Consider the following 126,867-nt stretch of genomic DNA (forward strand, 5'->3'; position numbering starts at 1 on the left):
ATGCTAGAGATCTCTTATCAACACAATGTGCTGTTAAGACAGGGGTCGGCAACCTTTACCAGTCAAAGAGTCATTTTGACCAGTGTCACAAATTAAAGAAAACAATGGGAGCCACAAAAATCTTTTGAAATTTAAAATGAAATAACACTGCATACAAAGTTGGTTTTTTTGCTTTGTGCTATGTTTAAACCAAGGGTCTCAGACACGCAGACCACACCTTATTATGAAAATTGAATGTCAGTGCGGCCCGCGGGTTTTATATGAATGGCGCTTGACAGCGTCATGCTTGTCATCCCTCCCGACCCTCCCGAATTTTTCCGGCAGACTACGAATTTCATGGCAACTGTTCTCTCGAGCGTGCCGTGATAGTACAGAATTTGGCGCCCATTACAACCAGTTTGTCAGCCCAACCACACGTTGTACGGGGCTTCTGCTTGCTCACATAAGTAACAGCAAGGCATACTTGGTCAACAACTACACAGGTTACACTGACGGTGGCGGTATACAAAACTTTAACACTCTTACTAATAATGCGCCACACTGTGAACCCACACCAAACAAGAATGACAAACACATTTCGGGAGAACATCTGCACAGTAACACAACATAAACACAACAGAACAAATACCCAGAATCCCATGCAGTCCTAACTTTTCCGGGCTACATTATACACCCCCGCTACCAAACCCCGCCCACCTCAACCGACGCACAGAGGGGGGGTGGCGGGGTGGGGTGGGGGGTGGGGTTTGGTATGATGTGTGAGGGAGCAGGGTTGGGGTGGGGGCGGGGTTTGGTGGTAGCAGGGGTGTATAATGTAGCCCGGAAGAGTCCGGGCTGCATGGGATTCTGGGTATTTGTTCTGTTGTGTTTATGTTGTGTTAAGGTGAAGATGTTCTCCCGAAATGTGTTTGTCATTCTTGTTTGTTTTTGGTTCAAAGTGTGGCGCATTATTAGTAAGAGTGTTAAAGTTGTTTTATATGGGCACCGTCAGTATAACCTGTGTGGCTGTTGACCAAGTATGCCTTGCTGTCACTTACGTGTGCAAGTAGAAAATGCATATAACCTGAAGCTGGGCTTGTATGCTGTTTATTCAAGTTGTAGAGGGTGCTAAATGCTGTACCATCATTGCACGCCCTTGTTAAAATTGTAAGGGTGAAAATCGGAGGATATTAATCCCAGTAGTTTTCTACGAGAGGCACTGAAATCCGGAAGTCTCCCAGGTAAATCGGGAAGTCTCCCAGGTAAATCGGGGGGCCCGGCAAACATGCAGCTGAGCCGCATCAGAGTGATCAAAGAACCGCATGCGGCTCCGGAGCCGCGGGTTGCCGACTAGTGATGGGATCGGCAGTTCTTTTGACTGTACTGAATCACTAGAATCAGTACCTTAAATTCGTTCACCGATTCCCCCCCCCCCCCCCCCCCCCCCAAAAAAAATATAGGAGGGGGGGGGGGGGGGGGGGGGCGTGCGTAGTACAGTACAGTGCAGACATTCGCAGGAGAAGCAGCAAATAGGGTGAACGCGAGTCCCTACACAGCTCTGTGCATGCAGTACACCAGGCAGTGAGTGACTGACACAGCGCCACAGTCAGCACAGTTCAGTACGTGAACCTGAATCACTTCTGCAGCAGCAGTTCTGTGTGCAGGTCGGCGAATCATGAGTCAGTCAGTAACAGCTTCCCCAGCGGCAGATCTCGGTGTGTGTCAGTTCGCGAACGACACAAGCCCTCAGCACCCAATGAACGACGCGCACAGTGACTGAACGAGAGCCTCAATGTGACGTCCTCCTCTGCGACACAGTCAGTTCTCTGTGTCAGAATCAGTGACAGAATCAGGACTCGCGAACCTATGTTCGCGAGTCCTGATTCTGTCGTTCACTGAGTGATTCAGGTCGTTAATCCGCGATGAACGAATTGTTCGCTCGGTCCCTCCCCCCGCCCCCATGATGAGTAGCTGGCTGCGTCGTTCGCCGACGTCGAGGGTTCAGTGATTCACAGAATGCGCCAGTTCCACTCATATTGGCATGGTCGCGGCGGAGCTCAACTGAACTGAGAAAGGAACGAATCAGTTCATGAAGTGATTCGGTTTCAGTACGTTCACTCAAAAGATTTGTTCCTTCGAACGAATCGTTCGCGAACGACACAACATCATTGCCGACCCCTGTGTTAAGATAATCACTGATAAAGACGTGACACCACTGCTCCAAATATCTTGTTAAGGAGATGACAGTCTGCGGCTTGTAATTTTGAGATGAGTACGCTAACAGTCTTGAACAGGCTGGGAAAGGCCGTTTCGGTCATGTATTTATGACCAGGCAAGCGTAGAAATTCCACATTATTTACCACTGAGAGCGATTGATCAGCCAATACTATGAATTCCATTAGTTTGCCGCAAATGCCGACTCCAAGTTTGGATTCTCATGAAAACTTGTCTTTCCGCTGGAATTAATCTGTCAGGGTTTGTTGTTTTTGCCTCGCCTTGTTAGCTTTAGCCGCAATAACTTTTATTGTGTGCATCTACATGGCGGGCTTTCAAGAGCTTCATTAAGTTGCTTGTATAGAAACAGAGATATTGCAAAGTTTGCAAGTTGCCGTGCAACTAGTTGGCTGCTGGAGTTTGTAAAATTGCCACACCACCGTCAAGATGTTTGCTTTGGTAGCGCAGTCCTCCATTAGTGCTTTGGTCTTCCATTTCCGGGAAAAAAGAGGTGAAGAAGAACTAATTTCCATTTAGCAACAATAGCATGCTAACAGACTTATTGGCTTGTGTGTGATCTATTTAGGTCATGCACCCAATGTTTCTTACACAATACATATTAGTATGGTATCAGAGATTTAGTTACAGATACTCTCCGAAATCTATACCTACAAAAAGTGCTGTATTGGCATCGGAACATCCCTATATTTAATCAGTGATTCTTTGGAGTACCACTAGATGGAGCCTGTATACCATTACAGTTCGAAAATCACTGGGCTAGAAGAATAGAGGAATTTCGCTAAATAAAGGACATCTGGGATTCTTGAACTAGATAACCCTTCTTTCTTTTTTACAGGAAGATTCTATCCAAAAAATCCGTTCTACCTACATAACCAATCCTGACTTTAATCCTGCTCAAGTGGCAAAAGCCTCCTCGGCAGCAGAGGGCCTATGCAAGTGGATCAAAGCAATGGAGTCATATGACAGGGTGGTGAAGGTGTGGTATTGATACTTTATCATTTTGATAATGCTGTGTTGAAAGAAATGTGTATCTCTAAATATTCTCACCTGTGTGTTTTTAGATTGTGGCTCCCAAAAAGGCCAAACAAGCCAAGGCCCAGGAGACCCTGGCTTCTGCCATGGCAACACTATCAGAGAAGAGAGCCAAACTGAAGGAGGTTGAGAACCGTTTGGATGACCTTAAGAGAACGTCTGAAGAAAAAACAAAGGAAAAAGCCAAACTGGAAGCCCAGAGAGATTTGTGTCAAAGGAAGTTGGAGCGAGCTGAAAAACTCATTGGTGGTCTAGGTGGAGAAAAAATAAGGTGAATATGTTTTTCTTTTACAAGAATCACAAAGAGAGCAATTTGCCAATGAATTAAAATATGATTCTCAGATGGTCGAAAGCTGCTGATGATCTGCAAAACACATATGACAACCTGACTGGAGACGTCCTTATTTCTGCTGGTGTTATGGCCTACCTGGGCGCTTTTACTGCCAGTTTCAGACAGGACTGCATCAGTAACTGGATCAAGCTGTGTCAAGTAAAATCCTTTATCAATATGGACAATCAGTATCATTTATTTCATTTTTTTTGTGGATTCTACTTACCTTTCTTTTCATTTTCCCTGGCATGTTTAGTCTAGGAAGATACCGTCATCAGATGATTTCTCTCTGAGTAAAACCCTGGGAGATCCCATTAAGATTAGGGCGTGGAACATTGCTGGCCTTCCCACTGACTCTTTCTCCATCGACAATGGTGTCATTACCAGTAATTCTCGCCGATGGTGAGACCCTTTACATGAAAAGCAACACAGTGTTTCTATACAAAGTTTTCTTGTGAGGGTTTTTTTTCCCCTCAAAGTCTAAAGATAGTTAGTGTTATTTATTTTTTTCAAATTTGTTATCATTGCCTTTGAAGGTTTTCCACAGCCTAGTTTGGGTTCCAGTGGTTGGGGAATCCTGTTTCTGAAAACTCTTAATATGACAAAAGCATTATTATTTCGGATGAAATATTAATAAGAATAATAACTTATATATATGAAGAAACATCAAAGCAATAATAGATATAGTCAGCGTCTCTAGCCAAAGCCAGTCGCAAAAAAGAATACAATCATTTATCCCAAGATTGTCCTAATTTATTCCTGCACTTTCAGGCCCCTGATGATTGACCCTCAGGGTCAGGCCAACAAATGGGTTAAAAAGTCAGAAAAAGAAAACAAGTTGAATGTTATCAAATTGACGGATGATGACTACATGAGAACTTTAGAAAACTGTATTCAATTTGGAAGCCCCTTGCTGCTAGAAAATGTACCAGAAGAGTTGGACCCATCACTGGAACCTCTACTCCTCAAACAAACTTTCAAGCAAGGTATCTAGAATGGAACACATCTGCCAAATATTCCAAACTCAGGATATAAACATTATAATCATTCTTTTTTTCAACTAGGTGGTGTGGAATGCATAAAACTGGGGGAAAGTGTGATTGAGTACTCCCAAGATTTCCGATTTTACATCACCACTAAACTGAGGAATCCTCATTATCTACCTGAACTGGCCACCAAGGTTTCTTTGCTCAATTTTATGATCACCCCAGAAGGTTTAGAGGACCAACTGCTGGGGATTGTGGTTGCAAAGGAAAGGTACTGTAGCTTTTTCTCTATTGACTTGTTTGTTTTCTGTAGTCAAGCTTTTCTTCTGCTTCATCTGCTCTGCAGACCCGAGCTGGAAGAGGAGAGGAATGCACTAATTCTGCAGTCAGCTGCAAATAACAGGCAATTAAAGGAAATTGAGGACAAGATCCTTGAGACACTTTCGTCATCAGAGGGAAATATTTTGGAAGATGAGACTGCTATTCAGATTCTAGACTCTGCAAAGATCATGTCCAATGAGATTTCCAAGAAACAAAAGGCATGTGCTAACTAAAGCATGTGCTCAATAAACAGGATTTGGGTTTTTTCTACCACATTCTGACATTGAATTTAATTTCCCAGATTGCAGAAGAGACTGAGATTAAGATAGCAGAGTCAAGAGAGTTTTACAGATCCATTGCCAAGCACTCCACCGTCTTGTTCTTCACCATTGCTGACCTGACCAACATAGACCCAATGTATCAGTACTCTCTCACCTGGTTTGTCAACCTGTATACACACTCTATCCAAGACAGGTGAGTGAAGTGCATGAAGTTTACTTTGTAAATCACAAAATGGCGTGCCTGGAGAACACATAGAAAACTTGATATGACAGTTTTAAATTGTAAATTCTACACTATCATATACTGCTATATTCAGTGGAGCCTCGATCTACAAACTCAATTGGTTCTTCAACATGGTTTGCCAACCTAAACATTTGTAGAGTGAAGCAGAGTTCCCCATAAAAATCAATGTAAACATGAATAATGGTTCTTCACACTTTAACGACAATATAATGTATATATATATATTAACCAACATAAATTTGTGGTAAAAGCTCAACAGTCTGATCTTTCTCCAAACAACAGAAAAGTATTACAGCAAGCTCAACTGTCAACACGGAACACGCACGCAAACCACAAAAGTCTTGTTGGTGCGCTCCAAAACCAAAAACGGAAAATCATTTTACCTTGTGTCTGGGAATTTGTGTGGCGATGTTAAACACTCTGGGAGTTTCGGAGTTATAAATGAGTAGTGGATTCACGTGGTCTCCGCGAGCATGAGCACAAACTAGCAGTGTAAGGCAATCCTTCTTTGGCTTGTGTCCAGATAGTACCTTCTCTTTCACTGTAATAAAGGCCCGCTGTGGCAGTTTTTTACGTCTCATCACAATTAAAGACTTGCTCCTGAAGAAAGTTAGATAGATAGACAGATACTTTATTCATCTCCAAAGAGAAATTAAAGCCCCCTTTGCTGATAAAATCCCCAAAATTAAAGCGCCGCAAGCCGGCGGCTTACCACGTAGCTAAAATTCTAGCTCAGTGGTTGTCGAGTATCCTGAAGTATGGAAATGTTATCGTAGCAAAACTATTTGCAAACATATCTCAATCTGTGAACGTGTAATCCAATTCAAGTGTGTGTGTATTAATTTGTGTGTCCGTATATCAATCCGAGTGCGTGTAATCAGATCTGGGTACGTGTGTTTTGGACCCACGTACGTGTGTTTTAAGTTTTCTGTCCGTCCCTAATAAGAAAGAACTCTCGATGGGCTGTCTACCTATTTTCATAATTACTTTTTACTTTTACTTGAGTCACATTATTCTCGAGTAACGTTACTCTTAATTGAGTAAATTTTTGGGGTACTCTACTCATCTCTGCATATAATACAATCTGCACCTGCAACCTGCCTGAAAGCATATATATGTATGTATATATATGGCTGTCAAAGTTAACGAGATAATAATGCCCTAACTACAAATTTCAATAACAGCACACATTTTTTTAACGGGTGATTAATGCACATGCGTCCTTTTTGACCCTTGGGCCGTGCCGTAGCAGGAAGAACTTGGCTGCAGTTCACTTGCCACTGATGAAGGCGACCTTATGGAAATATTGTATCATGTTAAAAGCCATGCCAAGTTATTCTCCCAACACAAAAGGACTCTTTTTTGTTATGGGAAGAGGTGACATCCATGCAGCAAACGGCTGCTGCGCGCGTCGTTCAGAGGTGGAAGGTGCTTCACTTTCGTGTTCAGATTACGGTTAAGGTGCAGTGATAACATAACATTTAGATTGTTGCTGAGACTGATTTAGTAAGTAAGATGACATAAAAGCTCAAAAGAAATGAAAGACGGTCGGCAGGAAGTCAAAAATAAACTTTTTTTATTGCAAACAGTCAATCCAAAATCAATACATGTCAAGACACTTTCTCAAACCAATCACACACTTTTCCGGCTTCAAAATAAAAGTGCTATGCTATACATCTGGTTTAACTACATTTACAAAATAAAAATGTCTTACATTACGATCATGCTTTGTCAATAGGGATGGACACCTGATCCGGTACTTTTTTGGCACCGAATGAAACCAGCCGGTGCTACCGGTCACCGATTCACGTAAGATCCAGCGCGTGCTGTCACGTCTGTTTGAATTAGCGCTTGCGAGTGGCCAGTACTTGCTAGAAAACAGGCGACTTCGAAGCGGAAATACTCTTAGTTGTACGCTCAAAGTGTGGCTCGTATTTTCCAAATGTGGTACCGATGCAGATTGCGCTCTCTGCAATATTTGTGACATAAAAATCAAGGCAAGTGACGGGAATATTTCCAATCTGAGGAAGCACTTGGTTAAACAAAGGATTTTTCTCATGGCTGAAGAGTGCAGCCAAGTTAGATATATGGCTGCAATCCCGTATTCGCGTACAATGTCACCTTGCGGCAGCATGCAGATGCTGAAGAGTTCAGGTCCAAGAACCGAACCCTGTGGAACGTTACCTAAACATACTCAAAGGTCATATTGTTATGGGTGACACACTGTATCCTGTCAGTAAGATAGGAATTAAACCAAGAAATTGCTAAATCTGACATACCAATATTCAATCAATCATTCAAAGTTTACTTATATAGCTCTTAATCACAAATGCCTCAAATGGCTGCTTACGCCACAACGACATCCTCGGCTCAGATCCCACATCAGGGCAAGAAAAAAACTAAACCCAATGAGAACAACGAGAAACTTTGGAAGGGACCGCAGATGTGGGGGACCCCCCGGGTGACCGGTACAATGGATGTCAAGTGGATACAGTTAATAATGTATCAGTCCAGTCCATAGTGGGGCAAACAGGGGATCATTTTGAGTGGAGACAAGTCAGCAGCGCAGATCAACTGGTCTAGAAATGGGTCTATTTAAAGGCTAGAGTATACCAATAGTTTGTGAATTGAGGTTTCACTGTATCTTCTTGTTTTTATGAAACACAACTTTTAGGGGTGTACGTTACTCCGATGCCTTGGACTTTTACTGCATAATTGAAATAACAGGAAGACACCCTATACTTTTTATGTCACTTAAAGTTTTTATAAAATGTTGAATGTTTATTTTTAAGGCTAAAGCAAAACTTAACAGGGCTGGATTGCATTAAGAAGCATCTCCTTTTCCAATCAGTAAAAAGTCCAAGATCCTGGAAAAGAGACTCATGTACTTGATCGATTACTTCACGTATAACTTATTCTGCAATGTGTGTCGATCACTGTTTGAGAAGGACAAACTCCTCTTCTCCTTTCTCCTCTGCTGCAATCTACTTCTGTGAGTATCATTTGTGGAATAGTAAATGGTTACTTTTGGATCGTTGTTCTAATAATAAAACAAAAAACATTTCCATCAGGGAAAAACAGGAGATTGAGTACACTGACTTAATCTTTTTGATGACGGGAGGCGTGGGTCTGCAGAATACCATTGCTAATCCCGATCCAAGCTGGTTGCAGGACAAGAGCTGGGATGAGATTTGCCGAGCCAACGAGCTTCCTGCTTTAAAAGGAATTAAGTAAAAAACTTTACCAAAGTGTTCTCTTTGCTTGTTCCTACTGCACAACTTATTCTATTTAAAATGTATTCATTTCGCAGAAATGCTTTCATTGAGGGTCCAGAACTTTTCAAGCCAATTTTTGACAGCAAAGAGCCTAGCAACACTCCAGTGCCTGCACCTTGGTGTGATAAACTCAATGAACTGCAGAAGATGATCATCATCCGCTGTCTCAGGCCAGATAAGATTGTACCAGCTGTAAACAAATTTGTCATAACTAAACTTGGGAAAAATTTTGTTCAGCCCCCTCCCTTTGACTTAAGTAAGAGCTATCTGGACTCCAACTCTACCATCCCACTGGTGTTTGTGCTCTCTCCTGGTGCTGATCCCATGGCGAGTAAGTTCTGCGGGTTTCTTCTGAAACTTCATGCCATGCTGACGCTACAATTCACGAGACACTAATCCTTCACAGGCTTACTGAAGTTTGCAGGTGACAAGGATATGGCTGGTAGCAAGTTCCAGTCTATTTCTTTGGGGCAGGGCCAAGGACCCATTGCTTCCAAAATGATATCCACAGCTATGCAGGATGGGACATGGGTGTGTTTGCAGAATTGTCACCTGGCAGTGTCCTGGATGTCCACCCTGGAAAAGATCTGTGAGGACTTTAGTCCTGCGACATGCCACCCAGACTTCAGACTTTGGCTCACTAGCTACCCTTCGCCAAAGGTGAAGAACAAGAGGATGTTTCTGAGCATGGTCAACTGTGTTATTGAGTTTAGTTCTGGGCCAAGAGCTGCTCTATTTAATGTTCCCTCTTTTACCAGTTTCCAGTGACCCTACTGCAAAATGGAGTGAAAATGACAAATGAACCTCCGACGGGACTTCGACTAAACATACTGCAGTCGTACATGTCGGATCCTGTCTGTGACCAAACATTTTTCAACAACTGTCCTAATAAGGAACTGGTGAGTTTGTTGCACTGTTGCGAAGTTTCTTGTCACATATTACATCCATGTCCCTTTACTTGGGCTAACTCTGTATTCTCCTATAGATTTGGGAAAAGCTCCTTTATGGGCTGTGCTTCTTCCATGCGCTTGTTCAGGAGAGGAGGACGTTTGGTCCACTAGGCTGGAATATTCCTTATGGCTTCAATGAAACTGACCTTCACATAAGTATCAGACAGCTACAGGTAATCATTTGACGCCCAGTGATAAGAATGCAATCATAACACACATCTAAATGCATGTAATGTATCCCCCTGTGTAGTTGTTTATCAACGAATATGATGAGGTGCCCTTCGAGGCCATAACTTATCTGACGGGAGAATGCAACTATGGAGGTCGCGTGACAGACAACTGGGATCGGCGCCTTCTGAACACAATGTTGGCTGACTTCTACAACAAGGATGTGGTGGACAAACCCTCTTATCCTTTCTCACCGAGTGGTGACTATGTTACACCTCCCAAATCGACCTATGGAGAATACTTGCGTTTTATCAAGGTTTATCGAGTGTGCAATCACACATGTTCATTAAACTTTTCAACCGAACTTGAATACCTTTTTGTATGTATCAGGAGCTTCCAATCAGCCAGCACCCAGAAATATTTGGGATGAATGAAAATGTGGACATTTCTAAGGATCTGCAGGGGACCAAGCTGCTGTTTGATTCACTGCTGCTCACTCAAGGAGGGGGCTCTAAAGGAGGGGGTGGCTCTGGGAGTGACAACGCACTGTATGACATTGCCAATGATGTTCTCACTAAGGTATGAACGAATATATATTTTCATGTGCTTACTTTGCAAGAGTTTTACCAGCCTGAAGAGACAATAAACTTCTTCTGTTATCCTTAAATGAACTGTGTTGTTGCATTTTTTTATTTTCACCAGCTTCCAAATAATTTTGACCTTGAAGCAGCTCTCTTGAAGTACCCGGTCCTTTACAAGGAGAGCATGAACACTGTGCTTGTCCAAGAAATGGAGCGCTACAACACGTATGAACATAAACACTTTTTACAGAACTACTGCAAATAACTATTCTGATTGTTTTACTTTTTCCCTTTCCAGGCTGTGTAGTGCGATCCGTGTCAGTCTTCAGAATTTGCTGAAGGCCCTCAAAGGTTTAGTGGTGATGGATGCAGAGCTGGAGGGAATTGCAAATAGTTTAATAGTGGGCAAAGTCCCAGAAAAATGGGCCAAACGCTCATACCCAAGCCTCAAGCCTCTGGGCAGCTACGTTAACGACTTTTTGGCAAGGCTCAAGTTTTTGCAGGTGAGGCACAATTAAATTATACTAAGATATCCTGTCTAGGGTTTTACTTTAATTCTCTGTGTTTATAGGATTGGTATAACTCTGGTAAGCCCAGTGTGTTCTGGCTGCCAGGCTTCTTCTTCACCCAAGCCTTCTTAACCGGGGCTACACAGAACTATGCCAGGAAATATAACATTCCGATTGACGAGCTGGGCTTTGACTTTGAGGTCAATACACATACTTTTAATCTCTGACACTGGTAGTCACTTAGTTATCAACATAATGGCTCATAGATTTCCTCTACTTGACAGGACTTGTTTAGCCATTCCATGTGTGATGTTGTCATTTTGTCATACAGGTTCTTCCAATAAATGATTCAGACACGCCTCCTGAAGATGGAGTCTACATTAATGGATTGTTTCTTGATGGAGCTCGATGGGACAAAGAAAGGTACTGTTGTCCACACCAGGTTCTCATTATTTCTTGAAGTCCAAGATGACCTGATGTGAATCCTCATAAAAATATATTGTATTGTTTCTATCATCAGTGGAACTTTAGTCGAGCAATGTCCCAAAATCCTATTTGTGTCGATGCCCATTATCTGGATAAAACCAAGTAAGTATGCATGTCAAATATTTACTGGCATTATACTGTTTTTTTTAGGTAGGTACAGTACACAATATTCAGTTTTAATTTCACTGAACTTAATGCTAGTTCTTACTAATATTGTCTTTTCCCTTGTTTTATTTACTTTGTCTTATATTCTCCACCATGCAGCTAAAGACGTTCCAGAGGAATCAGACGGTCGCTATCTTTCTCCTCTCTACAAGACCAGCGAAAGGAGGGGAAACCTCTCTACGACAGGACATTCCACCAATTTTGTCATTCCAATGATGTTGCCCACCATCAAGCGCCCTCAACACTGGATCAAGCGTGGTGTGGCGCTACTCTGTCAGCTTGATGACTGATTGTGTCACTGGCCATCCAGCATCTGTTTTCTATACCGCTTTTCATAATTTTGGCTATGCACAAGCTAGAGCAGACCTGGGCATTCTGCGGCCCGCGGGCCACATCCGGCCCTTTGTACGTCCCTGTCCGGCCCGCGTGAGGCCAATCATAAATTAAAAAATACATTTTAAAAAGTATCTATCTCGAGTGTGCAATACAACGGTGCTGCTTTTGTTTTGAAAAGCGTTATTTGTATTACTTCCGTGTGGACGTTTGCTCGTGCGCGATTGTGAGTGAATGTGAACAGCTGCAATCACAAATTACAAAATAAATTAAAAAAAACATCTATGTCGTGCGTGCAATACAATTGTGCTGCTTTTATTTTGAAAAGTGTTATTTATGGGCGTATGTCCGGGTGTAACTTGTGAGTGAAGGTGCACAGCGACAAGTGATGCCTGGTTATCCCCGAGACGCTAAAAAGAGAAAGGTTGATGACGAATGGCGTGTTTTCAGACATGGACTGCCAAGTATTTCTTTACAGAAATGAAGGGTAAAGCCGTGTGCTTGATTTGTGGTACACATGTTGCTGTATTCAAAGAATATAGTGTAACGACCTGCTGAAGTTGATGTTGTGTTCTTGAGTTGCGGAAATGAGGAGTGAGGATAGACATGCGTGTGGAAGGAACGAGATAAGTTGAGCTGTGTTAGTATAGGTTGCTCAATAACGTTTAAAATGAACGTCAGACTTGGTGTGCACTTCTTCTGGTGTCAGAAGTAATACTTTGCGCATACTGCCGCTGCTTGTGTGCTCAGCCTGCTACGTCATCGGGAAGTACGTGCCAAGATGTTTCCTGGCGACTTTGTCAAGATTGAACGGGAGGGGAAGGACTGCAGATGTCTTTGTGAATCCTGGACTTGAGCTCGCCGCAAAGAGAGAGAGAGAGGGAGGAAGGAGAGAGGCACCGTCTACAGGTGCAGTGCACGCTGCTTGGCATGGGGGAATTCCGCCCTCAATGAAGACTCCCAGGTTTGATGGCAAGGCGAACTGGGAGGCATTTCATCCCACTTCTGACACCAATTGTAGCGTCCAGAAGAAGTGCACACCAAGTCTGACGCTCTTTTTAAACTTTTATTGACCAACCTATACTAACACAGCTCAATTTATCTTGTTCTTTCCACACGCACGTCTATCCTCACTCCTCATTTCCGCAACAGCAACGCTTCCTCCTTCTTCGCCAATCACCTTACAGGTGTGCTACGTTCACAACAAAGAGGATGCAGGATAAAGTGACAGAAATGGAAATGTTTGCATTATATTATACATCAGGAAGTGTTGTGTAAGAAAGTGTTGAAGATAAAACCATCAAAAGCCATCTGCTTTTGTATAAAGATAAGTTAGGTTAAATGAAAAATTATTATTATTATTATTTATCTTACGGTATATCAAAAATAATTTGAGCAAAATTTAATTGAAATATTGTCGGTGTGGCCCTCCAGCAGTGCTCGGGTTGCTCATGCGGCCCCCGGTGAAAATTAATTGCCCACCCCTGAGCAAGAGCCTATCTTAGCTGACATTTAACAAGAGGCGGGATAGACCCTGGACCAGTGTTTTGAAAATTACTTTTAAAAGTAGTTAATTATAGTTACTCGTTTCTTTACCAAAAAAATAATTTAATTACTAACGGAATTACAATTAAATAAATGTAATTAATTACTAGGGAAAGTAATTAATATATTACTTTAAAAAAACAAACTATCTGGCATTTGCAGTTGAAAGACGTTTCATATACAGGTAAAAGCCAGTAAATTAGAATATTTTGAAAAACTTGATTTATTTCAGTAATTGCATTCAAAGGGTGTAACTTGTACATTATATTTATTCATTGCACACAGACTGATGCATTCAAATGTTTATTTCATTTAATTTTGATGATTTGAAGTGGCAACAAATGAAAATCCAAAATTCCGTGTGTCACAAAATTAGAATATTACTTAAGGCTAATACAAAAAAGGGATTTTTAGAAATGTTGGCCAACTGAAAAGTATGAAAATAAAAAATATGAGCATGTACAATACTCAATACTTGGTTGGAGCTCCTTTTGCCTCAATTACTGCGTTAATGCGGCGTGGCATGGAGTCGATGAGTTTCTGGCACTGCTCAGGTGTTATGAGAGCCCAGGTTGCTCTGATAGTGGCCTTCAACTCTTCTGCGTTTTTGGGTCTGGCATTCTGCATCTTCCTTTTCACAATACCCCACAGATTTTCTATGGGGCTAAGGTCAGGGGAGTTGGCGGGCCAATTTAGAACAGAAATACCATGGTCCGTAAACCAGGCACGGGTAGATTTTGCGCTGTGTGCAGGCGCCAAGTCCTGTTGGAACTTGAAATCTCCATCTCCATAGAGCAGGTCAGCAGCAGGAAGCATGAAGTGCTTTAAAACTTGCTGGTAGACGGCTGCGTTGACCTTGGATCTCAGGAAACAGAGTGGACCGACACCAGCAGATGACATGGCACCCCAAACCATCACCCAACCATGCAAATTTTGCATTTCCTTTGGAAATCGAGGTCCCAGAGTCTGGAGGAAGACAGGAGAGGCACAGGATCCACGTTGCCTGAAGTCTAGTGTAAAGTTTCCACCATCAGTGATGGTTTGGGGTGCCATGTCATCTGCTGGTGTCGGTCCACTCTGTTTCCTGAGATCCAGGGTCAACGCAGCCGTCTACCAGCAAGTTTTAGAGCACTTCATGCTTCCTGCTGCTGACCTGCTCTATGGAGATGGAGATTTCAAGTTCCAACAGGACTTGGCGCCTGCACACAGCGCAAAATCTACCCGTGCCTGGTTTACGGACCATGGTATTTCTGTTCTAAATTGGCCCGCCAACTCCCCTGACCTTAGACCCATAGAAAATCTGTGGGGTATTGTGAAAAGGAAGATGCAGAATGCCAGACCCAAAAACGCAGAAGAGTTGAAGGCCACTATCAGAGCAACCTGGGCTCTCATAACACCTGAGCAGTGCCAGAAACTCATCGACTCCATGCCACGCCGCATTAACGCAGTAATTGAGGCAAAAGGAGCTCCAACCAAGTATTGAGTATTGTACATGCTCATATTTTTCATTTTCATACTTTTCAGTTGGCCAACATTTCTAAAAATCCCTTTTTCGTATTAGCCTTAAGTAATATTCTAATTTTGTGACACACGGAATTTTGGATTTTCATTTGTTGCCACTTCAAATCATCAACATTAAATGAAATAAACATTTGAATGCATCAGTCTGTGTGCAATGAATAAATATAATGTACAAGTTACACCTTTTGAATGCAATTACTGAAATAAATCAAGTTTTTCAAAATATTCTAATTTACTGGCTTTTACCTGTAGAGCAAGTGTGCATGTGTCTTTGCTTATAAAAGGTGGGCCCTGTTGCGTGACGTGTGACATCATCGAGGGTTTCAATGGAGCTTACCATGAATTGATTAACGTGGATCCCGACTTAAACAAATTGAAAAACGTATTCGGGTGTTACCATTTAGTGGTCAATTGTACGGAATATGTACTGTACTTTGCAATCTACTAATACAAGTTTCAATCAATCAAAAGCTGTGTTTGCAGCGGCAGTGTGTCCGCTCTGATGCCAGATTTAAAAAAAATCTTTTCATTGGGTTGTGTTACCTCTGGTTATTAAACAGATTAAATGTGCTTCGATGGCTGTCATATCTTCTTGTCAACAAACGGTGTATTGTATGGATGGCAAGTTTGTCACTGCAATCATTGATTTATTGTTCATTATTCCCATCGTGTACGTGTGCATATGTTGTTTGCTGTGTCGCATTATGATGGTGCCTCTTCCTATTTGACATCAAGTTCATTTTAGTGCGATGCTGCTTGTTGCTTTCATTCGTAAATAGATATTTCCTGCATTGAACATGCTGCACTTATGACGCTGTCTTGTTGACATAAATAAAACAACATTAAAAGTAACGTGCCCCATAACATCAATCTATCGCTAACGGCGTAGTATCGGACCTAAAAGTAATTAGATTATTCGTTACTAGTAAAAGTTTTTTAATAAAGCTGTTATTACAAACACTGCCCTGGACTGATCGCCAGTCAGTCACAACCACTTTTAGACAAACAACCATTCACACTCTTATTTACACGTGTGGATTCTTTGGATCAGAGGTCTTCAACAGAGGGTCCACAAATTTAAGTTCTAGGGGTCTGCAAAAGCACTACAGGTGGGTCGTGAATTATTTGGCAAATGTTTTGAATATTTTTTTTTAATATAATTATATAGATTTCTATTTTTCACAATTTAAATGTCTTTAAATACACATTAATATTAAATCCAACACATTGTACTGAACAGTAACAATAACAGTAACAGTAACAACATATTATCTCCAGAACTAGCTGTGTGTGCATGAGGCTGACTCTGCACTAGGGATGTATTCGGTGCACCTGTATTTTTTGGTATCGGTCTTGGTTGACAAGACTCTGCAACATCGTGTGGACATCGGGGGCGGTACCTCTGGATTGGCAGACCGGGGTGGTGGTTCCTCTCTTTAAGAAGGGGAACTGGAGGGTGTGTTCCAACTATCGTGGGATCACACTCCTCAGCCTTCCCGGTAAGGTCTATTCAGGTGTACTGGAGAGGAGGCTACACCAGATAGTCGAACCTCGGATTCAGGAAGAACAGTGTGGTTTTCGTCCTGGTCGTGGAACTGTGGACCAGCTCTATACTCTCGGCAGGGTCCTTGAGGGTGCATGGGAGTTTGCCCAACCAGTCTACATGTGCTTTGTGGACTTGGAGAGGGCATTTGACCGTGTCCCTCGGGAAGTCCTGTGGGGAGTGCTCAGAGAGTATGGGGTATTGGACTGTCTGAATGTGGCGGTCCGCTCCCTGTATGATCAGTGTCAGAGCTTGGTCCGTATCGCCGGCAGTAAGTCGGACACGTTTCCAGTGAAGGTTGGACCCCACCAAGGCTGCCCTTTGTCACAGATACTGTTCATAACTTTTATGGACAGAATTTCTAGGCGCAATCAGGGCGTTGAGGGGATCCAGTTTGGCGGCTGCAGGATTAGGTCTCTGCTTTTTGCAGATGATGTGGTCCTGATGGCTTCATCTGGCCAGGATCTTCAGCTCTCACTGGATCGGTTCGCAGCCGAGTGTGAAGCGACTGGGATGAGAATCAGCACCTCCAAGTTCGAGTCCATGGTTCTTGCCCGGAAAAGGGTGGAGTGCCATCTCCGGGTTGGGGAAGGGACCCTGCACCAAGTGGAGGAGTTCAAGTACCTCGGAGTCTTGTTCATGAGTGAGGGAAGAGTGGATCGTGAGATCGACAGGCGTATTCAGTAATGCGGACGCTATATCGATCCGTTGTGGTGAAGAAGGAGCTGAGCCGAAAGGCAAAACTCTCAATTTACCGGTCGATCTACATTCCCATTCTCACCTATGGTCATGAGCTTTGGGTTCTGACCGAAAGGGCAAGATCACGGGTACAAGCGGCCGAAATGAGTTTCCTCCGCCGGGTGGCGGGGCTCTCCCTTAGAGATAGGGTGAGAAGCTCTGCCATCCGGGGGGAGCTCAAAGTAAAGCCGCTGCTCCTCCACATCGAGAGGAGCCAGATGAGGTGGTTCGGGCATCTGGTCAGGATGCCACCCGAACGCCTCCCTAGGGCACGTCCGACCGGTAGGAGGCCACGGGGAAGACCCAGGACACGTTGGGAAGACTATGTCTCCCGGCTGGCCTGGGAACGCCTCGGGATCCCCCGGGAAGAGCTGGACGAAGTGGCCGGGGAGAGGAAAGTCTGGGCTTCTCTGCTTAGGCTGCTGCCCCCGCGACCCGACCTCGGATAAGCGGAAGAAGATGAATGGATGGATGGTTCCTAATTGGCTCTGTCTAGGAAGAACGTTAAGGTTCTGGACTATTGATACGGCGATCGGTATTTTTTTAATTTTTTAATTTTTTTAATGCGTTTATCCATCGTAATTATGACACGTTGTCACATTCAGTTTAAGTGCCGCTGCTACGTACACAAAATAATAAGCTTGGAATAATCACAACTAAGGAAGTAACAACACACAAAAGTTTGTAATAACAATATTTCCTCCAAGTCCTTTAAAGTCACACACGCTAATAAGAGTTAGTGTCAGTTTGAAGTGAAAGCGCTTTACTCACGACCGCCATTATTGCGTTTCATAAACCATCCGCTAAGCAATCTTGTAATCCACAGGCCAAAATAGTGACATATTCAAATAATCACTGAGTCTTTTTATTCATACAATACGCAGGACACAGACACATAAACATTGTCAACATTCCTGTCTGTCACAAATCCTTATGCAACATAAACACAAATAACAAATTGTGGACTTTAATTTGATATTTGAATGCATTAAAAAAAATCAATTTGTCGTAATGTCTTTCATAATGACTGTGAACGATAGGCCAAAATTCCAAAAAAGTGTAGTACCCCTTTAAGAAACACTAAATAAATGATAAATGGTTCTGCGAGGAGGAACCAAGACGTCTTCCTTTAATACGAGCAATTTGATCTCCCACCTCTTCAAGAATCATAAGGACATACACGATGAGTACATGCGGAAGATGGATTGCAGCTTGCAGTGAACGGAGGTGCCCTGTCTCAACGCAGCATTTCAGAAGCTCTGGCTGACTGGTAGGCCACTTCAAGCACTCACCACTAGCTTGCAGCACATTTTTGTTACTCACACAAATACGTTAGAGCAGGGCAGATTGAGCCCAGTTTATAATTTCCTGTTATACAGTATGCCAGTCAGTCTTGCACTAAATGAGGACTATGTTATTGTTTACTTCATTACTCTAGTATGCTCTGGACTGAAGCTGTGTGCCTTCATTGTTTTTGTAGCTGTTGTTTTGAGGCATGTTTAAAAAAACAACAACTTTGTGAAAGTCAAAGTATAGTATTTCCCATAGTTGTAGTGAGTATCAGGATTATCTCAGGGAGAGCATGTCCCAAATTCCAAGCTGCTGTTTTGAGGCATGTTAAAAAAAAAATGTACTTTGTGACTTTAATGATAAATATGACACTGCCATGTTGGCACTTTTTTCCATAACTTGAGTTGATTTATTTTGGAAAACCTTGTTACATTGTTTAATGCATCCAGCGGGGCATCACAACAAAATTAGGCATAATAATGTGTTAATTCTATGACTGTATATATCGGTATCGATTGATATCGGAATCGGTAATTAAAAGTTGGACAATATCGGAATATCGGATATAGGCAAAAAAGCCATTATCGGACATCTCTAGAAAAAAACAAGGTTCCAATGGGCTAAAGAAAAGCAATTGTGAACTATAGATGACTGGATGGAAGTCATATTCTCTGATGAATCGCAAATCTGCATTGAGCAAAGTGATGATGCTGGAACGTTTGTTTGGTGCCGTTCTAATGAGATTTATGAAGGCGACTGCGTGAAACATGCAAAGTCCTACAGTCATTGATGATATGGGGTTGCATATTAGGTCATGTCACTGGGGAGAGGGCTGTAATTACATCTTCAATAAATGCACAAGTTGACATTGACATTTTAAACAATTTTCTTTTTCTATCAGTTGAAAGGATGACATAATTTTTCAAGATGAACAAGTATCCGGTCGTCGAGAAAAAACTGTAAAAAAAAATGTTCCTTGAAGAAAGAAACATAAGGTCAATGTCATCCAATAGTCTTTTTGGATACGATGCCTATCTTTGGGCAGTTTCGCCCATTCGTCTTTGCAGCACCTCTCAAGTTCCATCAGGTTGGATGGGAAGCGTCGGTTTTCATCCAGGATTGTTTGTACATTGCTGCATTCATCTTTCCCTCTATACTGACTAGTGTACTAGTTCCTGCCGCTGAAAAACATCCCCACAGCATGATGCTGCTACCACCATGCTTCACCGTATTGATAGTATTGGCCTGGTGCTGAGCGGTGCCTGGTTCCCTCCAAACATGATGCCTGGCATTCACACCTAGGCTTCAATCTTTGTCTCATCAGACCAGAGAATTTTATTTGTCATGGTCTGGGAGTATTTCAGGCGCATTTTGTCAAACTTTTTTTTACCAAGAATGGCTTCCGTCTGGCCACTATACCATACAGGCCTGATGTGTGCATTGCTGAAGAGATGGTTGTCCTTCTGGAAGGTTCTCCTCTCTCTACAGAGGAATGCTGTAGCTCTGACAGAGTGACCATCGTGTTCTTGGTCACCTCTCTGACCATACTAGGATGAATACAGCAACGTACAGAGACATCCTGGATGAAAAACAACGCTTCCCATCTAATCTGTTGGAGCTAGAGAGGTGCTGCAAAGAGGAATGAGCAAAACTGTCCAAAGATAGGTGTGCCAAGCATGTGGCACTGTGTTAAAAATATATGAGGGTCTAATTGCTGCCAAAGGTGCATCAACAACGTATTGAGCAAAGGCTGTGAATGCTTGCGTACATGTGATTTTTTTAATTTTTTTTATTTGTAATAAATTTGCAATTAAAGAAAACTTTTTGCATTGTCATTAAGAACTATTGTGAGTAGAATTTTGAGGACAAAAATGAAGTCATTCCATTTTGGAACAAGGCTGTAACATAACAAAATGCGGAAAAAGTGAAGCACTGTGACTACGTTCCAGATGGACTGGTAAAGCCCGAGGTGGTGCAACAAGGTAATAGTGGTGTGTTGGAGTCATTGTTTGTTTTTCATGATTCTGTATTTTTTTTCCTCGGAATACAGTGAATCCATAATTTCCACTCTGCTTGATCTAAAAATGAAACCGTTATTGACTACCACAATTTATTTTCTTGATTTATTTGAGTGTTTCTTAAAACCAGAGAGTTGCAATTTGAAATGACAACAGTTTTGTGTCATGTCTGTTTTCTGATTGTTTTTAATTTATTTACAAAATCTAACAACTGAATAAAAATCATCCAAGACTGGTGATGGCATTATTTTAACCAGGAGTTGTAGTAACATTAAGTTAACAGAGTATTGAGTAATGCTCTAAAAATGGACATATACTGTAACTAAAAGAACATTAATCTAAATATACGCGTGTAGGGCTATTCAGTGTTTATAGCAAATACAATGGGGATACTTTGGCATGTTTGTTTATGTCATAGTTAGAGTAGTCTGATACACAGCGTTAGCTTAAAACCAGGTGCAAGCTGTGTTGCTCCCATGATCAGTTATTTATAGTAGAAGACCTAAGAATAGCTACATCGTGTGTGAGGGTGCACTGCTGTTAAAGTTCGAGAAGAGAAGCACAGCTACTCTACTGAAGGTAAACATTGCAAATGTTCAAAAGTCTATTGATGGACAAATGATGTTTATGTTGTCTTATTTATGAAATAGGAATGGATATCAGTTTAGCATTTAGACTTCTTTATAATAAATATTACCTGCATTATGTGCATGCGTTTACATGGGGGGGAAGGTGCTGACTCCCCTGCAGGAGATCTGCTTGTATGTTGGCCTGAAGTTGAAGTTAACTCGCATCAAAATGGAAAAAATAAAATGATCCGTTAATTTTACTTGTTTGTGAATATTCACTTTTTTGATTAAACTGCATTTTACATAGACATGTATTCCAACAACAGGACCCGGATGGTGTGCAACAATCCCCGGTCTGGTGTAGCTGTTTTCTCCCCATTTATCTGCTCATCTTCTTGCAGCAAGTAACCATTCTACTTGATGTCTATACTATGTATTTCCCCCAACAACCAATTCAACATTGACTCTTCATGAATAAACAGATGACCTCAGAAGAAAAAGCCAATCATTTTGAATCATCTGATGATGACTTGGATGAAGATGAAGCGACCCAATATATAATAGAGCAAAGTTTATTTGAATATCGAAAGCTGAAAGGATTGAATCCAAGGTTATTGTTGATAAGTCTTCACTGTATGTACTCCTTTTTTATCATTTCAATTGACTCACAAATCACTTTCTTGCTGTAGTGAACTGAAAGTAAGTCAAGACCCTGATGAGATTTTCAAAGCAATCAAGAAGGGTAAGATAATATTCCTTATTCACATGTTGCTGATTTAGCACAATCGCCGATGTTTTATTAAGCTCTACAAGTTACAAATATACTGGAAAAAATACCCAATCTGGCAAAATACAATTGTTGTTGTCCTCCAAGGACAGTTTTTTTTTTAAACAAACTAACGTCGTTGCAAAAAAATATATATATAATTAGAAGGAGCATGCATTATTGATTACATATTTTGACTGTTGAGAACAAAATAACCAAAATGAGCAAATCATAAAGTGGAATAATTATTCTGACACAATTTCTTTGAATTTGTTCAATATCACTCAGCTCTGTAGTTTGTAAGGCAGGGGTGCTCATTACGTCGATCGCGAGCTACCGGTCGATCGCGGAGGGTGTGTCAGTCGATCACCAGCCAGGCATTAAAAAATAGTCCTAAAAATGAGCGATCATAAATCTTCACTAAGACGTCACTTTCTTCACTTGATTGACATTCACGGCACCTGAGGGTCTTCTGAGATGATCGCTGGCTGCTGCCAGCTCATTAAAATTACCGACAGGAAGGCGAGAAACACGTACCTGTCGTCAAAACACCAAAGACAGACTACACAGTTGCACAATAAAAGCGCTTCTTCATCCTGCCTGCGCTAACAAAATAAGAGTCTCAGAAAGCTGGCGTGCACAAGCTAGCAAGCTACGGAGTTTGCCGACAATGTATTTCTTGTAAAGTGTATACAAAGGAGTACGGAAGCTGGACAAATAAGATGCCAAAAACCAACCACTTTCATGTGGTATTGGACAGAAAGGAGGACTTTTTTTCTCCTCCATTCGAAAATGCGGAGGTTATCAGCACCACTGTCTGATTCCAATCAATGCAAGTCATCACGTGGCGAAGTTGGTAGAGTGGCCGTGCCAGCAATTGAAAGGTTGCTGGTCACTGGGGTTCAATCCCCACCTTCTACCATCCTAGTCACGTCCGTTGTGTCCTTGGGCAAGACACTTCACCCCTTGCTCCTGATGGTTGCTGGTTAGCGCCTTGCATGGCAGCTCTCGCCATCAGTGTGTGAATGGGTGAATGTGGAAATACTGTCAAAGCGCTTTGAGTACCTTGAAGGTAGAAAAGCGCTATACAAGTATAACCCATTTACCATTTACCATCACAATCAGGTAATACACCAACTTATATTCTTGTCTTCATGAAAGAAAGGAATCTATATGTGTTAAACATGCTTGTATTATCTTTAAACACTTTTAACTTATTAACAATATTAACTATATGTGTTAAACATGCTTGTATTATCTTTAAACACCTTTAACTTATTAACAATATTAACTATATGTGTTAAACATGCTTGTATTATCATTAAACACCTTTAACTTGTTAACAATATTAACTATATGTGTTAAACATGCTTGTATTATCTTTAAACACCTTTAACTTGTTAACAATATTAACTATATGTGTTAAACATGCTTGTATTATCTTTAACCACCTTTAAGTTGTTAACAATATTAACTATATGTGTTAAACATGCTTGTATTATCATTAAACACCTTTAAGTTGTTAACAAAATTAACTATATGTGTTAAACATGCTTGTATTATCTTTAAACACCTTTAACTTATTACCAATATTAACTATAAGTGTTAAACATGCTTTTATTATCTTTAAACACCTTTAACTTATTAACAATCTTAACTATATGTGTTAAACATGCTTGTATTATCATTAAACATCTTTAACTTGTTAACAATATTAACTATATGTATTAAAAATACTTGTATTTTCATTAAACACCTTTAATTTATTAACAATATTAACTATATGTGTTAAACGGCCCATATGTTGTGGCCCTCCACTTAAATTTATTATTTAGTGAGCGGCAATCTTGAATCCCACGAGACACCAACTACAATAACGGTGCAAAGACAAAAATTACAGCACAAACACACATTGGGCAACACGCTTAAGGAAGCTTAAGTGTCCCTGACTATCTCCCTGGTAACTCAACAGTAGAGATGGGATTGATGGCTTTTTGAAGGGAGCCGTGTCTTAAGGGAGCCATTCATTTCGAAGAGCTGTTCTAAAGACTGGCTTGTAATTATAGTTCCGTTTTTGTTTAACTCTTTTTTTTGTTTTATAAAGGAAACGATCACTGGTAGCAGTAATAAGATAAAAATATGTGGAACAGAATAATAAAAATGTACACAAATATTATTTTACTTTACTGGTGGTAATTATTCTGAAATATTGGCTATAGTGTTTTTTTAATTTAGTTTTCATTGTAAACATTCCTTAAGATGGTCCCATATGCTTTGACTGTGAAATTGTTATTTAAAATTTCCCTCACCTTAAAAACTTTGTAGCACAAAAGCATTTTAACAATACAGAAAAAACACACAAGAAATGAGTAAGAATAAAAAATATAAATACAACTAGGGTACAAATGAAGAATACAAATGTGAATAAAACATTGTACAGTACTACCTGGTGTGTGTACACTTGAACTACTTTACATATCGTAACAATGAACCAAAAAAGTGGATACAAATAGATAAAAACAATTACAAGTAAAGTTAATAAAACGTGAATCCTAACTCTTTTTCTAGTCCAATTGCTAGTCTGTATCTGCATGTGCATAAAAAATGGCTCTCTAACGAATGGCAACTCGCAACTGAGAATCGGTTCTCAATGTTTACTTGAAAGAGCCGTTCAAAAGAAACGACTCGTCCGCGAACGCTACATCTCTACTCAACATTGTCAAAATATACAATGTTTGGATAACATTTTATATTTACTATAGAATTTATGTATTTGTTTAAAATGGATCCCCATTAGTTGCTACACATTAGCCATTACTCTTCCTGGGGTCAATCACACGTGACAATAACATCAAAATAAAAACTCATCAATACATAGTTTTCACGCCCGACTGATTTCCCATGATGCTCCGCGCGATCCGCCATTTTGAAAGGCAAGCGCACCGGTACAACATCAGCAAATTCATATATACGAACCCGTTCACAAACGTATGCATAATGGCCGAGAAACCAGCAAAAAAGAAGTATAAAGAAGGCTTGGACAACCAGACGTTGGAAAGATACAACCAGAAGACACAATGCATAGGCGTTGACCCGTACGAAGTGCCGAAACAAAGTTCCACGTATGACCACAAATGCCTCCCGGCCATAACGTACATAGACATTTTGAACTACCTCGTCAATTACACCAGTGCCTATACAATGGAGGAATTGAGGGCATTCAAGTCTCTGGAGGCGTACAACCAGTTTATTAACGGATGGGTCAGCGACGTTAAAAGCATGACTGCAAACGAGAAAGTGCTTGTAGTGGGCAGGGTATGTATATATAACGTACATTAAAACCATGTGTTTAGCGAGGACACGTCGGACTCCTTAGGATAAGGGGAGTCTGCCCAAGCCTGTCCTCTCCCATCCACTTATATTTATTTATATATGTGATAAATTTGTTAATTTATTCAATTTGTTAGTTTTGATAATGCCCAACTGAAGAGTATAAAATATAATTCACGAGTATGAAAAACAACAACATTTATTTCATTGCAACACTTATGTAATTACCAAACAAAAGTGCATCTCTAATGTATCTAACTTATGACAAGGTTGATACCTAAATATTTTATCCATTGAGATCTACAACTCATTTCGTGTACAAGCAACCTGGGCTGAGATGGGCGCTATATATCCTGAGGGGGGGGGGGGGGGGGGGGCTTTCGCTTTCGTGGTCCATCCCATAAAGGGCTTCGAGAATAGCAAATTGACAAAAAAATAAACAATACATCGTTCTAAAATGTTTAATAAACAGATTGAGACGTAATCCTACCTGTTACAAAGTGATCAGAACATATTTTGGAATGTTGAGATGGCTCCTCTTTCCTGTTGATGCTTGCCAACCACAAGCGTCGTCTCTCCTCGCTGATTTTCCTTGTCTGTTCTCCTTCGTTGTGTCTAATTTTAGGAATACTGAAAAATCCTCGCTGCACTGATCCATCCCGTCGATTTGTACATCCATTCACCCAACAGGAAATAACCATTATGCGCCTTTCACCAGTGTTTGCTCGAAGCTATTGTCAATAATCGTGAAGCGTGTCAACTAGGCCAGGTGTGTTTTGTTTGCCTCCCAAGATGGCGGATGACCCGGGATAACCCGGATGTGTGACGTCACGTAAACACCATGTATACATTCCGTAGAAACAACATTCAATAACAAAGGATATGTACATAAAATGCTATACATTAACAGTATTAAAATACATCAATTAGAAACAGGTCATATGTAAAATAAAGACAAAAAGGGGAAAACGCAATCTTTAGTGCAGGGGTAGGGAACATGTGGCTCTCGAGCCAGATGTGGCTCTTTTGATGACTGCATCTGGCTCTCAGATAAATCTTAGTTGACATTGCTTAACACGATAAGTAATGAATAATTCCGCTGGTAATCACCGTGTTAAAAATAACGTTCAAAATATAAAACCTTCTCATGCATTTTAATCCATCCATCCGCTTTCTACCGCACCTGGTCAATAAGTCGTATTAATGGTAAGAAGTATTTTATTTATTATTGGTTAGCTTCAGAATAACAATGTTATTAAAAAGAATAAGAGACATATTACAAATGTTGGTCTTACTTAAAAATGCACGCATTTAGTTGTATTCAATGTTAAAAAATATTATATGTCTCTCACGGAAATACATTTTAAAACATTTGGCTTTCATGGCTCTCTCAGCCGAAGCGGTTCCAGACCCCTGCTTTAGTGTATAGTATCTCTTTAAGCTTGATTTTAAAACCCCTTAAAAAAAATGAACGATTGATTGAATGCCCTGAGACCCTTAAATGGGGGGTCCCCAACCAGTCGATCACGATGGACCAGTCGATCGTTGGGACCCAACCGGTCGATCACAAAAATATTAGAAAAATAATAATTTATTAATATGACATCAGTGACACCCCCACCCGGAGAATGACCAGCAGACCCGCTAACAAGCACACACTTTAACCCTTGAACACTAGGGATGTCCGATAATGGCTTTTTGCCGAGATCCGATATCCCGATATTGTCCAACTCTTTAATTACCGATATCAACCGATACCGATATCAACCGATATATACAGTCGTGGAATTAACACATTATTATGCCTAATTTGGACAACCAGGTATGGTGAAGATAAGGTACTTTGAAAAAATAATAATAAAATAAAATAAGATAAATAAATTAAAAACATTTTCTTGAATAAAAAAGAAAGTAAAACAATATAAAAACAGTTACATAGAAACTAGTAATTAATGAAAATTTGTAAAATTAACTGTTAAAGGTTAGTACTATTAGTGGACCAGCAGCACGCACAATCATCTGTGCTTACGGACTGTATCCCTTGCAGACTGTATTGATATATATTGATATATAATGTAGGAACCAGAATATTAATAACAGAAAGAAACAACCCTTTTGTGTGTGAATGAGTGTAAATGGGGGAGGGACGTTTTTTGGGTTGGTGCACTAATTGTAAGTGTATCTTGTGTTTTTTATGTTCATTTAATAAAAAATACAAAAAACCCCCCAAAAAAACGATATCAATAATAAAAAAAACGATACCGATAATTTCCGATATTACATTTTAACGCATTTATCGGCCGACCGATATAATTGGACATCTCTACTGAACACGCCTCGCCTCTCTCTCTATAGCCTCACTCCAATCGTCAAAGACATGCACCTGGGGATAGGTTGATTGGTAACACTAAACTTGGCCCTAGTGAGTGAATGTGAGTGTGAATGTTGTCTGTCTATCTGTGTTGGCCCTGCGATGAGGTGGCGAATTGTCCATGGTGTACACCGTCTTCCGCCCGAATGCAGCTGAGATAGGCTCCAGCACACCCCGCGACCCCGTAAGGGACAAGCGATAGACAATGACCCCTGACCCGTCTCCGCTCGGGATGGTTTTCTGCTGGCCCCACTATGGACTGGACTCTCACTATTATGTTAGATCCACTATGGACTGGACTTTCACAATATTATGCTAGACCCACTCGACGTCCATTGCATCCGGTCTCCCTTAGAGGGGGGGGGGGCTCACCCACATCTGCGGTCCTCTCCAAGGTTTCTCATAGTCATTCACATTGACATCCCACTGGGTTGTGAGTTTTTACTTGCCCTTATGTGGGATCTGAACCAAGGATGTCGTTGCGGCTTCTGCAGCCCTTTGAGACACTTGTGATTTAGGGCTATATAAATAATCATTGATTGATTGATTGATTGATTGATTGATTGATTTACAATGGATGGATGGATGGAGTTTATTGTCACATTTGAAGTTGAATTTTTGACATGAAAGAACTTTTGCACGATATTCAACTTTTTTGAGTTTCACCCTTAGTTGGGGCTTTGGCATCAGCATGTTGACTATATCTGACCAATCTAAGTGTATCTGATGAAGCCTGCTCAAATGAGAGGTAAAACATATTCTATGACAAAACTTAACACTCCAGTTGTCATCAATTGAATGCCCTAAGAATACAATGACTTGGATGAATAAGAACATCCATAGGCTCCAGCACCCCCCGCTACCCCAAAAGGGAATAAGTGGTAGAAAATGGATGGATGGATGGATAGACTTAATTGTCTCATAGATTTTTATAAAAACTGTGCCAAAATCTGCGAGCAAAAAATAAAGCACTAAACTGGTGTAAACTTGAATTTTCCCTTACATTTTTATCTCAATATAGAATTCCAACATTTAGAACAAGGGTGTCAAACTCTGGTCCGCGTGCCAAATTTGGCTCGCTGTGTAATTTCACTTGGCACTTGAGGCGATATCAAATTAACACTGGAGCTGGCCCGCCGATTATATACAGCGGCGGTGCCACGGTACACCGCTAATTCTCATACTTGCCAACCCTCCCGAGAGACTCCCAATTTTACTGCCCCTCCCAGTAATAGTCACGTCTGCTTTTCATCCAGTCCAACGAGTGCTGGCCCAGTCACATGATATGTGCGGCTTCTGCGCACACACACACACACAAGTGAATGCAACGCATACTTAATCAACAGCGATACAGGTTACACTGAGGGTGCCCGTACAAACAACTTTTACTCTGTTAGAAATATACGCCACACTGTGAACCCACACCAAACAAGAATGACAAACACATTTCGGAAGAACATCCGCACCGTAACACAACATAAACACAACAGAACAAATACCCAGAACCCTTTGGGGCACTAACTATTCCGGGACGCTACAAGGTGTGTGTGTGTGTGTGTGTGTGTGTGTGTGTGTGTGTGTGTGTGTGTGTGTGTGTGTGTGTGTGGTTTGGTGGTAGCGGGGGGTGTATATTGTAGCGTCACGGAAGAGTTAGTGCTGCAAATGGTTCTGGGTATTTGTTCTGCTGTGTTTATGTTGTGTTACGGTGCGGATGTTCCCCCAAAATGTGTTTGTCATTCTTGTTTGGTGTGGTTTCACACAGTGTGGCGTATATTTCTAACAGTGTAAAAGTTGTTTATACGGGCACCCTCAGTGTAACCTGTATCACTGTTGATTAAGTATGCCCTATTTTGTGATCGGGCTGGCACGTTGTTAGAATGGATGAAAAGCAGACGTGACGATAGCTCGTAGTCGACGTTAAAGGCAGTGCCTTTAAGGCACGCCCCCAAGACTGTGGTCCCGGCGGACTACGAGATATAATGACTGATGAACACCTTCGTTTGATAATGAAGGTTGCCTCAGCTCAAAGCCTGAGCCCCGATATTAATGAACTAACATCCAAGAAAAGATGGCAGGTATCTGGCTTGGGCACATCAGATTAGATCAGTGTGTTGCAAACTGAGCACTTTAAAGTCCTGAATGGTTGGTTTATTCATTGTGATTTTATTTTCAAATGTATTAGCCTGTGGAAAAAGTTAATGTTGATATTTACCCCAGAAGGCTGCAAATAGAAAAGAGGCATTCAATTTTTATATAAATTGTATTTGATATGGCATTGATATTTTTTAATTATTATTATTATTATTTGAAACTCGATTTTGCATGTCACTATAAAGTTATATAAGCCTTGCGTGTTCAATATTCAATGCAAAACTTGTTTTGAATCCCTATTAAAAGGTTAATTTGTTCAACCTTGGACCGCGGCTTTGTTCAGTTTTAAATTTTGACCCACTCTGTATTTGAGTTTGACACCCCTGATTTAGGAGATATGTATGTGTAAATGTTTTATCTTCATGCAGGTGATGAGGATGCACTTCAGCAACTAACAGCCCACCCAGAGATTCTATCTAGAGTTAATGAACATGGATGGATTCCTCTGCATGAAGCTGCAGTACAGGAGAGTAAACACATACTTGAAATCATCTTTTCAGGTGGTTAGGGTATTTATTTAAGGATGACTTTTTAACCACAGAGTAGCGTGATTCTGATGTCAAATGTGTTTCAGCATCTCCTTCAGGGACAGCCCAGTGCCGCACACTTAAGGGAGAGACCCCATTGTTTTTAGCTGTAGTTTACGGCCGCAGACAGAATGCCACATTTTTGTTACAGAATGGATGTAATCCTAATCTCCAGGACGATGAGCAGGATTCTCCTTTAGTGGCAGGTATTCCACACAACACAAATTTTCTGCATTTGTCTGGCATTTACTGTTTCTCTCGCTCCTCATTTCTCAGCTATTCTTAATGACCAATATGACCTGGCAACACTACTGCTTCGCTACAATGCTCAAGTGGATCAGATAGGGCCTCTTAACAGGACGGCACTACACGAGGCTGCCTTTCTAGGCCTGGAGATTTTTGTCTATCTGCTTCTTGAGTCTGGTGCCAACCCGAATGCATGTGACACTAAAAGGAAAACTCCACTGGCTCTGGCTGCACAAAATGGACATTTTAGTGTGGTTGAGTTACTGTTGCAGAAAGGTATACAACATGAAGTCAAGCACCATAATTTCCTGGCTATCGAGTGCACCTAAATATAAGACACACCTACCTAATTTTTGGACAGATTTTATTTTGCGCATATATTGGACGCACAAGTCTACAACCCACAGGCGTACACATTAAAACTTTAGATCGCTCAAATTTAACAAAAGATAGTGCCTATAACACAGCATACGGAGTGGTCACTGACCATGGTTTTTGTCCTTCTCCTCCTGCTTGCTAAAACCGCTAAAGTCGTCTTTTTTTTTATGCTGCTTTGGTGGTGGATTTTTGCTCCGTTCTACGACTGTTCCCATTTTCAGTGGCTGGGTTGATCATCATCGACTTTAGGGTTGTGTTGTGTGCATTCTGTCGCGTATGAGGCAGTGAGAGTGAGCCCATAACATGCTAAATGGCTGATTGAATAAATGTGTGAGTGAGTTTGATTTAATGTGAACAATTTCATTGGTGTGATAGAATAGAACAGAACACCTCATTGTCATCTAACATGGTGGCTACTCTGTTAGGTGCAGTAATAATATAAGAAAAACAATAAATAACATGTTAAAAAATAAATACATAAATAGAAAATACGAACAGCAGTGCAACAGTGAAAAGCAGAGTAAGCTATCAGGTGTATAAAGTACTGAGATCTTTTCACACAATCATATTCATTCAGTATGTATGCGCAGCGCAGGCTATAAGAATAGCCTACTCATCCCTTGACAGACCAAACACTACAGTTTGCATCATCTTCTTTGACTTTTCTGTCGCCTTCAACACGCCTTGTGGGGCGGTATAGCTCGGTTGGTAGAGCGGCCGTGCCAGCAACTTGAGGGTTGCAGGTTCGATCCCCGCTTCCGCCATCCTAGTCACTGCTGTTGTGTCCTTGGGCAAGACACTTTACCCACCTGCTCCCAGTGCCACCCACACTGGTTTACATGTAACTTAGATATTGGGTTTTTACTATGTAAAGCGCTTTGAGTCACTAGAGAAAAGCGCTATATAAATATAATTCACTTCACTTCACAACACGATCAAGCCTCGGTTAGGCTGTGAGGGGAGAAGTTGAAGAGCATGGATGTGGAAGTTCCCATCATCACCTGGATTACCAACTACCTGACAGGCATAGTGCAGTATATGGGACTGCATAGCTGTCTGACTGTGTGATCAGCACCGGGGCCTCTAAAGGAACAGTACTTTCTCCCTTGTTGTTTATCATCTACACTGGGGATTTGAAGCACTGTTCCGAGCTGTGTCACTTACAAAAATATTCGAATGACATGTACAAAGTGGGGTGTGTCTAGAGAGGACAGGAGGAGGAGTATAGGACACTGGTGGATCACTTTGTAAAGAGATGGTCATCAACTTTAGCCGTAACAAGGGCACGCCAATCTCTGCCAATCTCTATCACTGGCATAGATGTGGAGCAGGTAACATCTTGTTAATACCTCGGTGTCAATTTGGACTGCAAGCTTGAGTGGTCTAGAATAGAATGGGCTTTATTGTCATTGCACATAAAACACTCAAAAACTTTTTAAAAAAGGGTCTCAGCTGACTGTATTTCATTTAATAGTCTTTCAACGTCTGCAACAAAATGCTCAACATTTTTTTACCAGTCACTAGTGGCCAGCACCATCTCTTTTGCTGTGGTGTGTTGGGGAACGGGAGTGAAAGTGAAGGACAAAAACTAGCTGGCAAAGATCATCAAAAGGGCTGAATCAGTCGTGGGCATCAAGTTGGCTAGACCAAAGGAGGTTCTTAAAAGCAGAAATTCAAGTAAGATCAAGACAATTATGGGAAATACCTCTCACCGCCTGTACAGCACTATGGACAGACTTTTGCAACTCAAATGTCAGAAGGAGCGCTATAGCAAGCAAGTCTTTTCTCCCAGAAGCTATCAGACTTTATAATGCACATGTAGGATCCAGAAACATCATGCACTAATTTATTTTATTAATTTATTTTATTTTTATTTTTATATGTCTGTGTTAGTTTTATGTGTTTATGCTAAGGCAGTGGTTTTTAACCTTGTTGGAGGTACCGAACCCCACCAGTTTCATATGCGCATTCACCGAACCCTTCTTTAGTGAAAAATAAAATGTTTTTTTTTTTTCAAATTCAAGGCAAAATTATATGTTTTTGGTAACACTTTAGTATGGGGAACATATTCTAAGTAACAAAGACTTAATTTAGAATTATTTGGTTAGGGTTAGGGTTAAAGGGTTAGGGCCAGGGTTAGAGGGTTAGGGTTATAATAAGGCCATGCCAAATAAGGCATTAATAAGTACTTAATAATGACTAGTTAAGAGCTAATATGTTACTAATTTGCATGTTAATAAGCAACTATTTAATGGTGAATATGTTCCCCATACTAAAGTGTTACCATGTTTTTTTATTGGTGCACAAAATGAACCGTGCATGAACATCACCTTGTTCAAAGAACAAAACCAACATAAACTCACAACAAACGACACACCTGCAAATCAGTGTGACTTCTGCTGTTGCCGTATCCGTAATACGCCGATAGGGAGAAGTTTTTATTTACACGATGAGTCGGGTGTGTCTTGACCTCTGCCGAACCCCTGAGCCCGACTCACCGAACCCCTAGGGTTCCATCGAACCCAGGTTAAGAACCACTGTGCTAAGGCAAACACATTTGCTAGCAAATTAGCGCTCTCTCTCTCTCTCTCTCTCTCTCTCTCTGCCTCTCTCTCTCTCTCTCTCTCTCTCTCTCTCCCAATACATATACTGTAGGTGCATTTTAGCCTGTCTTGTATGTGTGTGCCACTGTATGAATGTCTCAGTACAACATACATCCAAACCAAATTGCAGTTTTATAAATATCTGTATATGCGGCAGGTGAAGTTTGTGAAATATCCATAAATTAGCCACAATATTGTATAAAGCGTAGGGTTCAAAGCATGGGAAAAAAGTAATGGCTTATAGTCACTCTGTATATTACGGTAGTAGGACCTGGAAATGATGCGATGGGGTGGGGACTTGTCCAGGGTGTACGCCGGCTTCCGCCCGAATACACCTGGGATAGGCTCCAGCACCCCCGCTACCCCGAGAGGGACGAGTGGTAGAAATTGGATGTATAGATGGACCTGGAAATTATCAGATTTTTTATGTATTTAATGCCTTTTCTTGGAAACCTTACTGATATTGTCTTGTTTGGTAGGTGCAAACGTGGAGTGTGAATCAGAGTCCGGCACGGTCTTGTTTGATGCAGCAGCATCAGGAAACCCTGACATAATCTCCTTGTTGCTGGATCATGGAGCGGATGCTAACGTGCCTTTGCACAGTGGCCACCTGCCCATTCACCGTGTGGCATATCATGGACACATACTGTAAGCAATCTTTACCATCTCCTCCAAAATTGTGCCTTTCTGGTTTGTAGTACAAACCAGTGCTTTGTTGTGACATTAGGACTATTCTTTGATAGGGCACTGCAGCACCTTATCCCAGTGACCAAACCTTGCGCTATAAAGGAGAGTGGCATGAGTCCGCTTCACTCTGCAGCCGCTGGAGGGCACTCTCATTGTGTGGAATTGCTACTCAAAGCTGGCTTTGACCCAAACTTAATGCTGCATCCGAGAGTGCGACGCAAATACGATGACGAACGCAAGTCTGCACTTTTTTTCGCCGTGTCCAACAATGATCTTCAATCCACCCGTTTGCTTTTGGAGGCCGGGGCTATGGTGAACCAGGACCCAATCAGTTGTTTGCAGGTGGCTCTTAGACACGGCAATTATGAGCTCATCAATACCTTGCTGAGATTTGGGGCAAATGTGAATTACTACTCCAGAGTCAACACCACCCATTTTCCCTCAGCACTGCAGTATGCAATAAACGATGAGGTCATGTTGAGAATGATTCTGAATTATGGCTACGATGTGAAGCGTTGCTTTGACTGTCCCTATGGTGACAGTTGCCACAACTTTGCTCCCTGGACAACACCTGTCATCAAAGATATGGTGGTGAGATGGGTCAAATTTAAAGTCAGGAAACTACTACTTTTGAGATGTCAGCATGTAATGTGTTGCTTTGTGTTTTCTTTTAGTTCTGTGAGGTGATAACTGTGTCCTGGCTTAGGCACTTATCTGCTCAGGTGGTGCGGATCATGCTCGACTACACCGATCATGTCTCCCTTTGTGCCAAGCTCGGAGAGGCTTTACAGAAGCAGACACAATGGCTGGAGATTTGCCACATTCAAAGTTTGAACTTTATTGATTCCTACCTTTATTTTTCAGCACATATGCATTGTTGACTTTGTGTGATTCCTATATGTATTGTGTTTCAGGAAATGCACGAAACTTAAAGCACCTGTGCCGGCTGCAGCTTCGGGAGCATCTTCATTGCCTAGGCTTGAGAGCTTCAATTTTTATCAACTTCCTCCCGCTTCCAACCACCCTGAAAGAGTACCTATGTTACAAGGAGTTTGATGTGTACACCAGGGGCAGCGTAGCTATTTGATAACATACTATACACGGTATCAAATCATTTTGTATTTTATTTACATTATACTATTGTATTAAGCTGCATGTATTCAAATTTCCAGTGAACTTTGTAGAAAAACTAACTTGCATTAAAAAACATGGTCACATACTCAAAACCTTGCATATCATTGTGGCCCCTCCAGTAAAAAGGGATCCGTCCACTCCTGTGCTTTGTTGACCGTGTTCTGGAACAGATCTCAGAGGAATTTTGACAACAATTAAACTACACACTTGCCCAATTAAGTTTACGCATTGCTCTGTGAATGGGCATTGATTGATCGGGCCAACTGCGTGCAAAGACATTATCCTTGGACATAATTTTTGCATGAGTGGATTCTGCGCTTATAACCAAAATTAGTTTGAACAAAACTACAAAACTATAATCCCTCTGTTTGTTTGTTTTTAATTCATGTAAGAAATCAGTTACGTACCACATTGGGCAACATCTATTGCACCGGTCCAAGGTTTCTTGTTGTATCCGACTGGGTTGAGTTTTTTCTTGCCCTGATGTGGGATCGGAGCCGAGGATGTCGTTGTGGCTTGTGCAGCCATTTGAGACACTTGTGATTAAGAGCTATATAAATAAACTTTGATTGATTGATTGATTGTTTAATTATACAGGTAGGCATTTAGTAGTTAAGCCATTCATATTCTTTTTCTGTAAAGTTCAGCTGGGGCCTATCCCAGCTGACTTTGGGCAAGAATAGGGGTATACCCTGGACTGGTCACAAGTTAATAGCAAGGCATATCTGATCTGCAGAGTTCAGGCACAAAAAATGATAAATGCCAAATTCCAGTTTTGTAATAAATGTGCATTTTCAAATTGAGACTATTATTTTGATTGTTATAAACAAATCAATGACAATCCGCATCAGCGGAATGGCTGTTTTATGAAAAGTTTCACAAAAAAACATTTACTCAAAACAAGAAAAATGGAGATGTCTGTTTTTGTGTCTGAACTCAAGGAGTCAAACTGATGTAAATGAAAACGCAACCAACAAATATATATTTTGAGTTGCTATATGGTTTTTCAAACCTTTTTAGAGAACAAAAAATAAACATATTTGCTTCAATTCATAAGAGTTTAATTTAATCCTTTCTATAAGTTTTCTTTGCTTTTTTTCCACCATGTGCCTAATATTCCCCCTGGACCGCTTCCGTAGTTTTTTGTTTTGTTTTCCTGTCCTGTGCCTCTTAAATTAACTGAACAATATATTATTGTTCATTGCACCTGGACCTTGCCTCTGCTGATGCTTCAGGATCCAACACTCTCACCAGCCATCACATACAGTGTCTTTTAAAATGGTCCAAAGCTGTACAGCGGCTGTAGGAATCTAGAAGATTTGCCCACATAGCTAGACAGGATAGGTAAAAAAAAAAAAAAAAGTCAGAGGTGCAATTAATGACACTAGTCTACATAATTAAAAGTGGTAAGTAATTTGATATCAACACTAGTATAGACATATTGTAAAAAAATAAAAATAAAAAAAAGTCTTGATACATTTTTATAATTGTCTATTGTCGCTATACCTGTCAAAGGGAAAGGAATCAAAAAGTACAAAGTTCTGCCCTCGCTACTGGAGTTTTGAGTAATTTTGTGATCACAGTACAGGAGAGCTTGCTGACATCTTCAACCGGAACCCTGTCTAGCATGAAGCACAGATTAGCTGAAACAAGCAAATTGGAAATGCTGTTAACCGTTGAGGCTAACTGGCCCCAACACCAGTTCAAAGCAGTTGCCTAGCAACCTGGACGTTATTAGACTGCGGGAGAGTTGGACAGATTTAAAGATTTCTGATAACACAGAATGATCTCAAAGATAGGCTGGCACCTCCAACTGGACGCCAATGGCGTGTCCAGACTTTTTTACAGAGGTGGCACCCATAAAACAGTCGGTATACCCCAGGAGCAGCAGTAGCTACTAGTTGTATGGTATACTAATACAGTACCACGGTTCTAATGAATTAAAAATGAAACTATAATACCTCTGAAACATAACGCTATTCTTTTTTTCTTCTTCCTGATATTACGGCAAAAACACACAATAAATGTGAAGCCATAAACATTGCTTTAAAACATAGCTAGCTAGCGGCTAACATCCATCTGCAGTCTGTAATGTTTTAACTACCGTATTATCCAGACTATAAAGCGCACTTAAAATACTTTTTTCTGAAAAATCGACAGTGCGCCTTGTAACCCGGTGCGCCTAAAGTACAGAATAATTCTGGTTGTGCGTACCAACCTCAAGGCTATTTTATTTGGTACATGGTGTAATGATAAGTGTGACCAGTAAATGGCCGTCACACATAAGATACGTGTAGACTGCAAGATGACGCCAGTAAACAACATCAAAACTTACAATTTTATAATGCAAAATCAACTTGTCTTACCTTCTGGTACCTGCTGATGTGTGTTTGGAATCTGCATAAGTCCTGAAAATGTGCGCGTGTGTGTGTAAATTTAGTTACTAGTAGAATACAGTGATAGCAAGTAGCAAAGTAAGCTCTTGAGTTGTATTACTATGCCATTTTATATTCGCAACTTAAAAATGTTTATTGTTAATGACAACAGTAAAGCACCGTTATTTGTAGAATATGGAGCTAATGTTATTGTAATGCCAGCATTAATAAGAGCCATTGTAGTACTGGACGGCTCCAGCAGGGGGCGCGTTGTGCTGGGAGCTATACTAGAGGACACCTGACTTCCTGCTTGCAGTCAATACAGACGTGAGCAGAACGAAGTTGTGTCCTCGTATCTGTATACTGAAACATCTCCCTTCTCAGGTACAAGTGTCTTTATGTAAATAGTTTTACCCCCGAATGTATCTTTATAGAGTTTAAACATGTTTGAAAGAGTATATTTTTATGATATGTGTCTTTTCAGTCGACAAGGCTTTTACATGACCAAGCTAATGCTAAAGCTAATAGCACTGCCGATGACGAAGCAGATGCTAACTGCATCAACAGTGTTAAATATATAGAAAGGTACTGTGCGTAGTTAATTATTAATCTGTGTATATTGCTGATGAAATGTGTATTTACTACAGTTTCTGGGACTAATTCAGTGTAGTTTGTTTAATCTTACGTAATGATAATTGACTTTTGTTACTAAAACAATATAAGCTTACTGTAGTGGGTGAACCTTTGTATTTACTGGTTGAGACATCTTCAAATACTGTTACACTAAGGTAAAGTCTATTAGTGCAAAGAACAGGAAAACCTACTCGATTATTTGAATGTAAAATATGTATGATAATACTGGAGTGCATTTTATGTTTGTTACAATACTGTGTACTTGTACATGTTTGGTGTTTGATTTGCTGGCAGTCAATACAGACGTGAGCAGAACGAAGTTGTGTCCTCGTATCTGTATACTGAAACATCTCCCTTCTCAGGGCGATTACATTTTGGAGGCACCGCTGGGATGAGAGAGGTGAGGTTGGCATCCCCAAATCAGGGAAGACACTGCACATCTACCATCTCATAAAAAAAAAAAAAAAAACTCAGGTTGGAGAGACTGCAATTAAGGTGGGAGTGGAAGCCTTGCCAAGGAAAGCGCGTATTCTGAGGTGCATCGTGTCCACTAGGGAGCAGCAAAGTCCACGGTAACAGGCAACACAACAAAAAAACCCTATTTACTTGTCTCTCACCTGCCAAGATGGAGTCAGAGGTAGAGATGCTGCAATTTGAAATCAAAGGAACACTTTTTCAACTGAATATAGACCAGTTGATGCAAGTAAGTGACTTTCTTCAAATCTCTGGAACAAATAAAGATTACATTGTTGGCAAAACCCGCAATGCTATTGTTTCCCATGTCCTTCACTATATTGAACGTGATGAACTGTGTGAATTTGAAGATAAAGGGTTGTCAGAATTATTGAACTTGATGGACAAAATAACAATCCTGTTACGTACTGGTAAAAGTGACACATCAGAAAATAATGAGGAACAAGAAAAATTGAAAAGCGAGATAGAGCAGCTAAAACTTATGGTGCAACAGAAAGAGGTAAAAATGCAAGGATTAGCAAACAAAACCACGCAAGTAATGTTAACGAGGACACAGTGTCAGTCCGCACAGCCCCTGTCCATGTCACTAACCCACTGTGGCGAAAAGACTATAAAATCGCAGGCCAAATTGGAGAACCTGGGCAAAAGGACAGACTGACATTTTCTAGCTTGGCCCGTCAAATTGAGAATGGCCTTGGTAAGGGTTACCATGAATCGGAAATAGTGGATGCTGTTATCAGAGCCATTGTACCTGGCCTCCAACTGCGAAGCTATCTTGAGGGTAAAAGTAACCTGTCTCTTCCCACCCTGCGGAGGATCCTTCGCTCCCACTACCAGGAGAGAAGTGCAACTGAGCTGTACAAGCAACTAACCACAGAGGTTCAGAATAATAAAGACACTTCACAAAACTTCCTAATTAGAGCAATGGACTTAAGACAGAAAATATTGTTTGCATCACAAGAAGCTGAGTCTAGTCTCAAGTATGATCCCGCGCTAGTGCAAAGTATGTTTATGCACACAGTACTAACAGGCCTACAAAATGACAACATCAAAAGTGACCTCCAGCCTTTCCTTTTAACACCAACCACCTCAGACGAACTACTGCTTGAGAGGCTCAACATGGCGTGTGCTAATGAGAGAGAACGACAGGAGAAAAAGAAGCAAGCTACACCACAACGACACACAAACATCCATGCTGTCCAGTCGAGTGATGTAAGTGGAGACAAGAAATACGTAGCTCAACAAAACATTGCTGCATTTCCCCCGGATGTGCTGTCAGACCTAAGGGATATCAAAGCAGATATTGTGCTCCTGAAAGACCTCAAGACAGAGATATTACAAATCAGAGAGTCCATCCATAAGGCAGAATCCCCACCAAAACCGTACCCCCCTGTCAGCCAAGGGACAGATTGTATGATCGCCCACCATCCGCCACATTTCACGTCTCCGAATGGTGTGAGCCCCACAGTCTTTCAGCAATCAGGCAGATCCATGCAGGAGTACCCAGTAGCCAGGGCCCCAATATTAATGACGGGAACTGCACAGTTTCAGCAGAGGTTTGCACCACAGAGATACCCAATACCACGTCCGCGACCAAGATGCTTCCTGTGTCAACAGGAAGGTGAGGAGTACTGCCAGCATTGCTACAGATGTGGCAGTAGTGAGCACTTCCACGCTGGCTGCAGAAGATACAGAGGGCAGCAGGGTGCAGCAAGAGGGACCACTTTAAACGATGGACGGTTGCCCCCGAGGGACAGGGAGTGACCAATTTAATTAGGATATCCCAAACAAACACTAACTGTAAAAATAACGAACAATGTCAGATTCATAAGTTGTCAGGACACAACATTAACCTTAACCACCCACTCACAGTTAATAGTAAACACAAAAAGTATTCATGCAATACAACAACTGGCCAAGAAAGAAGAGTAATAAGTAACAGCAAACAGTAACAGATTTGGTTGGAAAAAAATGTCTCGTCGACTGCTACCTGCAGGGGAAGCAAACCCAAGTACTCTGGGACACGGGCTCACAGGTATCAGCGATTGATGAGGTATGGAAAGCATGTAACTTACCCAATATCACACTGAGAGACATTGGAGACATCATCGATCCAAATAACCCCTTGCAAATAGAGGCGGCAAATGGAACAGAAATGCCATATGTAGGGTGGGTAGAAATTACGTTTAGGCTAGCAGCCGCCTCTGAAGAGATCCAAGTTCCTGTACTTGTTATGAAAGGTAACCAACAGTCCCGCCCAATAATAGGCTTCAATGTAATTGAATGTATTATTGTTAACAGCCAAGAAAACAAGACTCACGGTGGAGAGGAGAATCAACTGATACAGGCTGTTCACCTGGCATTTCCCACCCTAAAGAAAAATACATTAAAGGCATTCATTGAAGCAGTGAGTGTTGAGCGAACAAGTGAGTACCTTGTGAAAACTGCATGTCAAAGAGTGAGTGTGCCAAGCCATTGTGCTGTTGAAGTAAAATGCAAAATCAATGTCAGACCCTTTAAAGAAGCCACCACATTAGTCTTTGAACCTGATGACAATCCTCAGTGGCCAGAGGGACTTGAATTTTGTAACACACTAGTACAGGTCGAAAAAGGGACACAACCAAACATCATCCTTAGTGTCCAAAACCCCACTGACCATGACATCATGCTAACAGGAAGAGTAGTTATTGGTACAGCACATTTAATTACAACTGCGTATCCTCTTTGTGTAGCCAAGGAAGTAGACTCAACTGTTGATGTAAATACTATTCAGGCCCAACACAACGACCAACCAGCAAGTGCAGAACCTTGGGATCCCCCTATTGACCTCAGTCATCTAAATGAAAACCAGAGACAGGTTGTGCGGGACATGCTGCGGGAGGAATCACATTCTTTCTCTAAGTCAGACAGTGACATAGGCTGTATTGAGAAGCTCGAGCTAAAAATTGAGCTTAAAGATCCTGAGCCGGTAGTACGAACTTATATGTCAGTTCCTAAGCCTCTGTATGAGGAAATGAAAGACTATTTGCTAGACTTGATTGCACAGGGGTGGGTAGAGAAGTCACACTCGTCATATGCTTCACCTGTTGTTTGTGTAAGGAAGAAGTGTGGGTCTTTGCGTTTGTGTATAGACTATAGAGAGCTAAACCGAAAGACTCATCCTGACAGGCAGCCCATCCCCAGAGTCCAGGATATCATGGATGGCCTTGGAGGAAACACCATGTTCTCACTGTTAGACCAGGGAAAAGCCTATCACCAGGGGTTTATGGCCAAAGATAGCAAGCACCTAACAGCCTTTGGGACACCGTGGGGCCTGTATGAATGGGAAAGGATCCCCTTCGGTTTGATGAATGCTCCAGCAGCCTTTCAACGCTGCATGGAAGAGTGTTTAGAGGGCCTCCGAGACAAAATATGTGTCCCGTACCTCGATGACACACTTGTGTTCAGCAGAACATTCGAAAGTCATGTGAATGATGTGAGGAATGTATTGCGGAGACTGCGACAGTATGGGATCAAACTGAAACCAAGCAAATGCGAGTTATTCAAAACTCAAATTCGCTACCTTGGGAGGATCGTATCAGCAGAAGGAAATAAAATGGATCCTGCTGATACCGCCGCTGTAACTGTGCTGAAAGAAAAAAACCCGAAGACAGTTGGTGAGATGAGACAGATTTTGGGACTGTTGAGCTACTATCGTCAGTATATAAAGAACTTCTCTCGTATTGCCAGTCCCCTCTACGACCTGATCAAGGGACCAGCGAAGGAGGAGAGGTCACGACCTAAGAAAGGCAAGTGGACAAAAAGAGGAAGTGCAAAAGTGGTGTCATCTCACACACCCATTGAATGGAAGGAGTCACATCAACAAACTCTTGAGCAACTGATAAAGTGTCTCGTTCAACCACCTGTCCTAGCCTTCCCGGATTTTTCCCAGCCATTTGTACTCCACACGGACGCTTCAAACAAAGGGCTGGGAGCTGTGCTGTATCAGAAGCAGGACGGGAAGCTTCGGGTAATAGCATATGGTTCACGTACCTTGTCAGCAGCAGAGAAAAACTACAACCTCCATTCAGGTAAACTGGAATTCCTCGCTTTGAAGTGGGCAATCACAGAGCGTTTTCGCGACTATCTTTATTATGCACCCTTTTTCACAGTATACAGCGACAATAATCTCTTGATTTATGTGTTGTCCACTGCTAAATTAAATGCAACAGGGAGTAGATGGGTGGCAGAATTAGCTGATTTCAACTTTACCATTAAGTACCGCCCTGGCAAAGAGAACATTGATGCTGATAGTTTGTCTAGAATGCCAGTTAACTTAGAATCTATGATGAGTGAGTGTACGGAAGAAATGTCTTATGATGCAGTTGGAGCTACCGCTCAGGCAATAGATACACAGCCATATTCAAATGCCTTGTGGTCAATGGCTATATCTGTCACAAACCTGCTAGGTGCTCAGGATACCTTAGTTGTGTCGTTAACACTTGCGCAGATATACCAGGATCAGCAAGATGACTCCCATATTGGGCCAGTGCTGCAAAGTAAGGTGTCTGGAACAAGACTCTTGCGCCAAGAACTGAGAACATTTAGTGTACACAGCCGCTGCTTACTCAGAGTGGGAAAAACTGGAGACAGATGGAAGTGGAGTTTTATGGAGAAAAACTACCAACAGGAAACAACTGGTATTGCCTGAAAAACACAAAACTACTGTATTAAAGGAACTACATAACCAAATGGGACACCAAGGGACTGACAGAACTGTGTCATTGATTAGAGACCGTTTTTACTGGCCTTACATGCAGCGAGACATAGAGCAATATGTAATGAGCTGTACTTGCCTAAAACAGAAAAAACCTAACCGTGAGACAAGGGCCCCTCTTACAAGTATTGTCACCACGCAGCCCTTTGAGCTTGTTTCAGTGGACTTTCTTCATCTGGATAGATGCAGAGGTGGCTATGAGTATGTCTTGGTAGTTGTGGACCATTTTACCCGCTTTGCACAGGCGTACCCTACAACATCTAAATCTGGAAAAACTGTGGCTGACAAAATATTTAATGATTATGCCCTTAAGTTTGGATTTCCAAAACGCATCCATCACGATCAGGGGGGTGAGTTTGAAAACCAACTATTCTCACAAATGAGCAAATATTGTAGTGTGGCGGGGTCAAGGACTACCCCGTATCATCCGCAGGGAAATGGACAAGTAGAACGTTTCAACCGCACACTAATGCAGATGCTAAAAACTCTCGCAGACAGAGACAAGGCAAACTGGAAAGACTCCCTAAATAAGTTAACATTTGCTTATAACTGCACACGAACAGAGGTAACTGGCTTCTCCCCATTCTACTTGTTGTATGGCCATTCTCCAAGGTTACCCATTGACATGTTGTTTAACTTGCCCACTGAAACAGGAAGTGGTAGTCACAGAGAGTATGTTAACCAGTGGAAAAGGGGAATGCAAGAGGCATATATAATTGCACGGCAAAATGCACACAAATCAGCCCAGAGAAACAAGAGGATATATGATGGGAAAGTGAGGAGTTCAGTGTTATACCCAGGTGACCGTGTGCTAGTGCGGAACATGACCCTTCGTGGGGGCACAGGAAAGCTCAGAAATCACTGGGAAGACACTATTCATACTGTGGTTCGACAAGTGGGAGAGGATGTTCCTATTTATGAGCTGAGACCCGAAATTGGGAAAGGAAAGTCAAGGATTCTTCACCGTAACCTTCTCTTGCCATGTGATCACCTGCCGCTGGAAGCTGAAGTGCGTCCGACTTTGAAACTAAAAAGGAAAACGACAGTGACTGATAAAGTGGAAGAGGATTCAGAGGATGACAATGATGAGGATGATTACTATTTCATAGACTCGCCACATCAGCTCCCAGCTCAGCAATCAGAACCAACTCAAGGGACGCCTGTCATGATACACGACGCTAGTGAACTTGACCAAAGCAGAGCTGCAACACCTGTGCCATTAAAGGATATTGATGACAACCAACAGGAAAACCAGGATGTTCATAGTGACAATTCACCTGATACTGGGAAATGTGCACCGCTGCCTATTATGGACAACAAGAGAGGAAGCGAAGCAGAAGTGACATATGAGAGACCTCAGCGACAGCGAAGACCACCAAAGATCTTCCGATATGATACATTTGGATCCCCATCTTGTTACAGTATTGCTGAAACACTCATTTATGCAAGACCTCAGATATGGACACAACCAGTGTCGTCATGGAACGACCAGCGCCTTTACTTGTACGGAACGTAGACTGATACCCACTTAAAACAGTTACCACTGCTGAAGACTTATGGAAGTAAAAAAACAACAACAACAATTGCAAAAACAGAATGTATCAAAAGAGTTCCAGCCTGTAAATCCATGTTTGTTCATGTTTGAATTGCAAAAACAGAATGTATCAAAAGAGTTCCAGCCTGTAAATCCATGTTTGCTCATGTTTGAAGTGCAAAAACAGAATGTATCAAAAGAGTTCCAGCTTGTAAACCTGTCTTGGCACTAAGGATGTTGAGGACAACATTTAATTTTGAGGGGGAGTATGTGACAGGATGTAAATTTAGTTACTAGTAGAATACAGTGATAGTAAGTAGCAAAGTAAGCTCTTGAGTTGTATTACTATGCCATTTTATATTCGCAACTTAAAAATGTTTATTGTTAATGACAACAGTAAAGCACCGTTATTTGTAGAATATGGAGCTAATGTTATTGTAATGCCAGCATTAATAAGAGCCATTGTAGTACTGGACGGCTCCAGCAGGGGGCGCGTTGTGCTGGGAGCTATACTAGAGGACACCTGACTTCCTGCTTGCAGTCAATACAGACGTGAGCAGAACGAAGTTGTGTCCTCGTATCTGTATACTGAAACATCTCCCTTCTCAGGTACAAGTGTCTTTATGTAAATAGTTTTACCCCCGAATGTATCTTTATAGAGTTTAAACATGTTTGAAAGAGTATATTTTTATGATATGTGTCTTTTCAGTCGACAAGGCTTTATACATGACCAAGCTAATGCTAAAGCTAATAGCACTGCCGATGACGAAGCAGATGCTAACTGCATCAACAGTGTTAAATATATAGAAAGGTACTGTGCGTAGTTAATTATTAATCTGTGTATATTGCTGATGAAATGTGTATTTACTACAGTTTCTGGGACTAATTCAGTGTAGTTTGTTTAATCTTACGTAATGATAATTGACTTTTGTTACTAAAACAATATAAGCTTACTGTAGTGGGTGAACCTTTGTATTTACTGGTTGAGACATCTTCAAATACTGTTACACTAAGGTAAAGTCTATTAGTGCAAAGAACAGGAAAACCTACTCGATTATTTGAATGTAAAATATGTATGATAATACTGGAGTGCATTTTATGTTTGTTACAATACTGTGTACTTGTACATGTTTGGTGTTTGATTTGTTTGCAGTCAATACAGACGTGAGCAGAACGAAGTTGTGTCCTCGTATCTGTATACTGAAACATCTCCCTTCTCAGGGCGATTACACGTGTCCGCCAATGTAGTCCGTGACGACACCGTAGTCGATAAGCTTCTTCTTTTTCCTTATCTTCTTGTTATGGGACATTCATTCTCCGCTGTTGCCATTTCTAATATATAGTAGCTTAAAGTTCTCACTTATATCTTGCTATGGAAGCGCTAAAAACTACCGGTGTAGTGGGTTTACATAATTCACCCACGGTTTTTCACGGGACACATTTGTTGTTGCACTAGTGAGCCATGGATGAGGAGATGCTGCTTCGTTATTGATTTAAGTAAATGTTATTAAAACAGTTAGCTCCATCTTTTGACACTTCTTCAACTCCCGTCCTTGCACGCTACACCAGTACAACAAAGATGACGGGGAGAGGACGCTGTCGAAGCCATGTAAATAAAACTGGCCACAAAACTGCGCATCCTGAAGCGAAGGTCAGATGACGACTTGAAGATGGTGTGTAAAACAATCGATACAACATTTTGACCAAAGAACCACCATTACATGTTATGTAGACCACAAGGAAGTGTTTTAAATTTAGAAAAAAAATCATAGTATTACCCCTTTAATGGGCCATATAATCCGGTGCCCCTTTGGTGTGAAAATAGATCTGAATAGACCCGCACCTCGGCAGTGCGCCTTATTATCCGGTGCGACCTATGGTCCGAAAAAACTGTACTTCTAAATCACTAATCCTCGCCTCCATGGCGACAAATAAAGTAAGTTTCTCACAAGTATCATCCCTGCTAAACATGCTTCATTTAACACCGTAGGAGGATACAATAGCTAACCACAAGCTAGCACTCCTCAATGTAAACAACTGCCATGGGTGGATCTACACCTGACATCCACTGTAATGATATAAGGTACAAGAGCGTATCTCGTCGATTCAACAATGATTACATCGATATTTTTTATTATTTAAGATAATTCTTCAAGAGCAGGAACACTTGATATACGCTATACTTTTTAAAATTTTACCAGACACATTAGCGCTGCTTTCGATCATAATATTTTATTAGAGCGTATCAAAACACGTATTGGTATGTCAGACTTAGCTTTGTCGTGGTTTAACTCTTATCTTACTGACAGGATGCAGTGTGTCTCCCATAACAATGTGACCTCGGACTATGTTAAGGTAACGTGTGGAGTTCCCCAGGGTTCGGTTCTTGGCGCTGCACTCTTCAGCATCTACATGCTGCTACTAGGTGACATCATACGCAAATACGGTGTTAGCTTTTGATCAGCTTCGTGCGTTGTGGTGGAGATGTAATCAAACTCTCATCAGACACATTTTACCTTTGGCCTTGTAGGTATATTTATTGTAGCGGCAGTAACGTAACTGTGCTGCCGCTCTACACATGGAAAGACTCATGACACCTGAACCGGAAGCATAGGTGTCAGATAACACAGAGGTAAACACTGACCTCTAATGGGCACAATGGGTAAGGGCGTACAACAGTACTACACTTAACACCCCCACTCGCTCTTAGCTTATTGTGGTACATTATTTTTGATAGAAAATAAAACAACCAAAACACATTTTGGCACACTATATACTTTTCTTGCACTCAAGTGCCAAACAAATACTGAGCAAACTTCTTCAGCTGTAGCTTAGTGATTGGTTTTGTCATCAAGTCAGCAATCATGTTGTCAGTAGGACAATAATCCAAACATATTCTCCCACTATTCACAGTTTCACGTATGAAATGATATTTGATATCAATATGTTTGCACCTTTGCCGGTTTACTGGATTTCTAGCTAGTGCAATAGCTCCTTGGTTGTCATCGTAAATCTTGGTTTGTGCATACTGACACTTATCAATACCCTTGAGTAACTGTTGCAAATACACTCCTGTACGGCTGACGTTAAGGCCATGTATTCTGCCTCGCAGGTAGACAGTGCAGCTGTCGGTTGCTTTCGACTCTTCCATGAAATGAGTGCACTTTTCTCACTAAAACTGGCACAGTACCCGGTGGTGCTACGTCTGTCTGTGACCTCAGATGCCCAGTCAGCATAACTTAGACCAAGTTCACCTGTGTCATCCTTTTTAAAATATAACCCACGGTCTTTTGTACCTTTCAGATACCTGAACACGTGCTTTGCAGTGTTCCAATGCTCTTCACTTGGCTCAGCAAAATGCTGGGAAAGTTTACTGACCACATAACTTAAAGGCCTATTGAAATGCGATTTTCTTATTTAAACGGGGATAGCAGGTCCATTCTATGTGTCATACTTGATCATTTCGCGATATTGCCATATTTTTGCTGAAAGGATTTAGTAGAGAACATCGACGATAAAGTTTGCAACTTTTGGTCGCTGATAAAAAAGCCTTGCCTCTACCGGAAGTAGCAGACGAGTAGCGTGACGTCACAGGTTGTGGAGCTCATCACATCTGCACATTGTTTACAATCATGGCCACCAGCAGCGAGAGCGATTTGGACCGAGAAAGCGACAATTTCCCCATTAATTTGAGCGAGGATGAAAGATTTGTGGATGAGGATAGTGAGAGTGAAGGACTAGAGGGCAGTGGGAGCGATTCAGATAGGGAAGATGCTGTGAGAGGCGGGTGCGACCTGATATTCAGCTGGGAATGACTAAAACAGTAAATAAACACAATCTATTAGCCACAACACAACCAGGATTATATTTAATATGCCACAAATTAATCCTGCATAACAAACACCTCCCCCCTCCCGTCCATATAAACCGCCAATACAGCTCAAACCTGCACAACACACTCAATCCCACAGCCCAAAGTACCGTTCACCCACCCCAAAGTTCATACAGCACATATATTTCCCCAAAGTTCCCAAAGTTACGTACGTGCCATGCACATAGCGGCACGCACGTACGGGCAAGCGATCAAACGTTTGGAAGCCGCAGCTGCATGCGTACTCACGGTACCGCGTCTGCGCATCCAACTCAAAGTCCTCCTGGTAAGAGTCTCTGTTGTCTCAGTTCTCCACAGGCCAATGGTAAAGTTTGACTGTCATCTTTCGGGAATGTAAACAATGAAACACCGGCTGTGTTTGTGTTGCTGCAGCCGCCCGCAATACACCGCTTCCCACCTACAGCTTTCTTTTTTGCTGTCTCCATTGTTCATTGAACAAATTGCAAAAGATTCACCAACACAGATGTCCAGAATACTGTGGAATTTTGCGATGAAAACAGACGACTTAATAGCTGGCCACCATGCTGTCCCAAAATGTCCTCCACAATCCGTGACGTCACGTGCCGGCGTCATCATACCGAGACGTTTTCAGCAGGATATTTTGCGCAAAATTTTAAATTGCACTTTAGTAAGCTAACCTGGCCGTATTGGCATGTGTTGCAATGTTAAGATTTCATCATTGATATATAAACTATCAGACTGCGTGGTCGGTAGTAGTGGGTTACAGTAGGCCTTTAAATATGGTCTAGTGCAAGTAGCCAAATAGATCAAACTTCCCACTGCCTCTCGATAGATCCTTGGTTCCATTTTTACAGCATTTTCTGTGTATACGAGTTTTGACTCGCATGGGGTCTCTCTGGCCTTACAATCCTGCATCCCAAATCTGGAGATGATTTTTTTCACATACCTGTGTTGTGACATTGTGACTTGGTCCTCTGACTGTTTAAAATCCATCCCTAGAAAACTGTTTAATTTCCCCAGGTCTTTCATTTTAAATCTCTCAGTGAGCATCACTTTGACATTTTTCACAACCTCCTCATTGTTAGCAGCAATTATCAGATCATCAACCCACACAATCAAAATCACTTTTTAATTCCTTTTCCCTTGTGTAGTGGCAGTTATCAGCAAGATTTTGATCAAAACCGTTTTCAGTGAGATATACATGCAACAGAGAATTCCAGTTTCGACCTGACTGCTTGAGACCATATAAGGACTTCTCTAATTTGCATACTAGCTTCTTTCCTGTTTTTGACTTTTTATCATAACCTTCAGGTTGTTCGAGATAGACCTCAGTCAATTGGTGCGTGTAGTTATGCGGTTTTCACATCCATTTGATGTAAAACTAGATCTTCCTGCACTGCCTTTTGCATGACTACTCTGACAGTTGTCATGTCAGCAGTAGGCGAGAATGTTTCCTCATGATCGATGCCTTGTTTTTGGCTATAACCTTTTGCAACAAATATTGCTTTACACGTATCTGACCCATCTGTATTACTCTTGAGTGTATACACCCACCTACCCCCCACTGCCTTTTTGCCAGGTGGTAACTGGGTGATTTTGAATGTATCATTCTCTTTTAGTGACTGCATTTCGTCATTCATTGCACTTATCCACTGCCGTGACCTGGTTGATCGTATGGCATCCTGGTAATTTTGTGGTATGTCGCAAACTGATCTATAACATGAGTCTACACTAGTTTCCAGCCTATCAGTTGTGTCTTCCATGTCATATTCCTGTAGGCGCACAGGCCTTCTCCTAACTCTAGGTGGGTTCTTTCTTCCCTGACCTCCAGCGCTAGACTGTTCACCTTTAATCTCAGAGACAGAAACATCATCTTGAACACTTTGACCGAATACATTTCCCATTTTTTCATAATTTTCCTCATTGTCAAGGACCCTGGGGTGTACCTTTCTGTCCTGATACTCAGTGTGTGGTCCATGTGTTTGTGTTTCTTTTTCGTTGACTGTCTTGTTTGTGAATTTCACTATAGCCTGTGTTTTTGGACCTTTTCTGTGTCGGAATAGCGAAGGATCTGAACAATAAAAAGGTGAAAAATATGTAATTTGCTATCAGTAATATCTCAGAAACTATAACCATTGAACATATATATATATATATATATATATATATATATATATATATATATATATATATATATATATATATATATATATATATATATATGTATATATATATATATATATATATATATATATACACTGTATATATAATACCTAAGTCAACTATTTAAATTTTTGCAGACTGGATTAAGGCAACCTTCACTGTGCCATGCATGTACTGTATGTAATATACAGTATATATACTATGTATAATATATTCATAAGTAATGTTGACAATAAACACTGATCATATCGCAGTTTTCACACTCTTAGACGGAAAACATTTCGAAGACTATGCAGAGAGAAAAGTATGAATGCTTTTAAGAATGATCTGAGAAATCGGAGAGATTTATCCGCAGCATTTTATAAAGCGCATGGTTCAAAGCGTTGGAAAAAAGTAGCAACTTTTAGACTGGAAATGACAGTACAAAACCTACAAAAACAAGCTAACTAGCTTTTACAAGCATGTAGGAAAAAATAATAGTCAATTATTAGACATGAACAGAAAAACAAGAGAGCAGCATGGGGCATCTTAAATACATTGAGTACTTTATTTATTCATGTGTTTATGTTACAGATTGGGCACAGGAAGTTAACCAATACGGGTTGGAAATAATGAAACAGATAAATAATAATGAAACAGAAAAGGGGTAAGATTAAAGAAGCTCTGCTTCTTCCGACTCCTTTTCAAACATGTTATAATGAGAAATTGGAAATATGTGATGCATCACACTGTATCTGTATGTATGTCTGAAATAAACCAACACCATAACCATAACCATATGATACAATGGCTGCAATCACAAAATGCATAACTTTTAGAATCAGCTTTATGGTGATGGTGTCAGTCATCAAGCTGACACAGTAGCGCTACACCACGTTTGATCCAGTGTTGAGGGCTCTTGATGGTGGGCAAAATTATAGGAACGACAAAATTTGTGGAATGTCCTGTCGTAGAAAGGGTTCCCCTCCTCTCGCTGGTCTTGTAGAGAGGAGAAAGATAGCGACCGTCAAATTCATCTGGGATGTCTCTAGCTGCATGGCGGGAAAAAGAAGGCAAAGTAAATATAATAAGGACAGAAAACATTATCCATCCATCCATTCATCCATCCATCTTCTTCCGCTTATCCGAGGTCGGGTCGCGGGAGCAGTAGCCTAAGCAGGGAAGCCCAGACTTCCCTCTCCCCAGCCACTTCGTCCAGCTCCTCCCGGGGGATCCCGAGGCGTTCCCAGGCCAGCCGGGAGACATAGTCTTCCCAACGTGTCCTGGGTCTTCCCCGTGGCCTCCTACCGGTCGGACGTGCCCTAAACACCTCCCGAGGGAGGCGATCGGGTGGCATCCTGACCAGATGCCCGAACCACCTCATCTGGCTCCTCTCGATGTGGAGGAGCAGCGGCTTTACTTTGAGCTCCCCCCGGATGACAGAGCTTCTCACCCTATCTCTAAGGGAGAGCCCTGCCACCCGGCGGAGGAAACTCATTTCGGCCGCTTGTACCCGTGATCTTGTCCTTTCGGTTATAACCCAAAGCTCATGACCATAGGTGAGGATGGGAACGTAGATCGACCGGTAAATTGAGAGCTTTGCCTTCCGGCTCAGCTCCTTCTTCACCACAACGGATCGATACAGCGTCCGCATTACTGAAGATGCCGCACCGATCCGCCTGTCGATCTCACGATCCACTCTTCCCTCACTCGTGAACAAGACTCCGAGGTACTTGAACTCCTCCACTTGGGGCAGGGTCTCCTCCCCAACCCGAAGATGGCATTCCACCCTTTTCCGGGCGAGAACCATGGACTCGGACTTGGAGGTGCTGATTCTCATCCCAGTCGCTTCACACTCGGCTGCGAACCGATCCAGCGAGAGCTGAAGATCCTGGCCAGATGAAGCCATCAGGACCACATCATCTGCAAAAAGCAGAGACCTAATCCTGCAGCCACCAAACCGGATCCCCTCAACGCCTTGACTGCGCCTAGAAATTCTGTCCATAAAAGTTTTGAACAGAATCGGTGACAAAGGGCAGCCTCGGCGGAGTCCAACCCTCACTGGAAACGTGTCTGACTTACTGCCGGCAATGCGGACCAAGCTCTGACACTGATCATACAGGGAGCGGACCGCCAAAATCAGACAGTCCGATACCCCATACTCTCTGAGCACTCCCCACAGGACTTCCCAAGGGACACGGTTGAATGCCTTCTCCAAGTCCACAAAGCACATGTAGACTGGTTGGGCAAACTCCCGTGCACCCTCAAGGACCCTGCCGAGAGTATAGAGCTGGTCCACAGTTCCACGACCAGGACGAAAACCACACTGTTCCTCCTGAATCCGAGGTTCGACTATCCGGCGTAGCCTCCTCTCTAGTACAACATTAGTATAAGTAAAAAATAACATTACGCCAAAGAAAAACTGCACTTTGTTTTCAATTTTGCCTATCATCAACAATCCCTATGTGAGACAAAAAAACAAATCTTTCACTTTTCTAAATGGTGAAAAATTGCTAGAGCTAAGAATGCACATACTGGGGATACGATTTACTCCGTTTATAAAGCCTTCTAAAAAACATGTACTAGTAACAGGCACATTTATGATAACATATAATAGCAGTATTTTGGTCCTTTTAAGCATTACTGTAACTTTTTTTCTGGGCCCTATGATTTCACAAAGTGCATTGCAACAAACACTCGTTCCATCAAGAACTTAACAACAACAGCAAAGAGGGCACTTACTGTGTTTGCTACTAGGAGCGGTGTTAGAGGCTGGCAAGTAGGATTCAAGCCCCAGATGTTTTTGAAGGCAGAAAACACTCTCACCAGTAACGTGGAGTACCGCAGTCCAACAGCTACATTTTTTGACCGCCCAATCACAGGGCAAGTGCAAACTCCTTCTTAAATAAAAAGGTAACTACACTTTTGTGTTTATCAATTTTGTCATATTTATCAGTAACCAATTGGTAAGTAGGGTAGCACGGTGGAACAGGAGTTAGTGCATCTGCCTCACAATACGAAGGTCTTGAGTTCAATCCCGATCTTTCTGTGTGGAGTTTGCATGTTCTCCCCGTGACTTCCTCCCACTTCCAAAGACATGCACCTGGGGATAGGTTGATTGGCAACACCAAATTGGCCCTAGTGTGTGAATGTGAGTGTGAATGTTGTCTGTCTATCTGTGGTGGCCCTGTGATGAGATGGCGACTTGTCCAGGGTGTACCCCGCCTTCCGCCCGAATATAGCTGAGATAGGCTCCAGCACCCCCGCTACCCCAAAGGGAATAAGCAGTAGAAAATGGATGGATGGATGGAACTGTGTACTAGTATTATATGTCTGGGTAGTGGTCCTGCTTTGGAAATAATTTGTACCCCTTTCAGATATCGCATTTAGTTCCCACTAAAACATTCACATGTTGCACAATGAGATGTAAACATGGGATTATGTGTACATTCCTGTAACTTTCCGTTTGTAAAATATATCTTTATTATAACATCATTTAATGATTGCGGTTCGGATTCGGTGAATGCGCATATGAAACTAGTGGGGTTCGGTACCTCCAACCATGTTAAGAACCACTGAATTAACATATGCTTTTGTTTTTTGCCCTCATTTTGATTGTATTAATTGTTTTAGAACAATGTAGCACTTTGTCTATAATTTTAGAAAATGTCATCTAAAAATCCCAACAGGCTATGGATAACAGTGAGTGTCTCTCTCAGCTGAGGTCTTTTGCCTCCGGCATCAGGCCTGCACCAAGGCAACAAAAGTGGTACAATTTGTATCAAAAGGGATATTGAAAGCCTATCACATGGTTTTCATCCCTTTTCACTAAAAATCATAAATGAATAGAAATGTAACCGTACCAAAATCTCACGGTACGATATTATCACGGTATTAAGGCCACGGCACAATATTATTGTGGTTTATGTCGGGAAAAAATAACTTAAAAATGCCGAAGTGTGTAAAATTAAGTGGCAGAAATGTTTGGGTAAACTCACTTACTGTAATTAAACAGACATAATGCTTAAATGTTCTTCTCATATTTATTACTGAAAAAAATTATTTTTAGGTGCAAATAATTGTGGTGCAACAGCTACTGTTTCGAGCAAATATTTAAAATAAAAAACTCAACAGTTTATGTCTATAAAATGACAATGTAAACACCAAGTATAACAAGTGTAAAACAATCATTTTCAGTTTCGTGTTTTTGAACTTTTATTTTATGAGAAACCGTCTCCTCTACGGTGGACATTTTAAAATACTGTTACTCAGACATGTTAACCAACAATTTAACTTTTAATAATGTAAATACCTCACAAACTGATGTTTAGCTTCGCTGGCTTCAAATATTATTTTTGGGTGACGGTTTATGAGGGGACGACTTGTCCAGGGTGTACACTGCCTTATGCCCGAGTGCAGCTGGACAGGCTCCAGCCGCCCCGCGACATCGAGAGAGACACGCGGTAGAAAATGAAGGGATGGATTGAAGATTTATCAAGTAGATTTTTAGTTTACATGTAATTTTCGCCATGTACAGTTTATTCTTTTGGTGTTTTCCCTCCGTACGATGCGCGCCGTGACCAGCTGGCTGTGTTGGTTTGAGACGAAAGTGGCGCACTTTGCTTTGCAGAAGGCAGACTTTCTTACCTTTGCCAAAGAGGTTATGTTTTCGCCAGGGTTTGTTTGTGTGTTTGTTAGCAACATAACTCAATTCTGATTACATTTTCAGGAAATTTTGTACAAAAAATTCCACACCGCCACCTTGCAAATGGAGTGTAGTGTAGTGCTTTATAGGTGGAATATATCAAACCCTATTACCTGCATTGTTAGCTGTATATTACTAGCAGTTTTCTACTATTTAAAACACACAGAAAAGGGAAAGACAAGTATTCTTGTCTCACATAAAGATTCTGGATGATGGGCAAAGAAAAAAAAAGTAGAGTTTTTCTTTAATGTCTTGGGAGTGTAATGAAAACTAAATATTGTGTGCTGTGGCTGTCTAAAAAAAACAGTATAACGCCAGTGAATATTTGACATGCATACTTACTTGGTTTTATCCAGATAATGGGCATCGACACAAATAGGATTTTGGGACATTGCTCAGCTAAAGCTCCACTGATGATAGAAACATTACAATATAATTATTTGAGGATTTAGAGGTTGTCATCTTGGACTGCAAAGAATAATGAGAACCTGGTGTGGACAACAGTACCTTTCTTTGTCCCATCGAGCTCCATCAAGAAACAATCCATTAATGTAGACTCCATCTTCAGGAGCCGTTTCTGAATCATTTATTGGAAGAACCTGAATGACAAAATGACAACATCACACATGGAATGGCTAAACAAGTTCTGTCAAGTAGAGGAAATCTATGAGCCATTATGTTGATAACTAAGTGACTACCAGTGTCAGAGATTAAAGGAATGTGTATTGACCTCAAAGTCAAAGCCCAGCTCGTCAATCGGAATGTTATATTTCCTGGCATAGTTCTGTGTAGCCCCGGTTAAGAAGGCCTGGGTGAAGAAGAAGCCTGGCAGCCAGAACACACAGGGCTTACCAGAATTATACCAATCCTATAAACACAGAGAATTAAAGTAAAACCCTAGTCAGGATATCTTCGTATAATTTAATTGTGCCTCACCTGCAAAAACTTGAGCCTTGTCAAAAAGTCGTTAACGTAGCTGCCCAGAGGCTTGAGACTCGGGTACGAGCGTTTGGCCCATTTTTCTGGGACTTTGCCCACTATTAAACTATTTGCAATTCCCTCCAGCTCTGCATCCATCACCACTAAACCTTTGAGGGCCTTCAGCAAATTCTGAAGACTGACACGGATCGCACTAGACAGCCTGGAAAGGGAAAAAGTAAAACAGTCAGAATAGTTACGTGCAGTAATTCTGCAAAAAGTGTTTATGTTCATACGTGTTGTAGCGCTCCATTTCTTGGACAAGCACAGTGTTCATGCTCTCCTTGTAAAGGACCGGGTACTTCAAGAGAGCTGCTTCAAGGTCATAATTATTTGGAAGCTGGTGAAAAGAAAGAAATGCAACAACACAGTTCATTTAAGGATAACAGAAGAAGTTTATTGTCTCTTCAGGCTGGTAAAACTCTTGCAAAGTAAGCACATGAAAATATATATTTGTTCATACCTTAGTGAGAACATCATTGGCAATGTCATACAGTGCGTTGTCACTCCCAGAGCCACCCCCTCCTTTAGAGCCCCCTCCTTGAGTGAGCAGCAGTGAATCAAACAGCACCCTGGTCCCCTGCAGATCCTTAGAAATGTCCACATTTTCATTCATCCCAAATATTTCTGGGTGCTGGCTGATTGGAAGCTCCTGATACACAGCAAAGTTTTTCAAGCTCGGTTGACAAGTTAATAAACGTGTGATTGAATATTTACCTTGATAAAACGCAAGTATTCTCCATAGGTTGATTTGGGAGGTGTAACATAGTCACCACTCGGTGAGAAAGGATAAGAGGGTTTGTCCACCACATCCTTGTTGTAGAAGTCAGCCAACATTGTGTTCAGGAGGCGCCGATCCCAGTTGTCTGTCACGCGGCCTCCATAGTTGCATTCTCCCGTCAGATACGTTATGGCCTCGAAGGGCACCTCATCATATTCGTTGATAAACAACTACACAGGGGGATACATTACATGCATTTAGATGTGTGTTATGATTGCATTCTTATCACTGGGCGTCAAATGATTACCTGTAGCTGTCTGATACTTATGTGAAGGTCAGTTTCATTGAAGCCATAAGGAATATTCCAGCCTAGTGGACCAAACGTCCTCCTCTCCTGAACAAGCGCATGGAAGAAGCACAGCCCATACAAGAGCTTTTCCCAAATCTATAGGAGAATACAGAGTTAGCCCAAGTAAAGGGACATGGATGTAATATGTGACAAAAACACTTCTCAACAGTGCAACAAACTCACCAGTTCCTTATTAGGACAGTTGTTGAAAAATGTTTGGTCACTAACAGGATCCGACATGTACGACTGCAGTATGTTTAGTCGAAGTCCTGTCGGAGGTTCATTTGTCATTTTTACTCCATTTTGCAGTAGGGTCACTGGAAACTGGTAAAAGATTGAGAGAGAATGAGAGCAGTGTAATGGAAGGAGCACACCAGGGAGTGGCGCTGTGGTACATGTAATGTCAAGGTAGACGCGTCAATAAATTTACATTGAAGATAGCAACAATTTGTTCTTGAAGACCAACAATACATGGTGTCAGAAGTGCTACACTCATGAAGAATTAAGTTTAACGTCTGTGTGGACCAGTTCGACCACTTTGTTGAAGTTTAGCGTTTGACGGTGCATCACGACTTGGCTAAAACAGGAGGCTAATCCCCTGCCATACAGTGTGAGTCGACGAGATAAACTAACCCGCCGTCAACTCTGCACTGCTGAAATGGAGCAACAAGTAACTTTTTCCCTGCCGGCAGCCTTTTATTTTGAATCCAGCTCGTGGCAGACATGGATCAGACCAGAGGTGGGTAGTAACGTGCTACATCTGTGCCAGCATTCGGAGTGTTGCTGGTTACTGGGGTTCAATCCCCACCTTCTACCATCCTAGTCACGTCCGTTGTGTCCTTGGGCAAGACACTTCACCCCTTGCTCCTGATGGTTGCTGGTTAGCGCCTTGCATGGCAGCTCCCGCCATCAGTGTGTGAGTGTGTGTGTGAATGGTGAATGTGGTAATAGTGTCAAAGCGCTTTGAGTACCTTGCAGGTAGAAAAGCGCTATACAAGTATAACCCATGTATCATTATTATTTACATTTACTCCGTTACATCTACTTGAGTAACTTTTGGGATAACTTGTACTTCTAAGAGTAGTTTTAATGCAAAATACTTTTACTTTTACTTGAGTATATTTATAGAGAAGAAACGCTACTTTTACTCCGCTCCATTTATCTACATTCAGCTCGCTACTCGCTACTAATTTTTATCGATCTGTTAATGCACGCTTTGTTTGTTTTGGTTTGTCAGACAGACCTGCAAAGTAGGATCTATGCATGCCTGCGTTTCACCAATCAGATGCAGTCACTGGTGACGTTTGACTCTGTTTCACCAATCAGATGCAGTCACTGGTGACGTTTGTTTCCGTTTCACCAATCAAATAGAGCCAGGCGGTCACATGACCGTCACACGTGGACTCCGACTTAAACAAGTTGAAAAACTTATTGGGGTGTTACCATTTAGTGGTCAATTGTACGGAATATGTACTGTACTGTGCAATCTACTAATAAATGTTTCAATCAATCAATCAAAAGTGTGAAGGAAAAAAGACACTTTTTTATTTCAACCGTACCGCTCTCAAAAGCCTAAAGACTGACCGCACAGTTCCTGTCTTCACAATAAAAGTGCAGCTCCATCGCGCCTGCGCTAACAAAATAAGAGTCTCTGAAAGCCAGCGCAAACAAGCTAGCAAGCTACGGAGTTTGCCGCCAATGTAATTCTTGTAAAGTGTATAAAAACGAATATGGAAGCTGGACAAATAAGATGCCAAAAACCAACCACTTTCATGTGGTATTAGACAGAAAGGAGGAACTTTTTTTCTCCTTAATTTGAAAACGTGGACGTTATCAGCACTGCTGTCTGATTCCAATCAATGCAAGTCATCAGAATCAGGTAATACACCAACTTATATTCTTGTCTTCATGAAAGAAAGGAATCTATATGTTAAACATGCATGTATATTCATTAAAACACCTTTAACATGTGAACAAAAACGGCAAAATATATAAATATAAATTATATACTGTATATATAAATGTTTGTGTATATATATATATATATATATATATATATATATACATATATATACATATATATGCCGTTTTTGTTCACATGTTAAAGGTATATATATATACATATATATATACATATATATATATATATATATATATATATATATATATATATATATATATGTGTGTGATATGTGTGTGTATGTATATGTATATATGAGGTAGATCACCTTGACTTGGTCATTTAAAAAGTAGCTCGCCTGCTGAAAAAGTGTGGGCACCCCTGGCTTACATGAACTCAACGTCAAATTTGAGGAAGTACGGTAAGTAACGTTAGTAGATATTTTGGCTGTCACCGTAGGCTGATGTTAGCTTCCCTGCTATGAATCACTGTCAAATGTACATCGTGTGGGGACATTTATTAACACACTGCAGCCTCATAGACAGACAGAGATACACACACACACGCACACACTCACGCATGCATACAAACACCAATCAGAAGTGCACAGTGTGTTCTCAGGTGCAGCCCAAACCTATCAGTTTATGGTTTGCGTAAAGGCTAACTTGTTATTTTCCTTTGTAATCTCTGCCTACTGAGCCTATGGTGCTGTTAAGTTATTGTGGCTCAATTTGCCTTAATTTTTTTTATGTTAATGTATTATTATTAAATATATATTATTGTTTTAGTTGGTTAAGAGATACTCCTGGTTCTGAATTTGCTCATTGCTATTTTTATGTTTTTGTGCATTATTTGTTGCCGTCATCATTAAACAAACAGGTTTGTACTTGAGTAGTTTTTTCACAACATACTTTTTACTTTTACACAAGTAAATATTTGGGTAACTACTCCTTACTTTTACTTGAGTAATAAATCTTTAAAGTAACAGTACTCTTACTTGAGTACAATTTCTGGCTACTCTACCCACCTCTGGATCAGACGGTTTGAACGATTCAGGACAGTGTCAGGCTAGGCAGATAAAGAGGAGGATTATCAGGTAACACCCTTTATCTACACATAATTGGAGACAATGCTAATGATATCTTGGGGTCTCTACCGCTAACCCAGAAGCAGCTAAAAGACTATGCAGCTGTTAGGGGGATTTTGATAAACATGTTGTTGGAGTGCACATGTCATATATGAGCAGGCAAAATTTAGAAAAAGAAAAAGCCAGGAAGTTGGGGAGAGCACAGAGAACTCTAATGCAGATGTACATAAGATGGCACAACACTGGAACTGTGGGGACTTGCTTGAGGAAATGATCTGTAATAGGATTGTTGTGGGGTTACGTGATGCTGGCTGTTCAGATAGACTGCAATTAAATGGCAGAATGGATTTGGCCACAGCAATCGTACAACAAAGACAGAATGAAGAAGTAAAAAAGCAGCAAACAGTCTTGCGCTCAGCTGGTTACCCTGTCCACATGGTTGCAGTAGTACAAACCCTGTTTCCATATGAGTTGGGAAATTGTGTTAGATGTAAATATAAACGGAATACAATGATTTGCAAATCCTTTTCAACCCATTTTCAATTGAATGCACTACAAAGACAAGATATTTGATGTTCAAACTCATAAACTTTTTTTTTTTTTTTTTGCAAATAATAATTAACTTAGAATTTCAAGGCTGCAACACGTGCCAAAGTAGTTGGGAAAGGGCATGTTCACCACTGTCTTACATGGTCTTTCCTTTTAACAACACTCCGTAAACATTTGGGAACTGAGGAGACACATTTTTTAAGCTTCTCAGGTGGAATTCTTTCCCATTCTTGCTTGATAAACAGCTTAAGTTGTTCAACAGTCCAGGGGTCTCCGTTGTAGTATTTTAGGCTTCATAATGTGCCACACATTTTCAATGGGAGACAGGTCTGGACTACAGGCAGGCCAGTCTAGTACCCGCACTCTTTTGCTATGAAGCCACGTATGTAACACGTGGCTTGGCATTGTCTTGCTGAAATAAGCAGGGGCGTCCATGGTAACGTTGCTTGGATGGCAACATATGTTGCTCCAAAACCTGTATGTACCTTTCAGCATTAATGGCGCCTTCACAGATGTGTAAGTTACCTGTGTCTTGGGCATTAATACACCCCCATACCATCACAGATGCTGGCTTTTACACTTTGCGCCTATAACAATCCGGATGGTTCTTTTCCTCTTTGGTCCGGAGGACACGACGTCCACAGTTTCCAAAACCAATTTGAAATGCGGACTCGTCAGACCACAGAACACTTTTCCACTTTGTATCAGTCCATCTTAGATGAGCTCAGGCCCAGCGAAGCCGACGGCGTTTCTGGGTGTTGTTGATTAATGGTTTTCGCCTTGCATAGGAGTTTTAACTTGCACTTACAGATGTAGCGACGAACTGTAGTTACTGACAGTGGGTTTCTGAAGTGTTCCTGAGCCCATGTGGTGATATCCTTTACACACTGATGTTGCTTGTTGATGCAGTACAGCCTGAGGGATAAGCTGCTTACGTGCAGTGATTTCTCCAGATTCTCTGAACCCTTTGATGATATTACGGACCGTAGATGGTGAAATCCCTAAATTCCTTGCAATAGCTGGTTGAGAAAGGTTTTTCTTAAACTGTTCAACAATTTGCTCACGCATTTGTTGACAAAGTGGTGACCCTCGCCCCATCCTTGTTTGTGAATGACTGAGCATTTCATGGAATCTACTTTTATACCCAATCATGGCACCCACCTGTTCCCAATTTGCCTGTTCACCTGTGGGATGTTCCAAATAAGTGTTTGATGAGCATTCCTCAACTTTATCAGTATGTATTGCCATCTTTCCCAACTTCTTTGTCACGTGTTGCTGGCATCAAATTCTAAAGTTAATGATTATTTGCAAAAATAAAAATGTTTATCAGTTTGAACATCAAATATGTTGTCTTTGTAGCATATTCAACTGAATATGGGTTGAAAATGATTTGCAAATCATTGTATTTCATTTATATTTACATCTAACACAATTTCCCAACTCATATGGAAACGGGGTTTGTACATAATAAATACAAGAGAAATAACTACGAGTGGAAAACAAATCAACATCATGCCCAAGCCTCACACCAGTTTACCTCTACTCAAGTCAAACCCTGTGGAAAATGTGGAAAAACAACAAAGCATTCATGGAGTGAATGCCCAGCAAAGATGCTACAAAAAAGGACATTTTGCAGTTTTCAGGTCAGCTCAGATGCAGCATATTTGGGCACAGTGGCTGCACAGAGTCTACAGAGTAGGCCCAGATGGACAGAACATTTGACAAAAAATGGGGAAACGGTGTCTTTCAAAACAGATACAGGTGCAGACGTCACTGCGGTGCCCGCATTTGTACACACACAGGACAGATATTTCCCACTGTCAACTTCCAGCAAGCCCTTGTATGGCCCCAATAATGTACACCATAGGACAGATGGATGCTCTTATAGAGAGGGGAGACAGAACAATTGAAAAGACAGTTTTGTGGTCAGAAATCTCTCCATACCACTGCTGGACTACCCAGCAATCATGAGACTAAACATGATTCCCCTGCTGAACAGCATAGAAGACGCACACACACTTCCGCTCAGCCTTCCAGGAGGTGTTTTTGGGAATAACAAGAGAATACAAAATAGAACTGAAGGAGTTAGCGCAGCTACTTGACACGTGGCACTTCCTCTCAGGACCAAAGTCAAGGAGGAGCTCAATCTAATGGAGGAGATGGGGGTCATAACCTGCCTGGAGGAACCTACTGAGTGGTGCCCAGGTATGGTCACCCTTGTGAAGTCAACAGGAAAACCGCGTATTTGTGCGGAAATGACACAACAGTGTGGAAAGGGAATGGCTCATACTGCCAGCAGTGGACAAAACACTGGCAAGACTGGAAGGAGCCACAGTCTTTACAAAACTTGACGTCACTTCAAAGTTTTGGCAAGTGAAACCTACAGAAAGACTCGCAACTCCTCGCACCTTTTATCATTCCAGAGGGTAGGTATTACTTCAAAAGGCTTCTTTTTGGGATCTCATCAGCCCCTGAACACTTTCAAAAGAGAATCGCTCAGCTGGTTGATGGCATTGATGGAGTCCTCTGCCACGCTGATGACATTCTCATGACAGAAAATGACTGTATTGAACACAACGGCAGGCTGCACAAGGTACTGACAAAATTCAGAGAGGGGAGGCTCACTCTGAATGACAAGTGCCAGTTTTCCATGACAGAAATCAAGTTCCTTGGGCACGTTGTCAACGCACAAAGCATCAACCCTGATAAAATTAAATCAATCCAGGACATGTCAGAACCAAAGAACATGGCAGATATCCGGCGCTTTATGGGCGTGCTTAACTTTGTGGGGAAATTTTCCCCACTTCTCCCTGAAATGACAAAACCACTCCGCGATCTGGAGAAGAGCGACAACAGCTGGACATGGGAGGAGCCATAAATTAGAGCTTTTGTGGATGTATAGAAATAACTCAGCTCAGACACTGTGTTGGCTCAGTATAACCCAGCACGGACCCCCCCCAACAAATTAACAAATGCCTCATCAAAGCAGGAGAATCGGTATGATGGCCAGGTATAACATCACATTAATAGCAAATGGTAGAACGGTGTGTGACCTGTGCTATGGAAACCCCAACACCAGTTCAACCACTGATCACAACAGACTTACCAAGCAGATCATGGCAAAGAGTAGGACTGGACCTATTCCAATGGAGAAATGGAGATGATCTGGTTTTAGTGGACTATTTATTACAGTATATTGAGGTATACAACTTGACTAGTAGCACATCAGCAAAATAAGTGATTGACAGGTGCTAAGCTGTCTTTGCAAGGTTTGAATGCCCAGAGGTTTTAATTTTGAATTACTATCCACAGTTCTCCAGACATGAGTTTGCTGTTTGCAACTGACTTTGACTTCAAACATGTGACAAGAAGGCCTAGATATCCATGCAGCAACGGATAAGATGAAAGGGCTGTTCAGACTATTAAGTTACTTCTCGCTAAGGAGGGGAAATTTCACAAGGCTTTGCTGGCGTACTGAGCGACACCCCTTGCACAAGGGAGCTCCCCAGCACAGCTCATGATGGGGATAAGGATCAGGACCCCAGTTCCCATCTCATCTGGACAGCTATACATCCACAGTGGCCAGATCTGCAGTCATTTAGGGAGAAGAATGAAGTCCTGAAAATGCAACAGCAAAAAGCCTTCAACCGCTACCATCGCGCAGAGACTCTGCCCACTCAGACTACGGGGCAGAAGGTTTGTATTATGCATTCAAAGACGCACTGTACTGTAGTTCACGCTACGCTTTTATGCAGTAGCCACGCCTGGAGGACAATTACACCGCAACTGATTTCATCTGAGGTTGGTGCCGACACAAAAAGTCCCCAGATCAGGGAGAGTGGTTGACCCTCCAAATACATGGGACATTTGAAGAAAAAAATCAGAAAAAAATGGGTGGGGGAGGCACGGTAAAATAATGTAAAATAAATTAAATCACTGTTCTTGTTATGTTTATGGTCTGAATCACTCACGTTCATAGCTAAAAAAAATTGTCATAAATAATATACATCATGTCCGATTGTAGCTGAGATAGGCTCCAGCGACCCCGAAGGGAATATAAGTGGTAGGAAATTGATAGATGGATGTTCAATTTAAGTTAATAAAATAGCGGAACCCTTAGCTAGAAGGGGGAGACGTAATGGCAAGAGTACGCCAGGGAGTAGCGCTAAGGTACATGTAATGTTAAGGTAGACGTGTCAAAGTTATATTGACGATAATATATTGTTGTTCTTGAAGTAATAAAGACCAACAATACAAGCAGGTTTTGGGCAAAAATAATTTAAATAAGTTGTCCATGTTCAAAAGCATCATCTTGTTCTTTACCTTTGGCGAAGGGTAGCTTGTCAGCCAAAGTCGGAAGTCTTGGTGGCATATCGCAGGACTAAAGTCCTCACAGATCTTTTCTAGGGTGGACATCCAGGACACTGCCAGGTGACAATTCTGCAAACACACCCATGTCCCATCCTGCATAGCTGTGCATATCATTTTAAAAGCAATGGGTCCTTGGCCCTGCCCCAGAGAAATAGACTGGAACTTGCTACCAGCCATGTCCTTGTCACCTGCAAACTTCAGTAAGCCTGTGAAGGATTAGTGTCTCGTGAATTGTAGTGTCAGCATGTCATGAAGTTTCAGAACAAATCCGCAGAACTTACTCGCCATGGGATCAGCACCAGGAGAGAGCACAAACACCAGTGGGATGGTGGAGTTGGAGTCCAGATAGCTCTTACTTAAGTCAAAGGGAGGGGGCTGAACAAAATTTTTCCCAAGTTTAGCTACAACAAATTTGTTTACAGCTGGCACAATCTTATCTGGCCTGAGACAGCGGATGATGATCATCTTATGCAGTTCATTAAGTTTATCACACCAAGGTGGAGGCACCGGGATGTTGCTAGGCTCTTTGCTGTCAAAAATTGGCTTGAAAAGTTCTGCACCCTCAATGAAAGCATTTCTGCAGAATGAATACATTTTAAGTAGAATAAGTTGTGCAGTAAGAACAAGCAAACAGAACATTTTAATAAAGTTTTTTTTTACTTAATTCCTTTTAAGCCAGGAAGCTCGTTGGCTCGGCAAATCTCATCCCAGCTCTTGTCCTGCAACCAGCTTGGATCGGGATTAGCAAGGGTATTCTGCAGACCCACGCCTCCCGTCATCAAAAAGATTAAATCAGTGTACTCAATCTCCTGTTTTTCCCTGATGGAAATGTTGGTTTTTATTCTATTTATATTCAAACAACAATCCAAAAGTATCAATTTACTTTTGGATTACTTTTATACCATAGGATACTCACAGAAGTAGATTGCAGCAGAGGATAAAGGAGAAGAGGAGTTTATCCTTTTCAAACAGTGATCGACATACGTTGCAAAATAAATTATAGGTGAAGTAATCAATCAAGTACAGGAGTCTCTTTTCCAGGATCTTGGACTTTTTACTGAATGAAAACAGAAAACACTTTTTAATAGTTCAATAGCTTCTTAACATTGATTTAGCCTTAAAGATGAACATTCAAGATTTGTTTTTTTGTTGTTTTCATTTTGCATTTATGTCCAAGGCAGCAGTATAACATCTACCACTAATTAGAGTAAACTTCATGCACTTTACTCACCTGTCTTGGATAGAGTTTGTATACAGGTTAACAAACCAGGTGAGAGAGTATTGATACATTGGGTCTATGTTGGTCAGGTCAGCAATGGTGAAGAACAAGACGGAGGAGTGCTTGGCAATGGATCTGTAACACTCTCTGGACTCTGCTATCTTAATCTCAGTCTCTTCTGCAATCTGTAGTTACATTTCAGAACGTAGTGGGATAAGAACCCAAATCCTGTTTGTTGAGCACATTCTTTAGTTAGTACATGCCTTTTGTTTCTTGGAAATCTCGTTGGACATGATCTTTGCAGAGTCTAGAATCTGAATAGCGCTCTCATCTTCCAGAATATTTCCCTCGGAGGACGAAAGTGTCTCAAGGATCTTGTCTTCAGTTTCCTTTAATTGCCTGTTATTTGCAGCTGACTGCAGAATTAGTGCATTTCTCTCTTCTTCAAGCTCGGGTCTGCAGAGCATATGAAGCAAAGGAAAAACTTGACTGCAGAATGCAAAGAAATCAATGGGGGAAAAGTTACAGTACCTTTCTTTGGCAACCACAATCCCCAGCAGTTGGTCTTCTAAACCTTCTGGGGTGATCATAAAATTGAGCAAAGAAACCTTGGTGGCCAGTTCAGGTAGATAATGAGGATTCCTCAGTTTAGTGGTGATGTAAAAGCGGAAATCATGGGAGTACTCAATCACGCTTTCCCCCAGTTTGATGCATTCCACACCACCTAGTTGAAAACAAGCACGATTAAAATGTTTACATCCAAAGTTTGGATTTTCTTTTGGCAGATTTTTTCCATTTTACGTAGGTACCTTGCTTGAAAGTTTGTTTGAGGAGTAATGGTTCCAGTGATGGGTCCAATTCTTCTAGTACATTTTCTAGCAGCAATGGGCTTCCAAATTGAATACAGTTTTCTAAAGTTCTCATGTAGTCATCATCCGTCAATTTGATAACATTCAACTTGTTTTCTTTTTCTGAATTCTTCACCCATTTGTTGGCCTGGCCCTGAGGGTCAATCATCAGCGGCCTGAAAGTGCGGGAATAAATGAGGACAATCTTGGGATAAAACATTTGACTCTTCTTTCGACTGGCTTTGGCCAGATACGATGACTAAGTTTGTTATTATGTTGGTATTACTCCAGATATATTAGTTTTTTTTTTAGTTTTTTATCCTTAATAATAATGCTATAATAATTAAAATCAATAACAAATTGGAAAACCAAAAATAACACTCTATATCCACCCCACCACTAATCTGGAACACTAACTATCCTTAGAATTTGAGAGGAAAAACCCACACAAACAATTATATAAACAACTTTATATAGAAACACTGTGTTGCCTTTCGTGGAAAGGGTCTCACCATCGGCGGGAATTACTGGTAATGACACCATTGTCAATGGAGAAAGAGTCAGTGGGAAGACCAGCAATGTTCCACGCCCTAATCTTAATGGGATCTCCCAGGGTCTTACTAAGAGAGAAATCATCTGATGATGGTATCTTCCTAGACTACACATGTCAGGGAAGGTGAAAAGAAAGGTGAGGAGAATCCACAATAAAAATGAAATAAATTATACTGATTGTCCATATTGATAAAGGATTTTACTTGACACAGCTTGATCCAGTTACTGGTGCAGTCCTGTCTGAAACTGGCAGTAAAAGCGCCCAGGTAGGCCATAACACCAGCAGAAATAAGGACGTCTCCAGTAAGGTTGTCATATGTGTTTTGCAGATCATCAGCAGCTTTCGACCATCTGAGAATCAAATGTTTTTTCAGTGGTAAATATCATTCCTTGTGATTCTTGTAAAAGAATAATTAATTATCACCTTGTTTTTTCTCCACCCAGACCACCAATGAGTTTCTCAGCTCGCTCTAACTTCCTTTGACACAAATCTCTCTGGGCTTCCAGTTTGGCTTTCTCCTCTGTTTTTTCCTCAGACGTTCTTTTAAGGTCATCCAAACGGTCTTCAACCTCCTTCAGTTTGGCTCTCTTCTCTGATAGCGTGGCCATGGCAGAAGCCAGGGTCTCCTGGGCCTCGGCTTGTTTGGCCTTTTTGGGAGCGACAATCTAAAAACACAAGTGAGAATAACCGGAGTTACACATATATTTTTTACAAGAGCATAAGCAAAATGATTAAGTATCAATACCACACCTTCACCACCCTGTCATATGACTCCATTGCTTTGATCCACTTGCATAGGCCCTCCGCTGCAGAGGAAGCTTTTGCCACTTGAGTAGGATTAAAGTCAGGATTGGTCATGTAGGTAGCACGGATTATTTGGATAGCACTGTCCTGTAAAAAAAGAGAGAAGAATTATATAGATGTAATTGTATCACTTTGCATCAGTCACACCTCAGTGAAAGCAGACTGGCAGAGCAGTGTTGTGGGACATTTTACATATGTTAATGTTTATACTTATGCCTTGAGAATGATGATTTTCTAACACTCACAGCAATATTATCCTTGTCGTATTCTCTAAGATCACGTAAAAAGTTCATGTCACCCAGTAGCTTCTTGCTCGGACCCCAGTAGTCAAGAACCTAGGCAATAAAGAAAAGGATTGTCATTGTAATATTTTTTGTCATACTAAATTTAGGTAACAATCTTTTTAAATATATTTTAGCAAGACACACTTTTTTTCCAGACCCAGCTGGATCCGCGATCTTATCAGGTGTTTTTCCCATCATGACGCACACGGCTGACATCACTAGTTTCACTCCTGAGGGAGGGTTTTTCATGGACTTCACAACTGTGATGTCAGCAGGCTACAATGAAGGTTACTCACTCAAATGTCTATAAAGCAAAGACGTGCAAGGCTCAATTTCTAGAGTTCTCACCTTTAAGGTGTTCAAGGCTGCGGTTGCCTCCTGCAGGGCAGGAATGGCCTCAGCTAATTCACTGTCACACTCATCCTTTAGAGCTTGAGCCCCTGCAGCTTGGATAGCTGTGGCCTCCTCTTCTACACGCACAAGTTTACTTGTAGCTTCCACCTCCACGGACTCTACTGCAATCACCTGTTGGTCATTACATTGGGCTTTGTGTATTTGTGCTGAATTTTCAGGTTGTACTGCAGGTTGTTGTAAGTCAATGATTGCTGTGTTTACTGTACCTTCATCATCCTCTCATTTTCAATCTGTGCCTCTTTTAGTTTGGGCTGCAATTCTATCAGCTCCACTTTCATCTCACCAACCTTTAGAGGTAGAATGTGAAAATGCGTTTTACTAACTGAAAGTATCAGTTATTCAGTTACGTTTGTAGAAAAAATAATCAAGTCAAAGTGCTGTTTTACCTGAGATTCTGCAAATGCTAGTTTTTCCAGACCATTAGTGTATCTCCTTTTTGCCTTCATGACTGCATCTCTTTTCTTAGTAAGGAGCTGACTGAAAGCTGCCATCAGCTCCAGATAGGATGTGGGAGTAACATAATTATGGCGACCAAGCTCAGTAAGGAATCTGCGGAAAAAATGTGTTTGTACAATACCATTGAAACCCTATATAAACCACCTAGATTAATGCGCAATAGTCACATTTTCTAGAAAAAATATGCCAAAACAAAACTTGGTCAACACAACATTTCAGGTCACTGTGCATCTGAAGGATAAACTCGCAAATACATTTTTGTTTTTCTATATTTTTTCCTGATTTCTTCAAGACACTTTAGAATGGTACCAATAATAACAAAGAGGAAAACCACAGGAGCACTGACTTTGCTAAATCCAATATGACCATTAAAATACAAAAATATATAATATTAACAAAATAATTTAAATGAAAGGATACTAAATTTAACTACATGTAATTGAAGTCATCCATTAATTTTTGTTCTTGTCGAAAACTGGAACTTATCCCAGTGGACAGGGCAAGAGGTGGGGTATACTGAACACATATTGTTTAATTAATGACAATACTGTTGATGTTTTACCGTTGATGATGATATTTTTAATATTTACATGATTCCACTTGGCAGTGTCATCAGGAGACATGGAATTAATTTCCACAGTTATGCTGACGACCAGTGTTGGGTTAGTTACTGAAAACCAGTAACTAGTTACAGTTACTAGTTACTTTATTTCAAAAGTAACTCAGTTACTAACTCAGTTACTTACACCAAAAAGTAATGCGTTACTGTGAAAAGTAACTATTTAGTTACTTATTTTTTTCTCCTTTTTTTTAAGGCTCCCATTAATGCCCTTTTAGCCTTCGTTTCAGTACTGTTATTGCACTGGAGAATAATACAATGTGTTGATCAACTTGACATGCATTTGCATCACTGAACTCTGCTACGCAATGTGGTCTACATACAACACACAAAGACAAAGATATGTTTCAAAGGGCCAATTTATTTCAGGCCACAACAAATTGACAAAACTATTTTAAATAGCTGCAACATAACATACATAAGTAACAAACCGCATAATAACAACATAGCTGTAAAGCTGGCTTCACCCAAGGAAGGCACACATGACATACACAAAGCCTAATCAGGCCTTTTGTTTTCTCTCAAGGAATTGTGAAATAAAATCATGTATTCAGGAGATCAACACTGTAGTGAAGCCCAGAAGACTCTACACATTTCCCCAGTTTTAGTTTAGAGAAAATGAAAGATTGGCCTGGCCCACTAGCATCCCTCTTTATGTTTGTGAACTTTATAGTCTATACATTTAGAGGGATGTGATAATCAAACACTCTAGAAGTCTAGAATGAAATAGTATATAAGAGAATTGATAGAGTGTGTACCTTCAATGATGAGCAGAGGCAGAGTTTGGAGTGTTTTCTTTAGCTCGCTTTCCATGTTTATGTAGTCACTGTCCAGGTACTTGGAACATGTTTTCTGTGCCATTTGTTGTTTGACGCCGATATCATGCTAATTAGCTGCCTGAAAACGTGTGACTCCACTGTAGAAATAGCCTGCATGTCTTCTAACACATACGCTGCAATGGCTCTATCAATGTTGTCCTGGCTAGCAGTCCCTCCGTTAAAATCCTTAGGTGGAGGTGAAGTGGCATCGGAGTCTGTGTCTCTCTTTACTAGCTTCGTCAAAGCATGTTGCTTATGTGGCGTGGCGAAGTTGGGAGAGTGGCCGTGCCAGCAATCTGAGGGTTACTGGTTCAATCCCCACCTTCTACCATCCTAGTCACGTCCGTTGTGTCCTTGAGCAAGACACTTCAACCTTGCTCCTGATGGGTCCTGGTTAGTGCCTTGCATGGCAGCTCCCGCCATCAGTGTGTGAATGTGTGTGTGAATGGGTGAATGTGGAAATAGTGTCAAAGCGCTTTGAGTTCCTGAAAAAGGTAGAAAAGCTATACAAGTATAACCCATTTACATTTATGTAGCTGTTTCAGCAGATTTCAATTGCTGTTTTGGGCAGTATTCCCGGGTGCGGTCACTGTTGCTACTCACTGCTCCCCTCACCTCCCAGGGGGTGATCAAGGGTGATGGGTCAAATGCAGAGAATAATTTCACCACACCTAGTGTGTGTGTGACAATCTTTGTCACTTTAACTTTAAGTAGATGGGATCTTTGATCCAAGACACAACTTACATTTAACTAAAATGTTATTTTCTTTGTGCTCGACAAAAGAAAAGTAGTGACAATGTCTCCATGTAACTCGACTTCTGGCTTCGCCATGATGTCTTTTTAGTTGTTATGAGAGTAGCGTGTGTGTGTGTGTGTGGCCCTTTAAGAAATGACAGCATGTGAGGTGAGTGACGTCAGTGAGTGAGTGGGCGAGAGAGGTGAGGGAGCGCAACAGTGGATGCGTGCAGGTGCTCTAGCTTGGTGGATGGCTGCGTGCAAGACACCAATAAAGTCACAAAATTGCAACAAACCGCCGGCCTCGTCATTCACCCTCGAGTCCGGAGCTGTAAAGACCCACTGCCGGGTAAAGTGAAGGGTGTTAGCCCCGAAGTACATAGGCCCTGGAGGAACGTCTCCCCTGCGCTCCGCTCCTCGGTCGAGGAAAGCACGCCTTTTCTTTTCCTTGTGAGACAGAAGGACGACACTTCTTCTGTTTCTAGCCGATACTACATTAAAAGATAACGTAAAATAACGCAGTAACGCATCATGTAGTAACGGTAACTGAGTTACTGGATATAAAAAAATAACGCGTTAGATTACTAGTTACCGCCGAAACTAACGGCGTTACAGTAACGCGTTAGTCCCAACACTGCTGACGACACAATTGTACATTTCCATGCCTCCTGATGACACAAGACCAATTGATACTCTTTTTAATTGCATTTCCGATATTAAGTCCTGGATGGCAGATACCTTTTTACAGCTTAACCAGGACAAGACTGAAGTGTCAGTCATCGGCCCTCAGAGAGAAACACATATCAAAACTACAATCATTGTCTTTAACTCCATCACTACAAGTGACAAATATGGGTGTTGTTTTTGACTCTGACCTTAGTTTTATACCACATATAAAAAATATAACAGAAATAGTTTTTTATCATCAAGAATATAGCCAGAGTTCACCCAATTCTCCCTCAGGGCAACACGGAGACGCTAATGCATGCTTTTATTACAAGTCATATAGATCATTGTAACGCCCTGCTTTCTGGTCTCCCTAAAAAGGTTATTACACCTTTGCAATTACTCCAAAATTCAGCGGCACGTGTCCTGACGAAGACCAGAAGGCGGGCTCACATTACACCAGTTTGAAAATCTCTGCATTGGCTCCCCGTGTGTTTCAGGATCAATTTTAAGGTTCTTCTTATGGTTTATAGATGTTTTGATGGTATTGGGCCTTCTTATCTTTCAGATTTGCTTTTACCCTATGAACTGTTTTGCCCTGAGATCCTCCAGCACTCATCTCCTAATTATTCCAAAAGTCAGGACACAAAGTCACGGGATGGCATCATTCCATTATTATGGCCCCCGTCTATGGAACAGCTTGCCGAAGGACCTCAGGGCTGCAGAGAACGTTCATGTTTTTAAGAGCAGGTTTAAGACCCACCTTTTTGATTTGGCTTTTACCTGATATTCATTATTTCATTGAACTCATTTGTATTTTACTTTGTATCCCAATAGTTATGCAAGATTTTATTTACTTCTATTTATTTATTATTAATTGTATATTTTTTAATTTGTTATTCTATTAATCTTCATATGTCTTACTTGCATTTTATTCTTTATCTCTACTCATGGTTCTTTCTATTTTACAAGTTATTTCTTTTTTTTTTTCAACATTCCTCAGATGAGTCATCTGCCTCAGGGGTTATTGGCTGTGCTTGTGGGGACGCTTTTGTGTCAACATCCTGGTGGCCATAGTCTGATGATCTCCTGGTGTAAATGGTTCCTGCGATAGTGTTTACTCACACGTCTCCTCTTTACTCAGCCATGCAATCATTTGTCCATATAGTTGCATATGTGTGTATGTTGTACGTTTCTGTTTGGTATCTGTATCTATGCGTACGTATGTGATAATGGGGGATATGGTTGAAGCACTTTGCGTTGCATTTCTTTTTTGTATGAAAAGTAGAGATGTCCGATAATGGCTTTTTTGCTGATATCCGATATTGTCCAACTCTTAATTACCGATTCCGATATCAACCGATAATGATAAATACGGTCGTGGAATTAACACATTATTATGCCAGATTTTTTTGTGATGCCCTGCTGGATGCATTAAACAATGTAACAAGGTTTTCCAAAATAAGAGAACAACTTCAACTCAAATTATGGAAAAAAGTGCCAACATGGCACTGCAATATTTATTATTGAAGTCACAAAGTATATATTTTTTTACATGCCTCAAAACAGCAGCTTGGAATTTGGGATATACTCTCCCTGAGATAATCCTGATACCCACTACAACTATGGGAAATACTATACTTTGACTTTCACAACGTCTAAGTCTAAGTCTAAGAAAGTGCATTATTCTTTTTTTTTTTTATATGAATATGCCTCAAAACAACAGCTACAAAAACAATGAAGGCACGCAGCTTCAGTCCAGAGTATACTAGAGTAATAAAGTAAACAATAACATAGTCCTCATTTAGTGCAAAACTGCCTGGCATACTGTATAACAGGAAATTATAAACTGGGCTCAATCTGCCCTGCTCTAACATATTTGTGTGAGTAACACAAATGTGCTGCAAGCTAGTGGTGAGTGCTTGAAGTGGCCCAGCAGTCAGCCAGACGTTCTGAAATGCTGCGTTGAGACAGGGCATCTCCGTTCACTGCAAGCTGCAAAGTGTGCGTCATGCAGGGCAGACTAGCCACACCAAACTTCACCGTAGCTTTTGCCATACTGCGTGCGTTGTCCCTGACCACAACATGGGCTTTCACCCCGGGGTGGTTTTTGTTGTATTTTTGTTTTTTCTTGGCGGAGTCTTAAAGCGACAACTGTGTGGTACTACTTTTTTTTGGTGTTTGCTTTTCATCCATCTTCCGCTTGTATTCATCGTGTATCTCCTTATGATTCTTGAAGAGGTGGGAGATCAAATTGCTCGTATTAAAGGAAGACGTCTTGGTTCCTCCTTGCATAACCAACTTTTTGCAGCCATTGCAAATTGCCAGTTTTTATACGTCAGACACACTTTGAAATAATCCCAAACCATAGACATGGTGTCATTAGTCAGTCACCGAGCGAACAACACACTCTTGTTGTTATGATCCGGTCGCGGTGGTTTGATGAGGTCATCAAGCATTGCCAGTAAACCTCTCATGCTGCAGTCGTCAACTCCTGTGTTGTATGTGGGAGAGGGGAGAGGGGATGGGCTGCTGACTGGGTTTATATCCGTGTTTTACTGGATATGTACCGCTCCGTACAACAACGTTTTAAAAAGTCATTTATTTTACTTTTTGAAACCGATACCGATAATTTCCGATATTACATTTTAAAGCCTTTATCGGCCGATAATATCGGCAGGCCGATATTATCGGACATCTCTAATGAAAAGCGCTTTGTAAATAAAGTTTGATTTGATTTGATTTAATGTTGTGATATACATATATTTTACCAAATTAATTAACTTAAATTAGTTGTATTTTCTACAAATTAGAATGTTTTAAAATTGTATCACTTACCTGTGTGAAAGCTGACTCGCAGAGGTGTGGAAAGTTTTGCATATTGGTACCACTTCCTTTTGCTCATCTTCTTTCATCTCCAGCGGCTTCAGGAAAGAGATGGCTACCCGCTGTAGAGCCTCCTCTGGCCAAGGCTGTCAGGATGCAGAGATAAAAAATGTACAATAGAGGCATACAATTTCATACAGCTGGTAAAGAAAAGAGTACCTTGCTAAAGGTGACCTTTTTTATATTTCATTACTATTTACCATTAAGCGGAAAGTAGATTTGATCAATAATATTTAGTACCTGGAACCAATTAATGGTGCAACAGTTAATAAGAGAAGGAAATTGTCGCAGGCGATTACGAAAGGCTTCACCAATTGGACTGAAGGCCACAATAATATGAAGGTTCTCTTTGCAGCGTGCCACAAAGAAGGAGAACAGAGTCAAAGGGCTCAACTCTACACTCCTATTCCTCCCTTGGGCAATGGGGCGTAATGTCTGGAAAGAGAAAGAGAGAAGTAAGATTAATTGTCAAACCGCAACTATTTATTGATTAAATCAGTTAATTTGATTAGAAAAAACTTTGATTTTGTATGTTGTTGCTTCATGGATTTGTTTAATGACTTTAAAATACATAACATTTCGACCAAATAGAGACTGCACAGAACTACAAATATGCGGACATTATTTCCGCAGGACTGCTGCAATAGAGCGCACATGACAGCAATGGTGTCATCAATCTCACTAGATACTCTTTAGCTGCGTACCTATGGCAAGTCTATTCTTGTTAGGAAAAAGTGCCATTGTTGTAGTTGTCACGGAAAAAAACAACAAGGATCAGGTTAATATGTAGATGGTCTCACCATCACCCCCAAACAACGAACAAAATAGAACAGCTAAGCACAAGAGCAACTGACATTAGAGAGAAGGTCATGAAGTCATGGGAGACCTCAGCATCCTCCTGCTTGGCAATGCTAAAAAAAGAGGCACCATCGGAATCCCTACTTGGTGATGCCAACACAACATTGATAAGTATCCCTAACAAGAACATCACAGAGATCATAAAGCGGCATCAGTCATTCCTTGAGATGCTTGGCTACAAGATAAACACAAACAGCCAGAAGAAGCAAAGACAACATCTATAGAAGAGAAGGCTAGAAGCAAAAATGATAAAGATAAAAAGCTGGAGAGCATCAGGACCCGAAATTATTCACAACTACTGGCTTGAGAAAAACTAATTACAATCCATTAATGACTGACAGCACAAATGACCTAGCTACTAACATCAGGTACACACCCAGAGTGGGTAACTCAAGGTCGGACAGTCCTCCTCATGAAAGACCCCCCAAAAAATGAACAGTACCACCAAACTACTGACCTTTCTCAGCCCCATAGGTAAGCTCCTATTAGGCATCATAGCAGCCAAAGTGAGTAGGCACATGATCGATACATGAGCAGCGCACAAAAGGCCATTGACAATAACACCAGGGGAGCCAAACACCAGCTGCTTGCCTAACACTGTAAGACCAGTAGACTACAACACAAATGTCAAACTCAAGGTCATTTTCAGTGGCACGCGAAAGCCTGGATACAATGTGTCAATAAGGCATTTCATTTTTGTAATTCATGTATCTTAATTTTGACAGAAAAAAAAGTAATGCATTCAGTTTGAGACCACAAAAAATACCTCAAACAACAGTAAGAACATAAAAACACATAAGGCGCACAAAAACTACAGACTTGCAACAGGGGGGTTGGGGGTATCCAGTCCAAAGCTGTAGCCAACAAGGTGCTGCTCTGTAAGCCATCATACCACAAAGGGTTAAAACAGCGAAGGCGTGGTGTGGGGGTACGTGTCTAAATGTGTATGTCAATGAGTGCATGTTTTGTCTATACGCCTGGAGGGCGCTCTGCTCGGCATAACAGGGGGACTCAGCTCAGAAAATTTTCACCGGGAGAAAAAGTGCTTCTATTACTTCCAACGTCCAGCTCGAAATTACTCGCCACGTAGCAAGGACCCTTTGTGGTCACACGGCAAGTGGGTGATGAAAAAAAACAAAAAACACACAGGCAGAGACCACCACAACTTGTATTACTTGTAAGCTTTTACATTGTTTTGTTTTACTTAGTTAATAAAAACATTTTTTATTTGCATTTTATTGCCATTTTTATTTACTACGACTATGTGGGATCTGAACCAAGGATGTCGTTGTGGCTTGTGCAGCCCTTTGAGACACTTGTGATTTAGGGCTATATAAATAAACATTGATTGTTTGATTGATTGACTATTCACCCGTTTGAAAAGTTTTACAGCACAAACCAACACAAACGTTTGGGACATTTTTGGGGAGATTTTGACAAGTGAGCGGGGCTGCGTATGAATAGTAAAACGTTAACAACATTAAAACTATAAATATTTACACAAAAAAATAAAAATACAGCACAAACCAGCACAGACGTACTACAAACGTTTGGGGAGATTTAGACAAGTGGAGGAGGTGAGGGCTGAATCACGTCACCATTCAGAAAATGTATGGGGGGGGTGGGGGGGGGGGGGGGTTGTTCCCATTGGGTTGAGTCTTTTTCTTGCCCTGGTGTGGGATCTGTGCTGAGGATGTCGTTGTGGCTTGTGCAGCCCTTTGAGACACTTGTGATTAAGGGCTATATAAATAAACTTTGATTGATTGATGATGACTATTTTAAGTTAAACAGGACATATGTCTGTTAAAGAAAGATGTTCATTTGTATTCTGAATTGTTTTATTTCATTGTGTTAATTTGAATAAACAAACGAGGGAATGGTAAATGTGTTTAAATGTTTGTGTGTGCGCGAAGCAAAACACTCCCAAAGAGTTTCAAACTTTTGCTGGAAAATTATCAACAAAAAAACGTTAAGCGGATCTTATTTGGAAATGTATTTTCATATCATAGCATTCTTGTGTATTTACCTAATGAACGGCATATGAAAAGATACCATTCTTATTTCGGAAAACATTGGATTTTCCAACAACAGAGTTGCATAAAGTATGCATATACAATAGTATCATTTTAGTGTCCTACCTCAATGATTTCCTGTGTCTCATCCATAGGAAACATATTGGGCACTTCTCCTGTGTTCAGGACACTGTTTATATCTTCCAGAAATGCTTCATCTTTGATCTGAGCATCAGTGAGCAAAAAAACTATTCTTTGACCTTTCACCCCAGCACTCTTGAGCAGTTTCTGCATGATCACAGAACAAACAGAGAGGCTTTTGTAAACATGTTTTTCATCACACTCAGACACCTTGTAGCAAAAATACATAAGAGATGTAATGTGTACAATTGATAAAACAGAGTTGTGTCTTAAATCATAAAGCTGACCTTGAGGTCATCTCTCCACTCAACCATGCCATAGTTCTTTGAGATCTCAGGCTGGAAGAGAGTCATCTGGGAGATGAATGTGGCCAATCGAGTGATGGACTGGCGTCCACTGCCACCCACTCCTACTAGTAGGGCATTCCCTCCTGGCTGCTTCAACACACGGCTTATACGGGACAGGTGCTCCAAGACATAGCTACATCAAACACAATTTATTTCATTTTTAGCAGATTGCTGCATTAATGTGAGTTGTACATTTATTCTAAAATTATTTTTCATCTTGGGAAAAAAAAACATGTCAATGAATCAGATTGACTATACTACAATGTATAATATTTTGTTACTTTTGACTTTGTATTCCAAAAGTAATTTACCGGAAAATTACGAGATTCATGCGGCTCTTATTCATCTGGTTGTATTCAACGAGACATGCCTCCACCACCTCAGCAAAACTCTCTATGGAGGTGACTTCAGCATACAGGCGCTCATCAGGCTCCATGTCAGGGTTCATATAGTCTCCAAACATTAAATTCTGCAGGTCTTGCTCCACCAACTACCATACAACATGATGAAAAATGTCAATTTCATTTTAACTCAAGAATGAAAAACAATAGATCTTAGAAATAATTATTAAAAAAAACAATTCCACATTCTGGAAGCAATAATTTAGACAGGCCTGGGTAACTCCAACATTCTGAAAATACAGCAGGACAAATGATTTACTATCAATAAATACAAAACATGAGTCATCATACTTTAGTGCCTTGTTTCAGGTGTTCAAACACTTGGTTAAATGCCTCCTTGAAGTGATCCTTAAGGATGGTGTTCATGAGCTGATAGAACCAAGCACGGTCCTTGTCATCCACCAAACGGTCGTAGAAAACACGGAAAACTTCATGGACAAACAAGCGAATCATTGTGCGTTTGTTCTCCAGAGATTTGCTTTTCAACAGCAGGCAGCCTTGGATAACACGTGAGAAGTCCCGCAGGTTAAACGTGTAGTGAGACTTTGCTGGCGTCGGAAGCAAGTTCTCCATGGCTTTCTTGTAAACCTTTGTGAGGACATTTGGAGAAGTCATGTTTTATTTACACACTATTTTATTGCAAGGGAAATATGAGATTACTTGCAAATCTGGAGCACTCACTTCCATAGTGGCTGTCACTATTTGGGTCCCAACAGTGAAATATTCTGGAGGAAATTCGTTGTTTTTGAGATAGAACCCTACCATGCTGGAGAAGATGCGGACCATAGTCTCATCACTAAAAGAATTGATGCTGAAAATGTTGAAGTGGCGCAGGAAGCGAGATGTCACTGCATTTCTTCCACCACCAGGAGGACCCATGGCTGACATAATTTGGATGTCAACTAATTTGATGCTGGAAGTATCTTTTAAGTCATACCTGCCAGAGGACAATGTATCATTAAGATATTCTAGCCCCTTATTTTTAATGTACTCCTTATAACTAACTGCTGATAGTGGATTGCTCATACCACTTTTTGTGATCCAAAAACTGTCGAAGAAGCTCCACAGGAGGCTGAGCTCCAAATTGTTCCAGTGCTGGCATATTTACATCATCTATAAATATGATAAATTTCTTTCCCATGGGGGGACCAAACACACCCTTCCGTCTCTTATCTAATTTAGCCATAATGATGTTCTGAAAAATGCCAAGAGTGTACAATTACATAAACTCACAATAACAGAAACATTTAAAAACAAATGCTTCATTTATAGTTGTACTCTAAGTGTGCCAAATGTATGGTTTTCTTTGGAGTTTAACAGCGCTTTTTTAAGTGATGTTGACCAGAATTGTTGCACACTTTGTTCCAATTGACCCAGAGAAGAAAGGATGTACTTTCCAGCTACATTTGTCTAATTCCTTCATGGCGCATGCAGCCAACAGATCTTGCTATGTTTTGTTATGTTTTTTTAACATTATGTATTTGGGTAATTATTATTTTTCCATTTTCTAGTTTTATCGATGGATTTGGAGAACAAGCTTTGAACAAACCCATTGTAAGAAAGCCACGTGTATGTATGGCAGCAAAGACACTCATATTAATCAGTGGTTTCAGCTGACCTGTGTTTGGTTAGCAGTGGTGCGGGCAGAAAAATTGATTATGAGGGGTATAAAGACATCTCTGTCCAAACTGGTCATCAACATCTCCTTCACATACACTGACTTTCCAGTGCCAGTCGGTCCAGCCAAAAGCAAAGGCCTGTGCAGAGGAAGAGATTCAAGCCATTAACACAATTCAATACATTTATATGACAGACATCCAAGGCATCCATATAAGGCCCTGACTTATCCATCCATTCATCCATCCATCTGTCCCTCTTAATATAAGGATACTAACACTCCATGGTTGATACAAATTTCCATCAAGAAGGTGTAGCGAACTGAGTCTATGGTTGGGACAATGATGTCCTGCACTTTGGTGTTTTTGTCTCCGAGGCTGACATTTTTGATGGCATCATTCCAGTGAACCCATTTGCCTTTTCCTTTAAACTAAACAGGTTGTTAGATTACAGTAGGACTGAGATATTTGTACACATGATAAAAACTTCTGACTGACACAATGTAGTAAATTACCTCATAGAAATAATCATACACTAGCCCTTTCTCATCTACTGGGCATTCCCATTTCCCCACAACTTCAGGAATTGGGTGACCCTCTATCCTTCCGCACACAACATCCCTGAGGAACTCGTTAAACTTGTCCCGGCTGTTTGAGTCACAGCTGCCACCCACCGACCACACCAAGGAAAAGGAAAAGGCTGCCTGCAATCAGAAGAAAAACAAATTGCATTGATAAAGAGCTAATATGTTGCTCAGGGAAAATATAAGTAACATCCGTCCATCCATCCATCCATTTTCTACCACTTTTCCCTCTCAGGGTCGTAGGGACATTGGAGCCTATCCAGGGGTGCACTTGGGCAGAAGGCAGGGTACACCCTGAAAAAGTCACCACCTCATCGCAGACAAGCATTCACACTTGCGTATTAATAATATTAATCTTAATTGTACCATGATCCAGGTACGGATAATTTTATCGCCTGTCTCCGTCTCAAGGGGTTCAATTAGCAGCATCTCAAACAGTCTACATAAAGATGTTGTTGTGTTCCAGTTGGTTGTTGGGACAACTTCCTGTTAACGAAACAATTAATGAAAATTAAATCTACTTGTCTTTGCTTTGTTTTTTCTAAAAGAGCTGATGGTTTTGTGTTACTTACTTTGCATTTTTTACGCACGATCCTGAAGGAAGGTGGCATCAACCAGTAAAATAGTTCTCGTACCAGGTTGTGATGATGAATACTCTGCAGAACCTCAGGAAGTGTGTTCAGCCAAGATGTAACTAAAGGCTCCCAGCCTAACTGAGATGGTTCCATGTAGATCATACCACATCGACTGACTGTGGCAGGCTGCATTATCATAGCCAAAATTAGTTTTTAAATTTTGTTTTGAATGCTAAATCTGCCAAATAGCAATGAATGTTAAATGAATTATATTTTACTCCGAACATACAGAGGCCTGTGACAGATCCATTGCTTCAAAAATCAGACTCATCTGATTGGACATCTGGATAATTTCTCCACTCATCAAACATAGCTGTGGTGTGACAGAAATCGTAACAATATACAACAACAAAACACAAGCAAATATACCTCATGTGCATGTACCTTTTTGTTGTCATCCAACACAGTGTTCATACTCTCAATCCACAGTGTATCAATGGGACCATCAAACACTACCCATTTACGCTCTGGCGTTTCAGATGATGCATACTCACGAAATGTGTTGGCCACAATCCCATCTGTCCACTAACAATGAAGAGAAAATTATAAATCACTGACAAGTGGGGAGAAAGAGTTCTGACATAATTTTAAATAGACAGAGATGGTAGGTGGAGGCCCACCTCATGAGAAACAAGATCAAACTGTCCAAACAGCTGTCCCATGGTGATGGACTTTGGATTCAAAGTTCTGAAGATGACCTTTTCTTCCTCTCCATATCCTCTTTCGTTCATCAGAATCAATGTGTCAGCTAAAACATGAAGTACTTTGGTCTTTCCTGAAAATGACTCTCCCACCAGCATAAACCTGAACCACAAAAGGTTTTACTTAATAAAGGGTTGTGTTTAACTATTTTTAGCAAATAAGTTCTAGTCCAAACCTTCAAAACATTAAAAACGTACCCATGCCGGACTATCATCATCTCATATGTTTGGATCATCTTTTCGATGAAGATCTGTGTTGACTGTACATTGTGTTTTGTACAGCACTCTGTAGCAGCTTCCAAAAACAACTGACAAAGACATGAAATAACACACAGTGCCATATTGTAGTAAATAGACTACAGTGTACAATACAAACATACTAATTAGAAGGGGTGTGTGTTCTACAAGGGACAACATGAAGCATCGCTTGTGTTTCCTTAAGGGGTAATGTGCCAGGAACTCTACCAGTCCCAGTTGCAGCTCTGGGTTAAATAAGAGACTGGAATGGTATCGGTCCAGTACCACAAACTCTCCAGTAGTGCAGCGGGAAGGCAACTATTTATTTTATTTATTATTTGGCCTGTCCAGCTTCTAAGGCAAATTATATTGTTGATGTAGATGCCCATATCGGCTGTACACATTTACTTTACAAAAGAGAAGTGTTGGATACTTCTCTTGTTGCCTTATTTGTATTTGACTTTATTAAATGTATTTATATTATCATTTGGTGCAGCCCGGATGCTAGTTTATTAATGTCGGGGCACAGGTGGGCGGGGTTGGGGGGGGCAGTGTTTGGTGGTAGCGGGGGATGTATATTGTAGCGTCCCGGAAGAGTTAGTGCTGCAAGGGGTTCTGGGTATTTGTTCTGTTGTGTTTATGTTGTGTTACGGTGCGGATGTTCTCCCGAAATGTGTTTGCCATTCTTGTTTGGTGTGGTTTCACAGTGTGGCGCATATTTGTGACAGTGTTAAAGTTGTTTATGCGGCCACCCTCAGTGTGACCTGTATGGCTGTTGATCAAGTATGCCTTGCATTCACTTATGTGTGTGTAGAAGCCGCATATATCATGTGAGAGGGGCCGGCACCAGTGACGTGCAGTCAGGGGAGGCAGGTGAGGCGGGCCCTCACGTGCCATCATGGAAAGAAAAAAAATGTAAAAAGAAAAAAAAAAATTACATTGTTATATGTATCCAGTGATTATACTATAAAGTTATTTTCCATTTAACTTCACCAGTTTTAGATTATTTTTTATTCAAAATCACTGAATTTTCACATTTGCCGTTCAAATACTGAGAAGAGACTTGCGGTGATCAGCAGCCAGTTGAGCCTCACCATGGATTGCGCAATGACTCGGCTAACTGCTGGCCTGGTGTGCAGTGAGACCATATTGCTATATGAATTATATTATACATTTCCATAGTTTAGTTAGCTGAGGTATGTAATGTACAGTGTATTTTGTCAACAACTGTATGTGTGTAACGTGTTTCTTGTGATGAGCAATCATAAAACGGCTGCGAAGACGCACTGGCTGAGGCTCGCAGTAATCCCGCCTCCTGATGCTAGAGGGCGCTAGTGATCCCATCATCCCAGGGATCATTTTTGCGACTACTTGGCTGCAGAATAAGTGACAACAAGCAGCAACAGTTAGCGATCGTTTATTTTTTCCTCTCGCCTGGACTTTTAACATGGAGGATTACATATCGAAAATAAAACAGTTTTTGTTATGCCCGTTTGATTGTGGACTATTACTGACACCTTGTGGCGATGGGAAAATGCTGCACGTCATCAGTTTGGGCACTTCCGATTTACGATGTTAGTTCAGTTCATGAGACAAAAAGAAGTAGACAAGTGGTGTTACCTCTTACAAGCCTTGGAAAAGATAAGTCTGTAAGTAAACTGTTTAACTTGTTTATGTGGCTCAATATGAAGGTGGAAAGTGGCTAAATTTGATATTAAGATGTGTATTGAAAAACAATTTTTGTGCACTAATTTGATGGATGTTTGACGACTTAAAATGGCTGCCTGCCGTGTATTTCCACTATAGAAACAGTTTCAACACTCAGCAGTGTTTGTTTGATGGTGGTGCTGTGTATTTGTGTGGAGCTGATGTTTACATATTGTGTATTGCATTTCAGTGTGTTGATTGAATCATATAGCTTATACATTGTCATTGCGTGGACTTTCAATCGAAGCTGGAGGTAATAATTAAAGGAAGATCTCCATCGAGACAGAGAGACTATTAAAACTGAAGAAAGATAAGGAAGACTTCTATGAACAAGTTATCGATGCTTTTGTTCAGAAGGAGCGGTGCATGGACTTCATTTATAAGTAAAGGTAAGACCATAATAACGTTTTTTTTATCAAATGTGCTTCTTTGTGTGCTACAGTTTGTATGTGTAAAGTTAAGTTAAGTTAAAGTACCAATGATTGTCACACACACTAGGTGTGGTGAAATTTGTCTTCTGCATTTGACCCATTTCTTGATCACCCCCTGGGAGGTGAGGGGAGCAGTGGGCAGCAGCAACGCCGCGCCCGGCAATCATTTTTGGTGATTTAACCCCCAATTCCAACCCTTGATGCTGAGTGCCAAGCAGGGAAGAAGGCTGGTATGAGCTTTTAAACATAACCCGTTAACTTCTGCCAATCAAATGGTGAATAAGATACTCTTTAGGGTTCATATGTTTGTAAATCTGACTGTGATGAAGTCAGTGCCTGACCAGCCATGAACCTCACCGCACGTCACTGGCCGGCACGCTGTTTGTATGGAGGAAAAGCAGACGTGACGACAGGTTGTAGAGGACGCTAAAGGCAGTGCTTTTAAGGCACGCCCCCAATATTGTTGTCCGGGTGGAAATCGGGAGAAATTCGGGAGAATGGTTGCCCCGGGAGACTTTCGGGAGGGGCACTGAAAATCGTGAGGGTTGGCAAGTATGAGTACACCGCCGCTGTATAATACCGGCGGGCCAGCTGTAATGTTAATTTGATATTGCCTCAAGGGCCAAATGAACTTACACGGCGAGCCAAATTTGGCCCGCGGGCCAGAGTTTGACACTCTTGACATGCAGCACATCTTAATCACCAAAAAGCCTATTCTGATGGTGTCCACATAATCGCCGGTGGCCTGCTTAAAGACTGTGCTACCCACATTCCACCAGCATCGTCTACCAGGGAAGAACAGACAATTGACCGTGTTTGTTCCAACATAAAAAAGCATGCCAACATAGGTATTCCCCTTCTTGTGTCATATGATGCAATCACAACAAAAACTATTGTATTCTATGTACAAACCCCGTTTCCATATGAGTTGGGAAAATGTGTTAGATGTAAATATAAACGGAATACAATGATTTGCAAATCATTTTCAACCCATATTCAGTTGAATATGCTACAAAGACAACATATTTAATGTTCAATTTGATCAACTTTTTTTTTTTTTGCAAATAATCATTAACTTTAGAATTTGATGCCAGCAACACGTGACAAAGAAGTTGGGAAAGGTGGCAATAAATACTGATAAAGTTGAGAAATGCTCATCAAACACTTATTTGGAACATCCCACAGGTGAACAGGCTAATTGGGAACAGGTGGATGCCATGATTGGGTATAAAAACAGCGTCCCAAAAAATGCTCAGTCTTTCACAAGAAAAGATGGGGCGAGGTACACCCCTTTGTCCAAAACTGCGTGAGCAAATAGTCAAACAGTTTAAGAACAACGTGATTTAGTGCAATTGCAAGAAATTTAGGGATTTCAACATCTACGGTCCAAAATATCATCAAAAGGTTCAGAGAATCTGGAGAAATCACTCCACGTAAGCGGCATGGCCGGAAACCAACATTGAATGACCGTGACCTTCGATCCCTCAGACGGCACTGTATCAAAAACCGACATCAATCTCTAAAGGATATCACCACATGGGCTCAGGAACACCTGGCCTGCAGGCCAGACCTGTCTCCCATCAAAAATGTGTGGCGCATTATGAAGCGTAAAATACGACAGCGGAGAAACCGGACTGTTGAACGACTGAAGCTCTACATACAAACCCCGTTTCCATATGAGTTGGGAAATGATGTATAAATATAAACGGAATACAATGATTTGCAAATCCTTTTCAACCCATATTCAATTGAATGCACGACAAAGACAAGATATTTGATGTTCAAACTCATAAACTTAATTTTTTTTTGCAAATAATAATTAACTTAGAATTCCATGGCTGCAACGCGTGCCAAAGTAGTTGGGAAAGGGCATGTTCACCACTGTGTTACATGGCTTTTCCTTTTAACAACACTCAGTAAACGTTTGGGAACTGAAGAGACACATTTTTTAAGCTTCTCAGGTGGAATTATTTCCCATTCTTGCTTGATGTACAGCTTAGGTTGTTCAACAGTCCGGGGGTCTCCGCTGTGGTATTTTAGGCTTCATAATGCGCCACACATTTTCAATGGGAGACAGGTCTGGACTACAGGCAGGCCAGTCTAGTACCCGCACTCTTTTGCCATGAAGCCACGTTGATGTAACACATGGCTTGGCATTGTCTTGCTGAAATAAGCAGGGGCGTCCATGGTAACGTTGCTTGGATGGCAACATATGTTGCTCCAAAACCTGTATGTACCTTTCAGCATTAATGGTGCCTTCACAGATGTGTAAGTTACCCATGTCTTGGGCACTAATACACCCCCCATACCATCACAGATGCTGGCTTTTCAACTATGCGCCTATAACAATCCGGATGGTTCTTTTCCTCTTTGGTCCGGAGGAAACGACGTCCACAGTTTCCAAAAACAATTTGAAATGTGGACTCGTCAGACCACAGAACACTTTTCCACTTTGTATCAGTCCATCTTAGATGAGCTCAGGCCCAGCGAAGCCGACGGCGTTTCTGGGTGTTGTTGATAAACGGTTTTCGCCTTGCATAGGAGAGTTTTAACTTGCACTTACAGATGTAGCGACCAACTGTAGTTACTGACAGTGGGTTTCTGAAGTGTTCCTGAGCCCATGTGGTGATATCCTTTACACACTGATGTCGCTTGTTGATGCAGTACAGCCTGAGGGATCAAAGGTCACGGGCTTAGCTGCTTACGTGCAGTGATTTCTCCAGATTCTCTGAACCCTTTGATGATATTACGCACCGTAGATGGTGAAATCCCTAAATTCCTTGCAATAGCTGGTTGAGAAAGTTTTTTCTTAAACTGTTCAACAATTTGCTCACGCATTTGTTGACAAAGTGGTGACCCTCGTCCCATCCTTGTTTGTGAATGACTGAGCATTTCATGGAATCTACTTTTATTCCCAATCATGGCACCCACCTGTTCCCAATTAGCCTGCACACCTGTGAGATGTTCCAAATAAGTGTTTGATGAGCATTCCTCAACTTTATCAGTATTCATTGCCACCTTTCCCAACTTCTTTGTCCCGTGTTGCTGGCATCAAATTCTAAAGTTAATGATTATTTGCAAAAAAAAAAAAAGTTTATCAGTTTGAACATCAAATATGTTGTCTTTGTAGCATATTCAACTGAATATGGGTTAAAAATGATTTGCAAATCATTGTATTCCGTTTATATTTACATCTAACACAATTTCCCAACTCATATGGAAACGGGGTTTGTAAAACAAGACTGAGAAAGAATTCCACTTTCAAAGCTTTAACAATTAGTTTCCTCAGTTCCCAATCGTTTATTGAGTGTTGTTAAAAGAAAAGGTGATGTAACACAGTGGTGAACATGCCCTTCCCCAACTACTTTGGCATGTGTTGCAGCCAAGAAATTCTAAGTTAATTATTATTTGCAAAAAAAAAATAAAGTTAATGAGTTTGAACATCAAATATCTTGTCTTTGTAGTGCATTCAATTGAATATGGGTTGAAAAGGATTTGCAAATCATTGTATTCCGTTTATATTTACATCTAACACAATTTCCCAACTCATATGGAAACGGGGTTTGTATTTTCTCTGTCTCTCTCTCTCTTTCTATGCATGTATAAATGCCTCTTTACCACTTCACGTGAATTTCGTACAGGACTTATCACAGTCACATAAACAAAAAAGTGGTAGAAGAACAGGGAAAGACAAAATGTGAGACAAATTTAAGACAAGACAAAAGTAAGTCCAAAAGTTTGGAAGAGATTTTGATTTTTCGGAAGAATGGTGCAAAGACTGCAAAACAGCACTGAAGTACGATGGAAACACGACTAATCTCAACACGCACCTTTTGAGAGTGTATGGAGAATGTGGGCATTCGGGATATTAAAAATCCATTATAATCTCGGTACAAAATACCTAATGGACAAATTTTACTGGCACATGCGTGCCAGCGCAGGGTGATTAAAAAAGAATACGCCAAAATGATCACTCGATATTTCAAAAATTAAAAACAATAGAAAACTTAGCTTGAACACATGTTGTACATATCTCTGAGTATTTCTGTCATGCTTTACAAGTTTTTTACCAAATGTACAACATTCTGCTCTAAAAGCACTCTGCACCGTGACAATGGTATTTGTTTATGCAAACTTAAGCACACAAAACGCCTTCTGTTGAGGACTCACCATAGGGTAAATAAACAGGTGGTCTTCCTACAATTGAACGGTGCCGAAAGAATTACAGTACAACAACGGTGAAATTGTAACACAATAAAACTCGAATAACTCCTGTATCAAATGACCATTGAGTCAGTCTATTACAATGCTTTAGAACTGAATAAATGTGTGATGATTTTGGCATATTCTTTTTGAATCACCCTGTATAATAATATAAACAATGAAGTAAATTTTTGGAAAGAGAAAATGCAATAAATATGTTCTCATTGTAAGAGTGGCTTTGCAAAGTGCTTTAATTGTAATGTGTTACACTATAAAACACAATTAAAACACAATTATATTGTTTGGTATGCTATGTCAAAAGCAACACAAATACTTGTATACTGGACTTTTGTAAACAGATTCATTTGACGATAAACAATGCCAATGAAAGTCTACTATAAACAGTGAACTGTACGACATTACATCATATTACATCGATCCAGATGAAATCCTACCAAATAATTTTGTTACATTTTAAAATGCGTCGTTTCAGAATCATATTTTTCTTCATGTATCTAGATACATATCAAATTGTCTCATATTGGAGAGCTGCACACTTCCTCTACACAGTATGTTAAACATACAGTGTAAAATAGTGTATAGTAATTTATCTTTACACTACAGTGAAAATGGGCATATTTCAGACAGTTCATAATGCTTGATCAACTTCAATTGTAAATACTCATTTGAAAGCCCTAGTAAATATGTGAACATCCATCCATCCATTGTCTACCGCTTGTCTCTTTTGGGGTCGCGGGGGGTGCTGGAGCCTATCTCAGCTACATTCGGGCGGAAATGCGGGGTACACCCTCGACAAGTCGCCACCTCATCGCAGGATGATTTAAATAAAATGACGGTCCGCACAATAAATATATCTGTGGCACTGACCAAAGAATATGAATTCAGTATGTCCTATTAATATTAATTTGCATGAAAATTGAGTTTCATGCCAAAAACACACAATAGCTTACCTCATAGTCAGCTTCAGGGAGGGAAATGCCAGGAAACAAATCACTGGTAATTCCATTGAAAAGTGGAATATCATGAGAAAGAAACTTGGGCTCGTTAACATCCTTTATAGACCTCAGAAGCTAGATGTCAGGAACAAAAGACAAAACCCCATCAATACACATATCAAAGGATTTGGGACAACAGTTTGTACTAAAAGTATTGCAAGAAATGATTGTAAATACCAATATGTCCTCATTGTCATCGGGATACTTGAGTTTGAGGTTTCCTGCAGCCACAAGTACAGCTTTGACAGCTCTCATACCGTAATCATAATGGAACTGTGAGGAGAGTTGCTCTGAACAAAGCCTGTAAGTCATTGCAATCTTGACTGACAGAGGCTTGGCATTGAGGAATCCATAAGAATAGAGAGAGATCTCTGCTATCAATGCATAGTTGGGGACCATCATGGTCACTGTTCGAAACAACACCTAAGGAACACAAAACAATGAAGACATCTAAGTTACATCCTCAATTTGTAACAAAATAGTCAATGTGCATTTTGTAATTGTGTAAAGACCTTGAGATTGTCAGGTAGTTCAGAACGACCTGCATAACCAGGGTTCATTGTGATGGACACAAAACAGTTGGGATTGAGTTTAAGCATGGTTCCTTCAAAGTCAAAGTATTCCATCTTCAACTCAATGGCTCGCTGGATGCACAGTACTTGCTGGGCCACGACCGACAGGACCTCAAGCTCAATACGATTGAACTCGTCAAAGCACGCCCAAGCTCCAGATGAAGCCAAACCTTTAAAAAACTGAGAGATAGCGTCACAACACCAAGAGGTTTGTTCAATACAATACTTGTAATTGGATACAAAGTATATTTCCGTGTAATGTTACTTTTCCCATAGCAAGATAATCCAGTCCATCTGAGCAGTTGAAGACCACACATTGCACAGCTAAGGCTTTGGCTAGATCCTTGGTGGTTTCAGTCTTTCCAGTTCCAGCTGGGCCTTCGGGTGCACCACCTAAGTGGAGGTAAAAAGCACCAATCTGTGAAGACATAAACATAAACATTAATAGAAATATCAAAGCAAAAAACACTCTTTCAAATCCAGTTACTTTGTTATTTTACCAAAGTTCTGTAACATCTGTCGGTCAGTGGGGTGATGACCAGGCGAAAGGAGTTCCCCAGGTACTCGTAGGCATATTTAACATCACAGTTTATAATACGAACTCGAACATTGTCGTTGTTCCAGTAGTAACGAAGTTGGGCAAGCCATCGGAAATCACTTTCATTGGTCACACCTGTCAAAAATGCACATAGATAATATAGTGGCAATATTTTACTTTAAAAGGGTATATTTTCCTTGTTAAAGTAAGCAATTTTACAGTGCATATGTTGCTTATTGCCATGAAGTACCGTTTTCAATGAGCTCCATGACTACATCCCTGGCATGGACATCAATAGTCACCAGTGCTCCCAAAGTAATCCGTGTTTGTTTGGGCAGTTTTCCTCTCACCAAACCTACAATATCAGTAAGCTGTTTCTGGAGGTCCTTATAGTAGATTTTCACACCCTGTAGAGGCCATCAATGACACACTTAGCATTTTCATTGTTATTTCCAATATAATGAGGTGTCACACTAAAGCAAAAAGATATATAAAAGCAATCACTCAGGTGAGAGAGATTCCGTACAATATTACTGTGTTGAGGTGTTTCTAAAAGATCATGATTTAGTTTAGTTTGTCTTCTTAGCATTTGTTTCATTCATGAGGTCACAAAAGGTTAAAATCTTACTTCAGCCCCTGCTCTGATGGCTTCATGCACCTCCAAGGTCCAGAACATTTGTGAAGTACATATCACCACCTGCCCGGGCCACTCCTTAACCCACTGGTTCCGTGAAGTTTCAGCATAAGCCTGTCAAAACAACTACTGTGGTTATACTCAATATAAAACCAATATAGGGCCTTTTTTTGCAACTTCTGTTTATGAATTGCAGTAAAAGGTGAAGAATTTACATATGTAGTGTGCAAGAAAAGTGACTCGCAAATCCATCCTTTTGTGAAAAAGAGGGGCATATCAATATTTAGATTAATGTGGAAAATATGGACTTTAGAATGGTCAAAATAAACACAGGTTACCAAACTAAACACATTTTAGAAAATTAAACAAGATAAAATGGCCATTGATATGAACACCTCTGGCATCAATGGGCTTGTGTACATTTTAACAGGGGCTATCATTTTGACTAATACTTCTACAATACTTCCCTATCAACAATTTATTTCATAATATTATTTTTAAAATCTTACATGTCCAATTCACTTCATGAAAAATAATTGTATTTATAAATTTGGTCTGTGTACACATATACACACATAACGAACATCCTTACATATTTTCGAAACAGCTGTGCGTTAGTTCAATAAAGACAAGTTATCTCACCGTTCTGGAGCGGTCCACTACATCCCTGACACTGCGAATCATCCATTCTTCCACTTGTACCAGCCACTTCTCCACTGATCCCTTGGCCTCAGCTGTAGATATGAGCTGAATCAACGCAACCCGCTCTCCTTCACTGCTGTACATGGCCTGGGTAAAAACAGGGACCGTCTATCAACCAACTGTACTGCTGCATTGACACAACTGCACTATGTAAATGTCTACCTGGATATCAAGATTTGGTAGGAAGTCTAGTTTGGCAATACCCTCAAAGCACTTCCTCAGATGGGGTTGTACACGCAGTGGGTCCTTTGTCTCAGAAAGAATTTCCAGCATTTCATCATTGGACAGAAAGAAAAACCTGGCAGCAAAGCAACAACTTTAAACGTTATAGAGAGACAAAATAGGCAAAATATAGAAATGGAATTGTCTCGTTCACCTTGGAAAAAAGAGACGCTTTTTCTCTAGATAGTCATTTAGTCCCTTCATGATGGTATCCAAGTGGCAGTTGGACTCTATTAGTTTCTCTAGTAGGCCAGGCATTGAGGTTGCTTGTAGAATCTTGAAGGATTAGAAGACAAAAGGTTTTAAACCTGTTGCCATCAATAGATGATAATTTAGAGACCGACTGCAGGGTTATGTTAAAAAATCTTGACACCTACCTTTGAGTCCTTAACACAGTGCCTCATGACCTCCTTCCAGTTTTTGTCAACAATTTGGAAAAGTCTTCCTTCTTCTGGAATTTGCTGCATTATGTCCTGAGAACAGAAGATGGGCTCAAGGTAGAGCCATTGTGCCTGCACCTTCAGCCACTCATCAATGGTTTCCTGGATGCGAAGAAGACGCTCCTCCCAAACCTAAATCCCAAAGTAAATCTTTATCTCTTTTGGGTAAAGCCATTCAAAATAATATTGTAAGCTAAACCTGCATTTTCATTATTGCACAGCTAACAATAATAACAATGCCAACTTGAAACTAACCTTGATCTGATTTTCAAGGGGCTTGATGAACGGTGAGTTCCTCATTGTCTGAGTTTTCACAATTTGATCATCTAACATTGCCTGAATTTCATCCAAAGAAGTCAGGATTGACACACCAGTGTCTCTGTATGGCTGATGCTGCAGAGAAACACCATCCCAGGATATAACCATGTTATGCATGGCCTTCTCCATGGAAAATTCCTGTAAGATACATACAAATAGGAACTTTATTTATTCATAATTCTTATTTGCTATTTTTTGTGCATTTGTTTTTACCTTACTGGCAGCAGCACTGATTGACTCAAATTCATCCACATAAGGACTTAGATTTTGTTTGAGAACTTTTCGTAGTGTTGTACCCGCATCAGGAGTCAAGTCATATCCAACTATGTCTGACATCTGCGACCAGTGACGATCTCTGATGCCCGGATTACACAGGACTATCAATAAGGGAATATATGCCTATTGACAAAAACACATTGGTTTAGAATCAGTAAATAAAAACTTGGAATCTTACTCACGTCCCATTTTTATGACTAGCGAAATTTGAATACCTTAAACTCTTTGACCTGCTCTAGTACAGTGGAGCACAAAACAACTGAAGGACTCTCTTCTTTGACTTCTTCTTCACCACGACGTCTCCGAGTCGGCTTCTTTGTTTCATGTTCACCCTTGCTCTTTCTCTGCTGGAAAAACTTCAGCATCTTGAAGATCTCTCTGAAAAACTCATCCACCTTTACTTCCATTCCCTCACCATCTAGTTCCAGGAAAGAACCATCCATCCAGCTGTTTGCAGAGAAGAGAAGAATAATTACGTGGAACTGACTTAATCAAATCCCAAAATTCATACAACTAATATCAAACCTGCTCTCTACGCGCTGCCACTTAAGTATGAACCCAAACAACTTCTGGTATGGCTCAATATTCTGTCTAATGAGCTCAACTTGGGGGTACAATGATTGATCCCATTCATGAAAGACTTCATCTTTGTGAATGTCTTCAATTGATTCTTCAGCCTCTTGGAGAAGGGTCTGAACTGTTTTGATGTCTGCCATATACTGTACAAGAAAATTAACATTAAATAGTACATTAGTACAAAAGTACACAAATACCCCAAATAACAACCAATTCAACACATTCAATATTTTAGTACACATTTGAACTATGTTGTAAGGCGACTATAGAAAGTATTTAAATATGCTCCAACTACTGCGATACACAACTGTTCCGGTGCTGACAAAAACTAAGATTATATTATTCTTCGCCTTTACTATCTTCAACACCTTGGCTCCATGTAAAATGCTGAATTTAAAATGTTTCCTTTCAATTGCAATGCATTACATATTCTAGAACTAAAATGCTTTATCATTACACTAATAATCCTTCTCAAAAAGTGTGTGTGTGGGGGCGATGCCGGGGGGGCGCGTGTGACCTCAGGGAACATGCTTCTTTCCCCGTATTTGAATATGATGAAGCGTATATAGCTCTTGGCTTCACTGTAACTACGGTGGGAGACGAGGAAAGACCGGTGTGTTGTTTATTTTAATGTCAATAAGCTTGCAATGTTATGCATAGGTATAGTTCTAACAATGTTATAGACAAATTATACTTTATAGTCACTGTGGAGAGTGGGGGCGCAAAATATTTTCTTCTTCCTAAGGGGGGGCGTAACAGAAAATATTTGAGGAGCAGTGCACTAATCGAACAATGTGACCAACACAGAGATAGTCTTTTGCAAAAGTATTCATCCACCTTGGATGTTTCAGCCTTTTATTGGTTTAATAAATGAAATAATTGTCTTTTTTTTACAAGTTAGCCACAAACATTAACATCTGGGCTTTGACTTGGCTTACCTAAATCATGTAGGGCCTGATTTACAAAGATCCAAATATCATGCGCTGAACACCGTGTGCAAACAATATTGTGTGTAATATTAGTGGGCGTGTTAAGTGTGATCTACAAACACTGCGTGTATATTGAAAATTGGCGCAGACTGACTGATTTCAATAAGGATTTTGTGTGTGCCATACAAGGCATCACTATGGAAACACTCAATCATTAACTGCACCATTCATGTTATCATGCTCCTATCTGGCATTTTGCTGTGTTTTAAAACATTCAGGAGACATGTACACCATTTTATGGGCATTTTAGAAGCAGTCGGACTCGTGAAGCGCATCTACATTGAAACCATCCCAATGTTTTCCCTTTTTTAGCGCTGTGAAGGTGCGGTCGTGGTAGAGAGGCTGCACTTATGTGCTGAAAATGCAAAAAATGCATAATTCAATAATTTATTTATTTAATATAGCAGATATATTAATAATATATATTCTATTTGAAAAAACAAACACCATTAAAAAAAAACATCAATTGCATTTGATTGAATCAGCCCCTATAGTCACACATGCTGTATAAATGTATAAAAGAATGCTGCTGAATTGCAGATTGCATTTAATTTAACAAGTGGAAAACGTATTGGTTTAATTGTTCATAGTCGACCAGGTGGCAACTTGTCCAAGGTGTACTCTGCCTTCCGCCCGAGTGCAGCTGGGCGAGGCAGTAGCACCCTCCGCGACACCAAAAGGGACAAGCGGTAGAAAATGTATGGATGGTCATTAATTATTTTCAAATTGTTCTTCTAAAGGGATTAATTGATAAAACTATTTTATTTGCATGATCTCCCCGTGACTGCGTGGGTTCCCTCCGGGTACATCGGGCTTCCTCCCACCTCCAAAAACATGCACCTGCGGATAGGTTGATTGGCAACACTAAATTGGCCCAAGTGTGTGAATATGAGTGTGAATGTTGTCGGTCTATCTGTGTTGGCCCTGCGATGAGGTGGCGACTTGTCCGAGGTGTACCCTGCCTTTCTACCGCTCTACAAGCGGTAGAAAATGGATGGGTGTATGGATTTTTACATTCTTCTGGGAGCGCAAATTATTTACCACACCTGCTGCATCATATTAAGCTCGGAGCAGTGGGGGAATTCATCAACCCTACGTTGCAGCTTCACCAGATGTACTATTACTCTTTCTCTTTTAGCAAGCATCTCTTTCTCGCCGTTTTTCTTGGCAGTCTGAAAGACCTAAAAACAATTATCCATATCTTGAATACAAATTTGATAACAATAGATTAACATGTAGGTTCAGACTGGAGCATTACCTCATCGCTGAGTTCAAAGACCTCTCCAATTTTCAATGGCCACGTAAACACAGTTGAATTGAGTTCTAGATCCTCAGGTTCAAATATGTTGACATCTAAGAGGTAGCTCAGTCTGTTGTAGGCTTTCTGTCAGATCACAAGAGCAACTCATGTTGATGGTACTTTTTGTGAGGGTAAAAACAATTACACAACAGAGCGTAACAATGTAAACATTTACGATTTAGGGGAACATGTTACCATTATTCTTTCCTTTAGAAGTGTAATGCCCTTTGTCTTAGTTAATTCAATGTATTCAATCATGTTGGCCATGTCATCTGTGGTCTCTGGTACTTTCAAAGCATTTTCGCGGATGGTTTCAAAATCACAGCAGATCCTTTTTCCAGAGACACAAAACATTCAAATGTTTAAAATGTGTAAAAAACAAAAACATTTTTAAAATAAATATCAAAATCCGACTCACTGTAGATTTTGCTCACTGTATTTGATTTTCATTGTGTCAATAAGTATTTTAGCCCAGGCTTTAGATTTTTTAGACAATCCCTGATTCAGGTCCTCGCACTCTAATTGGACCATTGCAAAGTGAGCTTTTGTTGGGAGGTTGCCAATCTTCCTTGACAAGTCACGAAATTCATCCACTTGCTGTTAAGTACAGTCAGGTCACACACTAATAGTCATCACCAAGACGTGGATGAGAAAGGTTTTAAATTTTGCAGAATGTCATTTCTCACCTGAATATAGTCAGCAAATGAATGGGTTTCTTCAACAAAGGTCTCAACTCGAGTCTGCGCAGTTCCATTGACTAACCAGTTATAGTTGTCAACTACAATACAATTAGAGTTAGAAAAGCATGCACTAAAATCATTGGTTGGATAATGACATTCTTGGAGATTATGTATTCATTACCGTAATTCTGGAAATATTTGTTAGGTCCTTCCAGATGCTTTCGAACAGTTGCTTTTAAAGTAAAATCAGCCCAAGCAAGCGTGTGATCAGGGGCCTTGGCATCCACAAATGCAGATGTAGACTCTGCCAGCCATGACTGAACAGTCTGAACTTTCTGTGGATCAATTCTAGATATTTTAAAAACCTTCTCTAAATACACATTTAGGAATATGAAATAACTACTTCAAAAGAGTAGGCATAAAAAGATATGTTACTTGATCTTACCTGCAATGTACTTGTAATGGCATTAAGGATTTCAAAAATATCTTTTTCAAGTTCCTGTAGGGTTGGGCATATTTCCATCTTTTCTTCATTAAATGTCAGCGCCATTTGAAAGATGGGCAAAAAGTGGTAGTTGCTTGGCTCAAATGGGTAAACAAACTTCTCTACACTCCTCTCAAGAACTGCTTTCAACTAAGAATTTAGAAAAACGAACAGTGCTAAAGTGTACTAGAAGAGAATGCAAAGAGACTATATAAAAGTGAGTCTATGAATGATCTCATTCATTCATGTCATTGTAATGTCAGGGCATTCAATCGATCGCAACTGGACTGTTTGGTTTATCTTAAAATACATTTTGCCTTTCATCCTAGTAGGCTTCATCAGTTCAAGCTCATAGAATTTTAGACTGGTCCGATCTAGTCTTAGGATGAATTTATGAGCATAAACTGAGAAGCCCACTGAGGTATTTTCACCAGCGGCTAAAATAGATCTGACCATCTAAGTCTAAGACTACATCTGACAAATCTAAGTCTATGAGCATGGACTGATGAAGCCTACTCGGATTTGAGGCGAAACGTCTTCTAAGACAAACCAAACAGTCCAGTTACAATCAGCTGAATGCCCTGAGAATAAATAACATGAGGAACATCCAAATGAAATTAACACTAAAGAGTATTCAATAATGTATGCAACAAAACGCCACCTGATTAGAGATTAGGGTGCATGCGCAGTCAAAGAAGGCATCCAGTGATTCTTCTTTAACTGATCCCAATGTTTTTGGACTTGTTAGTAAATTGATGACTTTAGGGAACCAGGTATCCATGATGCTCTCTTCTGTCGCCTCACATTCTTCAGCCAGGTCTTTATGTAGCACCTTGCAATCAACAGGCCCCAAAGACCTGAACCATTATGATACACCAATGTGTTCAATCTTGACAGGAGACATTACCACAAGGACTTGAACATTGAAGCTTCTGTGCATTCACAACCTTTTTTTCCTACCTATATCCTGAAATATCCACCAAAACCATTGAAGAAAAGGTTGTGTAGCCAATATCCAAGACAGTTTGCATAATTGGATGTAGAATGTGCAAATGTTCCGTCATAAAGTTCCGGTTTGCAATAAATGTCTCGTGCCGTGTTGGGGAAAATTCAAGAATGCTACAAAAGAGAATCATTTTACAAAAGGGACAACAAACTGATGATGAATCATACGTGTCATTAAATCACTCACTCCAGTGGGAGGGATTGCTGTTTTTCTGAGGTAGTGTCTTCACACTCTGGATTCTTTAAGAATGTGTTCACTTAAACAAATACATATTAGGTAATCATGCATAGATTATGTACAGTACATACATAAAATTGTCAATACCTGTGTGCTTGACGATAACATCATGAAAATTGTCGGTGACTTCGCAGAGGAGCTCCTGCAGGAGTTTGCTTTTCTGAATATTGTCTTTATGTTTAGGAGGGATTTTACCATCAATGGATTTCAACCACTGCTGCGGGATTGGAATTACTGGCCGGCTTTCTACACATTGCTTCAGGAATATGTAGTTCATCTGCAAGAGTGGTCAAAAAAATAAGACTTTTATATTTTTAAATGACTTTCAAAAAAACCGTAAACTCACCCTTTGCTTCCTATCCTCACTTTGCATCTGTAAAGCAAGTAGTGAGAAATATTACACATTATGTTGCTGCCCTACATTTGCATGAATGAGCTGTAGTTATTTAGGAAATGTCATACAGTAGAAGGAAATTGGGGCTCTGGTGATGGGCTGCGCACAACTCTCCCCCTATCTTTGTTCCGCCTGTAAGCTTCCACTGCTTGTGACACAGCCATGGAGCTGCCACTTTGCAGGAAACCAATTGGCCTGCACAATGATCAAAAGCCTGAGTACATAATGTTTTAAATATGACTTAATACCGACTATTTAGTTGAAAACATACATTGGTAAATGCAGTCGCTGTTGTTGCACTTTCCTCCATCGTTGCTCCAGAATTTTATTGTAAGATGTTTGAGACTCCTTATTGACATGGACAAACATTTCACATTGCAGTTATAGGTTCAAGAATTGATTTAAGCCAATGCCATTTATGTCACAATGCATTTAAGACATTTTAGTAAAGCGTTTAAAATGTTTGAGTTATTAATAACATATACCACATATCAAATGCAAACATAAAACTATACTAGGCCTACAATACCTGGTCAATACTTAATTATAGTTGGCTATGTGTATGTTAGTTTTCTCTTTTCCAAGACATAAACTATTTCTATTTGAGTAGTAGTACAGAAAAATGGGCAAATGTGACGTCTGAAGAAGTGTTTAAGTACATAACAATAGCAAGATACAACTTAATAAAATGCAAATATATTTTTGGATCTTTCAATGAGGGTTAATATATATTCTTTTACAGGGGATATTCTCACCGCTCTGTCAGATCCCTCCAGTTCCATCTTTAAAATAAGATGTTAGTTTACAGACACAGCTGTATTGAAGGTCCTGCTCTGAAAACGTATAGAAAGCAACAGACTGCAGTGCAAGAGTGCAATAAAACATAACTAAAAACATTTTCAGTACACATTGACGACAAACTAAGAGTTAACGTCCAGTTAAAGATACGTCACTTACCTTGTTGATGACGTCAACGATATAGATCAACGTTCTACGTATGTTTGACATGTGATGTGGTCACGTGCAAGTCCGACAACACACGTAAGACCGTTTGATTGGCGTTTTGGGTGAGTTGGTAAATTGGTTTGTCAGATAATTGGTTTGCTTTCTCCTTGATACAACAGAATATAGGTCACAAGTCAAAACATGGTGGATCGGTGGTTATGTTTACCCTGCTCTTTGCTTGCCAGGAGCGCAGTGTAATACAGTATGAGTATCATAGTAGAAGGCCTCAAAGCAGTCACTGTATTCCGCAATACTTCTCTCTGACGCTAGATGGCGCGGATTTTCTGGTACGTAAACACAGTGACGGTAGCGTAATGCAGTGGAGAAGAACGTGTACGTCATTTACACAATGGCGGAGGCTGGGTGAGGAGCAGTCTGTGTGTGTGAGAGAAACAGCTCGTAATCGTTAGAGCTTGCGCTGCATTGCCCGAATTCGTGCGTGGTGCCTTAAAATGGCCCTAAACCCCGCCACCATGGGGAAAAGAGACTGGGAATATACCGATACGGGCAGTCTACACCAGGAAAGTGGCGAGCCTCAGAAGACTTCAGCCACCACCTCGGCCTCGGCCAACCAAAATGGCGATCAGCCCGGCTGTGGAGACAGTGTAATACCCGAGCACGAAGCCCCCGAGCGGCAGGCGGACACCCGGAGCTGGAGCGGCTCACCCACACTAGGCCAGAGACAAAGCGTGGAGCGGCCTCGGAAGTCCTTTCAAATCCCGAGGAAGAAGAAAGAACGAAAAGGTGGTGCCATATTGCTGTTATTTTGAACAGAGCGTGTCCTGTCTTTCATATGCCTCCTGCATGTTGCTAACCTGCTAGCTAGCTAACTGAATGATAGTTGACAAAATGCACGCCGTTGACGATCGAAACATCCCGTTCTAGTCTACCACACACCTCGTCTTGTCCGATGTAACGTTAGTGGGGCTTCAATGACTGACTGTCTCTCGTGTATCCAAGTTAGCAACGGACGGTAACGAACAGTGTTGCTGTGTGGGTTCCGGAAAGTGTCATTTTGTGGACAGCTCTTTTATAAGCCCACTTGGTCCGGTTTGCTCACCTGTAATACCCTACGTGTCAGACTAGATCATGCTGCTGGTGTCAACGTGTGCACCTTACTACGCGTGATGTAGAATTCTCCAGAATTCAACAGAATGTTCTCCTAGCACTTTTGAGTCTCGTGATTGCATCTGAATCAGCTGCTCAGTAGAGTCCGTGCATTTCATAATATCAACCTTTACACATTCTCACATTAAAATTACCCCATGCAGATCCCCCCCTAAATATTAAAAATGTAAATATACTCACAAACTGCCACAAAGCTTTCTGCCCCTAGTGCACATACATCACATTCTTCATGACCATGGCCATGCTTGCAATGATTGACCTACTTCCCCACCTTATCTTAACTGTGTTAAATTCTCAAATTGATTGTGAATAAATTGTCTTTTTGCCCTTTTCTGTCACAAAGATTGAGCCTAATGATGCACAACAGGTGTTATCTGGCCTCTTGCATGTGTTTGGATTGTCTTACCTCCAAGTCAATACATGCTTTGGTTACTGGGGGCAACGCTGTACCAAGTTACTTTTAATGATTGTTTATTTTTAATTATGGATTACATATCAGTAACTTCTTGTATTGATCACGATTCCCGTTGTGATGTGGTGCAGCTGGTTCCTTAGCTAGCCCACTATTCTGCGAACAAACCTCAACTCTCCTTTGAATATAAAGTCAAACACATTGTATTTTGCCTTTTTTACCTATTACTTCTCTAAGAAAGCTTAAAAACAGCTTTGTACTGCAGCTTCTACATGCTAATCCACTTGTTTTATATCTGCATAGGTTTGTTCCAGCTTCTGCCCCCTGACAGCCGTGAGTTTGAAGAGCTCTTGAAGCTTCTTTCATCTTTTTACCTGGATGCATCATCAAGAGGAACCTTCACCTACTGCAAGGCCAGACTCATTCACAATGAGCTGCTGGAAAAAGAGGTTGGTGGTAGTTTAGGTGCACTGCATACATTTCAGATCATATTCCACTGTTATAGTGTGGTAGGTGTTTATGCATTAAGGCTGAAGCTTGCATCCTCTCTGACAGATTTTTGATTTATAGCTTTTCCGTGTGGGTTGACGCGTATCTTGCAATTCTCTTCCGAAAGGGTAGAGGAAGTGTGTTTTCTGAGAGAGCAACTACAACTCTCGTTGACTATCTATTAGCTTTTCTTTGTGTCGTAATTGTAGTAAACAATGGCGACTGAAACAACATCCACATTTTTTTTCTAGCTAGAATAATAATTTTTAAAAAGCGGTCACTTTTATTGTACATAATCCTCCGAAACCGGAGGAAAATACATTCATAAAGATAGGCTGTGTGACCCTTGAAGGTGTCAAAGCACAGAACGGGCGGCACGGAAAACCCAGAAATTATGTAAAATAAAAGGTCGACCAATCACAGCTTTGTGGTCAACGCTGTTGCGAAGCTTTAATTTTTTGGAGGTGTGTGAAAGATCTGCCGCAGTCCTCGAAGGGAGAGGAGCCAGTTGGCGTCAGTCACGGAAGCTACTTGACTTCAGAGCATATTTCAGCCTTTGCAGTCATTATTTTGTAGGTTTGTGATGTTCAGACTTGATCTCCTCTTTTGTGTTCCAGTTTATTGAGAAGAGGCGGGAGATGAAGCAAGAAGGCCGGACAGACCAAGAACTGACAGAATCATACTGCTTCTTATTTGCAGATAAATCCAAGGTTAGTTCCTCTGCGGTTATAATGAATGATCTTGATGACTTGACGCACAGTTTTGCATGTCACCTTCTCTGTTTTAGTTTCAGTGGATCTGCGAGAAGGGTTTATCAGTAGGACACTCCAAGATAACAACAGTAGGAAATCCAGCAGTTGGTAAGTTACATGACTACAAAGTTGCAACAAAATGGTAATAGTAGCCTCTTTTAAAGCTGAGAAGGCTTCTGATGGTGCAGTAATATATTAACTGTACACAAACTCTAAAGTTGAACGTAGTTAGCTCTCCACAATGTGAATTTGGTTCTGTTTGAAAATGTTTTTCCCAACCCAAATTCCTGTGTCATTATAGGCATTTATCTCTCTAAATTCTCTGATTTGTTACAAATCAATCCGTTCGAAGTTGGCTCAGTCGGAGACATAATCATTTTTAAAGTTATGAGGGTAAGACTGAATCAAGTATTTAATTTTTTTACATTTGCACACATCCAGAAAATCCAACCAGTCTGTTTTTTTTCTCAGGGAAGAGTAAAACACATCCATGAAAACATGCCAAATAATGCTAAGGAACCTGCGACTAAGTTTGACTGTCATTTGTCCAAAAGTGCCAATAGGGTTACATCTTTGCTGTCGTACAGAGCATTTGAGCGCACACAGGTATATTTGATCATAATCAGTATTAAAGGATTAAGATTTTGTTTTTTAAACTGACCTTTTATTATTTTTACAGCAATATTTTTTCGAGTTTGCTTTTGATGAAATTAAAGCACGGCCCAGGCATGTGTGCCCCTACGCTGTGTTTTCCTTTCAGTACAAAGGCAAGGACGTTGCAGCGACTTCTTTAACAACACACAGGTAAAACATTTATGCGGAAAATGCAGCCATTGTAGCATCTCCCTTTGGGTCTGTGTGATTTTTAACATACTTTGTGTGTGTGCGCGTGCGTGTGCGTGTGCGTGTGTGTGTGTGCGTGCGTGTGTGTGTGTGTGTGTGTGTGTGTGTGTGTGTGTGTTTAACAGGCTTAACACCATATCCTCTGAAGGAAGTCGAGGTAAAACAATTTCTTATAGAACCATTGGTAAATTCTCTAATATTTTTAATCTGTACGTTTGTGTCCTGCTGTCAAGCATATTGCAGGCATGTCCAATGTCCAAGTATGTGTTTTGTTAACATTCATTTTCGTGTCAAAATATCACTTCCGCGGTTTTTATTGAAATATCGATAACAATAAGCAGGTACTTTCTGTTCCTCTTGCCTAAATGGCGCAGTGTGTTGCAGGACGGAGAGACAATAATGAGCACCGAAACAAACTTGTTAGTTACCTTACCATCTAGTTAGCTTACTTGTTGTCATCTCCGATCGCTCTCCGAGCCACAACGTTGACGACTGTCCACTTTGCTGCTAATAATATTTAGATGAACATATATTTTAGCCAGCGAGAAGGTATATCTTTGATGTGATGGATTGTAAACAGTGGTCACAACACCGAAATAATCTTACTCGAGTGGGCGTGGTTACAGTATATAGTTGCCAAAATGGAAACTTTTTTGAGTACATTTTACATTGTATTTGAAAGATAATATTGCAAGTAAAACATCTGCTGATAAAAACCTAAATATTCTGTGCTACATTACATGGGACATGTAAGTGTCAAAAAGACAGCCATACGAGGTTGGTAGATGACAATAAATCGAAAGGTAAAACAAATATTGTGTTGAAATGCACCCAATTACAGGAAAAGTAGTTTTGATTTTCAAACTTTTCTTTCAGGGATTGCGTGGTAGCACTTTGTGCCGATAGAAATGTTCCTCTTTTTTTTCATCAGTTTTTCCCCCTTTGTTTTTCTCAAAGGGTGCTCACACCCCTGGTATTGGTGACCACAAGTTCTATAGCGTTTGTCAGCAACTAGCATTTTTTTCTTTTCTATTTTTTACTATGACCTATGTTTGTAATTGCAGGGCGCCGCTGCTATTCTGTGTGGAGAGGTCCATTGGTAAACAAGGGCAATGAGTTATTTCCCATCTGTTTACGATCATCGTCGCGGCCCTACCTTCCTTTCAAACTGTGAGTATAGCACTGATACAACATGACATACTGTCTTTTGATAGATACACTTCATTTATTCAGATTGTTAGACGTTGTGCTGCAAATAGACTGAGTGTAAGCAAAATGTCTGTGGTATTCTTTGGCATCTGCATTGATTAAATTGACTCAATCTAAGAATAAAATAAAAAAATATTGGATATGCTTTTTGCAAGTAGATGGAAAAGCGATGATTTGGCAATGATTCTACAATATCATCTCAATTGGCATGTGATAAAAGGGTGATGGAAAGACATCTGATGTGTGCAATATCTTAAGACCAGTTCCTCTAACATTCCTTTTACTGCAAAATTGCACTTATTTGCTTTACTGTCAATCAGTTTACCATGCAGTCACTACAAGTTAGGAATTATCTTCTTACAGTTTTGTTGAGAAAAGCCTTGAGTGTTAGTAGTGATTTGTAAATCACAAAGCCCTCTTGCTGTAATGTATTGCACTTAATGGTACATGTCTGTTCTTGGACAAATTACAAAGTTCTGTTCTTGTGGCGACTTGTCCAGGGTGTACCCCGCCTTCCGCCCGATTGTAGCTGAGATAGGCTCCAGCGACCCCGAAGGGAATAAGCGGTAGAAAATGGATGGATGTTCTATTCTAATTTAAAGACTAAGTTACATCGCAATTGTTTATTCAAGATTTAGCGTAGCAATTCAGATCATGAACTCTTCACAACCAGAAGACCCAAATCTTTGATGCTGTATGTGTTTACACCTCTGTTGTTAAAAACAACAATTGTTGGATTTATTAAACAGACCTGAGAAGCTGGAGGTCAATCAGAGCATGCACCTTGAGCAGGTAAAGCGAAAGATTCCTGCAGTGCTCTTCTCTTGGGACACCTACAGTGCATCACGGGAAGGTCAGTGAGAAAGTAGAACCTCAATATCAATACACAGTTTGTTTTGTCAAGTTGGTTGACCATTTCAATGTTCGCATTCAAAACAAATTACACCAAGATAAATAATTCTCTCTGAGTCCAAATTGTCACCGTGAGACCTTGACTCGCTCGGGAGGAAATGTTTTAAGTGAATTGTATTTATTAATTTTTTTGCTTTGCTACAGTGATGAAATATGGGATGACATGCAGCCTTTTTGAAGTTGTGGAAGGAAAAGGAAAACTCACCAATGGAAGTCTGGTGGGACTGATTAACAAACTTGAGAAAGACAGACTGGTTAGTCACTGTTATATACCTCTCGCATACTTTAAATCACAATAGGACGTATTTTACATCTTTGTTGGTCAACATGATATTTATGAACATTTGAGAGAATTAAGGTACTTTATATAGTCTAAAACAGTGATTCTCAAACTGTGGTACGCAGGCTCTATCTAGTGGTACGCCAAATAATCCATTAAGTGATTCATGTTTTATTTTCTTATATTCAAACTGTTACTGTGCAAACTGTGTGCAGTGGTACAATGGCCAAAAACTATTAAATATACTTCTTAAATAAGACTTCTGCTTTGTTTTTTAATAAATACTTTGGCCTACCATGCTACTGTATATCAAAGTTGGTCATTATGGTGGCACTTGGGAGAGCCAAGAGTTTTCTGAGGTTGTACTTGTTGGAAAAAAATATTCCACTGGATGACCAGTTTGTGTTTATAGAGAATATTTTATTGAACAGTGTGGAAACTCTTTGTCTAATAATTATGCAAAAAGGAAGCACTACTCTGAAAATAAGTACAAATGTAAATGTCCAACAACAGTGTTGTGTAAGGTAATGGCTCACTCAGGATGATAATATGATACATACTGATTGATGTTTGTGACTGCATCGTTTACTCCTTTTATGTAGGTGCTGGTGAAGTGCTTGTTTGATCGAGGCTTTCTCTTCCTGTTGTCCTCAGCACAGATGGTGGAGTCCAAAGGTACCAAAAATCCTTTCTATTGCCGTTATTTCATAATTCCCTATTGTGTCAGTTCAACTCCTACTTTTTACTTCCAGTACAAATTACCCTTTTAAAAAGCTTCCATTTATTTTGTAGAAAGGCGGGGCCGGGTTGAAAAGAGCCTGCAAGCAATATTCCTCTTTCACGAGTCAAGGGCAGTTATGAAGTATTGTGAGTATTTTATTATCCTTATTTTACATAGGCATCTGATTAAAGCTTTGGCAAACTGATTGATAACATCTGGGTGATCGATATCATCTTACCTCAATAATACATGATTGTGTTGAGTCATGTACAAACCCCGTTTCCATATGAGTTGGGAAATTGTGTTAGATGTAAATTAAACGGCATACAATGATTTGCAAATCCTTTTCAACCCATATTCAATTGAATGCACTACAAAGACAAGATATTTGATGTTCAAACTCAAAAACTTTATTTTTTTAAAATAATAATTAACTTAGAATTTCATGGCTGCAATACGTGCCAAAGTAGTTGGGAAAGGGCATGTTCACCACTGTGTTACATCACCTTTTCTTTTAACAACACTCAATAAACGATTGGTAACTGAGGAAACTAATTGTTAAAGCTTCTGAAAGTGGAATTCTTTCCCATTCTTGTTTAATGTAGAGCTTCAGTCGTTCAACAGTCCGGGGTCTCCGCTGTCGTATTTTACGCTTCATAATGCGCCACACATTTTCGATGGGAGACAGGTCTGGACTGCAGGCGGCCCAGGAAAGTACCCGCACTCTTTTTTTACGAAGCCACGCTGTTGTAACACGTGCTGAATGTGGCTTGGCATTGTCTTGCTGAAATAAGCAGGGGCGTCCATGAAAAAGACGGCGCTTAGATGGCAGCATATGTTGTTCCAAAACCTGTATGTACCTTTCAGCATTAATGGCGCCTTCACAGATGTGTAAGTTACCCATGCCTTGGGCACTAATGCACCCCCATACCATCACAGATGCTGGCTTTTGAACTTTGCGTCGATAACAGTCTGGATGGTTCGCGTCCCCTTTGGTCCAGATGACACGATGTCGAATATTTCCAAAAACAATTTGAAATGTAGACTCGTCAGACCACAGAACACTTTTCCACTTTGCATCAGTCCATCTTAGATGATCTCGGGCCCAGAGAAGCCGGCTGCGTTTCTGGATGTTGTTGATAAATGACTTTCGCTTTGCATAGTAGAGCTTTAACTTGCACTTAAGATGTAGTGACGAACTGTATTTAGTGACAGTGGTTTTCTGAAGTGTTCCTGAGCCCATGTGGTGATATCCTTTAGAGATTGATGTCGTTTTTTGATACAGTGCCGTCTGAGGGATCGAAGGTCACGGTCATTCAATGTTGGTTTCCGGCTATGCCGATCTGGAGTGATTTCTCCAGATTCTCTGAACATTTTGATGATATTATGGACCGTAGATGTTGAAATCCCTAAATTTCTTGCAATTGCACTTTGAGAAACGTTGTTCTTAAACTGTTTGCCTATTTGCTCACGCAGTTGTGGACAAAGGGGTGTACCTCGCCCCATCCTTTCTGGTGAAAGACTGAGCATTTTTTGGGAAGCTGTTTTTATACCCAATCATGGCACCCACCTGTTCCCAATTAGCCTGCACACCTTTGGGATGTTCCAAATAAGTGTTTGATGAGCATTCCCCAACTTTATCGGTATTTATTGCCACCTTTCCCAACTTCTTTGTCACGTGTTGCTGGCATCAAATTCTAAAGTTAATGATTATTTGCAAAAAAAAAAATGTTTATCAGTTTGAACATCAAATATGTTTTCTTTGTACCATATTCAACTGAATATGTGTTGAAAATGATTTGCAAATCATTGTATTCCGTTTATATTTACATCTAACACCATTTCCCAACTCATATGGAAACGGGGTTTGTAGTAAGATCTGTCCTCATTATATCGTGTCTGAATAGACTGACAAGTGTCTTTTCAGCTTTAATTAAACTTTATGGAATGAAGCCTAATATAATGTTGCATTTTGTGTCTTTTATGTCAGCTTCACGACTGCCTGAACCAGAGCCATTGATAAACGAGCCACAAACAATAACAGAATCTTTGGAACGATTCATCCCTGCCTTGCATTACGCCTTTTTCACATTGCGACCCAATGCAGGCAAGGACCCCAGTTCAGGTGTGGAGCGACAAGCCACAGATTATTTAAGTCGCATAGATTCAGGACGAGTGCGGCCATTCATCGTGCCTGACTACAAATACAACCTGGATGATAGACCTTGCACGTTTCCCGTACCCAGACCAAAAGGGAACATGGAAGCCCTACTGCGTACTTACATCCACAACCCTTCCAATTATACTTTACCTCTGAACAAGGCAAAAGACATAATTGAAAGGATACGCAATCCCACACCTGTAGCTGATCCAGTACCTGTAGAATACAGTCCTGTTTCTGACTGGGGTGGCTCAGACCGCTCAGACAGGACAGCACCAGAAAGGCTTACACAGGAGAAGCCACCCTTGGACACTAGCAGACGCAGGTCGGGGTTGGCCCCTTCAAATGGGGCTCAGTTGCAGAACCAGTCCCACACTGAATCCCAGCCAGAGCATCCAAGTTTGTTGCTGGCACAGAATGAGTACGATAAAGACAAGATGAAGCAATTACTAAAACTGATCCAGCACCATAAGAGAGCACTAATCCAGGATCCAGAGAGGGAAAAAGAAGTGGATGGAGCCTGGGAGTCAAACTATCTCAAGAGAAAATTTGATGACGATGAGAGGGAGAGCATGAACAAACACCAACGCACTGATCTGCTGAGCAATGGTGAAACCAGCACAGGTAAAAAGATGTTTGTGTAAGTTTACAACGTAAACTTGGAAGCATTGTACATTTTTTCACAGCACTGTCTGATTAATTTATAGTGTAAGAACTAAAACAAAATTGACATTGAAGAAAATGCAGTAATTTGGTTTTACTCAACTGTAAAATTGCACTTTGAATCTAAGCTTTAAAATGGATTTAAAAAAAAAAGAGCTTTAGAAAGGGCTGTTTAAAACTTGCTAAGTTATATTTTTCAAACCGAAAAATATAACAAGAACACTATCGCCTACCTTGTTACCATTAGTGGTTTAACAGAACATATATTTTTTTATATTTATTAGATATATTGAATAAAATCTGCTTGTCTGTCTAAGGAATTTTTCTGGCATTCAGGCTTTCACTCCCCTGTCTTGTCCACATGCACACGTAGGGAACGCATGCACATACACAAAAACAGTCCCAGAGAAGCAACTAACAATTTTGCAGTCATGTTTTTGTTACGAATGACTATACATTCAATGATAGCCAACTTTAAATACAGCGGCTAAGCTTTGCTTAATCGCTGTCATTAGCTGACAACACACAAAGTGTGTGCATATATGTTACTACGTAGGACAGAGTTTATGTGCTAAAAGCCGAAAGAGGGCGGAATAAAAAGATTTCAACACTTTACACATAGCCATGTAAAGGTTGCAAACAGCCCCTTTGATCTTTTGATGGCACATCGATAATGATGTTCCTGATGTTTTTTGCACAATGCACGTTAGGGCTGCACCTAACAACTATTTTGATAGTTTTTACTAGTCCTCGTTTAAATTATGTAGCGTATAGCACATAAAGCATAATATACGGTACACAAAACATACTGCTTAAGGTTCCAACAAGTTTTGTTCCTCTTCCTAGGGATACCAATAAATGAGATTGGAGAAGAGGGTGGACAGAGTGAAAATCTGACAGCAGTGATGGAAAGCATGGGGATCTATGACACTGATTTGAGAGCTTGTGACAACTCCAATACTACAGCAGTTCATGAGACCCAGCGCCTCCTTAAGATCCTGCTAACCACTCTCAACAAAGCTGTTGCTGAGGGATCAATATCTGTGCAATCAAATCAGGGTGAACAGTCAACTGGTCCCGAAAGGGGGGAACCTGCCTGTGGTCTTGGCAAACAAAATGAGCTTTTGCCACAAACAAACTACACAGAGGTGAGATGTGAACAACAGATTCTAGCATTTGTTTTCCTAGAACACTGGTTCTAAAATGGTATTACCCATGTTTTTTAATGGACCTTCATTTGCATTTAGGAACATGTCCTTATTGCAAAAATACAGCAAATAAAGCTAATATTAAAGTGCATAAAGCTTGATTTGTGTTGAAGTTATTTATGTTTTTGTCTAAAGTTCAAGATATAATTCTTGTTTTCAACCAAAATGTTTTTTACTGGTTAAAGAGTACTTGGCTGAAAACAAATTCACAGTAGATACTTAAATGAAAATAGGCTATGAACCACTGCCCTATAACATTTGGCAGTGCACTTTGTGTAAACTAATTGTTTTCTCTGTTTAGGAGGATATGGATTGTAGCCCTTCAAGTCCTTTTATTGCAGTTTCTCCAATACACCAAGCTCAAACCACCGCCAACACAATTGTTATCCCATCTACAAATGAAGGTAAATCATGTCATTGTGTATTGTGAAACTATCTAGATGTAGATTTGAGTGAATTACTGTGACGTGTATTCTTTCTGCTCTCCCCCAGAAAAATTGCAGTCCATGCCAGAGCCCGACACTGTGACGATGGAGAACCTTGAGCCAAAACTGCACCTAGCATCGGAGGTAAAAAATGCGGCACAAGCCACGTTACCAGTGGCAGAGGATGTCCCATTCATGCCCTCTATTAGCTTGGACACCATACTCAACCAGGAAATCCACAGCCTCTCTTCTGACATTAAAAACGTCATGCAGAGTCACCACATGACTTATACTTTGCAGCTACCGTCACGGTTAACTCTACGCAATTCCTGGCAGCACAGTAGTTGCTTCTCAGACTTTGTTGTAGAGAATGTCACTCCAGTCTACGTGGAGGATCATGTCAAAGTACTTTGTGAGCAAATGGAAACGTTGATCCCAGTCCCACCTGTTCCCCTCAAGGCAACTTCCCCAGAGCCCAAAGAGAAAACATCAGATTTAACAATGTCATCACCCCTGCAAACTTCCAGAACTGAAGTACAGTCCCTACTGCTGACTACAGACTCATCCCAGATTACTAAACAAGGAACTGTCAGAGAGACTAAAGCTAAAGCAGATGCTGTATCAGCAGAGATCAAGGATGAGGTCTACTCTCCTTCTCAAATCCCACCAGAATCCTCAGAGAAATCCAAAAAGTCTGTTTCTGCTTCTACATTTGTGTCCGCTTCTGGTTCTGTTGCTGGGGATGTGGCCGGGGTTGGTACTGGTCCTGGACTCCTGGCGGGCAGCCTCATTGGTCAGCTAAAGCCTGAGGTTTTCAGCAGCTTGGTGGAGATCTTTAAGGACGTCACCAAGAATACAGTCAAGTTTTACATTTACTCCGTCGACGAGGGGGAGGAGAGTACTGTCTGCAAAGAAATAAAGGTATAACCATCTACATGCTTGCTCATTTACTTTTACTCTCATTGTCAAAGTGTGAATAAGCCAGTGAGTGGCAATTGTTGATCGCTACATTTGTACAGTAATGTCTAATTAGCAGCTTCCATGTGAAAGTAGAAGTGCATACTCTTAGGTATTACATTACAAAAATGCAGTCCGACGTTTTCTGCAGGTTATCAACACATCAAACATCACTCAATTTAACATTGTGAAAGTGGACATTTCACTGTGAAAGCTGATTTTCATGGTCACCACTTGCATGTTGTATAAGGAAGGACATGTCCATCTGTGTCTCATTATTGAATTACAAATACTATATATATGTCCTGTTTCTTTTAAAGGAGTACTTGAAAAGCCTTGGCAACAGTGAGTGCAGCCCAGGGATGTTTTTGGAAAACAGTGGCAGCCTAGACAAACTACTTATCATCATTCAGAATGAGCACATAGCTGCACATGTGCACAAGGTGAGATTAATTCTATTGCTCCCAGCGTCCATCTCGTGTGCAGTTTCCATTTAATTTTTTTGATCCCTTGTTAAAGTTATTGTATTTTATGTCATCATTGATAGCATTTATATTTACATGATTTTCATACAACAATTAACCTCTTCTCTACCTGGCAGATACCAGCACTGGTCTCTTTGAAGAAGCTACCCTCAGTGAGCTTTGCTGGAGTTGACACTCTGGATGATGTCAAGAACCACACCTACAATGAGCTATTTGTATCTGGAGGTTTTATTGTATCTGATGAGTTTGTCCTTAATCCCGACCTCATTACACAGGGTTTGTTATTTTTCTTTTAATGGCAGCTTCATTTGTGTAACATTTTGATTACTATCCGATCCTAATTTATTTACTCTTATTATTTGCTTGCTCAGATCGCTTACAGACGTTGCTGACGTTCCTGGAAGAGCAAAGCAGCCCTGAACAACCCTGGCAGTGGAAGGTGCACTGCAAGTCACAGAAGAAGCTTAAAGAAATGGGCCGGTCAGTTGGAAGTTGGACAAAATCACCAAAACACATGCCAGAATAGAAGTTTGTTTTGCAACCTGTTAAGAAATGTGTGATTACAGGGCAAGCTTATTTATGTATTTGTCACAGGTTGAACACCAATGCAATGGCGTTACTCAACCTTCTGACAGCCTACCAGAAGAAGCACCTTGTTGAATTCCTTCCTTACCACGAGTGTGACGCCCAGTTACGTCAGGCTCCCGATCTAGATTGCCTGATCAAGCTTCAAGCTCAACACACACAACAGCGGCACCTCATCTTCGTCACAGGTAATTTATGTTTCTTTGAATGTGAGTATTTGAATAATGAGCATTTATGACTGATATTTAACCCAATTTCTGAACTATCGTTTGCAGAGAGGCCCTTTGAGATGTTCTTACAGTATTCCAGAAATGGAATAGTCATAGCAAGCATTGATGATATTATGAGTGGTTTCCACAGCCTGATTGGCTCTATCAATCAAAATGAGCTTCCAACACCCCCTTCTACTGGTGGGTAGGACCATCAGAGCCTTTTTTTTTTTACAGCAATCTAACAAGTTTTTGTTGAATTGTCTTCTGTGTTGTTCCTATTTTTCAGCAAGAAAATGTGTTGAGCTTCACATACATATTAATGTGTAACACCTTTATTTGTATCTTCTTCCCCACCTTTCTATTTTCCTTCAATCTGGCTTTTCCTGTTTTCTCAGTGGTGAATGATGAGTGTGTTGGAGAGGAAGACATGTCGTTAGACTCAGATGACGAGGTAATGCCCACGGTCACTCAAAGCAAAGAGCAGAACTTGCAAGCTGAGAAAGAGAAGTCACCACAGCCGCCCCCTCCAACTATGGATGAGTTCCAGCCGCCGTTGCCTGACCAGCACGCCACCCCTGATAGAACTCCTCCACAGTCTGAGTACAACGCTCTCAAAACGGCCATCTCTCAGTTCAAAGCTACAAACCAGATAGGCATTGGCTCTTCAGAGTTGGGCAACTTGTCTCCTGGAGGTTTCCCTGTGAATCCTCACCAAAGTTTCCTGTGTCCTTCTGCCAGTTGGTCATCTTACACTGGCTCTTCTAGCTATACGGCCTCGCCTGCCTATCCGGCCTCCCCCTGCAGCAGCAACCAGGAACAGGAGTACCGCCCTCCTGGCACACCTTCAACTACAGCCACCCCACCTACTGTCAACACCACAACAGGGCCTCTCTCCAATCTGGCTTCCCTCCCTTTAGAGATCAAACCACCACCTCCACCTCCCTTTATGATGCTTGGTCACACATATGGCTCAGACACAGCAGGAACTGGAGCTACTGGGACCTCTCCACACACCACCTCACTCCCTTTTGTAGACCACAGTGACACAGCCAAGCAAAGCTACATGGCGGGCATTCCCATAAATACCACTTGTACCACAGCACAAAATGCAGACATGACACGAAAGGCAGCTAGGGAGGGGACTTGGGGGGCAGCAGGAACCACCACCTGCAAACAGGTTTTGCATCCCCCTGGCCCAGTTGACCCCACTGGACTGCCAAAGAGTGGGGAATCCCTTAGTGACAGCAACCCTGGTTGTCAGAGTGGTAGGACTCCAGTGAATTGCACTGACAAACCTTCTGTAGGTGTTCCTGCAGTTGCCACTAGGGGAGGCTCAGTTCTCAGACCTAACTTTCCTGCACAGCCTGTGTGTGGAACAGGCTATGGTAATGTAGGCGGCAGCATGAATCATGGGCCTATGCGGCCTGCGATGGGTCCTGGGGGATACCGGGGGAGAGGAGCACCTCCGGGTGGATTTTGGCCACGACCAGGTCGAGGACATGAACGGATGGGTGGGCCTGGTGGTGGTCCTTGCGCTTGGGGCTACCCGGCAGGCAGGGGTGGGCCACAGAATTATTACACAGACTTCACATATTCTCATAATTATGCCCCTGAGTAGACAATCAACTCAGTGGCAGGGGCAATGTCCAGAGACTATTACAACTGGCTGAATGTATATATAATCCTTGTAATAAGCTTGACTATTTCAATTGTTTAATTAGGATCCTGGTTTTCTACATTAATAAAGGTTGATACAGGCAGTGTAGAGTGTACTACAATTGCTTAAACGGTATGCACACTCTTAATGTAGATAGAAGACTCCCTGTATAAACCAGTATATTTATATTTGCCAAAAATGTTATTGGCCTTTCAGCGTCTGAATTTACCCTGTAATTTCTGTTTATTCTGGTTTTGAAACCATGGGGAAAACATATTTTTTTATATATATACATATATATAAAAAAAGAAAAGTACAACTTCACATGCTGTTTGTTTTCTTATTTTACATTGGCTGTCCTGAATTCGATGAAAATAAAACATTTGAAATATTGTGTGATGGCATTGGATGATAATGGTGTCATGCAAACAGTATACAGTTACACTGTTCTTATACTTGTATTTCTAAATCCAGCTGTGTTGAACAAAACGTTTTATGTTCTAGCCAGTAATTATGATAATCTGAATAAAGCGATCCAAAAAGCTTGGATTATTGTCAACAAATGTGACTATACACTACACGGGTCAAGCGAGATAATAATAATACCTGGGATTTATATAGCGCTTTTCTAAGTACCCAAAGTCGCTTTACATGTAGAACCCATCATTCATTCACACCTGGTGGTGGTAAACTACTTTCATAGCCACAGCTTGCCCTGGGGTAGACTGACTGAAGCGTGGCTGCAATTTGCGCCAACGGCCCCTCCGACCACCACCTATCATTCATCATTCAATTCACCGGTGTGAGTGGCACCGGGGGCAAAGGGTGAAGTGTCCCGCCCAAGGACACAACGGCAGCGAATTTTGGATGGTAAGAGGCGGGGAGCGAACCTGCAACCCTCAGGTTTCTGGCACAGTTGCTCTACCCACTACGCCATGCCACCCAGATAGTAATATGTTTTTTTAATTCCATTCATCCATCTATTTCCTACCGCTTATCCCTTTCTGGGTCGCGGGTGGTGCGGTGCTCGAGCCTATCTCAGTTACAAAATTCCTTGATACGATAAATGATTATTTGTTTTTGGGCAAATCATCACTATTTTGTGCTCTATATGTACACCAGAGGGCGCTCTTTGACCAATTAAAAAAAATAGGTTAAAATGTTATCTCTAGAGCCTTTTTGTGCCGCCGTAACTTGTGGGAAATAACCAATGCTCCTTCATTAAATCTGCTGTAATTCACTAACACCTTTATTCGCTTGGAAGCAGCTTACTGAGCAATGCTTTTTACAAATATATATATTTAGGGCACACCAAGGGTGCCGCGGAGGAAACACCGTTAAATTGATTCTGCTCCAGGGAATCACTAAACATGATGACAAATAATTATTTATAATAAAAACTGTAGACATATGTGAACAAGGGATTATCTAATGCATGAAAGAAAGGATTTCACATTTTATACAATTCAGTTAAAATAAATATTGTTGACAAACCAACACTCGGTTACTTCTAAAGTCTTTCTTGCATAGTATGTTAATTTATTTAAAATTGTTGGTTCATGTTATCCTTATGAGTTGCACGTGCACGAGGTCATATGCATTCAAGAAGTAGTTGGTAAACAAACAAGCTCGCTACGAACGATATACTAATCTCTTAATGTTGTGGTTAAATATATCATGTACAATTTATCTTATAGGATTGGAAGTATGTGTTTGTATTTGGCCACATAATCTTTTAAAAGTATTCTTCTACTAAGGTCAAAGTGCAAAAGTTCATCACCAGCACTGTAGAGAGTGTCCACAGGAGATTGGGAATCCCATGAAAATGTAGGTGTCGGGAGGAAGATTAAAGACATTAGCAACACCTGGTAGAAGATCCACAGATAGAGACAGAGGATAGGGTTTGAAGGTCACCCGACTTAAACTAATCATTAGGAATAATGATAAGGAAAGATAGACAGGCCAGGCTGTCCGGCATCAAGATTAGACCCACAAGGAGAGGGGGTCTACTAGAAATGGTATTTAAACAAGTGTGTTCCGACAGGACAGCAGAATGAAGAGATTCGGCACACTTCTCCTAGAGCTTCAGCTCTAGTCCGAGGCTCGCTGAAACAAATAAAGCTTTTTGTTCGATGATTCCTCTTGGCGTCTCCTTGGCTCATCACCCATCACACGATCATCAAATATACAACAATGTCAATCAATCAAAGTCATTCAAAGTTTATTTATATACAGTAGCCCTTAATCACAAGTGTCTCCAAGGGCTGCACAAGTCACAACGTCAACAACATAATGTCCTTCCTTTGTCTCCTTTTAAAACATATATTCACCAAAAAGTCGTTTTCGTGGCATATTCTTCTAAAGTGCCTTTTTGTTTGGTAAACAAGGTTCATTCAAGCAGGCAAGGTAAACTGAGCTCCACAGCTGAGAGGAATCATAGCCCATTGATGATTTCACTGTGGGCAAGTAAACATTTAATCAAGGCACTACTTAGTTGCTTGGTCTAAAAAGAGTTGGGTGACAAATTAGAAAGAAACGAAGCAAGTAAGTGTCAGCGCATGGGTAACACTTTGTGGGCTGTCACAGGATGGCCACGGCAGACGTTTCCTCACAACAGATGTTAAACGCTGTTTTTGTTCATCCTGGTAGTTTGCAAATGCGCTCTTAGCGCGCAGCCCGTGTATATTATTTTTACTCTGATTGGGGGCGGTGTCCCCCTGCAGCACTGTTCTAGCTTTTAATCTGTCTTGGCTCATTGATTTCGCATGTTCTCGCTAATGGTTCTCTCTGGCATTCCAACTTGAAAAACATGTCCTCAAATAGTGGTCTCTGCTGTCATAGACCCCGTGCCTTGTTGGTAAGGCTGGGGTCCATTTAAACAAAATAATACCCCAAATAGATATCCCCAATAACATTATTCACCAAGCCATGTTCAGTACACATGGGCACATTTTGGTACACCCTGGTTTGTACTGATGTCCATGTGTGTATTTGCATGGCGGTATAACCAATTACTTTTTCAATGCTTTTGTTTTGATAATACGGAAGAGACTTCCCCTGATTATTGCTGGCATTTTATAACTTGCCCAGCACTTACATTAGAAAGTTAGCTCTATAGCTAAAATCAACGGATTTACAATAAAGTTTATTCATGTGTATAATTAACCGAAAAACAGATATTCCGAAGCATGTTGTCTGGCATGCATTTTCTGTTATTTTATTAACACTCTTAATGCATACATTTAAAGTCTATTCATTTTTCCTCTGACACAGTGGAACCTCTATTCCAGAGTGCCTCCGTTTGCGTCCTTTTCGGTTTACGAATGTTTACATCGCGCCAAATATGCCTATGTGTGCCAACCATGTCTCAGTGTGTATGTATGTGTATATATATGTGTGTATGTATGTGTATGTATACACATGCATATGTATGTGTATGTATATGTATATGTATATATGTATGTATGTATATTTCTGGGGGTACGCTCTGGGCCTGCTTGTTGGGCGGGGGTCGGCGCCTCAGGCTACTGCATCCGTACTGCGTGTCTGGAGCTCCTGGGTCCCACCGTCCATCCCTTCCGGGTACCCGTCTTCGTTGGGGCCTAATGGGTCTAGTCCCTGCGTCTATTGTGGTAGCTTGGTGCTGCAAGGTATTCCGAGGTGCTGCGAGTCGGCCAGCTGCTAGGGTAGTGACCTCGTGTGTCAGCATGTCCGTGATCTTCTTTTAATTCTTTTTTTAATTTTATTTTATTTATTTATTTAGCCTCCACCCCCGCGCTCTCCGGTGGTGGGGGCTGGGCTCTTGGGAGCCCGGTTGCCGGTGGGGCGGGGGCGGTCTTCCCGTCCGGTTGCGGAGGGTCTCTGGGCCACCCGGGCGGGGCGTCCCGCCTTTCTGCCCGTGTGGGGTGTGGTCTCTCGCTGGCTTGGGGTCTGGCTGTCCCCTGCTTTTCTCGTGCCTTGTCCTCTGCCGGGTGTGTCTGTCTGTGGCCTGCTGCTGGCTCTTGCGGGCAGCACGGTGGGCCTGGCTCTGGGGTTCCTGTCGCTAGCCGGCCTGGCTGCGTGGGGGCGGTGGTCCCTGGTTCCCTGGGGGCCACACCTACTGTTTGTGGGTTGGGCTCTCTGGGTGGCTGGGGACGTACTCTGGCTCCCACACACACTGGGAGTCAAATATATTGTACATACAAATTCACATATACTCACATACATACATAGGTACCTACGCTCCCACATACATACACAAATACAGTACATATCTACATACTCAAAGTTCGTACATCCACACGCACATTCATTGTACAAACATACACATACTGTACATATACATTCACTGTACAAACATACATACAGTATACACAAACTGTACATATACATTCACTGTACAAACACATATACACATTCTGTACATATACAAGTACATATGCATACTTACACTCATGCACATAATCACGTTTCATCAAACATATATTAACGTTGTTGCCCTAGGGTAAACTGGGTATAACACATGGCACACTAACAAAGCTTAACCTATTGTTACTATAACAATCTACAAGGTTAATATAGGTTGCTTCTCTTTCTTCCCCTCCATTTTTCTGCATTCTTTCGTATCTCTAGTTATCATTACGTATATGTATTGTTGCATTTGAACAACTGTATTGTCGATAATAAAGGTAAATTATTGGTATTGTTCATTATCAATAGCGCTATTTCTATTGGTATCTGTATTGCTCCATTTGTAGTGTAATAATGCTCGTTGTCATTTCTGTATTATTTTTTATTTTCGCTAACTGCTTATTTGCTATTACTTTACCATCATATTTGTACATGTAATATTTGCTGACGTTGCTCTATTGTTGTTGTTATTGTTGTTGTTGTTGTTGTTGTTGTTTTTGTCTCTCTGTCTAATCCCCCTCTTGTCCCCACAATTTCCCCCTCTGTCTTCCTTTTTTTCTCTTTCTATCCCCTCCTGCTCCGGCCCGGCTGCACCAAATGATAATATAAATACATTTAATAAAGTCAAATACAAATAAGGCAACAAGAGAAGTATCCTACACTTCTCTTTTGTAAAGTAAATCTGAACAGCCGACATGGGCATCTACACCAACTATTTGATTTGCCTGAGAAGCTGGACAGGACAAAAATAAAAAAAACATGTCTCAGCATACAAATGCTTCATTCATTCATTCGTGTATTTTGCATGCTGCTTCAAGCCATCAGGGGCTGCCATTTTGATGACATCACTTCCTGTACATGCAGGCAATGAATTGATTAACGTGGACCCCGACTTAAACAAGTAGAGAAACTTATTGGGGTGTTACCATTTAGTGGTCAATTGTACGGAATATGTACTGTACTGTGCAATCTACTAATACAAGTTTCAATCAATCAATCAATCAATCAATCAGGCACAGACATTTTGAAGAGGCAGGGCCCCCTACGTTACATTCTATTTACATCCTGTTCACACGGGTGCAGACATTTTGAAGAGCTTCGACCTCGAGCAGCACTTCTGACCTATGTATTCCCGCAGCGGTCATACCTTGTGTGAGCCTGACTTAGAGATCACATTTTGTGATCAGAAGTGTTTCCAAACTCTCACAATCTTTCTGAATGGCTTTGGGTTGCTAGACAATCGCTTTGAGATAGCATTTTAGCTAGTTCGCCTCGGGCTTGAAATTTTTCATCAACGACAGGGGATTTGTTTCGCAGCAAGTCCTTAATTGTGACGAGACCGAAAAAGAGGCCACAAATGACCTTTTATTACAGCAAAGGAGAAGGCTCTACCGGGACACAAACCGCTGAAAGATCGCCTTAGGCCCTGTGTACATTAAGCCGGATAACTTAAACAAATAATTATTTAGCATAAGCCCCGTTTCAGCCACACTAAACCATCGTTTAAGGTTCCCCTCTTTTGATATTTGTTTACTCGGGTAAGTGCGCCGTGTATTTCTTGAATCTCCGGCTTTTAGCTTTGTATGGACTCATCGATCGTTTACAAACCGAGTTCGGAGAGGAAGTGACGCCAGAAAGACCACGCCCACACAGGAAGTGATGTCAGAAAAGAACACGCCTTAGCCAGCTTCATAACAACCTGTTCCCACTCAGAGGTAAACACTAGAAAGATGGAGGCGAGTCATCCAGACATGCCCGTGTTTCTCCTTCCTCTACATGTACAGACGCTTGTAGAAATCACACATGAATATCTTAAGAGAAAGCGATTGCAGCTATTTGGGATACAACACTTCTTGAACGGCAAGAGAACTTTCCAATGTCAGTTGTGATTCTACTTCTCGGAAAACCTTGTCCATTTGTCGAAGGAGAGACAACGAGAATGTGGGCTGCCATGGATGTGATAAAAAAAAGGTAACGTGTGCTTTATATTACCTGGCCGACGAGGGAAGACTACGGAAAACATCAAATATATTTGGACTGGCAAAGCAGACTGTATCAGTTATTGTCCGCCATGTATGTCGCTGACTCAACGTCTAGGTCCAGAGTATATAAAGTCACCAAAAACAAATGGACAATGAAGGTGAAGGCAAAAGAGTGAAAAGTGTCCTGACCACATATCTTGATCCCTAGATTGACAGATGTAGAATGTTCTTTATCACATTGTTTACTTTCACATGTCCATTAAAGATTTGATTAATTTATGATGTCTCAGGTGTGATTCACTACAATAGGGCCCCACAGCACACTGGATTCCAGTTAATTGAAATACCACAACACTGGATATTGTTCAGATAAGTTAAATTTAATTTAAGAACTTGCACACAAAGCGACACTAGAGGTGACTATGACGTGCGCATTTTCTGCGAATGCGTACTAGGTCGCGTTGCGCCGGCGGACGGTGGGGGGTAGGGGGTCTTAAACGACCATTGTGTGTCTGCTAGACTAGACTACTGCAACGCACTTCTTGTCGGGATCCCCAGCAAGAACATCCAGAAGCTGCAATACATACAGAATAGTGCTGCTAGGATCCCGATGAGAGTGCGGAAATATGACCATATCACACCAACTCTCAAATCCCTTCACTGGCTTCCTGTTCCACTCAGGATTGAATACAAAGTCTCCCTACTAACCCACCAGTGCCTCCATGGAAATGCCCCCCTCTACCTCAAATTACTACTCACCCTCAAATCCTCCACACGACACCTCCGCTCCGGAAAGGCTAACCTCCTCCAACCTCAGAGGAATAAGCTACGAACAATGCTCCGCCGCTCCAAGTCTGTGGAACGCTCTCCCTGACCACCTGAGGGCACCACAGACTGTGGATGCTTAAAAAAAAAAGCCTTAAAAACCCTTCTTTTAAAAAAAGCCTTTTTTTTTTTAGATATATGCATACTAGTTCTAGATATTAGGCTGTTCTAGTTTTTATTTTTATTTATTTTTATTATCTTTTTATTTTTATTTTTTTTAATACACTATAGCACTTTGAGGTTGTTTACTCAATGTAAAGTGCTTTTTACAAATAAAATGTTATTATTATTATTATTATTATTATTGTGTGGACAAGGATACAATTCGGTGGGATTTACCCTGGATAATCTTAGACGGTTTAGTGTAGAAGGGGCTCTACATTGCTAGTTTGTGCTGACTTTTGTGTGACTACCTGAAAACACTGTTGGTTCATCATCACTGATGCCGGTAGTGCATTACTTAGTAACGGGTTAGTCTAATTTCATTAACGACAAATCAAACGCGTTACTTTTTCCAAACCAGTAGTCAGATTAAAGTTGATTTAATCCAAGTCACTGTGCGTTACTATTTTATTTTTTTTCCCTCGTAAAAATACATTTGATTTCTTCTTGCCGTCTTGGAAAGTGACGTCACGTAAGCGACAAGTCACGTTTTGAGCATGAGGACGACACACGTGTGCGACACCGAAGTAAACAACAATGGAGGGCGGAGAGAGAAGCGCGTTTTCAAGTTGGAATTACAGTCATTATTTAGAGTTACAGAAATTGGTCGAGCAGTATGTTCTCGAGGAAATGCTGCTCTTAAGCGCAGTTGACTCGCCCTCGTTTCGTGCCATAATAAACAAGATCCTCGCTACGATCAAGGCGGACTTGCCTCACAGAACATCCTTTTCGTCTTACCTGGAGATGGAGTATGCACAGATGGAGAGCAACCTGAAAGCCGCACTGAATGAGGAATATACTTTCTGACAAGAGGTTTGAGAGGCTGTAGTTCACTTGCTACTGATGAGCCAAAAGCGAGCATAAATCGACAACGGAAAGGCTACATTATGGAAATAGCATGTTCAAAGCCATGGCAAGTTGTTCTCTCGACAAGAAGAGACACTTTTACGCCGTGAGAAGAGGTGACATCCCTGCAGCAAACGCCTGCTGCGTGCATTGTTCAGAGGTGGGTGGTGCTTCACTTCTGTGTTCAGATTAGGGTTAAGGTGCAGTGATAACATAACATTTAGATTGTTACTGTGACTGATTTAGTAAGCACGATGACATAAAAGCTCAAGAGAAATGATAGACGTTTTTTTTAATTGCAAACAATCGATTCAACATCAAACGTGTCAAGAAACGTTCTCAAACGAACCACACACTTTTTCGGCTTCAAAATAAAAGCGCTATGCTGTATATTTGGTGTAACTACATTTACAAAATAAAAATGTCTTACACTATATATGTGACAAAGCATCCCTAGTGACATGCTTTGTCACTAAGGATGGGCAGCGGATCCGGTACTTATTTGGCACCGACCGAAACCAGCCAGTACTACCGGGCATCGATTCACGTAAACTCCAATGGTGCCATTTTTTGGAGCCTGGGTTGCGCGTGACATCACGTCTGTCTGAATCAGCACTTGCGAATGGCGAGTACTTGCTAGCATTTGAGAGGAAAACAGGCAATTTCAAAGCGGACATGCGCTTAGTAATCTTGCAACCCATCAATGTTTCATGACAAAAACCCAACCTCGCAAAATAGAAAACGCTCTAAAGTGTGGATCGTCTTTTTCAAATGCGATGCCGATGCAAATTAGGCTCGCTGCAGTATTTGTGAGGCAAAAATCATGGCAAGTGGCAGGAATATTTTCAATCTGAGGATGCACCTGGTTAAACACAGGATTTTCTCATGTCTAAAGAGTGCAACCAAGTTTGATGTACGGCTGCAACTCCTGCATTTGGCACCTTTAGCGACTTTGCTGCAGCCAACAACACAAGGGAAGAAATGGCGTTAACATTTGGTGACAATAACAGCGACATCATCCTCCTCTACGTCTGCTTCAGGTATAAAGTCTAGTTTATAGAAATATGTTAGCTTTAACTTGCAATAGTTATCATAATCAGCTTGGTTCCTCGTACTGTACTTTGTAATGTTAATGTAAAGTTTTTGCTTCACTTTCATTTGTAGTTTAATACTTTTGAAAAAAGATTAATTGGTCTTTATTTTTACTCCATCCTCTTTTGGTCATTTGTTTTTAACTGAATTGCCTCCATGGAACCCTAGCGTATATTTTTCAGATGGGAAAAAAAAAGAAGTACATGGAGCTGGGTTTTATTTTCTGCAATACTAAGAAAATAACAGTCAGCTGTAAAAAAAATCAGATTTGAAATTTTTTTGATTTGGTGCACTTTGGCCTGCAGTGTAAACAAGGTCTCAGGTTAGCCTTCCTTTGCTTTCTTGCCGATAAACCATTGATGATTTTAAACTTTCCTTCGTCTTTTTTTCCTCATTTTTTTCTTCTTCCTTCTTCAAATATTCTTGGCGTTAACAGGGTCACCCTCTTTGTCTGTATTCTCTCAACCTTTCTTTTTCACTTTTTTTTATTTGGTTTTGGCATGTTGGTGTCTTGATTCTTTCTATCTGTATCTCTACAATTACATATAGAAACTAGCAGTACATTAAAAACATGCTTATTTGCTTTAAATAGATTATTGAAACAATGATTCTTGAAAATACTCACATATTTTAAGACTATGTGAACACATTATTTCAAAATGGTAGTGTAATATTCTTAAGTAATACGATCTCCGAGCGGTCCCTGAAATATACACAAATATGATTGGCCCAAAGGACGAGGGACTTCCTGTTTTAGCGTTGCCTGAAATGTGATGTGTTATTCCAAGGGTCGTGAAAAAAAGTACAGTTAACAGCACATTGTGTGTTGGCTCAACTTATTTCCACAATACGGAACAAGATATGGTGTCGAAATAAAAGGAAAGAAGAACTTCGCAACAAGATGGACGTCTCCGGAGTTCCATCACCTCGTATGGATTGGGATGCAAGTAACCTGCCCGAAGCATGGCGGAAATTTAAGCTACATGTAGAGTTAATGTTTTCTGGTCCGTTTAAAAAAAAAAAAAGAGCACGAAAAGTGCAGCTACCTTCTCATTTGGATCGACGAAAGAGGACGGGACATATATAACACACTTACGGACGACGAACGAAAGGTACTGAATAGGTACTATGAGCGCTATGAAGCATACGTTATGCCGAAGTCAAACATAATATTTGCTCGTTATAAAT

The 126,867-nt window shown here is 40.9% G+C and overlaps 4 protein-coding genes across 8 annotated transcripts in view; 3 read left to right on the forward strand and 1 right to left on the reverse strand.

Annotated features, from left to right (window-relative positions):
• LOC133619835 (dynein axonemal heavy chain 12-like) overlaps positions 1–11,840 on the forward strand; it is a 36,788-nt gene extending 24,948 nt beyond the window's left edge. Inside the window, exons 53-74 of the mRNA XM_061981109.1 lie at positions 3,050–3,190; positions 3,276–3,517; positions 3,589–3,736; positions 3,834–3,979; positions 4,349–4,563; positions 4,642–4,834; positions 4,910–5,102; positions 5,186–5,358; positions 8,261–8,401; positions 8,481–8,639; positions 8,720–9,015; positions 9,091–9,344; positions 9,443–9,583; positions 9,670–9,807; positions 9,885–10,118; positions 10,193–10,381; positions 10,505–10,608; positions 10,682–10,886; positions 10,955–11,092; positions 11,224–11,315; positions 11,413–11,480; positions 11,643–11,840. Of these exons, the coding sequence (XP_061837093.1) occupies positions 3,050–3,190; positions 3,276–3,517; positions 3,589–3,736; positions 3,834–3,979; positions 4,349–4,563; positions 4,642–4,834; positions 4,910–5,102; positions 5,186–5,358; positions 8,261–8,401; positions 8,481–8,639; positions 8,720–9,015; positions 9,091–9,344; positions 9,443–9,583; positions 9,670–9,807; positions 9,885–10,118; positions 10,193–10,381; positions 10,505–10,608; positions 10,682–10,886; positions 10,955–11,092; positions 11,224–11,315; positions 11,413–11,480; positions 11,643–11,833 (3,801 nt within the window). The 3' untranslated portion in view covers positions 11,834–11,840. The remainder of the gene's footprint in view (positions 1–3,049; positions 3,191–3,275; positions 3,518–3,588; positions 3,737–3,833; positions 3,980–4,348; positions 4,564–4,641; positions 4,835–4,909; positions 5,103–5,185; positions 5,359–8,260; positions 8,402–8,480; positions 8,640–8,719; positions 9,016–9,090; positions 9,345–9,442; positions 9,584–9,669; positions 9,808–9,884; positions 10,119–10,192; positions 10,382–10,504; positions 10,609–10,681; positions 10,887–10,954; positions 11,093–11,223; positions 11,316–11,412; positions 11,481–11,642) is intronic.
• Positions 11,841–12,236: 396 nt separating this feature from the next.
• asb14b (ankyrin repeat and SOCS box containing 14b) lies at positions 12,237–35,508 on the forward strand. Of its 3 annotated transcripts, XM_061981082.2 has the most exons (12): positions 12,254–12,363; positions 18,388–18,493; positions 21,427–21,504; positions 21,583–21,710; positions 21,790–21,842; positions 30,087–30,218; positions 30,293–30,451; positions 30,522–30,767; positions 33,952–34,120; positions 34,216–34,750; positions 34,834–34,987; positions 35,074–35,508. In XM_061981082.2, exons 4-12 carry the CDS (start codon positions 21,583–21,585, stop codon positions 35,244–35,246), a joined length of 1,749 nt encoding a protein of 582 aa, XP_061837066.1. In that variant the 5' UTR covers positions 12,254–12,363; positions 18,388–18,493; positions 21,427–21,504; the 3' UTR covers positions 35,247–35,508. The 3 variants fall into 3 exon arrangements, with proteins under 3 accessions (XP_061837074.1, XP_061837083.1, XP_061837066.1); XM_061981099.2 differs by lacking the exon at positions 30,522–30,767 and having other exon boundaries at positions 12,253–12,363; XM_061981090.2 differs by lacking the exons at positions 18,388–18,493; positions 21,427–21,504; positions 21,583–21,710; positions 21,790–21,842 and having other exon boundaries at positions 12,237–12,363.
• Positions 35,509–51,610: 16,102 nt separating this feature from the next.
• On the reverse strand, positions 51,611–101,173 carry LOC133619845 (dynein axonemal heavy chain 12-like). 2 transcript variants are annotated; one of them, XM_061981121.1, is made up of 74 exons: positions 101,035–101,173; positions 100,551–100,627; positions 100,348–100,474; positions 100,232–100,258; positions 99,973–100,162; positions 99,835–99,904; positions 99,603–99,761; positions 99,304–99,499; positions 98,604–98,792; positions 98,340–98,493; positions 98,165–98,256; positions 97,897–98,075; positions 97,674–97,809; positions 97,437–97,562; positions 97,225–97,359; positions 95,139–95,332; positions 94,829–95,060; positions 94,551–94,736; positions 94,275–94,475; positions 93,957–94,151; positions 93,734–93,855; positions 93,520–93,655; positions 93,298–93,444; positions 92,650–92,769; positions 92,272–92,428; positions 91,984–92,156; positions 91,749–91,901; positions 91,424–91,663; positions 91,089–91,334; positions 90,867–90,986; positions 83,516–83,625; positions 83,237–83,420; positions 83,001–83,141; positions 82,846–82,929; positions 82,554–82,742; positions 82,348–82,467; positions 81,913–82,101; positions 81,677–81,828; positions 81,400–81,538; positions 80,810–80,976; positions 80,463–80,718; positions 80,073–80,369; positions 79,692–79,870; positions 79,321–79,513; positions 79,019–79,180; positions 76,263–76,457; positions 75,975–76,108; positions 70,229–70,391; positions 70,049–70,129; positions 69,777–69,953; positions 69,573–69,704; positions 69,390–69,479; positions 69,091–69,231; positions 68,764–69,005; positions 68,543–68,690; positions 68,300–68,445; positions 67,749–67,963; positions 67,471–67,663; positions 67,203–67,395; positions 66,952–67,124; positions 66,637–66,777; positions 66,381–66,539; positions 66,002–66,297; positions 65,673–65,926; positions 57,997–58,137; positions 57,772–57,909; positions 57,461–57,694; positions 57,207–57,395; positions 56,980–57,083; positions 56,702–56,906; positions 56,496–56,633; positions 56,273–56,364; positions 56,108–56,175; positions 51,611–52,112 (listed from the first exon to the last, which is right to left on the reverse strand). In XM_061981121.1, the coding sequence occupies exons 1-74, from the start codon at positions 101,059–101,061 to the stop codon at positions 51,922–51,924; spliced, it is 11,841 nt and encodes a 3,946-aa protein (XP_061837105.1). In that variant the 5' UTR covers positions 101,062–101,173; the 3' UTR covers positions 51,611–51,921. The 2 variants fall into 2 exon arrangements, 1 of the variants encoding a protein (XP_061837105.1); XR_009817466.2 differs by lacking the exons at positions 51,611–52,112; positions 56,108–56,175; positions 56,273–56,364; ... (6 more) ...; positions 57,997–58,137; positions 65,673–65,926 and having other exon boundaries at positions 66,149–66,297; positions 66,381–66,489.
• Positions 101,174–101,288: 115 nt separating this feature from the next.
• tasorb (transcription activation suppressor b) lies at positions 101,289–116,777 on the forward strand. 2 transcript variants are annotated; one of them, XM_061981140.1, is made up of 23 exons: positions 101,289–101,346; positions 103,128–103,273; positions 103,931–104,023; positions 104,101–104,173; positions 104,367–104,458; positions 104,537–104,671; positions 104,745–104,869; positions 105,034–105,065; positions 105,973–106,078; positions 106,867–106,970; positions 107,174–107,283; positions 107,912–107,984; positions 108,102–108,176; positions 110,021–110,815; positions 111,701–112,002; positions 112,364–112,466; positions 112,555–113,408; positions 113,765–113,887; positions 114,046–114,205; positions 114,301–114,409; positions 114,524–114,702; positions 114,790–114,924; positions 115,122–116,777. In XM_061981140.1, exons 3-23 carry the CDS (start codon positions 103,952–103,954, stop codon positions 116,342–116,344), a joined length of 4,980 nt encoding a protein of 1,659 aa, XP_061837124.1. In that variant the 5' UTR covers positions 101,289–101,346; positions 103,128–103,273; positions 103,931–103,951; the 3' UTR covers positions 116,345–116,777. The 2 variants fall into 2 exon arrangements, with proteins under 2 accessions (XP_061837124.1, XP_061837118.1); XM_061981134.1 differs by lacking the exon at positions 101,289–101,346 and adding an exon at positions 101,439–102,028.
• Positions 116,778–126,867: the final 10,090 nt, after the last annotated feature.

This window comes from Nerophis lumbriciformis, linkage group LG01, assembly GCF_033978685.3.
Source record: "Nerophis lumbriciformis linkage group LG01, RoL_Nlum_v2.1, whole genome shotgun sequence".
Classification (NCBI taxonomy): Eukaryota; Metazoa; Chordata; class Actinopteri; order Syngnathiformes; family Syngnathidae; genus Nerophis; species Nerophis lumbriciformis.

What these genes read in the sequence shown, in the direction of transcription:
- asb14b (XM_061981082.2), top strand. Translation starts at nt 21,583, where the DNA reads ATGACCTCAGAAGAAAAAGCCAATCATTTTGAATCATCTGATGATGAC. An exon ending in GCATATCATGGACACATACT is followed by an intron (nt 34,121 to 34,215) that starts GTAAGCAATCTT and finishes ATTCTTTGATAG; the next exon opens with GGCACTGCAGCACCTTATCC. An exon ending in CTGTCATCAAAGATATGGTG is followed by an intron (nt 34,751 to 34,833) that starts GTGAGATGGGTC and finishes GTTTTCTTTTAG; the next exon opens with TTCTGTGAGGTGATAACTGT.
- LOC133619845 (XM_061981121.1), bottom strand. Translation starts at nt 101,061, where the DNA reads ATGGAACTGGAGGGATCTGACAGAGCG. An exon ending in ACTGTGTTAAGGACTCAAAG is followed by an intron (nt 93,856 to 93,956) that starts GTAGGTGTCAAG and finishes TAATCCTTCAAG; the next exon opens with ATTCTACAAGCAACCTCAAT. An exon ending in TCGTGCGTAAAAAATGCAAA is followed by an intron (nt 82,468 to 82,553) that starts GTAAGTAACACA and finishes TTTCGTTAACAG; the next exon opens with GAAGTTGTCCCAACAACCAA.
- tasorb (XM_061981134.1), top strand. Translation starts at nt 101,737, where the DNA reads ATGGCCCTAAACCCCGCCACCATGGGGAAAAGAGACTGGGAATATACC. An exon ending in ACAGATGGTGGAGTCCAAAG is followed by an intron (nt 107,985 to 108,101) that starts GTACCAAAAATC and finishes TTTATTTTGTAG; the next exon opens with AAAGGCGGGGCCGGGTTGAA. An exon ending in GCACCTCATCTTCGTCACAG is followed by an intron (nt 114,703 to 114,789) that starts GTAATTTATGTT and finishes TATCGTTTGCAG; the next exon opens with AGAGGCCCTTTGAGATGTTC.